We start from the raw sequence: 144,179 nt of genomic DNA, 5'->3' as shown, positions 1-144,179 counted from the left end.
CTCCTTGAAAATTTTCTTAGATGCATACAAGATAATGTTGATCCTAAGCCAATGTGGCTGTATCACAGAAACCCTGTATCTCAAGATTTCAGCTAGATACTGTGTATTATGTAGTTTTACATTCTGGCCAGTGGATTGTAAAATAGTTTCAGTTTTGTGTGAGTGTTTGAGAAGTTATTCTCTGTGTGTTCCATTTGGGCAGTTCTTTTCTTAGTCGTCTATAGCTTCTATTCCTATTTAATTTGATGATGATAATGATGATGATGATGGTGATAATGATGATGATGATGATGATAATGATGATGATGATGATGATAATGATGATGATGATGATGATGATGATGATGATGATGATGATAATGATGATGATGGTGGTGGTGATGATGATGATGATGATGGTGATGATGATGATGGTGATGATGATGATGATGATGATGGTGATGATGATGATGATGATGATGATGATGATGATGTGTCTGATGCTTGTTTGTATGCCTCTAGAGATCAGGGAATAGCTTTGAAGAGTCACTTTTTTCCTTTCACCTTTGTGTGGGCTCCGGTGATAGAACTCATATCATCAGGCTTGTGTGGCAGTGCATTTACCACTAATCCAATTAACCAACCTGTCTCCTAGAGTTTCTTAATATAGCCATGGTGACCAGTGTTTTACTGAGGACTGGAGAGTGCTTCTCTGCAGATCTCCTGAGCCCTACTCTCTACCCTGTAGACTCCAGATGTCTTGTTCTTCCTCATGAGAGTACATACAGGGCACTACTGGGAGCTGTCTCCTAATACTATCACCAGGAAATTCCATAGGACTTAAATGGCTGCCTCTTTAGAACACAGCTTCTTTGTCATGGTTATTGTATGAAAGACATTGTGTTATGTATTTTGTCTGGTACATTAATTGTTAACCTCCTATTAGCATCTTCAGTATTCCATTCTCATTGTTTTTAGTCTTTGTTAGTGCATCCAAAAAGCTTTTACCACTTCTGTAAAGCAACTCTTTCATGGTTGAGAGTGTAATTCAGTAGTAAAGCATGGATTTAGCTCATAAGAATTCCTGAATTTGATTCTGGCACTCAAAATAAAACAAAAGGAAGTCATTATTTTAATGTTTATACTTAATTTGTTTATCTTAGGGAATTAAACATCAGTAGAGTTTTGTTAGATCTAAAAACTACTCAGGAATTTCACTCCACTAGTCTCCCTGGGACAAAGACCTGCGGCAGAGAAATAGTTAAATTAGAGGTGAGATTAATCTACTAGTTTACATAAAGTAAAATTGTGAACTGAAATCTCACACTAACCTTGTTTATTACTCCTAGGTATCTTTGAAATTCAAACCACATATAACCTCTCTCTCTCTCACTTTCTCTTTCTGCTTTTCTACCTCACCAATTCATACTACACATACATAACATGATATATGACACACATATGCATATGATAATCATCATCACATGTATCTGTACATGTGGTGTTTTAGAAAAACTTTTATAGATTCTTGCTCTAAAATGCATGTATCAGAACAGTTTTAAAAGCACACTTTAAAAAGAAGAATTACGTTGAAGGTTGAGTAAGTAAGCCGGACCATGCAAGAGCTAGTGGTTATGAAGTTTTGAACATGTTTCTGGAAATCCAGGCAAAAAGAGAAAAATAGCATGTTAAGTGAGCTTGGGTTGTCTAAAATAGAAAAAGTATAGGTGCCATTCTGGTATTTTGGTTCCTATCAGTTTTTATAGTGAAGTATAGCAACCACATAGCAAGCACAAAAAGCTGTGAACAGACAAGTGTGCCTACTTCCCTCATTTACTAGGAGTTATTAACATTGTAAACATTTGTTTTTCAAAAGGAATATTTATTTAAAATTCTGAGGAAAATATGACAAATTAAAATGTGGAGAAGCCAATAAAACGCCACAGCTCTCATGTGGAGGTCAGAGGACAGTTTATGGATTCATTGGTTCCTTCCTTCAGCCTGTGGGTTTCTGGGACTGAACTCAGGTCATCAGGGGTGGCAGTGAGTATCGAGTATCATTACATGATGAATCATCTTCCCACATGGAAATTGTAGATTTGAAACTGTTGGCTCTGAAACACACACACACACACACACACACACACACACACACACACACACACGTAACGTTAAAGAGAATGATCTGGTTGTATTTTAGGAATACATGTGTACTTACATCTACACATATGTATGTAACAACAATGAATGAAGAAAGATGCCATGAATTTGGATGAGCAAAGGGGTATATGGGAGGACTTGGAAGGAGAAAAGGGAAGGGAGAAATCTCAAACAATAAAATAAATAACTTAAAAACCAACGCTGGGTTACACTGACAGAAAGAAATGCGTGAGTCACAAATCTCTTGGGATTCCAAATTCACATGAATGAATGCTGCCAGTGAGGAAATTCACCCAAAAGGGATGGCATTCTGTATGGTTCTAGCTACGTGACATCTGGGAAAGACACCGTGATAGAGATAATAGATGAAACTTCCCAGAAGTTTAGAAAGAGAAGGAGAGTGAGGAAGAGACACAGAAGGGCAATGGAACCATTTTGCATGGAATTTTAAGATGCATGCTTAGACATTTGTCAGCTTCCAGAGGAAATAGCAAAGAGCTAGACAAGATGTATACCATTGTATTAGATCAATAATGTGCCGATTTTGTCATCTGTTGTGATGAATGCATGCTATGGTGGACACATGGTGGAGGAGGTTGAGTAAAATTTGCAGAAGGCCAAATGTGAGAATTCTGACATTCCTACTAATTCTGTATTGCTCCTAGAATTCTTTAAACTATTTTACTAATATTTGGATGAAGAAGAGCATAAATGTAGGAAAATAAGAGAAAAGGAAAATGCTAATTGTTAATTTGATCAATGTACACTGCATGAATTAAAACCTCAAAGCTAAAAGTAAAATTGATACACACTGGTGAAAAGTTAAACTAAAAATTTTAAATAAAATAAATTTAAAAAAACAGACATGACACTTAAGTAAATACAAGTTTTGTGCAGCAGTTGAGTACATATCAGGATCGTCTCTCAATTGAGTACATATCAGGATTGCCTCTCAAACTGGAAGTTATCTCCTTCATACCAATCATTAGAAGACCGTCTTCATATAGTCACACAAATTGTGTTTTATGGTGTGTGTAGAGACTTCATATGGTTTGTATTTATTCACTTTCCCCTGAAACTAAATTAGTGGTCTCTAATTATTATTATATTGAGCAGTATAGTGTATTGAACATTACTAAATTCTGACTCAGCTCATCATTCCTCTTAGAATCCAAATAAAAACATCTAACTCCAAACATAACTTTTTCCAGGGACCCTGGAGAGAGTATATGGACAGACTGTCTATAGTACAGATTTGTAGACTGCATTTATGGGGAGGACAAAGGCTTTCCAACCGCATTCCCTCTAGAGGACATTAATTTATGCCAGAGAAGGAAATTAGAATTTTCATGAGAATTCAAGTAAATACTCTCTTCTATAAATTTGAAAAATTATTTCTTCTACGAGATTAACATAATTACATAATTTACCCCTTCCCTTCTCTTCTTCCAACCTATATACCCTCTCCCAGTCTCTTTCAAGCTCTTTTCTTTCATTTATTGTTGTTGCACAGAGATACGTTTTGTTATTCTTGATGATCTAGATTACACATTGCTGTCCCTCTTTGTGTTTTGCAATGTGTTATTTCTCGTAAGGAACACAGTGCAATAGCTTCCGCAGAGCAGGGAGGTACACTGCTTATTACTAAGTAGAGGCCACGTTCTCTTTTCCCATTGTAGGATTTTAAGAACAAAGAATAGTGTTCTTAGAGGAGTGGGGATTGACTCATACTTGAGAGACTCTACAGTCTCATTCGTATGAAAGGGTACAGAGGTGTGTAGCAACTTCCAGAAATTAACCTATAATTAATTATGACGTTTAAAGGAGGGGTTTAATGCTTCTTTATAGTCAGTAAGAGGGTGTTTAATGGTGTCTGCCTAACTCTATTAAATTTCAAAGCATTGCACATCCAAAATGTTTATTGCAGAAAAATAAAGTGGCTTTTATTGGATTAACAGGGTTTATTTTCTTTCAGAATGATAATTTAAGGGGAGCTATGTTTAAGTCAAATTATTCACAGGAAAATTAAATAACCCTCATTGTTTCCATACACTGCTACTCTGGCTTGAAACGTGTGTGATTTCTGACCCTTCCTGCTGAATGGTTTTTTTCAAACAGCCTTGTAGTGTTGTAACTTCGTGAATGAGAACCAGACCATTTTCTATGTGCTTCAGGTTTACATCTTATTCTCTCTGAAGACTTTAGATGATTTCTACTTTTCTTGTATTATTTTATAACATATTTGCCAAATTTCGTTTAGCCAAGTGTGTTTAATATTTCTCTTGGGGTTGTCTCCTTGCTCTTTGCAAAAAAAAAGCAAACAAGCTATCTTTTTCATTACATATATCAGTTCAAGTTCCCACTCCCCCCTCCTCCCATTCCCTCTACATACCCTCCCACTCCACCCCACCCCCATCCAATTCTCAGAGATAATAAGGCACATTGCTTTGTGGAAGGTCCAAGGCCCTACCTACTATATATAGGCTGAGCAAGGCATCTATACAAAGAGAATAGGTTCCCTAAAAACCAGCACATGCAGTAGGGATAAATCCTGGTGTCACTGCCAGTGGTTCCCTAGGCTGCCCCAACCATGCAACTGTCAACAACATTCAGAGGGGCTAGTTTGGTCCTATGCTCTCACCTTCCCCTCTGTGGCCTGGATTAAATCCATGTTTGTATCCTCTTTTAGACCATTGATTGTTTCTAAACAGAAAAATGTTTGAAATCTCCATCTGACATATTTGATCTATTGTAGAATGTTTGAGTTCATCAGCTAAAGTTTTGTGCTCTGTTTTATGGGAGTCATTTTTGCTTTGAGTTTCACTTTTATTGATTCCTGAGTGGTTATTGGCACATCTGTTGATTGGAATGCCTCTTCTGGATTTTGAAGAATTCTGTTCTTATAGATCAGATTACTCTTCAACTTCAAATTCCCAATCACTCAGTAATAAGAAATTATGGTGTTCAGAGGACTTGCTCCATCATGGTGGGGAAAAAATGGCAGGAGGAAGATGGCTGGCTGGATACACTGTCTTCACAGTCAGGAGGCAGAGTGCTATTGGTAAACTCATATACGTGTTATTTTTAGAGAATTGGTTAGTTGTCATTATTAATAATGAGTTATTTCAATCTCTGTATTACTATTTCCTAGGACTTTATTTTATATTGTTGCATCTTTTTCCTTATGCTTGCATGCATACTTCCCTCAAAGAATTCTTTCCACTGTTATGTCTGCAATTCTCCTTCACTGAAGTTTAATCATTGATATACCAAACAGCTTTTTCATGCAGTTATGTTAGAAAAAAACTGATTACTGAGAAAGATGTAACTTGGCAACAATGGGAGCGAGCAGTAAAATTGTCCAAGAGCAGTTAATGATTACAACTTTGGCATAATCTGTTCTTGGCAATGTTCCGCTTCTGATCTAATGGTATGATGGTAGACATGAGAACTAAGATCAAATGAATTCATTATTTATTTTCTTTAGAACAAGGAGCACAACTCATACTTGAAAGAGTATACTTTGTCCTGAACATCACACAATGCAAGACTTTTTTTCCAGCAAAACAAATTGATGTATCTTATCTTAATAGCTGAATCTGTCTTTGTGTATGAGAGTATGTGATTTTCAATTTAAATATTTTTCCATTGAAAAAATTATTAAAATATACTAATAATGAAGTAATTTTTAAAATTGTTTTTTGGTATTTTTCAGTCATGAAGCAATTTTATAGAGAACACCCAGACATATGGCTTGTGACATTATACAATTGTTTTAAAATTATTTTAAATGTGTTTAAGATATGACAAGTTTTCATATGTACATGCATAGAAAAATAAAAACTAGATTGAAAGATTACACATGAGGCACTCTATGTGTGTAAATACATGTATCTTTTAGCTAATTTTCAGTATCAATACAAAGTATCACCACAGTCTATGTGAATATTAAATTTTTAGGACTTAACTCATTGTCTATAAGCAAATCTGAACCTTTTATTTCTTTCCTCCAATTTTTCTCCTTCTTGTCTTTAGTAAGCAACTTTCTTCTCTCGTATTTATATTTGCTTGACTTTTATATTGTTTATATTTGCTTGACTTTTCCTAAGAGTCCATTTGGATATTTCCTTTCAACTGTGGCTTAAATTAAATTACAGACAACAGTGCCTATGCATGTTATAGTTAAGACTGTTAAGTGTTTATCTTCTTAACATAAAAACCATGAAATTGATAAATGTATACAACCCTATAACCCCACATTTTGATTGCAAATATTTGACTACCTTTTCTTTATAAGAACTATAACTTCTTGTGCCATTTGTTTTTATATATTTTCTTTACATTCTCAAAAATAATTTAGAACCATGGTAAATGTTTTTCCTCCCTACTTTCAGATCCAGCACATGAAATGAGTCATAGGATACATGATAGAGCTAAGATGCAGGTTAGAGACTTGCGTGGGGGAAGAAGTGCAGCAGAAGATAATGTGAGACATGTTCCAGGAAGGACAGGATCATGGATGAAAGGAGTCTTCAGTGTGAGGGATAATAGAGATGGACTGCAACCGCTGGAGGGGAGGTTCCAGTGAGAGACAGATGTGGATGTTCCTTAGAAATAGCCTTCCACAGAAGCATTATGATTGTTAGCAAGCATCACAAAGTGTTTGCGTGTTAGATACAGCTAAATTATATTACTGAGCAAAATTAAGTAAGTAAAAGCCATGATTTCCTAAATGAGAAATCGTAGTTTAGCTTACAGACACTGAGGAAAAAAATAGTTGTGATAAGGAGGTATTTAAGAAGAAAATAGGGGGCTGGAAGATGGCTCAGCGGTTAAGAGCATTGCCTGCTCTTCCAAAGGTCCTGAGTTCAATTCCCAGCAACCACATGGTGGCTCACACCCATCTGTAATGAGATCTGGTGCCCTCTTCTGGCCTGCAGGCATACATGCAGACAGAATACTGAGAATACTGTATACATAATAAATAAATCTTAAAAAAGAAGAAAATAGGTATTTTAAACTATATTTAAAAACTATTACATTACATCTGAAATAAAAGTCTGTAGGAATGTAGATGTTATTATGCTATAAATGGTGACTGAACATAATAATTACAGCCACTGTATGTTACCTCCTGTTACATATAAAATCTAAGTGAGTAGCATGCATTTTTATTCCTGATAGTAAGTAGTTTGTCTTTATTTTATACTATTAAAAAATAATGATAAAGAAATTAAAATGACTCAGACAAATCATATCTCAATCTTGATCAGAATGTAGTGATTTAAGCCTATAATCCTAGCACTTTGGAGATAAGGGCACAAATAGATAAATGACTTTATAACTTGATGTAAGGATTGAGATTCACCTCGAGAAACTGACATCAAAGTACAAATAATCCAATAAAAAATGGAGTACAGACCTAAATAGAGAACTCTCAGCGGCACAAATCTCAAAGGGCTGAAAGAAACTAAGGAAATGCTAAAGATTCTTAGCCATTAGAGAAATTCAAATTATATAACAATTCTGAGAGTCCATCTTATACCTGTCAGAATGGCCAAGACCAAAAATCACACTGCTGATAGTTTATGCTGGAGAGGATGTGGGTAATGGGAACACTCTTCCATTGCTGGTGGGAGTGAAAACGTGTACAGACACTTTAAAAATCAGTATGCCAATTTGTTAGAAAATTAGGAAACAATCTACATCAAGACCCAGCAACACCACTGTTGGGTATATAGCCAAAAGATGCTCAATCATACCACAAGGACATGTGATTAACAATGTTCATAGCAGCATTATTTGTGACAGCAAGAACCTAGAAACAACCTAGATGCCTCTCAACCAAAGAATGGATAAAGAAAATGTGGTTCATTTACACAATGGAGTACTACACAAGGGTAAAAAATAATGACATCTTGAAATTTGCAGGCAAATGGATGTATCTAGAAAAAAATCATATTGAATGAGGTAACCTGGACCCAGAAAGACAAATATAATATTTATTCATTCATAAGTCCCTCTTAGACATAAAGCAAAGAAAAAACCAGCTTACAAGGCCACAAGCCCAGAGAATTAGAGAACAATGAGGACCCTAAGAGAGACACACATTGGATTTACATAGGAAGGTGAAAAAGACAAAAATATCCTGAGTAAATTGGGAGTGTGGAAGGCACGGGAAAGGGTAGAAGGGGAGAAGGAAGGAAGGGAAGGATACTGGAGAAAATGTATAGCTCTTAACAATAAAAAGTGAGTCAAAGATTCACATTGTGTTGCATTGGCTGAAGTGCCCACCCTCTCATCACTGTATCCCAGTACAATTTATATAGCTATTTTTTGTGTAACAAGGTGATGATCTCTAGACATGGAAAACATATGCCTATATGCTTTTCCTTGTGTATCTAAATGATATCTTGGATCCTTTATCTAGTCACTCATAACACTTGTGTCTGGCTAGATTTTATTTGATTATATTTCATGAAAAAGTATCATCACAATGTCTCAAATGTATTTGAAATTTAATTGCGCTTGTATACTTACTAATTGAGCTGGAGAACAAACATAGGCAATGTTCATTCTGGGCTAGTGCTCTACCAGTGAGTTAAATCTTCTGACACAAGTCAGACATATGATCTTAACATTCATAACTAAAAACATATCTTGCTCATTAATGTCAAAGCCAAAGTCTAAACAATAACCACCATGCCACACATTTTGGGCACATTGTTCTTTGTCATGGTCATCTGTTGTTTGTCTACTCAACAAAATCTTCCTCAGCCCCGCTGTCTCATCTAGAACAAACTAGGCATGCATCAGCCTCAAGGACTGTGGCCTTGCTTCTTCCTTTGTTTTTCTTCAAGACATTTGCTTGGACAATTCTAGCACCTCTAGGTCTTCCCAGGAAGAGTGACTCTAACCACCAAACATAATATTGTCATTGGTTACCACTCCTCCCTAAGAATCTTTTACAGATATTATCAGATGCTACTTACTATTTTTCCTGTAGCACATATTACATCTCATCTCACTATGTATTATTTATCATATTTATTGCTTCTATTTTTACTTTATTTTTCCATTTTTAAATGCAAGTTCAATAAGTTATTGAAGAATTATTGGTTCTTATTACTTCCATTTAAATGTGTTTTCATCAGTACTCAGAACAGCATCTGCTCCAAATTGGGCACCCAGGAAAAGGCTTTTAACAGAGTGATAGTCATTGCTTTGAAGTGAATCTTGATATGTGGTTAAGTGCAATTTCCCTCAGGAAGGCATTATTTATAAATATCACATTCTCATGCATTAAAGTATTCAAATGACTGGTTTCAAAGACTTCCATGCTGATTTCTCAGATTGAGATGAACTTGAACATTATGATTGTAGGTTTTCATAGAATGGAGTAGCTACATGGAATATGACTGCCTTATCAAAAGGATTCTTGTAATTTTTAGTTTTCTTCTAATTGGAACTGATTTCTTTTAGTTAATAACTAAATTTATGTAACCCTTTGGATTTCTAGTGATTTATACTTTTCCCCCATTTTACAATGAATTTCACTCTTCATTAAGAAGGTTTTCACATGCTCTTTATTGAATGGTCAATTTGTTAAATATTCACTGTTCATCTTGAGCATTCTTATACTTCTCATTCAGAGTGCCTCATGATGTTTTCAGGAGGCCAAATACTTTGTGGATTTCAATATTACACAGCCCAACTACATTATTTCAAAGATAGTTAAAAACAAACATCATAGATGATCCATATTTTGCTTTTATGTAAAATATCTTTACTGATATTAAGAAGCATCAGTATCTTCTGATTAATATTTAAATAGCATGTTGTGAAGTAGCATTGATGTTAGCTTTATTACTGCAATGAAAATTCCAAAAGTGGTAGAGTGGAGATATTTTCACAGGACTCTATTGTGATGGAGACTGTATTTTGATGAGAGAAGAAGGATTTTGATGCAAATTACGGAGTCAAGTTCAGTATTCTCTGTTGTATCAATTGTTATATTAATCCCAGACCAAAAGGTAATCAATTCGGCAGAATTTACTTTATTGACAAATTAAAGGAAACAGACATATTGACCTACACAAGACCCACACCGAGAAAAAGTTGTTTTATTTTTTTTTTAATTTATGGGATTTGCCAGAGAAAAGCAAAAGTAGAAATCAAAAAAATTAAGCTGAGAGGATAGGCAAGCTGGCCGAAAATGCCAGCTCATGTTCAGCATTTCCCATGATGCTTTAGGTTGATCTTCCCAGAACTTTTCCTATGAGAAAAAAAAAATGATAAAAATATGCTTAATGCAGTATCTTCAGAGTTTGTCACAGTGCCCAGGGAAATTTCATGGTACCACCTCTTTGATTATTGGGTTTTGGTGGTGTCTAACTGCTATTCAGCAGAAGTGAATTGAATCCCCTCATCTAAGCGTGAAAAGAATGAATCTTAGACTAATCTCAACTCTTAGTCTTGAACTTTCAATAGTCATCACTCACTGTTGAGGAGTGAAATGTAGATGGATGGAGAAATGTGCCAATAAGCCATAAGTCATAGTTCTGTCTCGGCAGAATATTTAAGAAAATGAGCCAAACCTTGAAGCTTTTTACATTTTATAGCAGACTGCACATGCAAGTTTTTTTTTTATCAGGTGTATGTCCTTCCATTCATGCAAATCTCATCCTATACCTCAAACTTCTGTGGAGAAGAATTGCTTTGAATTGGATAGATATTTTACACATTAATGTGCTGATTAAATATTGAGATCAGAGCCGGACGGTGGTGGCACACACCTTTAATCCCAGCACTCGGGAGGCAGAGGCAGGCGGATCTCTGAGTTCGAGGCCAGCCTGGTCTACAAGAGCTAGTTCCAGGACAGGCTCTAGAAACTACAGGGAAACCCTGTCTCAAAAAAACCAAAAAAATTTATTGAGATCAATATTGACATTTTAAACTAATTTTTTTTATATTGGAATTCTATCTTTATTTTTTTATGTTTTTTTTCCTCATTTTTTTTATTAAAGATTTCCATCTCCTTCCCTCCTCCTCCCTCTTCCCTCCCCTCCCTTCCACCCATACCCCCACTCCACCCCTCTCCAAGACAAAGAGCCATAAAAAAATAAGAAAAAAAAACAGGCCTGAAAAGATGGCTCAGTGTTTACGAGAACATTGGCTGCTCTTGCAGAAGACCTGGATTTCAGTCCTAGAACCCACATGGCAGCTTACAACCAACTGTAGCACTTGTTCCAGGGAGTCTGAGACCCTCTCTGGCCTCCCTTGGCATCAGGCATGTACATGGTGCACAGACATATGTGCAGGTAAAGCACTTACATACATAAAACAAAAATGAATAAATATTTAAAAAATAAAACAATGAAAAGTATAAGACTTATTAAAGGTAAACTGTTATATGCAAAATGTATTACAAAGAAATTCCCAAATGTTCATGATAGGTACAAAGTAGTTAAAGTGTTTTGAAATAATTGGTTTATTCACTTTTGAGACATTTCTTTTCAATCCATTTTCTGGAGGTGTATTTTTTTTAGTCTTCATTGGAGATATGAACATAACATGCTAGAATAGCTCAAAAATATTAATCTACCATTGGAAGCTTCTGCTCACAAGACAGGTGTGGTGAGAACAACACTTACGCCAATGCCTTGCAGAAGGCACATTTATTTCCATATGTCTGACCATCAGAGCCACAGAGGGGGTCAGATTCCCGAGTACAGAAGACATTGGGGTTACGGAACTCACCACAATTAATCTACAATGAAAAAAACAGCACCAATAATAGTATGTCTAATAGAATGCTTAACATAATGTATACTGAAATAGATACTTAGGTAGAACATTTTGCTTCACTGAGACATTTTATTAAGCAATAGGAATGTGAGAAATGCATTATTATACCTGAGTAAGTTAATAAGGCCAAATGCTACAAGACTTTTTATTCCAACATTAAATTGAGAGTAGTTTTGGGTAATATATGCCATTTCTTTATTAACAAGTACTGTGTTAATGTAATAGCACTTATGCATACTATCAAAACATGGATGGTCCTGGTAGGGCAGTTTCTAGACAGTACTTGAAGCTTCTTAGTTTTTCCTGTGAATGCAATACCCCTTTATATACTAGAAACAAAAATCTAATGCCTTTGCACTAACTTACTCAAAGAATCTGTTTGTAAAATATGAGCTTTGCTGACTACAATAGTAATTTATTATTGGTCCCCTAAACTTTTGTGTTTAGAAGGATCTTGAGGTTTCATTCAGACTTATGAGCACATTTGTTACATTGAATTAAGAGCTGTTATCACAGAAATGCATGGTAGTATCTATGTTAATAACATCCTATCCATTACACTAATCAAAAATTATTTAAATAGTAGCAGTAAGATGCTTGTTAATACAAGAACAATATAATTGATATTTGGTGTACTTTTATTTCCAGGATATTGACAACACGAAATCCATTGAACAAAACTTCAGATATCAGAAGTAACAGCAATATTTACATATGAACAAAGCTTTAATCTTCTTCTCCCTCCACGAAAATAATATCCTTGTGTTTTTCAGTACCTCCAAGTTAATCATTTTCAAAGATATTACTTCATTTAAATCTGAAATTCCACCAAGAGATAAAAGACTAGTGTATTTTGGAATTGAAGGCCTTACCCATGCTTGAACATATTCTTTCTCATTTGAGTCCAGAATTTCCAATAATCTACTGTGGTTGAATAATTGAATAATAATATATCATTATTGAGAGAATTAGACTCAGTGTCACTTTGTGACCACAGTTATGATCAGGACACCCAGATTTCATTAATAGAGTTTATCAGTTTTATTGAACAACATAAATGTTATAGATACTGAAATTGTATTGTACTATAATTCCAGCTAACTGAGTAGATTTTAGCTGTTATTATCATGAAAAAATGGTTAACTATTTGGAGTAATAGATATAGTACCTTTACAATAGTATCATTTTATTTATTTTACCCTTTAACATCATGTTGTATACCTTGTTTTGGAAATAGAACACCATTAAAATTTGCCCAAACCAAATTTGCCCACATTTTTGCATGGGAAATTCTTCAATGAGCACCACAATTGATCCAGCCTCTTTTTCCTTGGGAAAGCAGCTACAAAGACAGGTGATTGGGGAGATCATTCTCTTTGAATATTTCTCATCCCCTTAGCATTCCTCAAGTTCACTCACTACCTTCTCCTGCCACTTGGAAAAAGATTAGGAAGAGCAAAGGGTTTTAATAAAGAAATTCACACTGATCAGCCAGCTTGTGAACAAACTGCCTCACAACAGATAGCTCAACACTGATAATTAGTGGGATGCTTCAAAAACCCTGCAGTGACTGAGACGTGTTCTAGAACTTTCTCTATTGTTGGTTGTGTTATCCTGAGTGAAACAATTCCTGTGTTTTTAATTACTTGAATGAAGAAAGCATCTCTCAGACACCTGCTATGCCTTGTTCCAAGATTCTTAGGGCCGTCTCAGAGACCAAATATGGCATAGGGATTTGCATCATTATTGTGGAACGTTTAAAATGGTCCTGGATTGGATTGCAGAAAGATTGCCTCTTTATTGGAGGCCTTTTCTTAAGGAAGCTACAAGAGTTGTTTCCAGTCACATAACCTGGTATTTTTCATCGCTGATACACTAGTGGCCTTTCTAGTTTAGATGGTCTCAGAGTAGCTATGACTTCTTTCAATGAAGTCATTTAAATGAAGCTTTTTCTTCATTCAGCTGGATGAGAAATGTGACTTTTCTTGCCTCAGTGTTTCTTCTGTATTTAGGGAGGCCTCTGCTTCACTGAAAAGTTTAATCAAGATTGTTGGCATCAGAAGAAAAACCTGGATATCGAAGAGTCACCAAATGTTGCGGCAGTGTGATGGGTAGAATGAGACCGTAGCTCCTACCCCAAAGGAGAAACATTAAGATTTACTATTGCCATGCCTTTCATCTGCCTGAGTTCCTTCTGTTTAATTTGGTTGTAGGTGCCTGAATGACATTCAAATGATGTGCTTCTTAGTGGAGGCTAAAGCAGATCCAGACTGGGAGAGATGAACAAGTTACCTTTTCTCCACGTAGGTTCCATTCGTGGAGGATTAGGGGTGTTAGGAGAACTGAGATGCCCCCTGGATCTAATAAAAATGCATCCAAAGAGTTGTGCTCTGAGGCAGTTGGTCCCCAAATGGAATTAGACTGAGTTGGACTTGAATTTTGCTTCTCATACTTATCAGCTTCTTTACATTGGGTTTAATTGTCTAACATATACAAGAGGCTGGTAACACCTATTTGTGGGACTGATGTATTAATTACCCCCCTAAAAACACTTTGTAAAATATCAAGTTCTATGTGGAAGAGTATTATCATAAACAACATCCTGGTAAACTGTATCATATCCTAGAATTTTGATGTGGTTGCTTCCCTATTTTAATGTGATTATTCTAATATTTGAATTGCTTTCAGATTTAACAAGAAATACCACTCAATTTTCTTTGATATTCAAGACTTATATCAGTCGTTTATCCCAGTATTTTCTCCCTCCCCCTCACCTGATCCCTCCTGTTCCCAAGACTGGAAATTGAGGGGTGGGGATTTGGGGGGAGAGGAAGAAAGTGAGTGCAATGGAAACTACAAGAGAAACCCTATCCAAGAGTCCTGGTAATGCGTCCGGTACATGGGATCCTGAACTGGCCAACTTCTGTAACCAGGCAAGGGCTCAAGTAATGGGATTAGGGCACCAACCCAACCTCAAGACCTGCCTCCTTCAATTTATCCTGCCTATAGTGTTCTGGGACTGGAGCCTAGCAGAGCCATCATCAAAGACACCAGAGAGACTTCATCCACAGCCAAATGTTAAGCAGAGCTCAGGAAGTTCTGCGGGGGTAGGGCGGAGGAACCAGAGAGGTTAGAGACACCATGAGAACACAGAACCAACTGACAGGAACTCATGAGGGCTTGCAGAGATCAGGGAGCCTGTGGGGTCTGACCTAGATCCTCTGCATATATGTTATTTTTGTATAGGTTGGTGTTCTTGTGGAATTCCTAACAGTGGGAACGGGGGCTGTCTCTTACTTTTTTACCTTTTTGTGATATCAGTTTCCTCCTACTGGATTGTCTTGTCCAACTTTGATACGATGGTATGTGCCTGGTCTTAACTATAGCTTGTTATGCCATGTATGGTAGATCTCCCTGGGAGGCTTGATCTTTTCTGAGGGTAGGAGGAGGTGGTAGATCTTTGGGAGACGGTTGGGGGGAGAGATACTGAGAGGATGGGAGGGAGATGAAACTGCAGTCTGGTTGCAATATATGTGAGAAGAACATACATGTAAAATTTATAGTCCGTTCTTGGGTATCAAACTGAGTATCGGCCTGCCCCCTTGTGGTTGCTCAAAGAACTGTTATCTGCTAAAAAAAATAAATTTGGAAAGATATGACATTTCAGTACTCAGATTAGCAGTATTTACTGAGTGAATAGAATTGTTTAATTTTGTTGAAATTTGAGCACCTATACTTATAAAGTCAACTAAAGATTCGAGATGGTTACTGTTTTAATCATCTTAAGTTTACAGAACAAGCCAATGAAAATGTACGTTCTCACACACAAGCACAAGGGCTTAAGGGGAAAAGGGATGTCTTTTAAATCACTCCCAGTCAATCCAACTGCATCCTTCATCAACTCCAGTCTTTCTAACCCACCTCTGTCTAGACCAGTGATTTTTAATCTGTGGGTCATGACCCCTTTACAGGGGTCACCTAAGATGACAAGAAAACACTCATATTTATATTATGATTCGTAAAAGCAGCAAAATTACAGTTATGAAGTAGCAATGAAAATAATTTTATGGTTGGGGATCACCACAACATGAGAAACTGTGTTAAAGGGTTGCAGTACTAAGAAGGTTGAGAACCACTGGTCTAGATTAGCCTTCCCCTTCTATGTGCCTCTCTTCTCTTAGAAGTGATCAGCAAAAATGATGCTCACAAGAATACTTGCTACTAATGAACCTTCGCAACTCTTGATCATCAAAATATTTTTAAACTCCTAGATTTATAATATGTCAGTTCCCTTGTTCTTCAACTATTTCTTTTTGTTTTTTCCTCTTTAATATTCCCTCTAAGAATACACATTTTCTCAAATAATACTTATCCAGCCCAGGATTTAATTTTGAATTTTCATTAATAATTCAATCTCTAATTTTTATATGTCAGAGAATTAAGACACCTTAATTCGTAGTTAAGAATTACTTATTTCCGAAGCATGTCTTCTTTTCCTGTCAACTAGACTTTTATTCTACGTGATTCATTTTGATGAAAGTGCTTTTCTTCAAATTCCTCAGCCTGCTCTCTTACTGAAGTTGCCATTCCCCCCCTCTCTCTTTCTCTCTTTCTTTCTTAACTTCTCTTCTACGCTAGTTCCATTTAGTACCTGCAACAGTCCTTAGCATTTCTTGTCTGACCAATACCATAATAAATTCAGTTCTATACAAGCGATTTCCTACTGGTATCTAATCCTTTCTACATTTGAACAAATGTTATTTTAAACTATGATTTTCATCATATTCCTTGCATAAGGCAGGATGACAATAATCAGCACATCAGCTTTGCTAGAGAATAGTTTGGTTGAAGCCTTTGACAGAGAATACATGGATCTGTGATGCTGATTACAGCTAAGTCAATAGGGACACAGCAGTCCTGGGGCTTGATCCAACCCACTTCCTGCTGCTGAGACTTAACCCACATTCTCTTCACCAAGCTTCATAGTTCCACCTGTGGTTACATTGGGGATACTCTCCAACCGCTTCAAACTGCATTTAAATATTACCAGTACATGATTGGAGCTAGAAAATATATTGAGTGAGGTAACCCAGACCCAGAAAGACAATTTTCATATGTACTCACTCATAAGTGGTTTTAAAACATAAAGCAAAGAAAAGCAGCCTACAAATCACAATCCCAGGGAACCCAGACAACAATGAGGACCCTAAGAGAGACATACATTAATCTAATCTACATGGGAAGTAAAAAGAGACAAGATCTCCTGAGTAAATTGGGAGCCTGGGGACCATGGGAGAGGGCTGAAGGGGAGGGGAGAGGAAAGGAGGGGAGCAGAGAAAAATGTATAGCTCAATAAAATCGATAAAAAAGAAATAAAAAATATTACCAGTACATTAATTTTAAGCAAAACTAAGGTAGTTGGGAAGATTCAAGAACCTCAAACTCAGTAGTAGAATGTTGTTTTACAAATATTCTAAAATTAATCAGTCTTTTAAAATATAATAGTTAGTTGTGCCTAAAAGCACTACAGAAGAAACTGTTGTTAGGGCCACACATTTAAATGGCTCTTTAAGGGTAAGACATCCAAACTTTGAGCCTGGAAAGTGAAAATAATAGAAAAGCAGAAAACATCTATTCTCTCTGGTGCCTAGGCTTGTCTGGTATGGCATTCATTACATTAACTAGTTAGTCTTAAAGTTAGATGATTCTCCTGCCTCAGCCTTCCCAGAGCTGAGGCCACATGTATGGGTATAACAAAACACACCCAGTTACCATGAAGGATGGTTGGGAAAGAACATGAAATTTATAAAGACCTATAATTAGGAGTACACTATAATTTCCCAGATATGTGTCATGGACAAAATTCCTGGCCTGGGAAGAATGGCTTAGGTGCTGGAGGAAACCTGCCTTCCTTTTGTCTTGGCTTGAGCCAGCATGTTCCTAATATCACTAATTCCTTCGACCCTACTCTCCCCTTGGCCATGAAGAAAGAAGAGTCAAGCTGCTTGGGTGTGGTCTGGGAGGGCAGAATCTTCCTTTTATTTTATATTTCCAAGGTGACAGCCTTGGCAGTGCAGGCTTGGTTCACAATGATTCAAATATTTAGTTCAACCAGCAAGAGGCTTTAGATAGCAATGGACCTCAACCTTCATCTTCAAAGGTAAAAATGGAGGTATTGATAAGGAAAAGATATCAACCAAAAACACGACAAGTAACTGTGAATTAGATGTCATTCACCTTGTCTCACTCCAAACCAGTACTTCACACTCTATCTTGGTTGCCGTTCCTTTCTTTTTTTTTTAATTGCTAGGTTTGTTCTGTGTAGGTATCATCTGTACAGTTGTTTAGAATGCAGATTCAAACCCCTGAACCATTCAACTGTTACTGAAGGTCTTCCATGAGGATTCGTGTATTCAGAAAGCACGTTAGGGGACCCTGAGGCAAGCAGACTGTAAGATAATGGCTAATGGAAAAGAACAGGATAAATAAATGGGAGATATAACATGAACAATATAAAGTACAATTAACTCTCAGAAAAGAAAATTCCAAGAAAGGAAGTGACCTGATGGTTAATGAGAAAACTGGGATTAAGTTTCAAATCCTTTAGTTTTATGTACAATGCTTCTATTTATTTTATTCATCTTATTTTACAGTCTAATGGAATATGAAACATATTAGCTGAGTCTTTGGACCTTCTGAATTGCTTCTACATTTAGCATAAACTGTACCATAACATTTATTTGAGCACATACATTTTAGGATATAGAGTTGCATATAAGAACCTGGAAACAACCTAAATGCCCCTCAACCAAAGAATGAATAGGGAAAATGTGGTACATTTATACAATGGAGTACTGTACAGCAGAAAAAAAATGACATTTTGAATTTTGCAGGAAAATGGATGGAGCTAGAAAACATTATTTTGAGCATGGTAACCCAGACACAGAAAGACAATTAACACATGTCCTAATTCATAGGTGGTTTTTAAAAAAAGAAGCAAAGAAAATCAGCCTACAAATCACAATCCAAGAGAACATAGACAACAATGTGGACACTAAAAGAGACGCACACAGATCTAATCTACATGGGAAGTAGAAAGTAGGAAAAGACAAGATCTCCTGAGTAAATTGGGAGCATGGGGATCTTGGGGGAGGGCTGAAGGGAGGAGGGGAGAGGCAGGGAGGGGAATAGAGCTCAATAAAAATCAATAAAAAAGAACACTAAGACACATGGGTTTGCTATATAAATTACAAGACGCCATCAATTTTAAGATGAATCTTAATTTATGAGACAATAAAATAAACTCTAATGAGTATAATATACACAACAGAGTTGAAAAGTAGTTTTTAAAACTTTTTTTGAATGCCCAATCAGTTGGGAACACTGTCTGGAAAATTTGATGCCAAGAGTTCTTAGATATGCTAAGATTTAAAAAGCTAGTACCCAAATCAAATTGAAATGCCCAACAGAAAGAACAGAACCAGCTGGGCAAACAGCACTTGTTTGTAGAAGTTTTTAACTATTAGATCAATAAATACAGAAAAAAAAGGCTGTTGAATAAGCCTGAGAGGGGAACAAAAACACCTTAATGAAGAAAATCTATGCTCATCTTGAGTTTTAATCCCAACTTGTATTTAAAATTGAACACTGCAGGCTATATATTCTCCATACACAAAATTATGTTCATTTTTACTTCTGTAAACACAAAAAAGCAAAAGACAAAGCCCTCTCTTCTAACTCTATTAGAGGTAGTTAATTACAGATCAGTAACTAATTCACATAAACTTTTATAGTTTTCCAAATGATTTGCCTTGTTTTTACAGTTTAATGATGACTGTAATTCTATGAGGTGAGTTAGTGCCTAGTTTAACAGCTGTGACATTTTCAACCTTGAGAACTGAGAAACTTTTCAGCTCAGTAGCCTGGCTATGTTAAGAATAGGACATAAACTTTCTTTCACACCCACACTCTGTTTGTGTATAGTCAGAGAACTCTGACAATATACATATAAATATAGGCTTAAGAACCTTTAAATTTAAAATTGTATACCATGAGAAACTGTAGTTTAAAATCTCATTGTTTCGTCTGATTTCTCAATTTGGCCCTTCTGGTCTCCCGACTTGCCCTTTTTTCATAATGTAGACAAACCTCTTTTTAGCAATGGAATAGCAGCCACATTCTACCTAGGGCAGAAAAATACAGACAGATGGGGTCTCACCTTCCCTCCTTGACCAAAGGCACCTGAAAAACAGCATAAATTCCAAACATTGTAATTTCTGAATGTGTAAAAGTAAGATCTACAAACTTAGCAGAAATATGCACACCTCTTTCTGATTGTTGGCCAAATCATGAAGTCTCAAAATGTCTTGTTTTTGTGTATGTTCCTTTCTTGGGGATCAGTAGATGAAGAGACACATTTGTTGGGGATTAGGATTAAGAGACTGCTGAAGGTTTAAAATCTAGAGATTAATGTCAATGCTTTGGGCTTGTTTTTCGTTCACGGCGGGAATGACTTTATCATCTTTGGTCCCCCTTCATAGAAGAAGAGTTGAAAAGAGTCGCCTAACCAGAATTCCAAGGTGAAGCCCTTGCCTTTACTGTCAAAAGCATGTGTCATGGTCAGTGGTGATGTTAGCTGTTTACTGAACTCAGGATTACCCTTCTGTTCTTTCTACTGAAACTCAATTTTAAAGATATGGCTCAAATATGCATTGTTAAACACTGATCCCTCCTCTTTCCATGCCTCATTTTCTACGTCTTCTCTATTTCTTTAAACTTCTGAAGGTGGGTCCCTGTGCAGCCTCACTTTTCACTCTCTTCTTCCTTCTTAATTTTAACATCCATGGTTTTAAGTGTGTGGTGCATTTGGTGCAACTGCAAATGTACCAACGCCTTCCATCTGTGTAAGGCCAAGACTTCTTCAGGGAGGAAGTACAGACGGATGCTGCTGCCATCATGGACCAGTACCCAGGGATGACAGGCAGGGGTACTTCCAAATGCAATGCATCAATGGATGCAGGAAAGTCCTCAGCATTTAAACTTTATATGGGCCTCATTGTCTCTTCCAGAAGCTTTACCAGCAGCACTGATTCATAACTGGCAGAGTAAGTGATCATTATGAGTACAGAACCTTCTGCTATACTTTTGGAAAGCTATGTTGTGAACCCAGATAGTCCCTAGAACTCTGTATTTTGTAAAATCTGTTAGTGATTTTTATGGTCTTGGAAAATTAATTATTGCCATTTTCAATGTTTCACTCTGAAAACCCTGTGCCTGGTAAAAGGAGGAATTACCTACTGTTCCATATTTAGAAAATGGCAAGGCAGGAGATAGATTCATATTGACCATGCTTAAGAAAAATTACTCTTTTGTATTTTAATTATGGGATTAATTTAAGATATTTGTTGAACATTTATTGTATACCAACTACTATGTCAAACTCGTTATTAATTTTCTCATTTATTTCCCTATATAAGAGCAGTTATTCTACATTTTCATTTAATACATAAAGAAAAAAAACCCTCAGAAATGGTAGAACTGAATGATGGAAATGCTAGGACTTAAATTAACTTTCTCAGTTTCAGCTTTAGTTATTTTGAGAATGATATCCTTGTGAGTGACATTTGATGTGTCTAGGAAGCATCCGTGCTCTGAAGAACTCAGTACTTTTGTAAACTAGATATTGATAAAGTCAATTCATCTGTACAGAGGATGACAACTGACTTCAAGGGCTAAGTTTTAGCATAGGTCTAACTTTCTGTTACTTCACAAAATATTTTTGAGTAGTTTAGTTTTAAGTCAAACATATTCAGCAACATTACAGGCCTTTTTCAACTATTTTTAAATACGTATTTTATAAGAACTTGTTTCTGTAAATATGACTAACTAGAGTGAGTTTTCTCTACCAACTTAATTTCACCAAAAATTAAAAAATCTTTAACTTGAAACTTTGAAGGCAATGCAGTTTATCACCTACTGTCCCACAAAATGATACATCATCCATGAAAACCCTTCTTCCTTAAACCGAGCTTAGTCTCGTCTCTTAGCATTTACACAGGAAAGACTATCTAAGAGGATACATAGGGTACCAGTGGGAACGATGTGTCAATTTACCCCAGTGGACACTCTGTCCCTTGACAAACATGCTCATCAAGGGGTTCCTTTGGCTTAGAAGTGCTGACTTTTCATCTCCAGATGAATGTTACTTTACAGTGTGACTTTGAACCTCCTCAGCTGACAAAATGCATATCCATTGCTCATTTAAGTGGTTCAAGATATTGCCTGCTTGAGGATTAGTTTTCTCTTCTTGTTGCATATGCTTCTTCTTTCTAAAGCTCCATAGCTTTCTTTTCAAAGCTTTCCACACTGAGTTTCTACCCCCACACCCAGGTTAATTTCAATTACTTTAGTCTCTTTGAAATAATAAAAAAGGACAGGAACGTTTTTCTGAAAAGGCAAGATTAGTTGTAAGGCCAATTATTCATCTTCTAGATTTGTACTTAAAAATAAGCATCAACTGTGGTGTTCTTAAGACCTCAATCAAAATCATGTTTCTACTGACTTGTAATAATTTCCTTTTCTGCCACAGTTTCTTATATGAAGAACAGGGTTATGAACTTCTTACAAGAGAGTCAGAGATGAGCTATAGCCGCCCTTAGTTCAAGGCTAGAGCAAAGCGTGAGCTCTGTGAATGAGACTCCCCACCATCTCACCAGCTTCATCGCCATCTTCACAGCCACTGTCACCGTCATCAGCACAGTCTTTCTTAACTGCTCTTTTACGTAAAAGTCATGCGACTCTAGAAATGCGAGGAAGATCTACATTTTTCCTTTCTGGTTCTATGTAACAACAGTGGGATGTTAACTTTAAGGAGAAACTCACCTGAGGAAAAGCAGAGAAGGGTCAGAGACAGAAGCAGAAAGACACCTGCTATTTTCATGGTGTCAGTCCACTCACTCAGATCAAGGCTGCTTTGCTCAGCTCAGCTTAGGTTCTCTGTCAAGACACTTCCAAAGAAACCTAGAATAAACACCCAGGCTTATATATAGAGAGAGAGACAGCATGAATGGAGTTGGGATCTCCACCTTCTTTATAAAATTCTCCTTCTAAAACCATGTGCAGTCCTATCCACCTTAGGCATTTATGATGATCGTCACCACCTTAAAGAAATACCTCATGGGCCCCATCAATCTTAAGAAGGAAAACAATTATGTGAGTCGCACCTTAGATCGTATAATGGAGGATGCTACTTTCTTCCAGTAACCTACATTTTCCTAGCAACCAATACATCCCCCCTGCTTGTTCCCTCTAAGGCTCCACTATATTAAAGGATGACTCAGAGGTGGTGTTCTACTGCTCCTTATGTCTCTTTCAGACAGGTCCTACATGTCTGTGGTCCAGATGAGTAACCACAGGGGAATGGAATTTCTGGGTGGAGCTTGGATTTTCCACATCTTCAAGATGTACTTGAAGGAGAGAGGCGTTCTTCATTGTCACCAGAGCTTCTTCAGAATGAACATTTCAGGGCAGGAATAAGCTTGTCGGTTTAAAAGTCACTGCTGCATCCAATGGCAGTGATTTCCCATTTTTAAATTTAAATCAAGCCAATGTCTTACCCTCATTTTATTAAAACCATTGAAAAGTTACTATATTGAGAATTTGGAATAAATAATATTGAATATTTTCTTGATTCTTCAAGCTAAAAATAGAAGTTATGGTAGATAGCCTTAAGTTTAAAATCTTTGGTAAGATGTCTTTATATAAATTAAATGAACCTAGTAAGTGTAAGACCTATCAAAGGGAAAGATGTCAGAACACTTTATAGAGAACAGAACTATGAACAAAGAGAAAGTTATAGTCATAGTAGGAAATTCTGCCTAGAAACATATTTTGCCATTTAAAATGCACTGAGGTAAATTATAACAAATTAAATAGGAAAATTATGTAAAATGTTCCCAATTGAAACATGGGGTATTGGTGTAATCTCTTCATAAGAAAGCTATATGTTATATGTCAAATAATTCTTCATTTAAAATGTATATATCACATGTTCCACTTGTCTCAAGACATTATATTTTCTTTTGAAAATTACTTGAAAATTTTAATGATATACTTCAAGAGCAAGGATGGATTTTGTGTCTTTCAAAATGATTGGCATGGAAGTAATGTGCCTGCAATTTGGCTGCTCCTGTGTATAATTAAAGGGAATCTTAAAAGTTTAAAAAAATGATTGAAAAACTCTTGGACCTTACAATCAGAGTGTCATCAATTTGATCAATAGGAAGCATAATTGTGACAAAAGTAATTATTTTCATAACTTTTCTGATAATTATATGAAAATAACAATGAGAATAAAATAATAAATTTTGGCACATAAATGTTGCCTTATATAAACTTTGACCTAAGGTAATGTATTAGTGCTTCATCTAAAAAATTAAATAAAGCAGCCTTGAATTGTTTTTTTTTTTTATTTTTGCGACAAGTTCTCACTATGTAGCCCTGGCTGGTCTGGAACTCACTATGTAGATCAGGCTACTCTCAAACTCACAGAAATCCAGTTTCCCCTCTGCCTACTGAGTGTTAGGATTGAAGACATTTGCCATCATGCCTGGATAGATGATGGTAATTTTATTTTCTCAACTTTGCACTCAACACAACTACACAGTATTTTATACTTAATAACTCCATGATATAAAGGGCAAACATAGGGTTTTCTTCTAGATTGACTTGTGCTATACATTCTTCTTATGCCACATACTGTATGATTTGAGGAAGATTCATTAAATTTGCAATCTTCATATTTCTTGGAAGAAAGACCTAGGCGTGTACCAGAGACAACTGTCAGATTCATGATGCACCTGCCTCACTCTCCTGAGCTCTTGCACCCTAAATATGCATTATCACGCCTCACCATATTCTTCAGTAACAGTGGCTTTCTGAGTCACACTCAGCTATCTTACGCTTTATTTATTTGCACAGAAATGTCAGTAGTCGTCTTTGCTGTTATCTTTTTCTATTTTTCATTTGACCTCTTAATTTGTTTAGACTTCATTAAGCTAAGTGATCTTCCCTGGAGTTCTATGAATTGCCTATAAACATAACATTTTGGTAATCATCAATGTCACTTCCATTAACTTATCTTCAAAATTACAATGATACCTATTTATAACATTATTCACTTTTATACCATAGCAATATGGTTCTCACCTTTGAAAACAGTTTAAAGCATGTTTGGCATGAACATGTTTTTAATGAATAGCACATGGATTACCTAAGTCAGTGTGATCATTCCCCCCCCCCATATATTATCATATGTCTTGCCCCTGCGCACTGTATCCCTCTCTTGAAATAAATGGCTTGTGGCTTCCCTTTTATTTGTATTACAGTCCTCTTCACCAACCTTAGCCATAGTGCTGTCTTTGCTTGGAATATCATTCTTATTTTCTTCAAGATAGATTAATGACTTTATATTGTAGAGTAAAATGTCTTGCCACCGCTAACATGGCCAGATACTATTACAAGAGCTTATACGGTCTGTGGGTAGGAACAGAGCAACAAAGAAATTTCCAGTGGATGTAACAGAATTCAATTCTCTCTTATCTCTATATATACAAACACTTTTACATATATGTCTCATGTATATATATATATATATATACATGCACACTCATATATACATGTATATATGCCATATATATATGATATTTTATATATATATAAGTATATATATATTATATATATATATATAAAACCACACCCTAATAGGAAACTAGCTCTTTCCCAGCAGTTATCAATCACCAATAGCTTCTCAACTAAAGGTGGGACTTACCCGCCTCACCCTCATAATGAGATTTTGTCTACTTTGAGTTCTCACAGGTCTACGTCAGCTGCCATAAACATTCATATGTGCAACCTTCGTGCTGTGTCTGGAAAATGTTATTTGGTAGTGGTCATCCACTGCCTCTGGTTCTTATAGTCTCCCTGCCAACTCTTCCACAGTGTTTCAAAAGCCTTGAGAGGGGGTAGTGTAACATAGATGTCCCATTCAGGACTGAGAACTCCTCAGTCTATCTTTCTTTGTACTTTGATCAGTTGTGAAACTCTGCGTTAATCTACATTCACTTCAAAGAGAAGCTTCTATGATGAGGCTTGAGAGATGCACTCATTTAGGAGTATAGTGATAAGTTATTAAGATGAAAAGTTGCCGGAGACGGCAAAGCCTAGCCCCCCTCCAAGTGTGGTTCCTGAAATGTAGGAAGCAATTCCCTCAGCATGTTACTTGAGGGCCAAGGAGGAAACACCTATGTACCCCGAGGACCGCTTCTATGGTGTCTGCATACACATTTGGCAATGTTACAGATGATTCTGGTTATAGCGATTCTATTAATGTACTTGTTCTTCATGTTCTTTTTCTCCTTTCACACCGGTGGCATCTGAAAATATGGATGCGCTGTATGATAAAATGAGTCTTCCTGATCTGATAGAGCGGGCAGCCATTGAAGCTGTAAAACAGGTTATGGAAAAATCCTGACTAATGAAAGAATTGGGGAAATCTGGGAAAACTGCAGAAATTGTTTTTTATCTGATTATAAAACTTGGCAAAAGAATTATACTAAAACAGAAAAAAACTTGGTTATGATGAATAAAGTTTCTCAAGAACCTAAGACTGTAGGTCTGACTGTCTATGACCTTATTAATCAAAATTGAAATTATGAGGAACAACAATGAGAAAGGTATAGCAATGGAGTAAAACCTGCTGAACTATGCTTCTGTAAACAGCAAGTAGTTGGCTTTTGAGGTGAGAGCCTCAGAAGTTGTTTTATGATTAACTCAGCTAAGAATTAAGAATATGGTAGTTGGCATGGGGCTTGGGAACTGGGAAAATGTCATAATGAATGATGATGCTCTGATTTCAAAGAATCTTTATACTTCTTATGAACTGCTTGGCCATGTAATGATTAACCTTTGGCAAGAAAAAAGAATCGTTTTCCTTGTGTAAAATTTACAATAAAAGACTGAGGTTTAAAGCTCAGGGCAGAAGAAAAAATAGGAAGCAGAAGAAAAAGATAAAGGAGGAGGAGGAGGAGTAGGAGAAGGAGGAGAAGAAGGAGAAGGAGAAGAGGAAGAAGATTCGAGACCCACTTCTCTGCTGAGGCTGGTCCCCAGCAAAAAGTGACACAAACGACTCTGAAGAACAGAGAATACTCATTCATTGCTGGCAGGCTCATAAACTCATGCAGCTTCTGGGAAAATCAGTGTGGTGGTCCTTTAAAGAGTTAGAAATAGATCAAGCAGTTGATCAAGCTATGCCATTTCTCAGGATATACCCAAAAGACTCTATGTCCCATTATAGAGACACTTCCTTTTTCATGTTCATTGTTACTCTATTTAAAATAGCTAGTAAATGAAACAGCCTAGATGCCCAGGAATGGATGAATGGATAATAAAAATCTGGTACATTTACATAATGGAATATTTTTAATCTATGAAGAAAAACACTATGTATTATGAACTTTATATGTAAAGAAATGGAGATGGAAATAGTCATTGTAAGTGAGGTAACCCCAGCTCAGAAATACAAATACATATTTTCTCTTATTTGTGGATGTAAGCCTTGACTATTTAGATATGTGTGCTTCATTTGGAGTACCCACAGAGGTTAGGAAACTAGTAAGAGACTATAGGGTAGGACTCAAGGGAACAAAGGTAGAACACAGTCATATAAAGTGGTAAGTGATATAAAACGGAACAGGAAAAGTGGGAGGGTGGTTTGAAAGCAGAGTACAAAAAAGAAAACACAGAGGGGTAAACAACACTAAGAACCTTCTAAAAAAGTCATATAAAACTTCTGTGCAGAAATTTCCCAAACTATAAACCTAGACATGGAGAAAAGGAATCAAAATGGAATTATTCTATAATAGGGAATGTTACAACTAGACACTGCAGGACCATAGATAAAATGTCCAATGGCAGTAAAAGGTAACCTCTATTGAGTTGTTGGCCAGTGGGGTCTCTAAGATTCCCCAAATCATGTTTACTATTCCCATTGCTCTTGGTTACTCTCCAGAATTGATGGTAAGTCCCCATTGCTGAAGATACCACATACCTGAGTCATAGAACATGGAGAAATCAAACTGTTACTGTCTGAAAGCTTCATTGCTCATGGCTAGCTTTCATGGTCCTGGGATGCGCTAGTCATGCTATCAGAGGAGAAAAGTGCTCATCATTCTTATTTAGCTGTAAACATTGTAAGCTAAATGACAGGCCCGGCAAGATATTGATACAACAGTGGCATGAACATCCGGGGAATTAACCACATTTTGGTTGGATTTGAGGACCTCTCAACAAATTGGAACCAATAGCTAGTACACTTATAGGTGCCAACAACCTGTTCTTGGATAGGTCATAGGCCTAGTATTAAACCAACTGCCTATGATATTCTTTAATCAATACATGATTAAATTCTACATACTAAACTAAGTCGACATTGCAATACTTTCTTTAGAACAATTATTTTCAAAGGCAAATATTCTATATTGGTATCATGAGACCTAACACTGGCTTAATAGATCTTAATTTGTCTACAAAATGGGCCAGTTGTGGAGGAAGAGGAACGTGCCCTTAGTTCAGCACTTGGGAGTCGGAAGCAAACAGATCTCTGGAAGTGGGAGGCCAGATTTGTCTCATAGCGTGTACCAAGACAGCTAATGCTACAGAGTAAGACCTTGTTTTAAAACAGCAGACCATGACTTTAAAAAAACATAATATTTTTAAAAAACTCAACAAATAAGATATAAGCATTCCTGAAAGTATTGGAGACCTTAACTGCTTTAGCAAAAGTCAGCTGGCGGTCAGGCGAGTCTGCCTCTTCTAAATCTGCTTTGGTTCCATTTGCTTGCCTTATTTGTTACAGATTGCATAAAGATATTGAATTTGACATTTCCCCCCTAATTTTCTCTGATTATCATGCTTGAGTATGTAGGCAACCAAAGTCAAAATTGAAGGTCAGCTTTTTGCAATGTCCGTACTTTCAGATGACAGTTCTCCCTGTGTCTAGTTCATGCAGCCTATCACTTCCATTTTCTTAAGCCCTTGTCTATCTTGAAAGGTTGAGTATGTGCTCTATTACCATAAAAAACCTCACAGCATCTATCTATCATCTCTCTCAGTGTGTCTATCTATCATCTATCTATCTATCTATCTATCTATCTATCTATCTATCTATCTATCATCTAATCTATCATCTAATCATTTACTTAAATATTTATTTTTGACACATCAGCTACTGAAACCAAGAACTTCTGCATGCTATCCAGATACCCTACTTCTGCGCTACTAATTTATTTTTAGAAGTTTATATATATATATTTCAATATCAATGGATACTTAAATTTCTGATTTTTAAATCCAAGTATTTCTGGATTAATTAATTTGGCATTAATTAAGAATGTATTCAAGGTTAGGCTTAGAAACATAATAAACTTAACAAAGGGATTTTACAATCTTTAGATTTATAAAAAACAGTAAGTAAAAGTAATTTCTTTTTTTATGTGGTAACTAGATCAGTAGATCTGTATAATATAATAGTTACATAATGGGCTTGGCCTTCTGCAAGACATTAGATAAGGACTCCCATGATATAACTGTTAATGAATAAAGATAGATGAGGTGATAAATTATAGGAACAATAAATGATAGGAACTCTGGGTCAATTAATCCAGTCATTAATGGAGTAAAGAATGAAACCCCAAAGAACAAACTTCTGAGGCAACCAAATCCTTTGTAAGAGACCTGAATGAAGACAGAAAGCAGGTTTTTCTTTTATTTTTCTTTTTTATTGATTTTTATTGAGCTCTACAGTTTTTCTCGCTTCCCTCCCGAAGCAGGCTTTTCAATGTGGGGAATTCTCTCCCCTTTTCTCCCTTATGGCTCATTTTCTGACTTACATTGATAGATTTTTAAGTTTGCTTTTTTCATTTTTGGGAGGTCTCAGTACAAAGAAGTCTTTTTGAACTCGACATAGAGTCTTATTTTTGAGCTTTGAATAAAATTAATTAAAGAAATTATTCAAAAGAGTGAAGGCAATGGCACCCTAAGCTATAAAATCATCTAGGCGGGTTTCTGGGGGCACACTCAAAGATTTAAAAAGAGAATCTCACCACAAGATATTTATAGAACCACCACTTATGGTAGATTGAGTTACAATAACTAAGCATAGAAGAAAGTCAAGTGTCCTTCAATAGATGAGTAGGTAAGAAAGATGTATTATATATATTCCCACCCTCCCCCATACGCACACATGCCCACAAGAGACACAAAAAAGGCATGGAATGGTTTCATTTTTAAGAAATACTTACAATACTCAAGAAGCATGTGCTCAGATATTAGATATTAGACCTTGAATAAAGAGCAGTGTGGCTTGATGGAATGTAATTGCAGTTTTCAGGGAAAACTGTGTGAAAGCGTCCCCAGGGACCCATCATAGCAATGGCTGCTCACATGACCCTACAATACCTACAAGGACAATGAACTGTGCCATACACGTAAAATGGCTCAGATGGTGTTGATTACATGTTACAAATATTTTTTTGCCGTAAGTTTTGATAAGTCCATGTGGGAGGGTAGAGGAGGTCAGGAGGATGTGGTTGGTTCTGCTCTCATGGCTTCCCCCTTTCTAGAACTTTTGTCACTGGGATCTATGGAGGTGAATTCTGAATTGTTTTGATGCTATTTACTGGATGCATCATGTTTGATAGCTTCATTTACAAGATAATCTTATAATGACTTGACAGTAAATTATAAATTATATTATTTTTCTTTTAAACTCTAACAATTTACCAAGATGACATATGACCATCAATGTTGTCTTTTAATATGTATCAATTTGTTAATCTTTTGATGAAGTTATCTAAAACACTCCTAATCTTATACACTGCTCTTTGAAGACTAAGTGGCTTTTATAGATTGGTCTGCGTTCTGCTCTTCAAAATCCTCACACCAATTTGCACATATCTTGAATGTTTTACTTATAATATTGACTTATCCTGTACCTAAGGATCTCAAGATTAGCAAATCAGGTATAGACAACGCACACCAACAGAAAGTGATACATTTCAGAAAATATATTTTTCATGATGCTACGCAAACATAAAGAACTAATTATTTTTTGCTAAAATGGTGTCCAGAGAGAAGGTCCAGTTAATAAATAAGCAAAAGACACAGTCACACAACTGTCATTCTTGAAAGACCTAAGGGTTCTGTGGCAAAATGAGACTGGGGTAGGTGGAGATGCTGGCCCACCCGGAAGAGGAGGACTAACAAGCAAGGGCTAGAACCATGGGGAGGCATGCAGCTGTGCAAAGACAAGGGGTTACACTAACATCAAATGGTTCATTTGACTGGAATGTAGAGTACTCAGCAACAATAATAAACAAGCTGACACTAGCCAGGACCAAATAGAGTCGGCATGCGAGGCCATTCACAGAGTGGACACTGGCCCACAGTAAAACGAGGGACCCCTTGTCAGCTGATCGCATTGAGAACTCTTGCTGGCACTCTGACCTGCCACCCTGAATCATAACACTGAGTCAGCCTTTGGAAAGTGTGATGAGGACAAACGAGAGCAAACTGCACCGAAGTAACAAGGTGGAAAAAAAAGGAAACAGCCCATTTAAATGGCTGGCTTTGCCCAGTCCCTTTGAAGCTTAATTATAGCTATCAAAGGAAGCCTCTTAAACGCTGGCTAAGACACAGCCTTGTGAGGAGGGGAAAGTTTGCCAAAGGTTTTTAAAGTCTCGGGGAAGCGGTACAGCCCATGTCATGTGATTTAGTTCAAACAACTTGTAACAAGGTTTTGCCTAAAAAAGAAAAAAAGAAAAAAAAAGATACTGCAAGAATTTCATATATAGGATTTTAAAAATCCCATTATGTTTTGCATACAAATATTCTCCCAAGCCTATCCATGCTGGTCAGGGAAGAGTTAGTGGATGCGCCTCTTTCTGGCTTGACAGAGGACAGGCAGTGACGCTAATGAGCTTCAGCTTGAAAGTCAAGGCTTTCCTCTGACCCGCACACTTCCACCTGACCCAGCTTAGCTCCTGTTTCCTTCCAACTTGGACCTGACCCAGCCTCAGCTCTGTTTCCTTCCAAACATTGACGCTCAAAGAAGGAGACTCCTGAGTAAACTTGATTTGTCTCTTCATAAACTTTTGCCCGTTTATATTTTTCCTTGTTCAACTGAAGTACATTTTACAAGGTCTAACTGCCAGATTCTGATTTAATTTCCCATGTACCCCAAAGTAAAGCATATTGTAAAATGAATCCCACAATTAATCAAGGCCGGAGGACCAAGAACCTTTTTGACCGAAACATGTTTTATTTCACAACAAATGGGAGCTCTTAGACAAACAGCTACAGTCAAGCAATGGCTGCTGAGCAGGGAGAATCAGGTTCCCGCCAGCATCCCAGGAATGAGCTTCCTAATTCCAAGGGGTGAGCCCTAAACACACGCACCTATGAACAATACTAAATAGACTCAACAGGTTTTATGAATGCTTGTAAAAGCCAGTAGGATCTGATGTATATACAAATAAAAAGATAAAATATAAGTGTATGTGGGTAATAAATAAAGATCACAAATTTGAGAGGGGTGGGAGGCATAGGAGAATTGGAACTGGTAGAGAAGGGTTAAAACAATGTAAATACCATATTCATGTATGAAATTCTTAAAATACCAAGAATATTAAGTAAAAAAAAAGAAAAATAATTTAGAGTTGGCTTCCAAGGCAGTATTAGTAAATAGAACTAAATTGTGGGCAGAACTAGGAAGGTTTTGAGAAAAAACTTTTAGTAGAAAGCCTGTAATTTTTGATAAGATTGTTGGTGAGAAATTAAATAAGAAGAATGACAATATTGCCCGAAGCTGGAGGAAAGGGGCTGCTTTTTCAGCTTAGTGGGTGAAATGTTTACCAGCACTGAGGTTCTGCAGTGACTTGGAAAATCAGGACATTCATATCCAGTGAATGGTAGATCTTGATGGTGGACATTCGTTCAAGTGTTGAAAGTATCAGCCAGCTTCATATACTGTATAGCTTCTCAATCAGATTCTTAAAAAAATGTGGAGGACCAGTGTTTTCTGGGGTTGAAAGCATAATGCTTCATAACTTTGCTAAGACCTCAACCACCAACTAGGTTGCTGTCAGAATATATATTAAGGGAAGGAAAAATCCAAGCTTAGAACTACCAAGACCTTTAAAACTTCAGGCAAGTGATGCCAAACCTTCCTAATGCTGGGACATTTTAAGACAGTTCCTCATGTTGCTGACCCCCCCCCCCCATCAACCACAAAATTATTTTTGTTGCTACTTCATAACCATAATTTTGTGACTGTTATGAGTCATAATGTAAATATCTGTGTTATCCTACGGTTTTAGGCTCTTCCCTTTGGAGATGGAACTACCCATGTTGAGAACTGCTGCTTCAGAGTGACTTAGTTTGCTCTCTCAAGGACCTTCAGGACTCGACAAAGAAATCATCTAAACATTCTGATTATGCCATATATGCCTTTTCTCTCTGAAGTACTGGACATTTTCTACCATGGCAGCTGCTTAAACTAGAGAAGAAATTCATGTTAGGTACTCAACCGAGTCCGAAAGGAAAACTGAAACAGAGTCCACACGATGCTGGCAGCATGGATTTGGTCTTGAGAAGGCAAAGTGGAGAAACCAAGGTCTTCAGGCTAGAGCTGGTAGTTAGTCTGTAAAGGATAATCTCAGTAGCTTCGTGGTGACAGAATTGATCCGATGACAAAGCTATGCATAATTCAAATGTACAATCTGAAAAGTTTGAAACTTTTTACACCCTTTAAAGCAACAGCAGCAAAATTAATATATTTGTCATTTTTCATGTTCTGTAACCCTCAAGCCACCATTAATTCACTTTCTGTGACTCCAAGTTTGAGCTTTTAAGAACTTTTGTAAGTAGAGTGACATAGGATGGACTCTTTGTTGTCTGGCTTCTTTCCCTTAGCAAAACAGTTTTGAGACTCATCTCTGTAGGTTTCAGGGCCTTGCTATATGTGTAAACTTTTTGTCTGGAGCATCTATTCAAAACTGTTGTGTATTTTTGGTCAGTTGATAGTTCTTTTCTTCTTAACTTTAGATGGCATTATGTCCAAGATAAACACAAGTTCTGCTTTGTATTTCTATTAAAATTTTATAGTTTTAGAATTTAGTTGTGAATTTAAATTCATTATTTAAACTAGTATGCATATAATTTGTTCCAACATGTATTGAAGATTACCTTTACTTAACTGATTTACTTTTACATATTTTGTTTTTAAAAAGCAAAGCTTTTATTGCATGGATCTATTGTTAGACTCTCTGCCTTTTTGTTCTACATAATTATCTTGATTATAGATCCACACCTTATCAGTTACTATGGATTTGTAATTAGTTCTAAAAATTGTCAAATACTTTAAACCTTCTTTTTAATCAATGCTGTTTAGACTACTCTAGAACCCTTATAATTCTATGTGCATGTTTCAACAGATTGTTGACTTCTAAAAGCAATAGTACTGGGATATCACCTCAGACTGCATTGACTGCAAAAATAAAAATGGAAAAATGATATTTTGAACAATGAATACTCTTACCCCACAAATAAAGGAATATGTTCTCATTTAGTTATACCATTAGCTTCACTATAACTTATTTTAAATATATAGGACATGCACAGTTTTCAACAGGTATGTGTATAGGCCTAAAAATGTGAGCCTATTTCCACGTTGATCAAAGGTCAGAGAGTTAGAACTCACCTCTAGTTCCTTCAAGGTTATTGTGCTTCTGCCTCAAACAAAGGTCCCACCTAGATGTAGATCAAAGAGTTCTGCTCTCTCAAGATTATTGTCTACAGGTGTGACTAATAGCCAAACCTTGTTCTCCAGAAATAGAGAAGTAGTTTGTTCCTAACGTAAACAAGAGTGTAAGGCTCCAGTTATTTTATGGATATAAAATTTTAAAAAAACCCAGGAGAGTGGTTTGCCCACAGAATGTTTTGTCTAGGATATAAGCGTCACTTCTTTTTGTTCTAGCAACAAACTGTTTAACTATGAATGTAGCCTGAGACTTTTTTAAAAATTTAATTTAATTATATTTTTATTAAACATTTATTTACAGCACTTCACCAAGTTAGGTGAAAAAGACATAACAAGAATGTAGTCTATACAACTATAGTTTTTTTGAACTTCTTTTTTAAATTTGTTTTTCCATTCAAAAATTTATACTTCCTCTCCTCCTCTCATTTACCTCCAGTTCCCCCTCTCACCCTTCTCCCTCCTCCTCCCTCCTTAAGAGAGGGCAGGATAAATCCGACCACACTGAACCTGATAGAAGAGAAAGTGGGAAGTAGATTGCAACACATGAGCACAGGAGACTACCTTCTACGTATAACCCCAGTAGCACAGACAACAAGAGCAACAGTGAATAAATGGGACCTCCTGAAACTGAGAAACTTCTGTAAAGCAAAGGACACTGTCATTAAGACAAAAAGGCATCCTACTGAATGGGAGAAGATCTTCACCAACCCCGCATCAGACAAAGGTCTGATCTCCAAAATATATAAAGAACTCAAGAAACTGGGCATGAAAATTCAAATTAACCCAATTAAAAAATGGGTACTAAACTGAAAAGAGAATTCTCAACAGAAGAAGTTCAAATGGCCAAAAGACACCTAAGGTCATGATCAACCTCCTTAGTGATCAGGGAAATGCAAATCAAAAAACCTTTGAGATACCATATTACACCTGTCAGAATGGCTAAAATCAAAAACACCAATGATAGCCTATGCTGGAGAGGATGTGGAGTAACGGAAACACTCATCCATTGCTGGTGGGAATGCAAACTTGTGCAACCACTTTGGAAATCAGTATGGTGGTTTCTCAGGAAATTGGGAATCAATCTACCTCAGGATCCCGCAATACCACTCTTGGGAATATACCCAAGAGATGCCCAACCATACTACAAAAGCATTTGTTCAACTATCTTCATAGCAGCATTATTTGTAATTGCCAGAACCTGGAAACAACCTAGATGTCCCTCAATGGAAGAATGGATAAAGAAAGTGTGGAATATATACACATTAAAGTACTACTCAGCGGTAAAAAATAATGACATTTTGAATTTTGCATGCAAATGGACGGAAATAGAAAACACAATCCTGAGTGAGATAACCCAGACCCAAAAAGATGAATATAGCATGTACTCACTCATTAGTGGACCTTAGCCATAAACAAAGGACATTGAGCCTATAGTTTGTAATCCTAGAGAAGCTAAATAGCAAGGTGAACCCAAAGAAAAACATACAGATCCTCCTGGAAATTGGAAGCAAACAAGATTGCCAGACAAAAGTTGGGAGCATGGGGGTAGGGGTAAGGGCAGTGGGGTTGAGGGAAGGAGAGAGAAGGGAGAAAGGAAAGACTAGAGAGATTTTGCTGGAGTGGGAGGGTGGAGATGGAGGACGGGTGGATATAGGAGCAGGGAAGAAGATATCTACATTAAGGGAGCCATTTTAGGGTTGGCAAGAGACTTGGCTCTAGAGGGGATCCCAGGTGTCCATGGGGATGTCCCCAGCTACGTTCTTGGGCAGCAGAGCAGAGGGTGCCTGAACTGGCTTTGCCCCACTATTACACTGATGATTATCTTGAATATCACCATAGAATCTTCATCTGGCGACAGATGGAGATAGAGACAGAGACCCTCATGAGAGCAACAGCCTATGACTTTCAATTGGTATGTTCATCTCTTTGTATCATGTTAATGCAGTCTTTTGTCTTACTACTACCTTTTTTGATTAGGGGTATTTTAAGCAGTTGGAAATTAAACACAGGTGGATTTTTAATACTCACTGGAATTCCCTCCCGATACTCTCCTATATGGTTCTCCATTTTATTATTTTTATTCACGCCTTCATATTCTTTACTCTATGTCTAAATCCAAACGCCTTTACCCTGGCGAGAGGTATTTTTGTTGTGGCTGGTCTCTGACAGATAGGTCTACAACATTTTATGTTTTCGATATTTTTAAGACAATATCTGAGAAACATCATCCACAATTGATGGGATAAGATTCAGAGACCCACAACTAAACACTAGGCAGAGTTAAGAAGGATGAAGAATTGTAGGAGTCAGAGGAATCCAGGAGACCAAAAGAACATGGCCCACAGAATCAACTAAGCAGGGCTCATAAAGGCAGGCATACAGAGACTGAAACAACAAACACAGACCCTGTATGGATCTGAGCTAAGACCTCTGTATATACTTTATGATTGTGTAGCTTGGTGTTCTTTGGGACAAGAACAGTGGGAATGGGGGCATGTTTCTTACTCTTTTGTGCTGTGGAATATTCTTTCTGTACACTGTGAAATATGTGTTGCTCACATTGTTAATAAAAAGCTGATTGGTAAATAGCTAGGCAAGATTGTGGGGCAGAGAAGATGCTGAGAAAAAGAAGGGTGAGTCAGAGGAGTAGTGAACACACGAAGAGAGGAGCAACATGGATGAGCCACAATATTTAGAAAAGGTAGCATGCCATATGGCAAAGTAAAGAAAAAATGGGTTAATTGAAAATGTAAGATTTAGATAACAACAGCCTGAGCTATTGGTTGAGAGCACCTATAGTTAATATTAAGCCTTTGTGTGGTTACTTGGGAACAGCTTGCAGGACAGAAAGGTCCCCCTACACTTTTGGTTGTGCTTGGGTCCTGTTTCCACCAAGTGGGTTGCCTAGTCTAGCCTTGATATAAGGGTTTGTGCCTAGTCTTCTTGTAACATGTTATGGTATGTTTGGTTAATATATCTGGGAGGCCTGTTCTATGTTTCTGAAGGGAAACAGAGGAGAAGTGAATTGTGGGGACAGGGGAGGTAGGGGAAACTGCAGTCATGATGTAATGTATGAAAGGAATAAAATTGTTAATGTTTTACATAAACTGCTGATCATTTACTTTTACTGAATAGAAATTTAACTTTATATAAGACAATGAATGGTACACATAAAAGGAGGGAATATGTGATAAAAAATAAAACGGGGCCGGGCCGGGTGGGTCAGGAGGAGGAGCCGGGCAGGCGGGCGGCAGCATGGCGGAGCTGAACCAGGCAGAGATGAGGCCCCAGGTTCGGGTCACCATCAAGACCCCCAAGGACAAGGAGGAGATTGTGATCTGCGATAGAGCTTCGGTCAAGGAGTTCAAGGAGGAAATCTCCCGGAGGTTTAAGGCTCAGCAGGATCAGCTGGTCCTGATCTCGCAGGCAAGATCCTCAAGGATGGAGATACACTGAACCTGCATGGGATCAAGGATGGGCTCACAGTCCATTTAGCCATCAAGACCCCTCCGATGGCTCAAGATCCAGCAGCCACGCCTGCTTCTCCCCCATCACCTTCTGACTCTGCCTCTGCCTCTGCACCCTCCACCACACCTGCCTCCCCTGCTGCCCCCGTCCAGCCCTGTGGCTCCGGCAGTGCCACTTCAGATTCTGGCAATGGAGGAGGACCCTCTGAAGCGCTACTGCATCGATTCTCTCTGGCTTTGGGGGCATCCTTGGCCTAAGCAGTCTGGGCCTGGGTTCTGCCAACTTCATGGAGCTACGGCAACAGATGCAGAGACAGCTCATGTCCAACCCTGAGATGCTGTCACAGATCATGGAGAACCCCTTGGTCCAGGATATGATGTCAAACCCTTACCTGGTGCGCCACATGATCATGGCTAACCCCCAGATGCAAGAGCTGATGGAGAGGAACCCTGAGATCAGCCACATGCTCAACAACCCTGAGCTCATGAGGCAGGCAATGGAGCTTGCTCGGAACCCAGCCATGATGCAAGAAATGATGAGGAACCAGGACCGGGCCCTCAGCAACTTGGAAAGCGTCCCTAGAGGGTATAATGCCCTCCGCCGCATGTACACAGACATCCAGGAGCCCATGCTCACAGCTGCTCGGGAACAGTTTGGCAACAATACCTTCTCTTCCCTGGCCGGGAACTCCCACAGCACTTCTTCCCAGCCTCTTCGGACTGAGAATCGAGAGCCCCTCCCTAACCCCTGAAGCTCCTCGTCCCCCACCTTCCTGGCCCCCCGGGTCCGGTGGGGAGGGCACCAGAAGATCGGGGACCAGCCAAGTGCACCCGATAGTCTCGAACCTCTTTGGGATCAATGCGGCTAGCCTGGGGTCAGGGATGTTCTACAGCCCAGAAATGCAGGCGTTCCTCCAGCAGATTTCTGAAAACTCCCAGGTGATGCAGATTGTGATCTCAGCCCCTTACATGCGCAGCATGATACAGACACTCATCCAGATCCCTGACTTTGCTGCTCAGATGACGATGAATGTCCCGCTGTTTGGGGGGAATCCACAGCTTCAGAAGCAGCTCCGCCTGCAGCCCCCTGTGTTTCTGCAGCAGATGCAGAACCCAGAGTCTCTCTCCATCCTCACCAATCCCTGGGCCATGCAGACCCTGCAAACTGAAGCCCCTGGGCTGGTACCAAGCCTTGGCTCCTTTGAGACATCCCGGACCCCTGTACCCCTGGCAGGCAGCTCCGGGTCTGACTATTTGCTGATGATAAGATAGTTTGCATAAGTGACCCAAAAGTTTTACCAGGGAACTGCTACAGCTGATAAACACCTTTAGTGATGTGGCAGGATACAAGATCAATTAAAAAAAATCAGTAGCCCTCCTATATCCAGATGATAAATAGGCTGAGAAAGAAATCAGAGAAACATCACCCTTCACTATAGTCACACACAACATAAAATATCTTAGGGGTAACTCTAACTAAACAAGTGAAAGAACTATATGACAAGAACATCAAATCTTTGAAGAAAGAAATTGAAGAAGATATCAGAAAATGGAAATATTTCTAATGCTCTTGGATAGGTGGGATCAACATAGTAAAAGTGGCAATCTTAACAAAAACAATCTACAGATTCAATGTAATCACCATCAGAATCCCAGCACAATTCTTCACAGACCTTTAAAGAAAAATGTAGACAGAAGTTTCTGTATTGCCTGGTCACATAACCATTCAAACCCAAAGAAACACACAGAGGCTCATATTAATTTTAAACTCTTTGGCCTATTAGCTCAGGCATAATATTAACTAGCTCTTACTACTACTAAATTAGTCCATAATTCTTGTTTATGTTTAGCCATGTGATTTGCTACTTTTTCTCGGTAAGGCATTCATTCTCATCTTCCTCTGCTTCTGAATAATGAAAATCTCTCTGCCTTTCCTCTTCCCAGCGTTCTCCTGGTCTGGTTGCCCTGCCTATACTTCCTGTCTGGAAGCATTTTATTAAACCAATAGAAATGACAAATCTTTGCAATGTACATGAACATTATCCCACAGCAGAAAAATACTCAACTTCATATGAAAAAACAAACAAACAAACAAACAAAATACAAAAAAAAAAAAACAAACCCAGGATAGCCAAAACAATCCTGTACAATAAAGGAACTTCCAGAGGAATCACCATCCCTGACTTCCAGCTCTACTATAGAGAAATAGTAATAAAAACAGCTTGTTATTGGCATAACAACAGACAGATGGACCAATGGAATCAAATAGAAGACCCTGATCCTAATACACACACCTATAAACACTTGATTTTTGACAAAGAAGTTAAAATTTTACAATGGAAAAAAGGAAGCATCTTCAACAAATGGTGCTGGCCTACCTGGGTGTTGACATGTAGAAGAATGCAAATAGATCCATATCTATCATCATACACAAAACTCAAGTCCAAATGGATCAAACACTTCAACATAAACCCAGCACCATTGAGCCTCATAGAAGAGAAAGTGGGAAGTTGCCTTGAACTCATTAGCACAGGAGACCTTTTCCTAAATATATCACCAGAAGCATAGATACTGAGATCGACAAAAAATGGCACCTCCTAAAACTGAGAAACTTCTTTAAGGCAAAGGACACAGTCAAAAAGACAAAACAGCAAGGTACAGAATGGGGAAAAATCTTCAGTAACATTCAGTGGGCTTGCAGTCAGAAGGCCACTTATTTGTTACTGGCCATGCAGCCCCAAAATAATTATACAGAAACTATATTATTTAAAACACTACTTGGCCAAGAGCTTAAACATATTGCTAACTAGCTCTTATATCTTAAATTAACCCATTTCTATTAATCTGTGTATCACCATGTGGTTGTATTTTACTGGGCAAAGTTCTAGTATCTTTCTCCTCTGGCAGCTACCTTTTCCCACTGATGCTGCCTTTTTTCTCCCAGCATTTAGTTAAGTTTTCCTGTCTAGCTCTACCCTGCCCTATCACAGGCCAAAGCAGCTTCTTTATTCATCCACCAATTAAAGCAACATATATACAGAAGAACTTCCCACATCAAATGTTGGGCACCAGATGATGATGAATGCTATAAAATAATCCCATACCAGCTCAGAATTGAGTATAATAAAGAGTTATTTATTTAGTGGTAGACTCACAGACCACAGTCCTCTGGTCTAACAAGGAACAGGTACTGAATCCAAAAGCCAGGAGAGAGCACAAATGCATACTTTATATAGGCATTTATAGTATAAAAGGCCATGTGCAGCCGGGCGGTGGTGGTGCACGCCTTTAATCCCAGCACTCGTGAGGCAGAGGCAGGCGGATCTCTGTGAGTTTGAGACCAGCCTGGTCTACAAGAGCTAGCTCCAGGACAGGCTCTAAAGCTGCAGAGAAACCCTGTCTCGAAAAACCAAAAGAAAACAAAACAAACAAAAAAAAAACCCAAAAAAACAAAAAAAGGCCATGTGCAAGTGGGCTGGCATCTTAAAGGCTACTGGCTGAAGAAGTTCCCACAGCACCTCCCCCCTTTTGTTTAAATAAAGGAGTTCTAAGCCTGATACAAAATGTAATAATAACAAGTATCAGGTGGGCTCCAGTGAAGGCATCTGTCTCCTAGGACAGCTACATAGCTTCTCACTGATTCCACCTCTATTCTCCTAGCATTCAGTTTAGTTTTCCTGCCTAGCTTTACTCTGTCCTATCACAGGCCAAAGCAGCTTCTTTATTTATTAAGCAATAAAAGCAACGCATATACAGAAAGACTTCCCACATCATCTCCCCTTTTCTGCTCAAATAAAAAGGAAGGTTTTAACTTTAACATAGTAGAACTTCATATAACAAAACCAAGCAAGAATTACAGTTAATTTCATCTTTTATCACAACTAAGGAAAACTACAATTATAATTATTTATTCTTCAACTCCATCAAGGGCCAAGAAGGACATAATAATACTACCTAAGTAAACAGGAAGTGCATTGTAAGCAACTTCAAAAACTGTAGAAATGGCAGAGACATCTGACTGCCTGGACATCAAGGGCGGATCTCCAAAATATACACAGTACTCCAGAAACTAGATATCAAAATATTAAATAATCCAAAAATGTGGTACAAATCTAAACAGAGAATTCTCAACAGAGGAATCTCAAATGGCCAAAAGACACATAAGGAAATGCTCAACATCCTTTGCCATTAGGAAAAAACAAACTAAAACAATTGTGAGATACCATCATATACCAGTTAAAATGGCTAAGATCAAAAACACAAAAAAAATATGCTGGAGAAGATGTAGAGTAAGAGGAACACTCCTCTATTGCTATTGGAAGTGCAAATTTGCACAGTCACTTTGGAAATCCGTATTGCAGTTTCTCAGCAAATTGGGAATTAATCTACCTCAAGACCCAGCAATATTACTCTTGGCCATATACCCAAAGGATAAACATACTTCAACTACAGGGGCATTTACTCAACTATGTACATAGCAGCAATATTTGTAATAGCAAGAACCTGAAAACAATCTAGATGCCCCTCAACTGAAGTATGGATTAAGAAAATGTGGTACATTTACACAATGGGGTACTACTCAGAGTTTTTTTTTTTTTCAAAAAATCAAACAAACAAAACAAAAACAACAAGAAATTTATAAGCAAATGGATGGAACTAGAAAAAGTCATCATTTATTTAATATATAATTGGCAGAATATGGACCATTGTCCTACAGCACTATCCTTTTTTAAATAATATTTTTTCTCTTTTTTCTTTTTTCTCATTTCTTGTCTTCCTGCTCTGACTAGAGGTTTCAGTCCAATAATAAACGGAAAGGTGTGGAAAGGGTTGAATTTGCTGCTTCTGCCACTCTTATTAGTGCTTTATATCTTTGTATTGTTTCTGATTGATGAGATTAAGGTGTGTCAGTTTTACTAATTGTAGTGATTTGCTTTTACTTAATGTTTAGAATCACATTTTTCCTTTGTGCTTTCTTGGTTTTTATTTTATTTATTTTCCCTTTTGATATTTATTTTCTTTCCTATGATTATTTTGGCTTCATTTCTCTTTCTTTACTAATTTTTTAAAATAGAATTGATAGTCATTGGCTTGACATTTTTTTCTTTATTTTACTCTATAATCTATTTGGGATTTTTTTTCAGCATGAGTGTTTTATATTTCAGACTGATATCTAATTTTCTGAGGCTGGCCTTGAACTCCTGATTCTCCTGTCTCTACCTTCAAGTACTGGGATAGGTGTGTTCCATAACACCTAGTTGCATTTTATTTTATTGATTTTTAGATAGTTTTATGCTGTATGTAGCTCAGGCTGACTTATAATTCAGTATTTAGCCTAAATTGACCTTAAATCAGGCCATCCTCCTGCCTTTGATGCCCGAGTATTTGGTTTGCAGGTATAATCTGCCAAGCCCAGCCAATGTTTCTTCTTCCTACTATAAAAAGAAAAAAATCTTTGTTAGAAAAGAAGAAAGATTTTACATAGAAATAGTACATAACTAGATAGGAGGCGACTATAGAACTTTTAGGATTGGTTTTCAAGTCTCATTTAAATAGGAAATGTGTTTGAGAATATGGGTTCTAAATGTTTTCTGACTTGACCCCAGCTCTGCAATTAATGCTGAAGATCACAGGATTACCCTGTCCTTTGGTGTGTATTATTTTATATTTTATTTTTAATATAATATTTTTTAATTTTAATATAGCTTTTGAGTAGTTCTCATGCTTTTGTAGTAACAGAGATTATGCTGCTGTTTATTAAATGTTTTTTTGAAGTACTTGTCCTTTTCTTTGGAAAATTTTAAATCTTTTTTCTTATTTATTTTTTTATTTGGGGATTTTTTAAACAACAGATTTAGTGCTCAGTTATCACAGAATAAAGCTTTGGATTTAACATCTCAAAGAGGAGTTTTGTCTCAGTTTTCAATCATGCTTTGAGCTCTCATGGAAAGGGGAGGAAGTGGTGAGCTCACTTGGCTTCTTGCCGCTTTGTGAGCTGTCCCTCACCTCTTTCCTTGAGTATGTTCTTTGAAAACTGCACTTGTGATACTAATCCTTAATGTTAAAATTATGTGCAATGTTGATAAAGCAGCATGTCATTTTACAGGTGAACGAATGCTCAGCAGGATGAATTGAATTCTCAACAAATGTGCATCTGTGAATAAGGCGCTGGAACAGGATCACAGTTCTTTGTGTAATACAATCATTGGCTCTCAAGCTTATAAACTACTTAATAAATGCATATAAAACACCTACAGGAATCAGCCCAATGGACACCAAGTTCACAAGTGATCAGCAAGCAAAGAATTTACAGTCCTATGTGGAAGACAAAGAATCAGTTACCTAATCAAATAGTTTCAGGTGTGCTAGTGAGGTGGAGCAGAAAGTCTTCTCCGTCCCAGGCAGTGATTTCTTCTCTTAGTCACGAGTCCTTTTGCAACGACGAGGTCTATGGGGATGTGACTGACAAAGAGACAAAGGTTTTGCTTCAGGTTCAGATGTTATTCTGCAATATGGGATTTTCCTCTCTTAAAACTTAGTCATGGTGATAACATGCCCTGATTTCCATTGGAACATTGATGTTGAGTAAGTGTGTACTCATAGAAGCTGCTCTTACAATACAGAGTGCATGCTGTTGACAGACTTGTTTGTCCATGTCCCATTCCTTCTGCTGGATAATGTTCAGCAAGCTGAGGAAATTGAGCAAGGTACTCCCCATGGCAGTGCAAAGATTCCATTAGGACTATTTTTCAAACAAATGTTGCATCATAAAGAGAAGTTGACAGTTCTCTCTTAATCATATGCACATATATACACTTTACCTGTGATATTTGCAGTGGCTACTACTCCATATACTTTATTTATTATTAATGTTGTTACTATTGTGATGATGATTGATGGTGATGATGATGACGATGATGATGGTGATGATGATAGTGATCCGATTTGGGGTATATGACACAGTCTACAAAACGTTTGGTGTACAAGCATGAGAACCTGAGTTCAGCTATCCAGTACTCAAATAAAAAGCCAGAGTGTGGCAGAAAGGACCAGCAAACCCAGCACTGGTAGAAAAAGATTGGGAAGTCCTGGGGATTGGCTGGCTATTCAATCCAGCCAATTTGTTTTTTCCAGGTTCAAGAGAGATCTGACATCAACCACTGTCCTCCACACATGCATGCAGGTTCATGAACCATCGTCCATGCACATGTGTGCATATAGCACACACACAAACACACACACACACACACACACACACACACACACATTCACACATGCACACAAACAGAAAGAGCCAGAAATAAAGTCATCATAATTAATGTTATATTAAATTGATATCTCTAAATGTAACAACCATTTTTAAGGCATAATTTTCTTAGAAACAGCTCTAGATAAGGAACAATAATTACGTGACTACGTTTGAAAAATTCTGATGACCATAATGAGATGTTCATCTAAGAGATTACAAAATAAAGAAATTAAGAATATAACTTTTTTGAAAGGATGCTAGCATGGAGTTTAAAATAAGGCTCTGTTTGACTTTTTTTTTTTTTTTTTGCTGGAGTAAACCAAGCTTTGACAGCTCAGAGAAAAGGCTGTAATTTCCACTGTGTCCTTTTGGTTCTGGTCTCTCTGTCTGTTCCTTTGACCTCATAAATTTTATGCCAGGAGAATACTGTTTGATAATATAGCTTTGTAATATAACTTACAATCAAAGAATTACTCTTCTCTTCTTTCTTAGAATTTCTCAGACTCATCAGAGTCTTTTGTGCTTCCAAATTTTAGTTTCATTTTTCTATAGTTCTGTGAAGGATGTTATAGGGATTTTTTAAAAAAATTGTAATTCATCTTTACATTGGATTATATGATTGGACATTTTAACATAATTTTGTGTCCCATAAATATGGTGAATCTTTCTATTTATTTTACTCTTTTAATTTTTCCTAGTTATTTTTTTATTGTTCAACAGCTTTATACATTTATCTAGCAAATTTTATTTGCTTTGCCTATTTCTTTCTCATCTTCTTCCCTCTGTAACTGAAGCCCTTTGTCCCAACAATGTGTCTTCCTGATTTCTTGTTTTCTTCTTGTGTGACCCACTGAGCTTCACCAGAGCTTTTTATCCAAATGTAGGTGGCATGTTATTCACCAAAGCAAAGTCAAATGAGGGGTCCTGCACCAATGGAGAAAATGACATGGTCCCCCAAAGCTCACTCAAATGACAATTGTCAATGCAGAGATTACTATCCCACCTAGGTTAAGTTTATTTTAAATATTTTGTCTGTCTGTCTGTCTGTCTGTCTGTCTGTCTATCCAGATTTGACTTTTAAAGGGCATTATTTTTGCACCTAAATTTTCTATGTTGATTTTACAATCTGAAACTTTACTGACTTCATTATTTATTTACTTACTTACTTCTTTATTTGCTTTCATTGTGTGCATGAGTGTTTGAGATTCTGATAGTCAAGGAACCAGGAGAGGGTGGTAACCTCTCTGAACAGGGATTACAGATAACCGTGACCACTCGCATGGGTGCTGGGAACCAAAGCCAGTTCCTTGCAGAGCAGCAAGGGCTTCAAGCCACTGAGCCCTCTCTCCACCTGTCCTCTGCGTTCATTCAAAATGAACTCTTTGTGGGCTTTTCCTGTTGGGGAACCTTAATTTCTAATTTAACTCTTTGGTTGACTGTTTAAACTTGTTTAGTCCTTCATAATTCAATATTGGCAGATTGGATTTGTCTATGAGTTTCATTGTATTGTATATTATTGTTAAATGGATAGATTTTAGGTATTCTTGCCACACAAAAATAGCAAGTCACTCTGAGTTTGCTTGACTTGCTTTGGATTTGAGTCATGCTGCGTGGCTCCTGGTCTGCTTCTGGGCATGCTCTCAAAGAATATGAAATCGCCAACTCTTCAAGTTACACACTCCCATGTTTACTGTAACTTAAAAAAAAATCCAAGTTATGAAAGCACTCTAAGTGTCCATCAAACAACACAAGTAACCTATGATAGAAATAAAATGATAACGAGAGATCTTACCAATCGCTACATCATGAATAGGTTTGGAAGAGTTGTGTGCCAGTGATAAAAGCCATACACAGAAGGACAACATTCCATAGTCTGACATATGAATGATACAAAGAGAAAATGTCAAGTATTTAGAGCCAGAGAAACAATGTCCTAGTTACCATCAGCAGGGTGGGTGGAGGAAGAAAGCAGATACAAGTCCGAATAGCAGTCATAGAAACAAGATATCATCATTTAATATGCCAATTGACCCCAAACTCAATACATTAACTGAAAGAATTCAGACGTAGAAAAAATACTACATGATCTCATTCCCGTGTAGAGCTGACACGCACAAAAAGCTGATTTCATGGAAACTGAGGATTATCAGAGGGTGGAAAGGCTGCTTAGCAGATGCAATGCTAGATGGGAGGAAAATATTCTCCCGCCTTATATAAAAATAGATTAAAGAGTAACTGATGGAACATGAACCTGTGAACATAGATAGTCACAGAAAAAAGCTCTATGTTATTGACATGATATTTTTGAATAGGAGCCAAAAAACACAGGTGACAAAGCCAGATTAGAAAGAAGATCTCAAGGGTTCCAGACATCATACAATGACAATTACAGTATTTTACTAAGAATGGATTAATACAAATGCATATGTACACCAGATTAGAAAGAAGATCTCAAGGGTTCCAGACATAATACAATGACAATTACAGTATTTTACTAAGAATGGATTAATACAAATGCATATGTACACCAGATTAGAAAGAAGATCTCAAGGGTTCCAGACATAATACAATGACAATTACAGTATTTTACTAAGAATGGATTAATACAAATGCATATGTACACCGAATGTGTAATTTCTATGCATTAATAAATATGCTGTGTGTTTACGAAGATAGGAATAGTCCTGTTGCTGTAACGTTAGTCCCAAGGGACGAACAGGAGATAGAACTCAGAGCTTGCTCACCAATGGATAAGAAAGCACTAAGCAATGGAGATTGTTTTTTCCTAAAAAGGAAATTCTGTCTTTGGCAACATCATGAAAAAAAGCTAGAAAAATGAATGAGATTGCCTAGGTAAAGACAAACTAAAGCTGCCAGATCTCACATGTGGCATCCAAGCAGGTCGACCTCACAGAAGGAGACAGGAATATGTAGGTGGGAGTTTGGAGGGAGCATAAGTTAGTCAGGAGACAGGAATTTTAGTTTTAATGGAAAATAGTAAGTTTCTGAAATCAGTTGCACAGCAGCATAATTTAGTTATCTTCCTTCGAAACATACGAGAGGAAATTCCAAATATTTCACCACAAAATATAGTTCTCAGAACATCATACTGTTCCATAGAATTGTATCTATTTATAAGCTATCAAAATGTTATATAAATAAATTTTAAGTTAAAAGATTAACCACTGTGGGGGGGTTGTTGTTGCCTGTATGTTATTTTAGTAACAATGGGTGTTCTTTTCTATTTAAATAAGCGCAGACCCCTGTCATTCTTGAATTATATTTGGAAAATGTATGAGAAACAGTTTACTCACGTCTATATCTTGGAATTAACTTGCTAAACTTGTTAACAAGAGCCTAAAACTAAAAGGAACTTCACAGCATTAAAGGAACAATTTTAAAATTACTTAGAAACATGCCATTTGCTAGAACATTCTTTGGTTAGAATAATCTGCTACAAACTTTCCCCAAATATCTGGTCCCCATGTGAGGCCTTAGTAAGAGGCAAACCTGATGTATATGAGGCACAGTCACTTTTCTGGGGAGAAAAGTATTATTGTCTTGTTAAGTTATGAGAAGACTGTAGCTCTCAGACACTGCATTGAATCAAGCTAATGGCCTCCAGGGTGTTGGTCTAAGGTGCAGTACTTCACTGCCACCTGGTGGCCAGGCTGAGGTGGTTACAAGTCCTTCAAGGCCTTTATCCCTTCGAAGATGCTCTTCACAGTTACTGTAGTAGAGCAAACAAAGCATCTTACAGGTTAGACTGAGATGTTAATTTGTGTTGTAATTCACAATGGGTGGTGATTTTAGCAGGCTGTGTTTAACTGTTTATGCAATGTTAAAAGAATGATGGTTTGAAGGAGAAGATGGAGGCTGAGACAAATAACAATAGTTTGGATCAAATAAATACTTGAAGGAATAACATAATCCATACCTATGATGACATAAGAATATAGACTAGGTTAGGATGACTGTCAGTCCAAGGTCATGAGTGGGTAAGATAAGAGCAGGCAAGTCTGGAAGTGATTAGAAATGACAGGATAAAGTTACATTTTGAGATGAAAACATTTTGTCTTAGCCATAAGGCTGAGAACTGATATGTTTAAAGGTTTCAAACAAAGTACCAAAGAGGAAAAGTAATCATCTAGCATCAGATGAGAGACAAGAGAGAAGGCGAGAGACAAAGGAGCTGGAGGAGGGGGAAAAGGGAAGGAAGAAGAGGACAAAGGGAGGAAGAGAGGGAGGAGTGAGTGCAGGAGGGCAGAAGAGGCAAGGGCCATGACTAGTGACTGCTGGAGCCAGGATTCTCAAGGCAGAGATGACTGTCTGCTCTGCAGTGGTGAGAGAAGGGGGTGACAGCGACTCACAGGGGAAGAAAACCTCGCATTTCAATGTATGCTGTTGTCTTTGACCAGTTATGCGTAGCATATTTTACAGACATGAGTGTCTGTTTGCTAAAGTCAACTGTATTTTTACAAAACAGTCTTGTCTTTTGGAATTCTTTAGGAAAAGAATAACATTATGTTCTAGTGCAAACTTTAGAAAATTCTGTAGGAATAATAAAGACATTTTAGTTTCCTTTTTGAAAATGTGTTTCTGGATGTAGTATGTAAAAAAAAATTAACAAGACATTAGACTAAATGACACAAGACATTGAAGGATATTGTTTTTGAGTACCAAGTTATCTGTACGACTGACCTAGGCATTCACATTTGGGGATATTCTAGGAAAAGGAGAGCGTAACCTATTTGGAATTATCCTGAACAGAGGACACAGAACTAAGAGGAAAGAAAGACAAAAATGGCTACTGCGCAGAACCATGCTGTGCAAAGGGCTCAACAGATTGTAGGTTGCTCTCCGTGGAGGAGAGAAGCATGCAAATAAAAAGATAACAGAGTCCAGGTCTTACACAGGATGCCAATAGTGCCTGCTTAAGATAAAAGATTCACTGTGTGACCTTAATGTGGGACTCATACTTTTCAAACAGAGATTCATGAAGGTGATAAGAGAATCAGCAGCATTGGAAGCAACCCTCTCCCTCGAGCTCTTTATGTTCCTGTACCAAGAACTTAATGTCATGGGAGATGGCATTCTATGAAGGCAGAATACCTCCTTTCCCCCAGGGCTCTTTGCTTTCAAATTCTGAAGATGAAAGCTCCAAGGTGATCTCATTTTCACTGCAGTCCTTCATGTTCCACCTAGTCGTCAAGCTGGCACAGCTTGCAGAGCACTGACAAGTCAAAAGGTCACTTTTCTCCCAGAACAGATGTGACCAAGGAGGACAGCACATGAGCGCCTGTGAGCCTGCTGACCATCTTAGAAAATACATGTACATGCACACAAATGAGTTATTATGACCTGGGGAGACATATTTTATATATGTCCCAAACAACGTATCTTCAGAAATTAAGAAAAAAGATCAGTATGTTATTCATAGTTATGAACAATTCACGTTTCTTCTGTGGCGAAAAGTAGGATCATTGAAGACACGGCGCCATGTTAGACATGTATAGATGCCTCTGTATCAATGCTCAGACCTTGATACAATGGGCCACAATGACACACTCTTGTTATTCCAACTGCTTGGGAGTCTAAGGCAGGAGAATTTCAGGTTTGAGACCAGTCTGGGCATAAGGCCAACTGGGGCAACACAGCAAGACTACATATCAAAAAGACATAAATAATGAAAGTTCAAATATTTAAAGAGTGATTTACAAAAGCCGGGAAGCAGAGATTGATTAGGAAGGCCACAGTGTTCTATAAACTGATTAATTTTTAAAATGATAATGGAATATAGATAAATTTGAAATGGGGAAGCCCTAGAGGTATTATATAAATCAGGCCATTGTTGAAAATGCTAAAGAAATGATAAAAATACTGTCTGACTTTGACCTATAGTGCAAATGGTCAATCTCTTCTACTAGTACTATAGAAGACACAGATCCAAGACACAAGCCAAGATGTTAAGGAACGTTTGTTTATTTATTTGTAGTGATCGCGATTGATCCCAGGGTCCTCCAACCTGTGAGACTGTGATTTACCAGTGAGCTCTATCTCCAGGCCAGAATAGTTTATTTATTAAGGAAAACATAGAAAGACTCCGGAGCCATCAACTTCCAACAGGACTTTGTCATCAAGAATCTATGCAAGGAAAAGCAAAAGAAGGGGTAAAGAACAAGAAGGAAGTGGTTGTGCTGGTCAGAAATGGAAGATATCTAAATTCACTCACCTAACAACTTCCATCGTGATAAAATTTAATTCTTCCACGAGATTTCCTAAAGGGAGGCATAATAATCATTTCATTAAGACATTTTACTTCAGGGAATTAAGAGACAGACTACAAAGGGAACTGCTTAGATCAAAGGCCAGGGCATTTGCCACTGAAGATACCGACAACCTTTGGGAACTAATCTGTCTGATTGGGCCTGAGTTTGTGATGTACAAGGTGTAAGTGCCATGCTTATTCATGCGCCAGTCTCTCCCTGTGACTGGATCAGTAACTATGGGGATGACTGGAACTTTCGCTCCCTGCATGTTATTACTAAAGGGTTGCTAGAGGAAGGGCTCCAATCTGACACCACAAGGAATGGTTTTCTTCTTTTAGACTATCCTGCCTCATATAGATCAAAGCTGAAATCACCATGGCATTGCAATCTGGGTGCCGAATGACCAATTTCCTGTCACGTAAATCCAAGGATCTGAGTCATCGATCCCAGGCAATTGACCAACCTCTGCTGTTCCACTAGTATAGTTGAAAGCTGTAGACATAGAAGCAGGAGAAAATATCTAACAAAAGATGAAGGTAAAATTTGTTCTACATATCGAAGTGGTGAGATTTGGAGGTGTTTTAGAATTTCTGCAGGGAATCCATCTAACATGGGAATATCAGGACTCAGAGAAAGAACTCAGCGGGCACTGTTCTGTCTAATGGGTCCATACTGGCATATGCCAGTAGTCCTTTTGATACTATGGCTCTTCTAAGAAGGGACTGTTTGCTGTCTCCACAAATGGGAGAGGAAGACCACTTTCATGGCTGCTGGATGCAGGGTGCATAGAAATCACAACCAACAAGCTTAGTCTTAGTTCTCTTTCCCACCCCCACCCCCACCCCCACAGAGCACTTACAAGCTCTCAAGACATAAGATGCAGGGGTTATCATAAGTTACAAAATTGGTGCCACAGATGGGTTGCTTTAAGCCTGGACATGGATCCACTGTTTTATTGAGCCAGCTCAAATTTACTTTCTTATAAGGACACTTGATCTGAAATTGAGCAGAAAAGGATATAATTAGAACCATACTAAAAACCCAGGTCACTTGGGGACTGCACTAATGACATCTAAGCAAGTCACAACCACATTCCAGTGTCACCAGGCTCTCCTAGTCTGTCTGCATAAAGCAATGACACTAGAATCTATGTACATCCCCTCTGATAAAGTGTCACGTTCTGTGATCTGATAAGTATCATGTCTTGTGGTCAGGAGCTCCACTGGTAAGCTATAGTGAGGGAAAAAGAAAACATCTAAATTCATGAAGGAAAGAAAGCTTAAATCACAAGTCCATCTAAAATGAAAGAATGCCCTGCAGGAAATCTACAAAAGCACAAAAGAAATAACCTTTAATTTATCCTTTCTTTCACTAATCAAACATTTGGTGGACCCACAATACACACAAGTTTGGGCAGGATAGACAAAAAGGAAAAAAAAAACCTTCTGTTTGACTCAAACACAAGCTGCAGACATAATTTGAGCCTCTGCTCAGAGATTCCTGTACATTTTTCTGCTTCCAGAATCCAAGAGATTGCTGCTTTCCAAATTTTCAACAGAGAATGTGTTCTGTCCACTCTCTCTACAGAAGCACAACTCTTCCAGAGCAGGAACTTTGTGGACACTCGTGTCCATAGGTCTTAGAACTCCTCGTGGCTGGCAATTGAAAAGTGTTAGCATTCAGAAAGAGCTTCCAGACACCTTGGGATATTCTCGTCTCTGTCTCTGTCTCTGTCTCTCTGTCTGTCTCTGTCTGTCTCTCTGTCTCTATCTGTGTCTCTGTCTCTGTCTCTCTCTCTCTCTCTGAGTGTGTGTGTGTGTGTGTGTGTCTACATTTGGCTTGGTTCCCAGTTTAGATCACTCTATTGTAGACTCTAACAAATTGTGGACCTGTAACCTTCATGTGAATAGACCTCAAAGAATTTCATAGGTTATTGTCTTGGTAAACCTTTGGAATAATGTTTTTTTTTTAAAAAAAATAATAAGATTAACTGGAACAGGGGCAGTCTATGAACCTATGTATCCATTAGCACCAGTAGTTTGAGTTAGTGAATTTTGAAGAGAAAAACCAAAAACATTAGGAAGTTAGTAGGGGAAGTTAGAAAGGGAGCAGAAGTAGACAAAATGAAGGCACATAATATACCTGTATGAAATCCTCAAGGAATAGATATATAAAATTAAAAAAACTAAAACATTTGATTCAGAGCCTGGAGAGATGGTTCAGTGTTTAAAAGCACTTGCTCACTTGCTGCTTGCAGAGGAACAAGGTACAGTTTCCAGCACCTTCTGAAAGCTTACAATAATTGGTAACTCCAGTTCCAGAGGGTTCAGTGCACATTTCTGGCCCCTGTGCACACCTGGCAATGTGCAACATACTTACATAGAAACAGGGGAAATACCCATACACAATTTATTTTAAAAATCTTTGAAAAATTGTATTCAAGTCTGAGTCCTGGAGAACCTAGTAGGCAATTACCTTAATAACTCCATGTGGTGGCCACCAAACTCGAGCTCCTGGAACTAGACAATACATAAATATGATACAGCCTTTAATTCCCGATAAATCACAGTCTAATCTACTGACTGGAGAAAAAAAAGCTCCAATTCCTTACTATGCAATTTTGAAGTAATTGAAAATAATATTTCTTTTATTTATTTTTCATCCCTTTTAAGATATGGACTGGCACTCGGCTCCTGTAAATCACCAGCAGAGGGGAACAGTACGTCACTGCTTAGGGAGGTTGCCATCCCAGAATATCAAGTGCTTTCCTTGATTAATACTTGCCAAGCTGGAGAGGATTGGTATAGTAGGCAGTTGAGAAAGGGGAAAGGTCAGGACTTTGTATTTTTTTTTTTTTTTTTTTTGGTTTGGACCCTGCATTTTGCAGGAAGGGAAACAACATCTTCTTTTTTTTTTTTTGTCATTTGGCAAAGTTATTCTTTATTGAGCAATGGATCCTGTGTGTACACCAGTCAGAATTTCGAGGAGAAAAACCCAGAATGCCATTCTCCTTTGATTCCCAGCACGATCTCTGCTCTAGAGAGACCACAGAGATTCTGAGTCCCTGGGGATCACTGGGAGGCATTTCAAGCATCTTGGAGGTGTGCTCTGCATGAAGATATACAGCTGGTCACTTCCCCTAACTGCCTTCCCGAATAGCAGCGTCTCCTTGGCCCTATGTACTAGGTCCCCTGACACGCATATCACATACAGGAAAACCAAAACTTTAACTCTCTGGCCCAGAATCTGACCCACTGTTTCTCTCAGCATGTATGTGCAGACAAGCATGTATGCAGGTGTTTGGACCTATATTCATATGCATTTTCATGACAATCATTTCAATTCAAAGCATTTACTTGAAGATTACAATGTTAGCACCCACAAAACTTTGTATTTCTGATGGAAAAAGTGAAATTACTTACCAGATAGAAGCACCAATTGTAGCATGATGAAGAGCAAAAGTGACCACAGTACCTGGAAATATTTGACCATTTTTCCTTCTGGTAGGGCCTTGGAATGCTGACTCAGGACACCACCTTGTGCAACAATCACCCAAGAGACATCACCAGAATGCTAAAGCAGCTGCTGAAGACCAACCCACTGCTCACTCCACTTTAACAGCCTGTTCCACACCACTTCAAGAATAAATATATGGGAAAAATTGAACTTTGACTAATAATCTAAAAGATCAAAAGAGTACAGCTATTGAGCACAGTGACAGACCTGTGAGTGCTCAGGAAACTTAAGAGGGGCAGAAGTTACTATTCTGTGTGTACAATTATACTGGTTTAGTGTGGGGACATTTGTACATCTCTTAAAAAAGATAGTCCTTTCCCCCAATTCCATTCACGTTTATTTTTTGAAAAGATGCAAAACCAAAATGGGGCCACTAGAGATTTCTAGACATTCCTGGAGAAATAGGGGGAAGGAAGTCTATATTTTCTTGTGAAGTAGGGGTGGGGTCTTTGAATCAAATAAAATTAGTGACACAATATCCAGATTTGACTGTGTCGAGAATCTTCTGACTGGATATTAAACTCATCGGGAGTATTCTGGGATACTGAGAAGGAAGCAAGCAAGCAAGCAAGCAAAACAAAACATCATGTGGCCATATCAGGGCAACCCCAGTTCTAATTTCCGAGACATACCTAACACTGTCTCTAGAGAATACTGTCTCTCCATGACAGTTGGATATTTTTAGCAGTAGATCCAGGATTCCTGTCTTGCCTGTGCTTGAGACAACTTGGCCACCAAGGTCTTGCTAAGCCCATAACTGTCTTACCCTATCATCTTCCCTAATTCTTCAGGGATGGGGCAACAACTGTAAAAGCCATCAGTCCAAATTACATCAGCTTCCCTCCTCTCCTTTCACGCCCCATGCTACAGTTGACCCACCTTACAAGGAGGAGACTAAGTTAACGAGCTCCCTTTTGGCTGGTACCTCTTCTTTAAAGCTCAAGTGTTGGGGCCTCCTGAGAGGGCAGTAGCTGCGTAGGAAAAAGCACTGAGGCATTGTGTGCTGGTCTGATCAGGCCTTGGTAGATCCAACGTGATTCTACTTAGGTCGAGGTCAGATCTCAGCAGGGGATGTTGAAAAGGACTTTACAGGAGAGAAGTGATTCCAGGAAGGGGCAGCCAGGGTAGCGTGTGAATAAGCATGCTATACTTGGAAAGAGCATAGCCAAACTCAGTACACATTCCCCAACAGTTAAGACTCCTCAGGCACAATGAACAGAAACAAATCAAAACAACAACAGCAAAGAAACACCTAAGGTAGAGAAGGCTGTAGCACTCATTCGTGTTGCAGAGATCCACAGATGCCATCCGCAGTGGGTATACAGCCTTGTCCTGTAGGCAACCTGAGCCTTTGCATTATTAATGGGGATGGTGTTAGCATGGTGGGGCTCCTTTGGCTGCCCCAGTTTTCTGCTTCTTCCTGCTTTTCTATGGAGAAGCTTCTGTTTTCTTCTAGGAAGGCAGCACATATTCATTTAGTGAATTCAGAAGATAAACTTAAAAAAGAGGCGGGCGTTGGTGGCACACACCTTTAATCCCAGCACTCAGGAGGCAGAGGCAGGTGGATCTCTGTGAGTTTAAGGCCAGCCTGGCCTATGAGAGCTAGCTACAGGACAGGCTCCAAAGCTACGGAGAATCAGTGCCTCAAGAAAACCAAGAAATAATAAAAAACAAAATGATGTGGAGTCTCACAAGAAAGGAGTGCTAAAAATGTTGACTTATCTATTCCACTTTAAAACTAAACTGATATACAAATAATAACACATAATACACCATTTATGCCAATATTCAATCATGTTTCTCAGTATACATTTTTTTCGCTTTTTTTCAAATAAAATCTAAACTACTTCATTTTCTTAGTTTCAAATAGTCATTTAAAATTTGCAGTTATATGCTTTAGGCCAAAGCCCATCACAAATGTGAATGGCAATTGCATTAATATTTTTCACTTGTTGCTAATATGGTGATTCTGAGTTTTAATTGCTATTAAAATTCTGTAATAACAAATTTGTATCTGCCTTTGCTCATATATCTTTTACTCCATTTTAATATTTTAATGTGCTTGTCTATAAACATATTTTAGATTCTGAAAAGAATCTGGGTCATCTAAAATATGAAAGATTTCCATATGCAAATTAATTCATGACCCACTGCTGGATAAGGCCTAGAGAGTGATAGACCACCCTAAAGGTGGTGGCTCCATCAATCCCCTATTGCAGAGCTCAGGGAAAACTGGAGGAGGCAGAAAGCTTTTAAGAGTCCGAAGGGGTGGAGGACACCGAGGAAATAAAGACTCCTAAATGACAGCAGGGTAGTGCAAATATAAACTCACAGAGAGTATGGCAGTATGCACAGGACCCACACAAGTCTTGGCCAGATGGGGTCCCAGTATTGAGAGGGAAAGTGGACATAAGCCCTCGTCCTTAACCTAGAAGCTGTCTCCAATTGCTAACCACTTACAAATGAAAAATTGGTTTCCTTCAATAGTCTTGCTTCATGTACAAACCACTCTTTTTATTGTTTTTAATTGAGTTATACCTTGCTCTCCTCTCCTCTCTCTTCCTCCCCTCTTCCCTTCTACTCACTCCCATGACCACCCTCCCCAATTTACCCAGGAGACCTTGTCTTTTATTCTTTCCTATGTAGATCCATGTATGTCTCTATTGTTGTCTAGGTTCTCTGGGGTTGTGGGCTGTAGGCTGTTTTTTCTTTGCTTTATGTCCAAAAGCCACTTATGAGTGAGTATATATTATATTTATCTTTCTCTGTCTGGGTTACTGCACTCAATATTTTTTTGTAGATCCATTTGCCTGCAAATTTAAAGATGTCACTATTTTTTACCATTGTGTAAATGTACCACATTTTCTTTGTTCATTCTTTGGGATCTAGGTTGTTTCCAGGTTCTGACTATTACAAATAATGCTGCTATGAATATTGTTGAACACATGTCCTGTTGGTATGACTGAGCATCATTTGGCTGCATACCAAAAAGTGGTATTGCTGTGTTTTGAGGTAGGTTGTTTTTTAATTTTCTGAAAAATTGCCATACTGATTTCCAAAGTGGCTGTACAAGTTTGCACTCCTTCCAGCAAAGAAGGGGCATTTCCCTTACTCCATATCCTCTCCACCATAAGCTGTCATCTGTGTTTTTGATCTTGGCTATTCTGACAAGTATATGATAGAATCTCAGAGTGGTTTTGATTTGCATTTCTCTAATGGCTAAGGATGTTGAGAATTTTCTTAAGTGTCTTTCAGCCATTTGAGATTTGTCTGTTGAGACTTCTCTGTTTAAGTCTGTACCCCATTTTTATTGGATTTTTTGATATCAAGTTTCTTGACTTCTTTATATATTTTATTTTATTTTATTTTACTTGAATATACTTTTATTTAGATCAACACTTACAGCATGATAGACTTTCACAAATTACTACCACGAAGCACATAATATTTAAAATATGTTGCTGTTCACGACTTGAGTATAGCATTATTACTGTTTGGTACTAGGCTCAAAGATGACATTTTGATTCCTCAGCTTTAGAGATCATTTCTCTGTCTGTTGTGGGGTTGATGAAGATCTTTTCCCATTCTGTAGGCTGCTGTTTTGTCTTACTGGACCATGTTTTTTGCCTTACAGAAGCTTCTCAGTTTTGGGAGGTCCCATTTATTAAGTGTTTATCTCAGTGTCTGTGCTACTGGGGTTATATTTAGGAAGTGGTTACCTATGCCAAGTGTACTTTCTACTTTCTCTTCTATGAAACACACAGGAGGACCAGTGGAATCAAATTGAAGACCTGGATATCAATCCATAAACCTACAGATACCTGATTTTTGACAAAGAAGCTAAAAATCTAAAATAGGAAAAAGAAAGCATATTCAACAAATGGTGCTGACGTAACTGGATATCAACATGTAGAAGAATGCAAATAGAGCCATACCTATCACCATGCATAAAACGCAAGTCCAAATGAATCAAATACCTCAACATAAAGCCAAACCACACTGAATCTCATAGAAGAGAAAGTACAAACCACTCTTAAGACCAGGTTCAATGCCCATCGGTAGATGATGTACACAAAATGAGCTCAATGGCACTTTTGGAAGTACTTTGTCATATAATGTTTCGTCAGGGATTTTTGTTGTTTTGTTGTTTTTAACCTTACAGGTTCTTTGTCTATATATTATGGTTCCTGGTTTTGTGTTTTTATGGGATTTCTACATGTGCAAATAAATGCGTTTATCTGCTTGTAAAAATTAATAGTAATAATAGAGAATCTGAAATTACCTTCCACTTGAGAATAAATAATTAAATGTTTCTACTTTGATTTATTGCAAAAGTTATTAACAGCGCCTCACTGATCTGGTGAGTCCCATAGGCCTTGTGGAGTCTGGGATTCAGAGGCAGGAACACTGAAAACACAAGGTGAAAACAAATGGTCTATCCCTTTCTCTAGTGTCACCAATGTCTCAGTCAGGAAAAGCCTCTAAGTAAGTAATTATTCAAGCTCAAAGAAGTAACTTCCAATATATGCGTTTTCTGAGTCTTACAACAGTAGATTGTTAATGATGGCCACTGTGTATTTCTTTCATCAGCATTGGAAAATGAAATACTAAAACCCACAGATCCAGTGCACCGACTATGTAAAAGTGAATCCCAACTTTGTGGAAAAGGGTGATTGTATATTGCAGCCACACAGCTGCATGCAAGAGACGAGAACACTAAGACTAGTCTGTGAACATTATTTTATCCAGAAGCTTTCAGAGGAAAAAAATGTTATGTGGAAGAAAAAAAAGCCCAAAATATTTTTAGCATTTTCAAACTCACCTAAATATCCCACTAGAACTAAGATTAAGAGAAGAGAATGGATATTGATTAATGATCAAACCTGTCTCAGGGCACCCTAATCTATGCCTCTTGTCATCTCTTGTACTAATTTTAAAGTGACAACACGAAATTTTCTCATTGGCTTACATGAAGCCAACGCCACTTTGAATCAACACACTCAAAAACAAATGCTTCCATTGCACAGCATAGGTTTGAAGGGTGTGGAAATCTCTAGAATTCTGAGACCGACCTATGACTCCATTGTCCTTATGCAGAAACTCCTCGACTGGACAGTCACAGAACCGTGGCGGAACAGCCATTCTACCACCACACTGATCTTTTTTTTTCCTTTAGAATTCAGCAGATGTTTCCATTATTCAGAGAAGTCACAAAAATTGTCATTTCCACCATAGACTGAAGGATGGAATGTTGCCTTTCAATTAGGCTATCGGGAAGTCTCCAGCTTGCCTTAGCCACTCTTTCCGGTCTCTGCTCTTGACCAGTGGTTTGTGTGACAGAATCTATGGTCTGACCTATTCTTTGGACTGGCCAGGATGCTCTTAATAAAATTCATAGCCTGTCTGCATAGTTGTATATATTAGTATATTCTTTATTAAAATAACAATGAAATGATATTTATGTCAATGTTAATAAGTATACATAAAATATGATAAATCCTATTTTACTTCATAGAAATTAAATTAAAAACAGAAGGCTGGGAATGAATGTATTAATAACCCCGTAATCTTTGTTATCCTATGGAGCCATTCAGCACTGGAATTCCCTTTATCCTGAATTGTTTTTCAGTCAATAGAACCCATCTGTATGCTTATTAAAAACCCTTTCTTCCGAGTCCCTTATCCTGAGCATTGTTTCTCAGCCAATAGAGCCCATTCCTGTGGAAGAGGTTACATTTACTTTGTAAAAGACATATACTTTTCAAGGGAGTTTAGATGTGGTCATGCCTTAGCCTTTTTGTGATTGTTGTCACGAGGAAACTTTTTTCAAAGTCGTACTGTGTTTAAATATGTAAAATAAATAGATAAACAAACAAACAAACAAACAAGCCTACTGCTTGGGGTCAGACTCCAGAAGTTTGAACCAGCCAGGCAAAGTAAGTCTTACTAAATCAGGTTTCCTCTTGCCACCTATGGTTTGTTTTTCTTCAGGCAGTAAAGCTTGCAGGACCCTCACAATTAGAAGTCATGTTATCAATACATTTTTTTTTCATTTTTTAGGTCAGTATTATTTGATTTTATCCTAGGTCTCTGATCAATCAAGCAATATTGGGTAAGGGTTCCATCTTGTAGAATGAGCCTTAAGTCAAGTTAGTTCTTGTTTGGCTACTTCCACAAGCTTTCTGACACCATTGCCTTAGCCTATCTTGCAGGCAGAACTCCACTGTAGATCAAAGTGTTTGAAGGTGGTTTAATGTTTATATTTTTCTTTTGATAGCATGCAGAGTACCTTCCTGTACCAGAGATGTTGGGACATAGGGATAAAGGCTCTATGTAGGCACTGGCTGAACATATTTGTTGGGTCCATGGGGGTCATGCAAAGATGGGGACAGAGCACCAAAGTCTAATAAACCAGCAGCAAACTTTATTCCAGGAAAAAAATAAAAACTTAAAAAAAATAAATCGCAATGGGGCACAAAAAGCTTATCAACTAGCTGAGGCCACAGCCAGAGAACTTGTAAGGCTGTGCACAGGACAGTTTTCAAACTCCTCCTTTTATAGCGAGCACTAGGCAATAACAAAAGAATGTTTACAATCTCAAGGTAAAACTCAAATACAAATTGCCCTTCTTTGCAATTTCCATCAACAGAGTTTCTCAGTTAAATTAGTGTTTGTATTTAGTCCATTGTTTTCCCCTGGCATTCCTTGATAGTGTTTACCAAGGCTTTCCCCCTCCCCTGACACTGCCAACACTTAGAAACTATAAGGGCAACATCAGGGTGCCTTAGCCTGTGGATTCTGAGAGAACTCAGTAGAGTTTATGCTATACTTCACCAGCATAGGATACACATTCGAGCTTTACAGTTACTTTTTTTTAGTTTCAAGCAAACACTAAGTATTCATAAATGTTATATTTTATTGTTTCCTATTAGAAGGTGCAAAGGATCACTGGTCTGCTTGGTATTAAGTGAAATGGAAGGTAGCAGAGAGAACACAAGCTACAAGCAAAGAATAAGGGAGGTGCACTTGCCCACTGCTGCATCGATCTATATACCAGGGACACTGAAGCCTCACAGCCCAAATTTGGCTCACTTTCTACTGCTGTAAATACAGGTTGTTGGTCTATCTATCTATCTATCTATCTATCTATCTATCTATCTATCTATCTATCTATCTATCTATCTACCTACCTACCTACCTATCTATCTATCTATCTATCTATCTATCTATCTATCTATCTATCTATCTATCTATCTATCTCTATCATCTATCTACCGATCTATCATCTTTTACTTATTTATGTAAGGGAACAGTGGTTTAGATTTCTGTCTTTGTTAACTTCCTTTTGGCATTCTGGATAATTTTTCCTAGATAATGAGATACCTTGGCAGTTAAAATTTAGGTTTATTGTTCTCCCTCTCTGTCCATTGAGATCCCTCATGTTCCCATTCCCCATCCCCTTCCTTCCACCCTCCTTTCAGTTTACCTAGGAAATCTTTACTTTCCCTTCCTGGGCCCCTCCATGACATCCCTTGTAAGGTCTTTATTTTTATCTAGCTTCTCTGGGGTTGTGGATTGTAGCCTGGTTATCATTGCTTTACCTGTAATATCCACTCATGAGTGAGTATATACTGTGTTTGTCTTTCTGCGTCTAGGTTACCTCACTCAGGATGTTTTTCTTTTCTAGTTCTATCCTTTTGCCTGCAAAGTGGCTATACAACTTTGAATTCCCACCAGTAATAGAGTAGTGTTCCTCTTATTCCATATCCTCTCAAGTATGAGCTGTTACCAGTGTTTTTGATCTTAGCCATTCTGATAGATGTAAGATGGTATCTCCGAGTCATTTTGATTTGCATTTCCCTGATGGCTAAAGATGTTGAGAAATTTCTTGAATGTCTTTTGGCCATTTTGAGTTTCTCCTGCTGAAAATTCTCTGTTTAGATCTGTATTCCATTTCTAATTGGATTGCTTGTTATTTTGGTGTATAGTTTCTTGAGTTCCTTATTTATTTTGGAGATCAGCCCTTTGATCAGATGTAGATTCTATAGGTTGCTGTTTTGTCTTATTGAATGTGTCCTTTGCCTTACAGAAGCTTCTAAGTTTCAGGAGGTACCATTTATTAATTTTTGCTGTCATGGGGTTAAGGAGAAACCTGGTACTCAGGAAATTCCCAGAAATCCACAAGGTGGACCATAACTAAGACTCCTAGCAATAGTGGAGAGGAGAGAGTGCCTGATTGGGTCTTCACCTATAACCAGATTAGTGACTAGCCTCATTGGCATGATAAGACCTACATTCAGTAACTGATGGAAGCAGATGCAGTGACTTATAGCCAAGCACTGAACTGAGCTCCTGGAGTTCAGTTGAAGAGAGGGAGGAGGGATCATATGAGCAGGGGCAGTCAAGATCATGATGGGGAAACCACAAATAGCTGACCCTAGCTAGTGGGAGCTCACAGACACTGCATTGACAGCTGGAGAACTTACATGGTTTTAGGCCCTCTAAATGAGGGTGATAGTTATATGGCTTGATTTGTTACTCAGGGTCTGGCAATGGATCAGGACTTACCCCAAGTGCATGAACTGGCTTTTTGGAGTCCATTCCCTATGGTGGGATACCTTGCTCAGCCTTGATACAGTGGGGGAGGGACTTGGTGCTGCCTCAACTTGATATGCCAGACTTTGTTGACTCCCTAAAGGGGGCCTTATGCATTCTGAAGAATGAATGGGGGATGGGAAGAGGAGGGAGGGGGAGATGAGGTTGGTATGTAAATGAAAACAATTTAAATAAAAAAGATTTAGGTTTAAATTCTAAACTAATTTGTGCCTCATATACTGCATACAGGCAGGCCAGATGTAGTTTCATGCAGTATTCTTTTTTTTAAAATTGATTTTTATTGAGCTCTACATTTTTCTCTGTTCTCCTCACTCCCTCTTCCCTCCCCTTCAACCCTCCCCCAAGGTCCCCATGCTCCCAATTTACTCAGGAGATCTTGTCTTTTTCTACTTCCCATGTAGATTAGATCTATGTATGTATGTGATGTAATATTCTTAATGAATTGTAGTGAAACCAAGTTTTGTGATGACTATTAAGTGTTGGATAAATCAAGGAGTCTTCATGAATATTGTAGTAAAAAAGCAAAAAATGGAGTATAAAGGATTTCTTGTGTAGACATCAACAAATTATTAAAAACGACATGACAAGCATGTTTTATCCAAAGCTCATGAAAATAGATTTTCCAGATTTCCCGCATATGATTAAGAAGAAGACACGCCAGAGAAACTCTGAATTTATCCTAGTCTCACCAGAATCCCCAGGTAAATAGTCCCAACAAAGCTTGGCCAATGTCTGTTATTTTCTTTCTTGATGACACAGGAAACTGCAGCATGGGGACTGACTAGTTTTCATTCAATTACGAAGGACAACAATCATAAAATCCCATTATATTTGGCTTAGTGGAGATTTATTTATAAAAACAAAAGAGCAGAGAGAAAATACAAAATTAGCTTTTTAGGTCTAAGCAGGTCAGTCACACTCTGAACATTTTTTTTTCCTGTTGCTGAGAGTTGCTGGAGACACAAAAGCTTCTCTGTGTACTTTCTGGAGTTCTTCCTGCCTAAGCCTAGAATCTTGGAGTGAATCTGGCACCTACTGCTACTACGGAACAGCAGCAACTATATTCTGAGAATAGCAGAATCTCAGTAGAGAGCCTGGAGCCACAAGCTGTCTCAAGCCATCACTATCTAATATGTTAGTTCTTCCTCAGTTGGCCCATGTCTGTTGCTACAAGGTATTGCTGCATTGTTCACTGTAGCCACCTCCAGCTACATATGGCCACCGAACATTGAAACATGACTGGCCCAAACTAGATGTATGAATAGTGGAAAATGCACATCAATATCAACGATTTATTAAATAAAATATGTATATTAGTTTAATTAATATATTGAGATAGATAAAATAATTAGAATTAACTTTACTTGGTTATTTTGTTAACCACTAAAAAATTTAAATTATATAAATGGCTCATACAATATTTTTGCTGGAGATTGCCATTCTAGAGATTTACATATATTGTGGTTTCAATTTCTTAGTCTTTCTCAGACTGTAGGTAGTAAGCCATGGTATAACCTCAAAATTAAAAAAAAATATATCAAGAGGTAAACAATTAGATATGAGAAAGTATTGGATTGTTTCAATTATAGGACTTATAAAAATTGAGTTATGGTATTTATAGAAATACAGATACTAGGTAAAGGGTCTGATATGGTGACAGATAGCTTCATACAAGTATTGGCTGCCTGAGAGCCCATATTGTACCCACTCTCATTCTAGAGACTTATTTCCAATGATGGCAGCAACTTGTCTGCCAGTGTAAGACAAAGGGCACCATATATCCAGCTTCTATTTTTAAAAATTTCCTATGACCTAGCAGTGAGAAACAAATCCCCAAAAGGATGTTCTGCTGAGTTTCTACTTTTATTAAGCGGGCAGTTGGGCAGACAACATTGTGATCAGATTTCCAGAGCAAAGACTGGGTGGAGAGTTCTCCACGTCCTCAGATCACTGAATCTAGAAGGAAAGAGGTGGAAAGACTAAGAACCAGCGAGTCCAATACCAACAGCTCTGTGTTTTCTATAGTAAAAAGACGAATGAAGAATTCTTTATATACACAGATGGTGAAGGTAGGCAGTTCAGAATCGAGGCATAGCTTTTTCCTTGCGACTTTCACCAACCATTGTTCATTTTTCCTGGAAAAGGAGATGGATAGGTTAGATGCTAAAACTCACTGAAACTACAGGAAGGTTGTCTGTACCAAGACCTCACAATATTAAATCATGCTCACATTCTATATGCTGTGATGGTTATTACCTGAGCATCTCCTATGCACCAAAAGTTGAGGTGAACACACAAACAAACATGAGTTAACTCTGCTATGGAGTGCATGTTTCCTCATGGTAGTGAGTGCTGTCATTCACAGCATCTCATAGATAAAGAGACTGCACATGAGAATTTAATGGCTTTCTAAATTCTTGTTAGATCTTGCCTCTGGCACAATCCTTCATTACTTAAGGAAATCTATTTTTGTATAATCTACAGGTAAGTTCCACGATGTAGTTTTTGTCAAGTTACCTACACAAGATGATAGTTACCAAGAAGTATGGTCCAAGGCTATTCTATTAAATTGAAATTCCAGAAAATTACTGAGGTCGCTTTGTCCGAAGATGTATACTTAAGTGGGATTATAAAGAGGGAAAAGAGCATATTCATCCAATAAAGTGAGATGTAAGCCACTAAGGATTTGGATGCAGAAATAGCAAACAACGGTGGACTAGAATTGGCTAAACCTTCTTTTGTGTGTGTATAAGGGCCTAAGAGTAAGGAAATGAGTTGCAAATTTTCATGGGAAGGAGATGGAAGTTTCCAGGTCTCAACTAATCACACTGTGTCTTCCCACTGTTCACCTGAAACCAGAAACCTCCCAAACTGTTTTCCCTCACAAGGAAACACAGTTGATTCATTATTTATAAATCAAGTGGAATATTTACCAATTCTGTGCCCAAGTTTTGTGTGTTATCATAATGGAATATAAAAACAAGTATTTCTAGTAAATATCAGTACTGGAATATTATTCATTAGATATAATAACTCTCTTGAAATAAAATTAGTTAAACTAATTTATTTATTTAAATTAAATAACAACTATGTCCATATTTCTTTTTCTTCTAAGTTCATGCTTTAGAAATTTTCTTAAATTCCATCTTTGTGTTGATAATAATGATGATGATTATAGATGCAATTAATTCTTAGATGCTATGACAAGTATTCTAAAGTCAGTGTATATTGAATGTTTTCAATAATTCATTGAGATATTAAGAGTATTTATGTGATTCATTAGAAATATCCTATATGAAAAACATCAAAAAACTAACCAATTTTTAGCTTATTACACCACATTTTTTTTTCATTTAAATGCTTCTCTCTTATCTAGTTCATTGTCATCTAACCTGTGAAAGGGATTTCAGATAGAGTCACCAGGGAGACTTTCAAAGTAAGTAATACATGTTCAAGTATTCTGTTAGGTATTTAAATAAGAGCATTGAGGAAAATTAAATTCTTTGCAATACACAAAGACATAAACATTACATAGAACTGGTTTCAATCAAGCTGTTACGATCTGCCTCTCTTGGCCTCCATCTCGTCTTATAATTGGCATAAGCTTATTACCACATGCTTCAATAATACTTAATCATCCTGGTAATAATGTGGACAATTCTCGAGTCATATGACGTACTAGTGTGACTTTCCCAGTCAGACAAATTCTTATTTCCCAGTGCACAAACCAAATTAGAACCCACAGTAGCTACCACCATAACCCAAAGGCCAATGCACTCACAGATGCAGGTGTTTCAGCAGGTATTGTTTCCGGGTTGCTGCTCTCTTCACACTTCCCTTGACTACGTATGCGTGTATTAGTCTGACGGATCCTAAAAAAGAAGAGATGCTTCAATGACGTGAAAAATATTCAGATCAAATGATAAACAGATGTAGGTGATGTATGAATGCCAAACATACTTAATTGGCATAAAAGTCTAATTCACTGAACCATTTTCTGCTTAACATCATCTAGTTTTGGTTAATCTCTTCTGTTCCGAACTCATCTTCTAGTTCTGAGCCTATTTCACCACATTTCAACCAAGATAGAATTGTGATTTTTAATCCAAAGCTTTTGCTTTTTTATACATTTCCATTTCAGTCGGTGTGTGTGCTCATGTGTGTCTGTGCATGTGTATGTGTGTTTCTTTGTATGTACATGTGTGTATGACTGTGTGCCCATGGGTGTATTTGTGTGTATGTGTGTGTGTGTGTTATGAGCACTGGAACGTATGTACCATGGCACAGATGGAGAGGTCAAGGATAACTTTTAAGAACCAATTCACTGCAATTACTGTGGTGGGTTCTGGGATTGAGTTCAAGTAGACAAGTATGAACAGTCAGCGTCCTCACCTGCTGAATCATCTCACTGTCCCACGTGACTTTGTTTTGAAGGCTAAAAAATTAGATCCCAGAAAAAAGTTTGACTATATCAAGTATCTATAATATAACTTTGGGGATAGACAATAGAACAAAAATACAATAATATGGGGTTATTTCTTGAACCTGAAATGATACTTGAGAGAATTTCAAGACTTTTAACTTAAGAAATTTTGTGAAGGAAGATTCTGCTTCTCATCTTTGTTGCTGGGGCGAAATCCAGCATCTACCACAGAAGCATAATCGGCTTAATTGAAGCTGATGCCCTATAGCTTGATCCAACCCTTCACTAAATATTGGTCCCTCTTCCATGAGAAATCCTGAATCTTCTCTATGAGGTCTAGCCCCACCTTCCTTAGCCATGAAAGAACTAAACAGCTCTGGCACTTCGCCTATACTTTCATATCCACGTTCTTCTCAGTTATCAGTGAACTTAACGAATAGTCTCCACCTTCTTCCAAGGCAGACATTGAGAGTTCACGTGATGAGATAATTGGCGAACATGTACAGCCAGTGTCAAAGCTAAGGACAGGCATCATATATGGCATTCATCTAGCATATTTATTGCATGGTATTAGCTCCTTCAAGAAGGCTTAGAGACGCTGGGAAACCAATGACTGTCTTACAGTCCTGCGATTTCTCAGACATTGTAAGTGGTACAGACACCATATATACGGTGGTTCTCAACTGCTTTCTCTTCCTGTATGCCAGATGGATGATGGTCACACTTTCATGAATCTATACGAATCTACACAGTCTTATATAGAGGTGTTTCTCAATCATTGTGATCTCACCACCGCTCCTTCCTCTTCTCCTATCACTCTATTACTTTTATGAAGTAATAGAGACGGGCAAGTATATATATATATATATATATATATATATATATATATATATATTGGTTTTTCGAGACAGGGTTTCTCTGCAGCTTTTTTAGAGCCTGTCCTGGAACTAGCTCTTGTAGACCAGGCTGGCCTTGAACTCACAGAGATCCGCCTGCCTCTGCCTCCCGAGTGCTGGGATTAAAGGCGTGCGCCACCATCGCCCGGCGACGGGCAAGTATATTAAAAGGATACTGTTATATACTATTCATTTTAAAAATAAACACATTTTGAATGTTGGGATGGTGGCAACAGATAACTTGATAGATATCTAGTTAATATCAGAGCACTGGAAACCTTCACACTGGAAGAGGAGATAGTATAATTTGGGTACTTACAGGTTTTCATGACAGAGCATGCAGGGGTTGGCGTAGGTTTGGCCATCATCCCCACAGATAGGCTGAATATTCTTTGGGCATAGATAACCCATCCTGGGCAATATTCGGTAGTGTTTACATATGTCAGAGTCCTGCACAGGTAAAGTAGAGAGCAAAGTTGCTTAAGACTTTCAAGGGATTACATAGGATTGGAGAAATATTGGTTTTCCTAATGGCATCTCAGTCAATGATTAAGAACAGGACTGTGGTGCATCATTCAAATGCATACATTATTTCACATCATACTGGGTGGGCTTTGGCTTCTTTTAACTAGCGAATATTAGTGTGCCAAAAAGAAAAAAAATAACAGTGACAACCCCCCCCCCCACAAAGAATGAAGCAGTAAGTGGAATTCTTTAATGATCTGAGGCATAGTAAGCTAGGACATGCTTCTAGGAAAGAGTCTAGAATAATATTAATGCTAGAAACAATATTCATTCTTAATGAATTCCCTTTGCAATGACCCTTGGTGTGGACCTGCCTCTTTAAGATTTTGGCAACTCTAAGAGATCAGATTCCGTTCTGAAAAAGAAATTAGTCCATACCTCCCTTACTAACTTTGGTCTCTACCTCCCCAGGAGCTACTCTGGTCTCTGTCTTCCGTGGTGGCAAAAGAAATATGCAAAACCCGTGCTTCCTTATCTCTGCCACACTTCCTCCTGTGTCTATAGTGAAGACAATAAAATTTCACAAACAAATTGTACTCACTGGGCCAAAAGCTATTATGATGCTTCCCCTGAGCTGGCTTTGAGCTGCAGACTCCCCAACTGCTGGAGGACAGAAGCGGCTGGCATAATATTTCAAGGAGAAACTCCTTACCTCAGAGGAGCTGGAAAATCCTGGATCACCTTCTTCTTTAGTAACTCTAATGTGTGATGGATTTCCTTGGAGTCCAGGCCTTTCCAAAGCTTCCTTTTCACTAGAAGAAGAAAGGAAAAAAAAAACATTTAAAAAAATCTTTGCATAACCTCTGTAACGTCTCATAGAAAAAGTCTGTCCCAGGAAAACATGAGGGAACCCTAGAGTACTCCATCAGGATATGACCAGAATGAGATGCTTTAAAAGCGCACAAAGGTGACCAATACTGAGCAGAACTGACAGTCCATCCCCACCGTAAGAACATTCTCTGTGAAAAACTAAGGAGTATTCATGGGTGCTTTTAACCATTATGGTGTCCACTCATCTTGAAATATGTTTGTTCATCAGTCAAATCATTTAGCCCTTGAGACCCTTATTCAATGCATTCTAGGGCATAAAATTTCATATTTTTAATGACTTTTCTTTTGCTTCTCATGTGGTTTTAGACCAAGGATTTGGAATGAGTGCCCTGGTGAGGAGACACACCTTTGTTTCCTGTCTCCAAACCCAAGCACTCTTTCTGCTGTATTGGTTGTCTTAACTTGCAGCCCTTGGCCATATTACTGATTCTCTTGGACTCAGGAGCACATAGATGTGTTTCAGCAGCAATTTGTAAAATGGTGCGCCTCCTGCTGGCTGAGAACAATGCGTTTACTCACAGGATAGCTCTGCACATGTGGCACTTGTGTTGATAGAGCACTCCATCAGTACCAAGCACTGGGTCATCCTTTTGTGAACAGAGAAGCTTGTCATTCCTCATGAGCTTTCGAAACTCGCTGCACTCATCCTAGGGAATGAGATAGGGAGGTGAGCATGGGCTTTCTCTTTGTCTCTGGGTGGTTTTCTCAAATTCGACTTTAGGAGATATTTTTGGTTCTGGGCTGGTACTCACTTCGCTGATCCCAGCCACGGAGGGCAAAGAACTCCTGGCCTGCCTAGGTTTTGCATTGCCTGCTGTGTTGTGAACTTCTCCACACTGGTCCTGAGAGGTAGGAAAACATAAGAAAATACTTTATAGTCATGTCTCACCTACTGCTGATTCACCTGCCTATCATCTGTCCTCTCCCTTTCCCACCATCTTAAGCCAAGGAGAATATCAAAGCACTCTAGGCTAAAGAGAATGCAATGACCACTGTGCAATGACCAAGGGATGATATCTGCCTTCTTTTCAGTCTTGTGAAGAGAGGAAGTACTGCAATACACGCATACTACTTATTCATGGATGTGGAGAACACCATCTGGAGAGAACAGAAGTCTGTAAAGACAAGCTTTACAGAAGGCTTAGAATGTCTGTTAGCTACAGGACTCATTAAGGTCAACATCAAGAAGCTACCCAAAGCCTCCTTTCATGTTTAAAGTGTCAAAGATGAGCATGCAGTTGAGGTGGAAGAAGGCTGTGTCCTCTAGTTTTCCAAAGCATATTTCTGTTAAAGCAGAAAGACAAAAATTGACATATACTATAGTAGAATTCTCTAAGAATATTTTTTTTTTACTGAAATCATCCACATTTAATTTTCCATATGCTTTTATACCCCAATACAAAAGGGGGAAAAAGGTAACAAAAGACTTCATTAACATACAAAGGACAACTGAACAGTTAATTGCTTTAACACTTTGAGGCATCAAGTCATTAGCATTCTGTTGTTTAGGCAGTGAAGCTACCCTAGAACAAGTATCCTGAAGGCAGCCACTCCCCAGGTCAAACCTCATATTACAGAAGGAGCATAAGTATGCTTCCATATCCTGACCATCTGTCAGGATGGAGTGGATCTACTTGTATGAACCATCTTAATATCAAAAGAACCAAGTAATCACATCCTGAGTCAGGATGTGTAGCTACACTTGTTAACAATTGAGCAACTTTAAACTCTCTGATCATCAAACAAGGTGGAAACAGGCTCACATTTTTGGGCCTCCACACTGGTAAGCACATGTTTCTTGGGTCACCATTAAACCCAATAGAGCTCGAGTGAGTTCCTGACCCCGCGGCAGCAGCCCGGGAGACAGAGCACAGCCTCTCCTCAACACTCTCTAAGAATTTTTAAAGGATTAACTCCGTGTGTGTGTGTGTGTGTGTGTGTGTGTGTGTGTGTGTGCTTAGTATGGGGTGTGTAGAGGGTGTGGGGAGTGGGGGATGTGTGAATGTAGTGTGGGGTGTGTATTTGTGTGGTTTGTCTGTTGTGTGTATGTGTTGTGTGTGTGTTGTATGTGTATGGGGTGTGTTATGTGTGTTGTGTGTGTATGGGGTGTATATGGGGTGTGTGTGTTGTGTTTGTTGTGTGTGTGTATGGGGTGTGTGTGGTGTGTGTGTGGTGTCTGTGGTGTGTGAGTGTGGTGTGTGTTGATATATCTTGCATTATGACTGAAAGTGAGAGTGTTGTCAAAATCAAAATTTAAAGTAAAACGTTAGTATCTTTCTTACTAAAGACTACATAGAAAGGTGAGTTAGCTAAGGTCAGTATCTTATCTGTTAAAACACAACCTTTCCCTCATTTGCAGGCTGAGGACCTGAGTTTTCTTCATTCCTCATTTTTCTTTCAGTAGCTTCTCGTTCGCTGCAGGAAAAAAAGAAACCAATACATATTTCGAGGATTATGCTGAATTATCTTTAACCAAGTATGTTTCCAATGCTAAACATTAACAAACATAACACTATAGTCTCATGCCTTAAAAACACCTAGATACACGTTTCTATCTGTTGTCTCTGATGGATGGACTGTTCACACTCTACCGTGGCAGCACACTCAATGGATGGACTGTTCACACTCTGCCATGGCAGCACACTCAATGGATGGACTGTTCACACTCTGCCATGGCAGCACACTCAGTGGATAGACTGTTCACACTCTGCCGTGGCAGCACACTCTGTGATCACCGATTCTGTTGCTTTCCTATCGTCACAATTCAAAGGATCCTAAAGGGCTGTTGCTTCTTAAGGGAATGGGTTTATTTCAGACTGTAGCTTCATTTCTCCTTTTTTTTGATACTTAGACAGTTGCTTCTACTTAAGCTCTGGTTTGTTTAATTTTCATGTAGTTACAATGCTTTAAAGTTTACCCACGTTTTAGAAAACAAACTAATCTTGAATCTCAACAAAAAGTGTGTTGTCATTGTGACTCTTTCACACACAAGATGGCCTGAAGTCCCATGACATACACGGTCACATCAGTGACTGAGCTTTTTTGTTTAAAAGATACCAATTGCCCAGAGGTGGTGTCCAGTCCCAGCACTTGGGAGGCAGAGACAGGCAGAACTCTGTGAGTTCGTGGCCAGCCTGGTTTACAAAGTGAGTTCCAGGACAGCCAGAACTGTTACACAGAGAAACCCTGTTTCAAAAAACCAAAATAAATAAATAAAATGAAGAGATAAATAAAAATGATAAATAAACAAAAGTCATTGACTTGTAAATGTATCACGATTGTTTCCTACCTTAGACGACCAAGGTATGACTACACTTCTCATTGGTTACAAGAATAGCTTCTTGTTGAGTGCTTTGAAAACTAACACTAGTCTTTATAAATGAGGATGTATTTGTCTATAATGTATAAAACCAAGTGTCATAGGTTTTTAAATGACAGAAATTCTTTCCCATCAAACAAGCATGATTTATCAAACTCATCAACAAATCTGTTCATGTACAACATACTCTGACATATACACTTGTTAACATGTGATTTATAAAAACAATCAACAGGCATGCTCACGTACAACATGCTCTGACACATGGCACACTTGTTGACATGCGTCTTGCCATCTGGGCCTCGGATAGGATCATTTTCTCTGGTGCAGATCAGCTTCCCATCTCTCTGCATGCTCCGGAATTCATGGCATTGATCCTGACAAGAGGACAGAGAAAATATTACAACCTTAGACAGGATTTAGAGTCTGAAAGCACCATGAAAGTTAGGCACGGACTCATAAAGTATGGAAGAAAATAGAGAAAACGAGATTTCAGAGAATGGACTATGATTTAAGGTACTTCGTTCGACTTGTCTTCTCCAGGGGAATTTCATCGCTGCCTAAGACAGCTCATCTCATTTGTACAAAGTCTTCCGTGATGTTATGTCCCAAATCTGCCTGTCTGCAGCTGTGCTCACTATTCCACATGTAAAAATAGGCCTCAAAATACAGAATGGACTGAAAATATTCATCTGGCAAGACATTCAAACACATAAACCCACAGTTCTGTTCTGTAATGATAGTTTTGCATTTATCGGCTGTGTATGTGTACATGTGTGTGGGCACGCTTACCACGGCACATGTGAGATTCAGGGGGAGCTGCAGGAGTTTGGTTTTCTCATTCCACTACATGAATTCCTCTGATCAAACCCAGAGTTCCAAGCTTGGGGGCAATTGTCATGTTACCTTCTGAGCCAGCTTGCCACATAACCACATGTTTAAAATATTTTCTATTATGTGAATTACATCAGCTTATATGATGTGCACCTAATTTTTCATTTTAGAAAAGACTCAGAAATACTAAACAATCAAGGTAAACACTGGGTTTGTGACCAGCTATCTACTGAGCGAGCTCCCTTATTTTTACTTCTTTGTTTTTCCATGGAAGCGAACAAAGCCACCATTTGTAAGAAAATAGAACTGGGATTTTTTATTTAAAAAAAAAATCAACCATAAAACAATGCCAAAGGAATTGGTCCCATGAAACTTTACCTTAAACTCCCTCTAACTACAAAGAGACCTTTGGAGACACTCACTAAAATACTGATAGTGACTTAGATTGTAGTTGCTTTTTTTCTCCTATAGACAATCCCATGCTTACTTTATGCACTGAATTCTTTTTTTGTTTTTTTTTTTTGGTTTTTTGAGACAGGGTTTCTCTGCAGCTTTTTTAGGGCCTGTCCTGGAGCTAGCTCTTGTAGACCAGGCTGGCCTCGAACTCACAGAGATCCGCCTGCCTTTGCCTCCTGAGTGCTGGGATTAAAGGCGTGCGCCACCACCGCCCGGCTATGCACTGAATTCTTAAAGTTATCTCTGGAACTGAGTGTCTGATCACTGTATTATTTGTCTCAAAAACATCATTTTCAGTTAGAATCAACTACAGTTATTGTTTCCAGCTGCTAACAATAGCATATGTGTGCACACATACACACATGCACACTCAAGCTCACAGATGCACACACATGCATGCATGCACGCACACACACTATCTACACACACCCACACACACGAATGATGATACTCATTATCATGGTACATTTTACTGCCAGCTTTCAGGATCTGACCTTCTGATCTACTTATTGTTTGTGTGTGGTCCCTGTCTCTTAGCTGTAACATCAGAGAAATTCACAAAATAGATTTTGCAAACTGTTTAAACATAAGAGCAAATCTTATTTTGGTTTACATTATAAAGAAATATATAGCTCTCTTTTGACAGATTTCAAAGCAATATTCTGCATATAGACTGCAGTTTTTTCTTTCTAATTGGATTTCATAGGTGAGAAGAGAGCTGCATGGCTCTTCTGTTTCTTCATTGCGTAAAGGAGAGCACTATGGATAATGCCCCGAATTGAACACTAGGTGGCAGTCAAGTACCATCTGGTCATGTTACCATACATACTCCAAATTTATTTCTTTTCTTGATTGAACTTTTTGGTCCTTTCCTTTTCTTGCCCCACTCCCAAGCCCAAGCCCTTCCTGTGTCCCAAATACTTTTTAAAGCTTCAAATGAAATCTTCTTAGTATAGTCACAACACTGATATTTGTTGCTGGTCCTGAGAATGTGTAGCACCTGCGTTAGAGTTGTTTTTAAGTCATAAGTGTTATGCTTGTTTTGGTAGAGCTAACCATTTTTCTGTTTATTGTCATATCCTCAATAATTGGGAGAGAATGGGCACTTCAAAACAGTTACATAGCCGGGCGGTGGTGGCGCACGCCTTTAATCCCAGCACTCAGGAGGCAGAGGCAGGCGGATCTCTGTGAGTTCGAGACCAGCCTGGTCTACAAGAGCTAGTTCCAGGACACGCTCCAAAGCCACAGAGAAACCCTGTCTCGAAAAACCAAAAAAAAAAAAAAAAAAAAAAAAAAAAAAACAGTTACATGAATTCCCTGTACAATGAATATTTGGGTGGGCCTGTGGCATGAGAGTCTAAGAGACCAGAGCCCTGCCTGAAAGAGTCAGGGAGTACCTTCCCTGCTAGCTCCGGTCTCTAACTTCCCTTATCTTTGCCCCTTATCTTCTGTGGAGGAAAAAAATGAATGTGCAAAAATATACCTCTTAATGTTTTTAGAAAGAGTATAATGTTCTTTCACCTCACAGTCCCATTATGATTCATCTTCCCTGATAATATTCACCTACGTCACTGTGGCCCAACCATGCTCCCATGGGTGCAAGGTCTTCTCTCCTGATTAAGCTCAATTTCTAAAAAGGTAATTTCATACTGGCTCCAAAGCCATCACCTCCATCTCCTTAACATGAATCCCCCAAATTCAGGTATTAACGTGTCTGACATATTACCTCCTTATCATTCTTGTTTGTCTCCGTGTTTCTCTTGGCTTCATCCTCTTTCTTTTTCTTTTCAGCAGCCTCTCTTTCCCTGAGAGAAAAATTGGGAAGAAACATTTCTACCAAAGTGAATACGTGTCTCATTAGTTACAGGACTCACTTATAAAGCGTTCACTGTTCAGCGTGGTTACTATACTGTCTGGACGCACAGCCAAAACAGTGGTTGGGAAGACACTTACAATCTCTCCTTGCACATGACACACTTGTTGCCGTGAGTCTTGCCATCTGGACCCCGGGTAGGGTCACTTTCCCGAGTACAGAGGAGTTTCCCGTTTTTCATTTGGCTTCTAAACTGGTCGCATACATCCTGAAAATAAACGAGGAAAGATAATCAAGAATGCTTTTTTCATAAAGTATTTTATTGGGTTTGAAAAGCCAAAGGTTTCCATTCACACATCTGGCAGCCACTTAACCTTGCTGAGGTAGGCAGGATTATGACCTAAGGACATCCATGTCATTGTGTGGAGTGTGTAGATGTGTTGTTTTATCAGTTAATGTAATCATCTAAATGGAAAATTAAGAGCACCAATAAGTTGTATTTGAAGTGCGAAGGTTATTCGGGACTGGGGGGGGAGGACTCATTGCCACCATGAGGGTTTTTGCTCAAGCAGAAGAGTCACAGAAGGATAGAGAATCAGCCGTGAGTAAGCATGCTGACTAGAAGGCAGCCACAAATTAACGAACGCAGGCGACTCCTGGAAGTCAAGAGACAGCAAAGGAATTTCATATCCTGGGACTTCCACAAAGGAGCGCAGCTCTGCCGACCCCTTGGTTTTAGTGGGGTCATTCAGAACCTCTGACCTGCATGAATGTAAGGTAATGTAAGGTAATGTAAGTACCTGCAGTACTGTGAGCCAGGGTCTAGAGTGACATTTTATAGCGATATAAAATCCAATGTTAGCTCTGACATCCTGAAAGGAAGATCTCCACTAACTACATCAGCACCAACTTCTTTCCACACTTTGGATGGTTTGCACCAATCTGTTGGCACTGACTTACCTTTCCCGTGGCTGAGCCAGTCCCGTTTGATCTTTCGGCAGAATTTTTATTTCTTTCCTCTATGTCTTTCTGCCTATGAGGGAAAGGGTCGAATAGTCATCTTGTTGGCACAAATGCATGTGCAGGATGAATGGGTCTGATGGCTTGTGTCCTAAACCTTCTTTTTCACAGTGAGTTTCTCTACTCTCTGAGAGCACAGCCTGTTCCATTACTATGATTCCAGGGTAGGAGGTCCTTCACCACAAAATACATTATCAAATCATTTGATTACAGCCTTCACAATTTCTATCCAAATTCATCTCCAGTCTTGGTCCACTTTCCTAGAGCCGTGGTTCATGATTTTGAGGTTAAGACAAAAAAATCATTGTAATGTTATTTCTTAAAGCATGGCCCCAAATAGTTAAATAAATAGTAAATTCCAACAAATGTAAGTCATTGCACTTTAATCAATTTAATTATTGAAAATAGAGGGTTCCTATAATGCCATAGCATGCTGAAAAATCTAATTTTGGTCATACCTTCGGTCAGACACCTCCACTAATTGTCTGGAAATATAGTTCAGTTGGTAAATTGCTTGCCTCACAGATATGAGGATCCAAGTTCGAATCCCCAGAGCCCACATGAAAAGCAGTGGTTGGTTTCAGGCAGATGCTTATAATCCCAGTGGTAAAGAGACAGGAGAATCAACGAAGGCCACTGGCCAGTAAAATCCAGGTCTCCCACCCACAATATACAATGCATGTCACACATGCTGACAATACAGAGTAAGCTCTAGGTGGCTGTACAGGAAAACTGGACTGTAACTAGAGCCCTTAAGTCCATTCTCCATGAGACTTTTAAGAAAACCAATTTCATTTTTCTCATCAGTAGGATGTCAGCATTGGTATAAGGGTTCATCACATAACCCTCAGAGAAGTGAAGAATGAATAAATTATACTTTGTGGCGCGAGAAATAGATGTAACACATTTACTAATCATGCAATAATTACATGTCACAACTAAAAGCATCCCTAAATGTTCAGGGTCACCTAGGACTAACTCAGTTTGTAGATTGGACTAGCAATAACGGTGTTACCGATCCTAACAAGATTAATCAAAGTGGTCGAACTATGTCATGAAATACGCTAATACTGTTCACGGGGGGAGGGGGAATAAACAGAAGTAAGTACTTCTGTTTCTGTAGTTAAGTATGTTTCATACACTTGGCAAGAGCCTGGCTCTCTTCAACGCTGTGTGTTTCATACACTTGGCAGGAGCCTGGCTCTCTTAAACGCTGTGTGTTTCATACACTTGGCAGGAGCCTGGCTCCCTTAAACGTTGTGTGTTTCATACACTCAGCAAGAGCCTGGCTCTCATAAACTGTGTTCAGCTATTTCAAATGACTATCTTTAAATTTCACTAGGCCAAGGCAATGAACAATATTACAATGACACTGGTAGGTCACAGAATTACAGTGGCAAACAGGACAATTGGCCACTTGATCATTTGTCCCCCATTTGGGCTTATGTTCCTTAGGAAATAAAAGTGAGGGAAGCATTGGGATTGATGAAAAGAACTTTCACCGAAGGGGCCATAGGAAAGGAGAAATGTCAGTCATTTGGGAGAAAGGCTTGGCTGTCTTTCGGACACACTTGCTACGAGAAGCACTTACAGCAGCTCTTTACACATGACGCATTTGTTGTTGTATGGTTTCCCATCAGCACCGCGTACAGGGTCACTCTCACGAGTACAGCTGAGCTCTCCATTTTTCATGCTTTCCCAGTACTGAGCACATTCCTCCTGAAAAGGGAGAAGAAAGCAGGCCACGTGGGTATAGTCTTTTTATTCCCGCCAAGCTCATGAAGCAAGCACTATCAGGAGCATTTTTTCCTTTTACCCTTGCAGATAGCCCATGACCTAGGGATGCTGTCCACAGAGAAAAGGGGCACTAGAGTCATCCGTGTTCTAATTATGAAGGGTCAGTTTCATAGCACTTAATGTGTTTAAATGCTTACACAGGGGAATTAAAATGTGGCTAACCTCTGAGAGCACAAATCTATGGTTAGAAAACTGTATCTACATTTCTGTTTGTTCAGATGTGTAACGTTTCAATGAAATAATCTTTCATTTATTTCTTTATTTAAGAGTCATTTGTGACTCCTTCTCTAGATAAAGGCAACATATGCATTAGACACACTCCACAATCTGGAGAAGACTGACAAACAGCCTGAACACATTTACTTTCTGAGAGTGGGAGCTCATTGTCCTAAAGTAGACACACTAGAAAAAAATAGAAAAGACAGATTTTTATCACAGGTAGTGCATTTGGGAGCAAAGCGATGGCCTTGATCCCCCTACGGCCATAAGAAGATGAATAGTCAGCAGAAGTCTATAAGATGATGTTGCATCTCATTAAATGATGCCGTGCTCTCTCTGCAAAGTATCTCAAATATGCTCAAAAGTACCTAAATAGTTTTCTCCTATCTAAGTTATTTTCCTCTATCTTTTTAAGAGAACTTTGAGATAAAGGAGATGAGGTCATAAGTTTATAAGGTAAGAGGCCGATTGGACAGACTCCTACGTCTGTTCTGTTTCATCAGACTGTCCTGCTTTGGAGAGCAGAAAAGATAATTCAAAGGCTTAGCCTAATCCTCAGAAATAAAGAAGAGTGAAAGAAGGTAAAGATGCTGATGAGAATCAATACTGACACGAAGATTAATGAACTAGAAAAGGCTCGGGAGCCTGGAAAGTTTCACTGTCCCATTTAATCCTGGATCTAAAGAAGTCAAGAGTCACACAGCAGCAGGATTTGTTAACATCTTACCCGAGAAGCTAAGGTGGAAGACTGTTCTTCCAAGGACCTGTTTGTCTGGGCACTCTCTGTCTTTCCCTTTACCTCAGACCCCATCACAATCTTACCAGCAATGAGTTCCGCCTACACAGGCTGTGAAAGCAAGGGCTACCTCTCACCTTAGCCTTCAGTCTCCCACCACCAGAGCCATGGCCTGAAGTGATTCTCTGATTTTCCTCTTCCTTCTTCCTTCTTTCTTCTTTTTCTCTGTCGCTGAAATTCAGAAAGTGGAAGGAACAATAACTTACTGAATAAAGACCACTTTTCTATGAGCCTATCAATTGAATCTAGATGGACTTTATCAGGGTTCATTTAATATCTGTGTTATAGGCCCTCTTCTTGGAAAATATAGCAAATGGATTATGGGAAGTCCTTTGCTTGGCAAAATTTTCCTCCTACTAAGAAAAAAAACAACATCTACTTAGCTACCAGCTAGTTAGTGTTTACTAAATGGTTTGCTCATTACCATTAACTTTATTTCTTAAAGTTTTTTTTTCATCTACAAGAGGACCCCAAAATCATAATTTTCTTTAGTAAGCATGAGCTTCTTCCTCTTTTGTTCACTTTTCAAACACAAAACATTGACATTGACATTACCTCCACCTGTATCTCTTCTTCTGGCTTGCATAGCTGTCTCCCGTTCATATTTTCCTATCACCCATCCTCACCGTGACAACTTGTATCTTCCTCCCTCTAGCTGGCCCTCACTGGGTAATGGCAACCCATCAGTCCCCTAGCACCAGCCAGTCACATTCGGAATGTTAGACTTCTCTTCTACTGATGGCTGCTGTGTGCAGTTTCCCTAAATGAACCATTTTGCCGCCATTTCCTCCCCTAACGGAAGCATTTCTGCAGCCCTCACTACATGTAGAATTGATGTCCACGTCCCTGGTTTGACACAGAAAGTCGGTAAAGCTTCTGGGTTCTAAATGTTGGTTTCTTACATGCCATAGTTTTCCTAATTCGGACCATATGTATCTCTGCTATTCTCTCACATGGCCCCATCATTTACAAGCCTCATCCAAATTATAACGTTCAGGTCCATTTTCACCCAAAACTTTCTATTAGCTCTCCCTTCACTGAAGTCTGAAAGCCAGCTTTGTGTTTACTACCTTAGATCCAGACAACAGCTGGTGGACCACTTCCAGTCCATAGGGATCAAGGACATGAATGGGAGTGTTGTAAAAAAAAAAAAATGGCAACAGTAAAGATTTCTGAATGTGTGATGATTGAAAATTAATTTCCAACAAAGCATGCAATGGATCCCTCCCATTGCCTGTGTTGCATCATGGACTTTGCCTCAGCATTTGTTTGGAACACACATTATGCACGCTCTGCTCCGTGTGAGATGTCAGCTACTCAATGCCATAAAGAATTGCTTAAGATCTCATCTCAGGCTCACAACTATTACAAGTTGTGGATTGCAATGCTTTTGTTTTCCTATAAACTAAAAGTTTTATGTTCGTACAGGAACATAATGACTTAATTGTGGGAACTAAAGACTTTTGATCATCGTTCTTCAGCACAGATGAAGTAAGCTACTTTATCTTTTGATTGTATTATATTCGAGTATTTGATTTTCAAATTGCTCTGTGAGTTTCTGACTTGTATTTCATAAAATATTTTTAAAATAAGTTTTGTCTTCAGATTAGTATAGAATTTTCAACAATTCCTAAGATGACTTCAAGTATACTTCTGCCATTTAAGACTGCATACTTATGCAAAATTGCATTCGCAGCATTGATGAGTATATGATCAAAATATTAATCAACGTTGAAAGATTTGGAAAATGTTTTGTGTCCTGCACTATCAAATATTCAGCCAAGATTTAATTCTTAATTTACAACTGAACAGTAGTGCCCATTTATTTGATTTTCTCTAATTAAATATATGGTAAATAGTTGTTTTATTTAAAGTTTTTCAGGATAGTTACAAATAAGTATTTGAATTGTGTATTTATTTTACATGCCGAGGTGTACAATAAAAATTTCTCAGGGAAAAGGTGTTGTGAGTGACAAAGGTTTAAAAAAACCCCAAATTGTATGATTGCTGGCACGAATCAATCTCATTCATCTTTGATTAATCATTATACACACTGACCACTGTCTGTGCCCAGTGAATATCTCTTGAATGATTTGGATGTTTTAGATGTACTTCTACACTCTGTGTGAGGCATTACTTACGTTTATTTCCTGAAATATGATTTTCCCCAAAGTACTGTACAGAGTGACTAATAAAATCTGTGTATATTCTTCTTAACTGGAATTCTAAGATAAAGAGTATTTGACAATGGATAAATATTTTTTATTAGCAGATATGGGATTATCTGCTGAGAAAACTAGTAAGAAGTAAAACAGTCTAGTAGTATACTGCTTCTAGAATTATAACTAGTGGGGATGAAAATGAGAGATTCACCTGAAGATACTTTCCAGACAATCATTCCTTTCATATGTAATGAATATCATGTATAATATTATATTGTATATGTCTGCCTGGATCATTGCCTTTCCCACTTTCCTCACTCACAGTAGGAACTGTCTCCCAGGCACAATAGTGAACATGTCAAAGTCTGCAGGCATGTGGCTTCTCCTAGGAATTGTCTCTCAGACACAGTACTGAACATGTCAAAGTCTGCAGGCATGTGGCTTCTCTTAGGAATTGTCTCTCAGACACAATAGTGTGCATGGCTAAGTCTGCAGGCGTGTGGCTTCTCCTACTCTCCGGACTCACAGTAGGTGCTGCATTACGTGTCTTTTACTCACAAGACAGCCTTGCACATGGCACACTTGTTCCCATGGGTCTTGCCATCCGGGCCACGCACAGGGTCATTTTCTCGCGTGCAGTAAAGTTCTCCATCCTTTAAAAGACTCATAAATTCATTGCAGTCCTAAGAGAAGAAGAGAATTGCAAAAGTTCAAATATTTTCTTGGATAGAGAGAGAGGTGGAGGGAAGTGGGGAGGGAGAGAGAAAACCAAAGGATTTTCCCTACCTCTGGTGACTTTAACTTTTAATTCCTACCAAGTACATTGGACCAATAAATGGCTTTGTGGTTTGTCCACTTTGAAGTTGAGCCCTGAATCCACACACCTGTAAGATTCTCTTAATAAACTGTATTTCCTTTACATTTTAAAAACCATTTATTTCTCTGATATGTATATATGATGTGTGTGTGTGTGTGTGTGTGTGTGTGTGTGTGTGTGTGTACATGCACCATGACTCAGGAGTGGAGGTCAAAGCACAGCTTGAGGGACTCAGGTCTGGCCCTTCCATCACATGGGTCCTATGGACTGAACTCATATAGCCATGCTTGGTCGCAAGCGCATTTACTCCCTGAGCTTTCTCATTCCTCTTACACTCTATTTTCTGAGGCCTGGGCATAATCGTTGCCCAGTTTATTGCTTATCTCAATTCTGTTATAAGGTGATAAAAACAGCACATATAACACCATCATATTCTGAAGAAAACCTTCAAGTTCGCCACAATCCACACTCTCTTGATCCCTTTTACATAATCCAGAACAAAGATGGCTTCCCCTTTCGATTTAAAGACCTTAAGCTCTCCATTACCTTTCCACATGCCTCATCCCCAAATGAAATTTCTACCAGATAAACTCAACAAGTTAGCTACAGTGCTGCTTTGAGGAGTACTAGAAAAGAACTTTAGAAAACTTTGTAATAGTCCTATACTAAAGATTTATTTTCCTAAATTAATAAAATATGATAAATATGCTTCTTGAGATCAGTATATTAAGATACAATATTATATGTCCTTCAGAAAATTCAGGAATTTTTTCTTTTTCCAAATTAGTTTTTTTCCCCAATATTTGGAAAAAGCTTTTCTTTTCCTCAACAACTGATTGAGTCAATTTATTACAATTTATTAAAACAGTTGGCTTAGGTATCTGCAGTAGTGGCTTCAGCCTCCATTCCTAGCTTAGAACTGATGGAAATAATCTGTTTAGCCATCTCAGAAAGGCTGTGTGAGACAAGGGGTTGCTTGTAGATGCTCATCAGGATTAACCCATGTCTTAGACCCTCCATACAAACTGCTCCCTTGTGATTCTCAGTGTCTTGGTGGGCCTGCCAGCCAGGCTTTTCTCTTTTAGATTCTTTTTCTTTGAGCCTCTGACAAAGTTGGCACATATCTTCTCCAGAAACTTCACACTGAGGCTGGAGAGGGTAAATGGAATTAAGTGAATTTCCACCTCTGTTCTACAAAGTCTTTCTAGTATCCTTAAAAGCCACAGTTGGAGTGATGTTTCTTGACTGACATGCTCCCAGCTGACCAAATGGGGCAAGTCATGATGGGGTAGACTGGACCAGATCTCCAAAGCACCAGAAACGGCGTCTTAGAAAGGCCTCCCAGGATTTTCTCTCAAGTGCCATAGGTGACCAGACACTGCAGGGTTGTTGTTGATGGCAGGATTTCAACAAGAGCTGTTGTACTGGTTTCTCATCTTTCCTGAGTAGGATAGAATCCCATTGTGGCCTGGCTAGCACTACTCTGTTCATGGCTATGTCATGTTGTTAGAATTCGAATTTCCTACCAAGAAAGCTTAAATAACTGTTCTTACCACTTTTGGTTGAATTCCCTCACCTATAAGATGGAAATAAGAATATTCTTCATGACTTACTAATGGGAAATATGCAGTCAATATTTGTTTAAATGCTTAGTGACTAAAGTCTAAGAAGTACCCCAAAGATGCTAGATCTAAAATATGAAGAATTGAGAAAATACACAAATCACTTAATACCATAAAGTTAATTACTGGTGGCAATTAGGATTGATTTTGTGTTTCTCCTAATAGCCCTGTCAGAAGTTAAAAGTCAATAATGATAGAGAACACATCTCTACCCATCTATCTTCTTCTTTCACATTTGCTGCCAGATTCCTTGATTGCTCATAATTAGAAACACGATCAGCAATAAATATTGCCTGCCAAAGTTAAGGTGAAGGTGGAAACTGCATTATACTGAATGCAGATGGCTGCGGGGGAAGGATTTTATCCTGAAGACGTTGGAAACTTAAAACACTCATGCTGTTTTTAATTTCAGGTTCACAATTCCCTGCAATTCAAGTGTGTAAGTAGTCATCTTCCAAGTGCAAAACTCAGGAGTTCTTCAGAGATGTGATTCTAGTGCACATGGCCTCTGATGGGTACAGAGAAGTTACCACAGTCTGTAGTAAGTTACCTTGAGTCAGTCGTGCTGAACCATCAAAAATATTTCTTAGGGATGCTGCCTTTAAAAAATTTTCTCCCCCATAGGTGACAAGAAAAAAGTAAAGCAAAGGGTCTTAGGAAGATTTCTGAGTTTGGAGGCAGTCAGGACCCCTGTGTTTAAATTCTTTCTTTCCATTTTATCCCCTATAAGAACTTAGAAATATGGGTTCTAATGCCAATAAAACACTAATTTTGTAATCATGTTCTTCCTTCTCTCTAGACTTAAATTTCCATCAGACAATCTGAGGACGAAGTAAATTTGAAACTATGTACTGTGATCAAAGTTTGGCCATCTGTCCCCTGTACCATGATATTTGTGAATAAAGACGTAAGGGAATCTAGGCACGCTAAAGATGTGCAAGTCAATGGCTGTTTTTCTAGCCACACCTGAAGAATTAGTAGTAGTGGCGGAGGCTGCATGGCCACACAACTGAAATAATATACTCTCTGGTTATTAAGACCAGGATCTGATGCCTAGATAGCAAAACTAAGGAGGTATGATTAAAGTTTTATGGAAACTGCTTGGTAATTGAATTTAAATATACAGTTAGAAAACAATTGTCAAACTCCAGACTATATTGACCCCCAAGTTTCTTCACAGTCAGGATCATCAATAATTCTGTGTGATGTTTACAGCAAAATAACAAAACTTGACCTTTCCATCATAGTTTGAGCATCACAGGATAGTTACCTTTTTAACATCTCTTTTAGCCTTTACTCTGAACACAGCTTCATTTTCTTTTCCTTCTTGCTGGCTGCAAGAGAGGGATTGGCAAGAGTTATTACCAGCACCAATGCATAGCATCTTAAAGAAAAAAATTCAGGTAGAATATCCTATTTATTCTACATCTCTGCTAAATTTGGTAAGTGAGAAATAAATAGATAAATTCACTCCTCTATATCTCTCTTCTTCCTTTTAACATTGCTTTAAAAATAAAATATAAATACTGTCGCACAATAACAAATACATCTCCCACTACATTTTTGATGGATAAAGAGTTGTCTTTTATACCAGAAAGCAACTAGAAGGATGATTAAGCACTAACAAAATTTCCACTTGAGATCACCTAATGATTCCACCTTTGTATTTAATAATCATGGTGACGACCTCTCATTATAGAGAAATCAAGGTGCAGCCCTTTTATGTCATCAGCTGTGAGGAAATCTGTTATTAACACATGAACCTACCAAAATGTTAATTTAAGCATCCTTCAGAACACTGAAGCAGTAGAAAGAAAGTGCTGTCAGTGTGTGTCTTGATAATACATCCCCCAAACTCAGCACAAAGAAAGACAGGCTTTATTATCAACGTCCTGGACCAAACTGGCAGTCCCACCCGTACATTTGACACTCAGCAGTACTGGCTGCAGCTGTACTCACAAAAAAGCTTCACACATGGAGCAGGTGTTTTCATGGATCTCCCCATCCAGGCCTTCAATGGGGTCATTCTTTCTGGTGCAGGGGAGTCGGCCATTTCTTACCTGGGAACGGTATTTACTGCATAGCTCCTGTCAAAGGAAGGAGTGTGTGAGATGCAGATCGCTAAACACTGTAAAACTTCCCCCACTTTGCACCCACATTGAAAACTGTGATGTCTTGCAAGAATATATCACAGATGCACAGATAAAGTGATGTCAGATATCAGTTCTAACTGATACCTTGTTCATAGACTTAAGTAACACATTATTTGGAATATACGATTGCTGCTATTAAAATTATTAAAAAATATTAAACATTATTTTAAGGTAGTGACTATGAGAGACAAAAGGCATAATAATTTAGTGTCTTGGTTTGGTAATAAAGTCTGTGGTATGCAGAATAATAGCTACTTTTAACCATTAGCTCTCACATAAAATGCTAAGCATAGCTGTGTGTGCTGTAACTCCAGTATTACGGAGTGGGCAGAGACAGGTAGACTGTCTAGCTAGCCTAGCTATAAAACTTCCAAGACAGACAGTGCAAGACCCCATCAAAGGGCAGTGAGCACAGAAGGCATAACTGTTCCTTTCTGCCCTCCCACTTCCTACACAGGAGATACACAACCACACATTCATATGCACGCCCTCCCCTCCACGCACACAAGGAGAGCAAGGTACCACCACCACCACCACATATAGAAAGGAGAGCTTTCAAATAAGGAGAAGGCAAAAGCTTGAAGTCCAACATATAGAACATCAGAGAATAAGAATAAATAAGTGTAGTAAAGAAGACAGACAATTTCTTAGACATGAGGATTCGGATTTATGTTCCCAGTTGTCAGAGTCATTAAGGATGCCGAGACTGGTGATTTGGCCAAAGACAATGATGACTGGACATGTGTGTGCCATGATGTCTGGAGCAGATACCTGTATTGCTTCTCTCTTCAACTTTCCAGCCTCAACCTTATCCTTCTCTCCTTTGTCATCTTTTTTCTTCTCTTCCTCTTCTACTAGGCTGCAATAGAAAACACAAGCTAAATTCATTTCTCCAATTACTCCGACACATTTCCAGAAGGAATAGAATGTCTGCATCCAAATCTCAGAAGTCTCCTGGACACTTGACCAGGGAAATGGCTCAGCAAATACAAGTGCTTGTTCATAAAGCCTGATGACCTGAGTTCAGTATCTGGAACCCATTATGGGAAGAGGGAAATAAGGCCAGAAAGTTGTCCTTTGAGCTCTATATGTGCACTGTGGTAGTACATGCTTGCACACACACACATACACACATACACACACACACACACACTGAGCTCTATATGTGCACTGTGGCAGTGCATGCCTACACACACACACACACACACACACACACATACACACACACACAGGCACAATGTACAAATGATGATCATTAAAAAATAAATATATAAACATTTCAGGACAAAACTTTCTCTCCTAAGAGGTGTGATTATTTTGGACAACATGCAAAGATATCTGTCTATATTAAACTTCTTAAAAAGCAGTAACAATGACAAGGAAGCACATATTTATAAGTGTGTAAGGACCTCTGCTGATTTTATTTTCTGAATGTCACTTATTTCAATCTATAAGAAGCCACAATTATCTTGATTCTTTTCTATCATGAAACTTTTACCTCCAAAGTTGCTATGATGTAATTAATGATAGCAAGAAATGATGCCAAGTTAGATGGTGGAGACACCATAATTTAAATAATCCCTCATGATAAGATAATAATTTAAATATTTTAGCATAGCTAATTACATGACAATCCAAATTTTAGTTGCAATCATAATAGAAGCCCAGTAAGATTCACCAGTAAGCTTTATGAGGTCCACGACCAGCCTAATATTCTAGGTTTTGCTTTTGTTTTTGCTCATATTTTGAGACACTGTCTTGCCATACAGCCTAGGCTGGTCTCAAACCCACAGTCTTCTTGTTCTAGCCTCCAAGCCAGAGATTCAAATTTGGATCAACAAGCTCACCCTGTTCTTGCATTTTTTACTGACATATGACATGCCGGGATTGCAATTATTAACATTTACCACATCTGATCATCAGCATCAATGAGAACAAATGAGACAAACCTGTTTCTTTTTGAGTTGTAGGCCATTACTTATCCTATTAAGCTACTTACACTATTTCTTTACTTGAAGAATTATAAGCATACACTTAAGGATGGACCAACCAATCTGTAAAGGCTAAGATAATCAATAACTTTGTGTTTTACATAAATATAGTCTGAAGATAAATAAGCATAACTTGAAGATAATTTTTCAACACTTATCTTGAGGTCGCTCTCAGGAGTAGCTTGGTATTATGAAAAACCTCAAAAGGTAGCTACTGAAATCTTAGTGGGCTGGACTCATGATTTCAGTATAAAATTGCAACAGGACACATTCTACATTATCCCACATAAGAGAACTCTGGCAACAGGCTTGCCCACATCATCTGGCAAAGATAGAGCTTAGAAGGCTTCGACTAGCTTTACAGATAGAAGTTTTTGTACGTTTTAGTTTGTGAGCTTGTCTCTGAGGGGCTTCACCCTTCACTAAGGCACTTAACAAACCATACCTTTCACTGGCAGGGGTAACGATCTCCCTATAAGCGTAAGCACAATGTTCTCTATTCCACTTCCTGGTCAGGTATTTTAGCAGTCCTTTTGCACTAGCTCCACAGTTTTCCATCCAACTTTGTTTTTAACCCATATCTGAATATATTCACAGAATCACAGACTATCAGAAGTATGAGAGAGGCCAAAGAAAACACCTGATCCAATCTGAAGCGTGCTTTCTTTCTTTCTTTTTTTCTTTCTTTCTTTCTTTCTTTCTTTCTTTCTTTCTTTCTTTCTTTCTTTCTTTCTTTCTTTCTTTCTTTCTTTTTGTAAATGAAGACTGTCAAGTATAAACATTTCGTGATGAGTCTAGCCACTTGCCATAATAAGAAGACAGAAGGAACAGAAGTGAATAGAAAATGATGTCACTTTATTGTTCATGATTACTTAATATCACATCCATCTGTTTATAAGGTTTTTCTCACGTACACCCTGGAATCTAAAACCCAGGGAAGGATAACGGTGCACAATTCGTTGGAGACACGAGGGTGCATACTCACAACACGCTTGCACACATGGCACACTTGTTTGCATGTGTTTTTCCATCTGGGCCAACAACAGGGTCATTTTCCCTAGTGCACATGAGCATCCCATCCTTTGCTTGGTCCCGGAACTCACTGCAGATTTCCTGGAAGTTGAAAGAGATACGTCTTAAGGCAGTTACTACTTCTCCGGCATATTATCTTACTATGAATAATGAATAATGTTCAGTGATTCAGAAAAATTCAAGGAGAAATACTAATGTTGCACTAAATCATTAAGAACAAAGCGCTCACCAAGAGCTTATATGCACAAGGGTTACTCAGCTGTAAGAAAACAGAACCCATGAACATAAATGATGAATTATGAAAAAATGGCTGAATTAGGTAACTTAGGGCCTGAAAGACAAATGCTTTATGTTCTCTCTCATATGAGGATCCTAGCTTCAAATGTATTGTTTCATATGTATATTTAATTTGGATCAATGAAGAAATCAGGTGAAGAGAAAGAGGCCTTAGGAAGGAATACACAGTGAGGGAGGGACAGTGTAGACTGTAGGCAAAGCAAACATAGAGTGGTTGAATACTGAGGGGGGAAAGGTTTTATCAGGAAAGGGCACAAGTGTATGTGGGAAACCAGGGAGTAGGGGGAATTGTGTGAAAAGTCATATGCAAGCCTCACTCCCAAATTGAACCATACAATTGGAGGGATAGTAGAACACACAAAATATTAGAGAAGAGGATGGATTACTTGGTGTTAAAGAATTAAGCAGCATGGGGCTAGGGATAAGGCTGGGATGAGGATGGTATAATGGGTATGTTAAGCACAACTATATATGCATGAAAAAAACCTATATGAATGTTGGACTGTGGTGGCGCACACCTTTAATCCCAGCCCTCAGGAGGCAGAGGTGGGCGGATCTCTGTGAAGTCAGCCTGGTCTACAAGAGTTAGTTCCAGGAAAGGCACAAAGAAACCCTGTCTCAAACCAAACAAACAAACAAAAATCCCCAACCCTTTATGGAAACCCACTAGTGAGTAAGGTAATTTCAAAATACAACATTTTACAAAAAAATAATTGGAACAGAATTGCCCTGCATGGGTAGACAATTTTGTTCCTATTATTAATTAAATATTGCAGCACAAAGCATGGGATTCCCCTTTATGAGCTATTGGTCAGCAAGACCACAGAAGTCTCCAAAACAATACCAACTATTGCCAATGTTCTTAGTTAACTATCATAACTTTATGGCAAGACTTCTGTTGAAGACACCACACTCTGACTAGGATTAGAAAATTAGTCTCAAGCTGACTTACAAACTACCTTGCTGCTGCCTAGCTTTCAATACCAAAGGATGCCATCTAGATGACTAGAGAAAACATATCAAGGGTCTTATCTAGTGCTCAACTCACATTCTAGGATACCCACCTACCAGGCAAGAAACACCTATGGGTGCAATAGTGTCACAACTGGTATAGAGTAACTAACTGCTTTCTGATAGGACATGAAGCTTGCTCAAAGGAGGGAATTTTCCTCCTGGTGCTACAATCCTGGTCAAAAGCCCATGGCTAAGAGAGTGGCAGGACCCAGGGTAGAACCTGCCTTTGTTATTTCAATAAGGGGTCATGTTGTCAAACAGGCTTCTAAACAGTTGTTTATACCTCTACACTCAAGCTGACTTCAACCTTGGTAAGAGAAGCTTCTTTTTGGCGTAGGTGTACATAGTTGGTCAAAGTGTCTGCAATAAGAGATTGAATGTTCAGACCTACATGGAACATCTTCATCAGTTAACTTCCTCCCTGCCAGTGCTTGGGGCACACCCCAAGGAGGAGATGTAAGATGTAAGAGCTGAAGGATGGGAAGGACTGTTGTGAACTGCTGTCTGTTGGATATGCCATGGCCTTCATCTCTATGAATTCATAGCAGCTGTGGCTGCCTGTGCAAAATCTATCTAGCCAAAATTCCAGCATAGTTTGCCAAGGTTTTCTCTAGCTCCACCCTCATTAAGGAGCTATTGGTGGTGGTTAGTTACTGAGGGAGACACAATTATTCTTCTTTGATGATCTGGTCACTGATAGGTCTCATACTCTTGCCAATGGTCCCATAGCCATGCATATATGGGCAGTTCTAATTGGATTTAGTAGATTACCAGAAAAAGAAAAGACATGATGCTCAATAAAGATGTGTAAGGCAGCATACAAGGGGAGGTAGAATGGGAAATAGAAGATGGATAAGATCCTATTTCATTGCATCCTACATGAAATACTATATGAATAAAGGAAATTACAATTTTTTTAAAGAAGAAAAATTCCACATGGTCCTGGCATTTGCAGCAAGAATATAAACATGCACTATCACTCAGGATGTTTATAACTTGGCTTCAGAACATTTTGGTAGACACCCATAGATACATCTGCATCATCTGTATTTGTGTTGTACTGCATGATGCAGCCTGTAAAACCTGCGAAAGGTGTTGGGGAAGAGACTCAATGAGCCTCAGGAACCTTTCCTGGAGGAACTGAGGTTACTGCTGAGCTCTCCTTTGTGTTCAGAATTCTGAGAAAGAACATGGAAAAAAACATGTGCAGCTAAGAAATAATTAGTGTTTGCATAAGAAGGGAGAGCAAGTCTGAAGTTTGGAGATTCGACCTATCTTCAGGATGGGATCCTCAAAGGGAAGGAGATGTGGAGGCGAGCCAGAGCAACCCCATCAGAGAAGGGAGAAGGAATGCATTGGGTATTTACAGGGCTCTATAACTAGTCAAATATAACACATACATCCAATTTTTGCATCTAAATTACTAATAAAAAGATAGTTCCAGCTAACAAAGCAATTATTACTTTAAACATATCAGTTTAAAGGTAAACTTTTAAAATATGTAAGCTTTCCCCAAATAATTATGTTTGTACATTTAAAGATATTAAAAATAGACACTGGGAAAATCTTGTAAATGTTTATTAAATGGGAGTAATTTGTCATCTACACAGACATACTTCTCTTCGGGATCTATAAAATAGTTAAACTGTAAAATCAAGGATGTAGACTAAGAGTGACTGGAAAGTCAAAATGAATAATCCAGGGAATCGGGGTTAAGAAAGCTAGTTCTTTCCCCATGACAAATGTGATGACATGCCTGCTTGGCATTGGAAGTTTGGAATGATTGGAATCTTGTACTGTCCACTGGATGCACTCTAAAGGTATGGATGATGCAAATTAATCTTAGTAAATAGCACATATTAAGTATTAACAATCTGTGTCTAATGAACTAAACCTAATGAAGGCCATGAAAAAAAATCCCGTACAAAGAGTCAACCCTCCCATCTTTCACTATAAGTGAGCCTCAAAATTTGAACAATAATAAAATGAATTTGGTGTTTTGCAAGCATCTGATCATGATCTTTTTTTGGTTAAGCTCTCTCTCTCTCTCTCTCTCTCTCTCTCTCTCTCTCTCTCTCTCTCTCTGTCTATCTGTCTCTCTCTCTCCCACTAGCCACTGGTCTTACCTGTTTCAAACTAAAAATATCCCGGGCTTGTCTTTAACTTCTGGGCACAAATCAGCCTCCTGAGAGCTGGACTATAAGTATGAAGGTTACATGTTTCATTTGTTTATTAGGCATGAAGTTTAGACAGCAAACACTATGCTAGTGGGGCAACTTAAACATCATGCCACCGTGGAACCAAAACTGTAGGGCACAGCAACAGTAGATCTGAGAAAATTACCTTTGCAGCTTCTCTTTTAACTTTTGCTCTTGCTCTGTCTTCTAGAATACTATGAGAAAAAGAGGGAAAAAAGACTATGAAGAAACAAGTCTTATCATTAGAGCAAAAATCCATCGTACTCATGGGCTCATCACTGATCGATGTCTTGACACTTTTCAGGCTACCCTGAATGAAGCTTTGCACATTAAGCCTGTCCTAAATATACTAATGAATTGGATTGTTAATTAGTTAATGTATTAGCATGGCTCCATTCTCTCAAGAACACGGTATGAAAGAGGAGCCTTTCCTGCCCAACTGCGCCTGTTCAGCCTCTCCTCATCCACACTATACACCGTCTACCACCCCAGCCACTGGCAATCACTGCTCTGTTGAAGTTCCCCTTAGAAGTGATCTCATGCATTACTTCTTTTTGTGTGTTTCCTGACTGGTCTACAACTGTTTCTATCATAATAGTCATATTCTGAAAGTTCTCCGTTTGTTTTTTGTTGTTATTTGCTGATGTTTAAATGCGACCCTCAAAGCTAAGAGATACATAGACAAAGAAAATGCATTTTTTATCTCCACTTGAAGACCCTTAAGCCAAATCTTCCTGTGATAGTTCCCATGACCCTGCACAAGTCTAGGGGCCCCTACTGTACTCACAAGAAAGCCTCACACATGGAGCATGTGTTGCCATGGACTTTTCCATCAGGGCCCCTGATTGGGTCATTCTCTCTGGTGCAATATAGCTGTCCATTCTTTCTGACCTTGCGATACCCTTCACACAGCTTCTGCAAGGTCAAGGGAGAAGGTGGAGTTAATCAACACATGTTTTGTCAGAATACAAAAGTTACTGACATGTGAATGTTTATTTCTTAATAGAGCGGGGCTCTTTAATTTTAGGATAAGTAGTGGGTTAGCCTAGAGTAGATTTAAACTTTGAAAGAAGCATAACCATTGGTGTGTGTGTGTGTATGTGTGTGTGTGTGTGTGTGTTTGCCTCTTTTCCCCCCTTGAGACAGGGTTTTTCTGTATAATAGCCCTGGCTATCCTGGAACTCACTATGTAGACCAGGATGGACTCAAACTCACAGAGATCAACCTGCCTCTGCCTCCCGAGTGCTTGTGCCACCACTGCCCAGCTAAGTCACGCTTTTTTGAAATCATGCTTTTAACTCATAATTCAGCTGTGAAATTACAAGACTCCATCACAAGAAGGGTACGTGGAGCCATCCTCTGGAAAGTAGTTTGCAAAGACTAACACCTTTGTGTTAAAACTAGGAGTAAAGGTCAAGTTCTCCCATTCTAGTAGGTTCTCTTAACAGGAAGAATGTATCAGTTTCACATAGCATCCATTAAGGTCGTGCCCCACTCACGGCATATGTTTCTGAGTCTTTAGACCCTCTTCTGTTTCTGGTTCCAGCTTCAGCATTCTTCTGCTCTTCAGCTTCTGCTTTGCTGAATAAAAATAAAGAAATAAAAGGGATCCATTGATTTCTGCTCATTGCTCCTATTTTCTTCCTTCTCAGCCTGGGGACGAAGGATCGGCCCCTTTATCACCATGTGATAACAAGAGGTAACAAAACTTGCAATGTGCTATCATCCCGTAAGGTCTTCAGAGTTTCCCCCATCAAAAGAGAGGTGGCAGTAATGGGTCTGTAAACACGCTTTCTATTAACTGTCTTTCTGTTTGTGGTGTGAAAAAGGCGATCAGTTTTCATCGAAGAAACATCAACACTGGAATCAGGATGACCTTATACAAGAGGCTGAGAAAGACCTTCAGAAAACACACTGACACATCTTCTCTATTATCAGGAAAGATGAGAGGCAGAGTGGTCTCAGCGATGCTCTCAGATCAGAGTGCACCAGTGCCTTCTCCCACATTTCTGGTCTATCTACTATATCATGCACATCTTGCTTTCATTTGCACTTAAATGTATTGCTCATACCTGACTGTGCTAAAAAAAACTAAAATTGTTGTATAACAAAATTATGTTGTATCTACAGTTAATTGATAACATTTAAACCACATATGGCTATCAATGAAAACAAAATATTTTTGTATTATAAATATGATCAAATACTTCATGTGAGTTTAGTGAAATAATGTGAAGAGTATTCTAAACCGTGAAAGAGAGGTAGTAACTCTAACTTGCTGAGAAATTTCACAGCATGGAAAGTACTATTTCAGGTGATTTTATAGGTGTTTGTGGTTGCATGTGGTGTGTTTGCTTGTGGACCTTAACTCAGTTCAGTCCTGGTGTTAGAATTTAACCATCATAGAAATGCTTAGATGGTTTTCACAGGATAAACCAATATTTATTCAGGTTCATGTTTTAGCCAATTCCCAGGTTAAGAAACAGAAAATTGACATCTTAAAGCAAGTAACGATAAGCACTTACCCCTAGCACTATATTACTAACATTTTCCATGTAGCTTACTCAACTGCCTTGTTATTTTGAGTCAGTTTCCCGTCAACGAAACAAGCTGGTCCTGTTAGGTCATGTGTAAGGATCTTTTTCTTTGTTGCCTCAAAACTCCATACTCACAAGAAAGCCTGGCACATGGAACACAAGTTGCCATGTGTTTTTCCATCCAGACCTTGAATAGGGTCATTTTCTCTGGTACAGAAAAGTGTCCCGTTCTTTGCACGATCCCGGAATTCACTACAGCGTTTCTGGACAAGGGAGATGAGATATTTTATGTGCAGGATTATGTGCTACATCTGTATTTCTCAGCATTGCTTATAAGTTCAATTGGGCAAGAGGAATAAATGAGGAAAACCAATACTTTAAAGATTTAGGACTTTAAAATGTTATAACTCCTTCATTGTAATGTTCATATGTAGCAACTGTGTTCATAGTCATACCTATTAATAAACATATTATAAATCATTATAAATGGAAAACGCTTTAATTTCCTTTTCTAGACAAGTGGGAAAAATAAGTAATTGCCATACACAAAATTAAGAGATGTAGCTGGGTCTGAATTAAGTATATTCTAGTACAAATGAAAGAATGATTCATCAAAGTTCCAAGCAGTCTTGATTTAGTTTTATCTGACGATATAGTCAGGAAAGTCATAAGATAAATTTCTTTTCCAAAAGCCATTATCATTGTAACAGTCATAAGGCAGTGACTGGCATATCTTATTGAGACAATATAATATTTTCAATAAATGTAGCAGTTCAAGAATTAGTTGGGTAACAATAGGAAGGTTTTGAAAGAGGTTAAAAAGGTGCCTTGAAAACCAGTTATAATATGCAAACACTGAGAGAAATTTAGGTTTTATTCTTGTGAAATGTGACCATGATAAATATTTATAATAAAGCATAACAGTATTACATCTTTGCTTTAGAAGCAATGACAATAACAATGTCTGTGTTAAAGAAATTAATTACATTATTAAAAGGGAGGGAGGGAGGAAAAGGAGGAGAGAGGGAGGTAGGAAGAGATCACAAATGAAAAATAGAATACTATTTCAACACATTTAAGTGGGAGTATTAGAAGGATTTGGCAATATAGAATTAAGAGCAAAGTGGAAGGTGAAAACGAGCACTAAGCAGAGATAGAAGGCAGCGGATTGCTTTGTAGAACTGTAATCAACAAACCATAGAAGACCAAAGAAATACAAGAATTGGATTAAGTAGGGTTTCTACAGTATTAGCAGGTTTTCTATTATTATAATAATGCACCATGATGAAAACAACTAGGAATAATAGAATTTATTTCAACTTAGAACTCTCAGGTCATGCCCCTGCAGAGGGAAGACAGAGCAGAAATTCAAGGGAGGAGGCAGGAACGGAAGCAAAGCCTTGGAGCAACACTGCTTACTAGATAGTTCCTTATAGCTTCTTCAGGCTACTTTTTCATGGAACCCAGGACCACCAGAGTAAGAGTAGCACCATCTACAGGGAGCTGCGCCTTTTCACATTAATCCAGAATAGGTCACGTGGGGGGGGGTGCCCACAGTCATTTTGGTGGGAGCATTTATTCGATCGATGTTCCCTTTTCCCAAATGCATCCAAGTTGTGTCAAATTGCTATAAAATTGTCTAGAATGTGGAATTATTTTATTAATATGACTGGTGTTTTCCTCCAAATGGATGTAGATATTTCAGCATTGTAATTTTGTTTTAAGTGTAGAACAATAACTGCAATAAAAATTTCAGGATTGGGGATAATATTAACCAATATTGACAATGTATTCTGAAGTGGTAGGCTTGCACACACTTAACACAAGGGCAGTCACAGCTAGTTTGGCTCACTAATCCTTACCTCGATCTCCACTTTAGCTTTAGCCCTTTCTTCAGCATCTCTCTGATTTTTCTCTGCTTTACTTTTTTCTTCCGAAAACTGTCTCATGCTGGAGAAACAAAATGAAGAGATAATGTTTCAAATCTTTATGTTGCCCAGTCGTCACGAGACACAGGTTGAGCACAGGAGCTTTCCCGATGTTTGTAAGACACCTCATAGTTCCAAAAAGCCCTTTCATTTTGCATGCATACACATACATATGTGATGTGGGAGGGTCTTCTGTTTGAGTTGATTTCATTGGTTAATAAAACATTATGCCCGCAGCTCCTCACTACACATATGCACATGCAAGTACATACTTATGTGCATAAATATTTTCTATCATTCTTACTTTTAAATCTCTCCATTTTAAATTGCATGTTTTGAAGGAGGTAATAAGCTTTATATCTGTTGGTGTTTTTATTGCTGAATTTTATTGTACTGAATAGATTTCATTCTGTTTTGAAACATGCAAATGTGTGTACACAGACCCATGCATTCCCTCGCTGGAAGCTTTAACCTTATGGACAGCAGGGTTGTCATTCGTGTACACTTTATCCAGTCATCATTCTGTTAGCACCTAATTTGGGGGACAACAATTCACCCATTCTTAAAAAACAAATGAAACCTATTCATTGTTCTCTTAGAATTTACAGCCTTGGAGAGAGCAGTAAAAGTCAACCAATAATCTTAGAAGTAATTACATAATTGCCAATTGTGATGATGGTTATGAAAGACCATAACTAAGTATTATGAAGATTGATTTTCAACTAGGAAGTAGGAGGAATTATCTAAGGTAGACAGTTTTAAAACATACAATCTACAGGGAAAGGGGACACTATCTTCTCTGAATACAAAGACGCCTGCATTAAGACAATACTCAGCTCAATGTGTTTGCTCACACTGGTAAGTCCAACATTTTGGTGGCTAAGGCCAGAGGTTTGTCAAATGTTTGAGAGTAGTCTGAGCTAGCTAGTGAATTCCAGCCTAACCTGGACTATAGACTTTTATCAAAAAAGCCAACAAATATAAAAACATAAGTTTATAACTCAAAGGATATGAGGTGTAGCAAGGCCTGTATGAGCTGTGTTGTGGGTTCAGCCTTTGTCTGTGACTTATGGTCTCAGATGGTGCAAAGAAATTTTGAAAATGTCCCGTAAACCCTGACATGATGCGTTAATTACTGAATATTAAGTCTTTCCCCATTCTGTGTGACTGGTTCACTAAAAGATCACAAAGGCACTGGACTCACGAGAGTCGTGGAAAGTGCTGTAAGCCTGCTTTCTATGAGGAAAGTGGAATTAGTTTGTACTCAGACACAGACACATACCATTTGCCAGATGGACTTATGGTTTTAAGAGGATATCAATCTGTTCAAACACATCACAGTGGCAAGAAGCCTCACTCCCAATTGCTGTCACTCATCCATCAGTCTGCTTCTCCACCTTCCTGGCTAACTGAAGAGTAGCTGACATACTCACAATACATCAGCACACAAGGCACACTTGTTCCCATGCATCTTGCCATCGGGGCCACGGATTGGGTCACTTTCGCGGGTACAAAAGAGTCTTCCACTTCTCACTTGGTTTTCAAACTCCTTACAAAGTTCCTTTGGGATGGGGAAAAAAATCCAAGCAAATATATTTGTCATTTTCCGGTCTTTAATATTGGCATTTTGAATAATAGATTTATAATCACAGAATGACAATTCTGGGAACGTTGATAAACATGAGAACTATCTAAAAGTGATTTCTTTTGCCAAGTTAACCGACACTCGCAGCATCTGTGTGGGTTATTTGTTAAAGTAAAAGAGCGGTGGGAACACTAAGGCTTAGCAAGCCTTTTCTAAAACTAAAAGCAGTTCTTGTTGTTTTCAAATATTCAGGGAAATAAAAAGGTCTTTCATGATATTCCCACATAAGCCCAACTGAATGAGAACATTGAACTTGTGAAAATTTGCTTTAATGTAACTTGAAAGTCAAGAGCAATGTAACATTTACAAAGAGACAGGAGCAAGGTGATATCTGGCTGTTATGTGAATGCTGCTTCTATTGACTCTATCCATTTCTGACTCTGTAGGTGATAAAATCTCAGAGAGAGGGAATGTAACCCCCTTTACCTTGATCAATACAAACTGTCCTTACCTAGAAGTTCTAAAACAGACATGATTCAAAAATGCAAAAAAGATTCATTTCCAGTCATCTTGATAATTTGATTCTTCAACTTCCCACCTCAGCCAAGACAGCATAAGCAGCAGGCAGAGAAAAAGAGTAAGGGGACATTGATGACTGCACTGTGCATCTAACTCAGTGGGTGACACTAACAAAGCTACAGCACCTTTGGAATCTCAATGTTACCACCTACATAGCGAGATTTTTCTAGCTAAGTATTTTAATTTGTACTTTTAGTTCAAATTTCTTTCTGAAGATGCTTTTTATAAAGAATCCTTTCTGCAGTAGAATAAGATACTTGTTTTGAGAGAAGTGATGTGTATGTTCTCCACTTTCTGGGTAACAAATTTGGGATAAGTAGGAAAGCAGCCACCTGATAATCATAACACAGCCATAAAAATAAATGCTCCATGATTTCCATAACAGCAACAATAATAATTTCAGCTTATAACTTATGATTCATTCAAGAAGATTCTGAAGAAGCACTTTGTGAGCAACCCACTGACAGGTTAATTACAGGGCAGACATTGAGCCATCATTGAAAAGCAGTCCTGCTCAGTCCAGTGGTGCTTAGTGACCCTGGCCAACAAAAGGAAGAAGCTAGGATGCTTGGAGCTTTCTGGAAAACAACCCTTTTTTACATACAATAGATGGGAAACATGACAGTTTAGCCCAGAGTTCCAGGCTGAAATACACAAAGCTCACACAAAGCATGATATTCCATCTTTGACTAATGGTCCATGGAGAATTCTGGGTACTGGAGGTGAAAACACAACACAACCAGAAGGTAAGATTGAGGTCTTTAGCCAATGTTCTTATTTTTCTGACAAGAAAATTGAGGCCCAGAGAGGAGGTGCTTTGCTCTCAATACCTACAGCATGGCAGAATGGAGACCAAAATCCGGGTATCTCCTCTTTCTATCAAAAGTCTAGTGAGTTAGTTAAGTTAATGCTACCTTTCCTATTGAAATAGAGGCTTAATAACCCTGGTGATTAAAGATGCCAAGGCTGAATTTATAACATCAAACAAATATGACGAAACTGAATTTTAAGAGTATTTTTAAGCTACCATCTCAATATTTGAGGTCTTTATTTAAGCAGAAGCAAGACCTTATCAAGAAGGGTCTTATTGAAAAATGACCACATAGAAAGTGAATAAGAAGTCCATTTCCTTTAATAGAATTTTAGAGTAAAGCACTATTAGATACACTACTTAAGAGACTGAACTATTTAGAAATTTTCCTACCCAGTAATGCTATCTATAAATTTTTATACACGTTTTAAAAAATGTATTCAAAGCAAAATTGTTGTGCGAACACACACGCACACACACACACACACACACACAGAGAGAGAGAGAGAGAGAGAGAGAGAGAGAGAGCTGATAGAAATGACCAACACAAAGTATACTGGTACATATGTATAAAGCAGCCACCATGTAACCATTTTTATGCTAACCTGAAAAAAATTTATAAAAGGAAAAGAGAACAATGGAATTTTGTGTGTAAAATTTGTTTTTTTCTTCCTTTTGTGAGGGGAAGAAAATAAAGGGTAGGAATGATGTGTGTTGAACTTTAGATGAGAAAAGCTGGTTTCAAATGACCCAAATGATAAGTATACTAGAAATAGGATAATTGAGGAATTCTAATTAATATGAAATGCATGCAGTAACATGAGACAATGACATTATTCTGTTCCTTCAAAGGTGCAAGTGAGTATAGGCCCACAGGCTTCACTGTAGCAGCGAACCATTTACCTTCTCAGCATCTCGCCGAATTCTGCTCTCTCTCTCACGTGTGGCATTTTCTCGAGCTTCTTTTATACTGTCAAGGGAACAGAATCCTCTTACGGTCCAAGCCAATTTTCAGTGTCCACCCTGTTCTGAGCACTAAACACTTCCACATCCTTTACCATAACTTGTTGAGATCAAACCCCTCACGGGAGGCAAGCACTTCCCTGTGTTGGATGCTGGCTAGGGAGACATTGCCACAGATAAGGAAGGGTGTGAAGCTGACTCACAGCCGGTCAATTAGGAGCTTTGTTCTGCAGAGCCAGCTGGGTGTGCCACTGTGAGTGACAAACAGAAGATTGCCAGGAAAATTCCCTCCAACAGGCAGAACCAAGAGCCTTGAAACAATGCTTTGACAAGGGTGAAACCAAACTGAGCCTTTCAGGTATTGCCATACCACACCCTTCTGGGCCACATGTTAAAGCAGATGTTGGTTTGCTTTCGCATCAGAGCAGGGTTATTTCTAAAAGTTAAATTTGAACTGAGCTTTTGAATCTCATCTGGAACCCATCTGTAGTCTGTCTGCTGTCCCAGGCTCACCCTGAGGAAATCCATCTAGAAAGTCAGGTTCTCCTTGTCTGTTAGGACTTAAAACAATGAATAAATGAAGCTAAAAAGCTACAGAATTTGGGGCAGTTTGAACAGATGCTATATTATCCTATTAATCTTCATTATTATTGTTACCACTTTATAATACTTTTTAAAATTAGGTATCATTGCTCAGTGAGGGTCCCTACATGAGCCCAAAGGAACCCTGCATGCCAAATGACCAATTTTGATTATCCAATACTTAAGGGCTTTCTAAGTCAGTCTTTTTTTTTAAATCAATGTATAAGGCATTAGATATTATTACAGCATTTAAAACAAAGTTTGTTTCAGTCAATTCTCCCTCCTCTTTATTTACTACAGCCTTGGCCTTCAAGTCTTAAAAGTATTATATTATGAAACACTGTGTTTTTTAAAGGCATTATACATTTTAAGATGAAGTTTCAAATTTTTCTTTTAGAAATACTGTAGTAAAATGAAGAAAAAGGCAAGAAGTCCATCTTGTAGCTAGACCTATTTCACATTATAAAGACAAATGTTCACAGGAACCATGAAGAAGACTTTATCACTCTGGGGCTCTCAGGGCAGGAAATAAAAGCATCCATAAGTCCATCTGGGGATGCTACTTACAAGAGCTCAGCACACATGGCACATCTATTGCCATGGGTTCTCCCATCAGGACCACGGACTGGATCATTTTCCCTTGTACATCCGAGTCTTCCATCTTGCACATAGGCCCGAAAGTCACTGCACACATCCTAAAGAAGAGGGAAAGGAGATGACACACAGAGGCTTGCAATACCATGTTCAGCAAAGGCTGATCCCACAGAAATAGCTTTGTGAATCTGTGTCACTTGCATTTAAGTACAGAACTGTTCATTTTCTTATTTGCTTGTTCGAAAAGAGTGCTAGAATTCAAGTGGATCACTGTCCTTGCTCTCAACCTGTTTGCAAAGTCCTAGGTGCTAAAGGCAAAGAGGATCTTAAAACAGCCAGTACTGAAAGCTTTGGAGGAGGCTGGCAGCTTCAGGGACCAAACCGTGAAAATAAGAATTGGCATTCAACTAGGAAATTAAATGTGATTTGTATGGTGCTTTCCATCTTCCTCTAATTTCAAAAGCTCACAGACCTTAGCTAGAAAACAGATGCTTAGTTAAATCTCATTTCTGTATGTTTTCAGTTCAAGGGTTCCTTACGGTGAGTACCCATGCTAAGGTCTCAACTCTGGGGCAGTGATGGAGACATATCGTGTCCATTCATTTGCTTCTCGGGCAATTTCTTTTCCTTCCTTCCTCCCTCCCTCCCTCCCTCCCTCCCTCCCTCCCTCCCTTTCTTCCTTCCTTCCTTTCTTTCCTTCTTTTTTCTCTCTTTCCCTCTTTCTTTTCTTTAATAGCAAAAATAGAGTTGAACTTCTTAATATCAAAGTAAAGTGATCTGGTTTCAAGAACTCATTTGTTTCTTCCCTGTTAACAGGAAGGACGCAGAGTTTCAGGAAAGTAAGAAGCACCCCTTCCTAACATCCCAACCTGAGGAGAAGCACAGAGGCTTTTGCCTTTGCTTGCTGGTTCTCAACTAGCCAGTCGAGATCCCCACAGGGGGCTCACATATCAGGTATCCTGCCTATCAGACATGTACATTACGATTCATAGTGGTAAGAAAATTACAGTTATGAAGTAGCAGTGAAATAACCGCACGGTTGGGGTGACCACCACACGAGGAACCATATTAAGCATAGGATGTCTGAGAACCACAGCTTCACACAGGAGCCCGTGTTCCTGCCTGGCGCTTGTCCTTACCTTCTCTAGACTGCTGCTGCCACATTCGCCTTCACTTCTTATGTCGACTTGTTTCCTGTTTTTCCTGGAATCAAAAGGTTTGTTGACACAGACATTAAGATGATAGAATTGCCCATCCTGCCTACTCCTCGCCGTATTCTAATGCCCTCGGTACCTGAAAACAGTGTTATGGTTTAATATTTACTTGGCTTGCATAGTGAAAGCCCCTGTTTATAACTTTTAAAAAGTCACAAGGAAATAGAATCATCTTGGAGGGTTACGTTTCAGGTTCATGGTTGGTACCTCTCTAAGGACTTTTCTGTTTGTGGTAGCTGTTTTTAATTTTTATAAAAAAAGACCAATTTTAATTTTTCAATTTTTAATTATAGGACTGTTTTATGCTACTTTATTATACCTTACTTTTTCATGGAAAGCACATAAAGTCTTATAATTAACTTTTCTGAGTCTAGTAGAACTTTAAAGAATATGGAAAACAGAAGCATAAATGTAAAATAATTTCTACTTTCTATAGAAGAAGCTTATAATTCAGCACGTGGCTAACAATAAAAAATACAAAGCTCAGACAAAATTAGAAATGGAAAGTTAATAGGAAAAACAGATTTTCAAGGTAAATAGGCAGACAGAAAGTATTAAAAGTAACCTGGGATAGTGTGTGATGTCTTCTGAAAGTCAGAGCAAGAAACAACACGGAGTCATATGGCATGCTGGGAGAAAGTATCACATGGATCAGAGATTTAAATTAGGAACTCTAACTTATGATATAGTAAGAATTAAATGTTCAGTGTGGTTAAAGTAGCATTATAAGATGCATGCCTTAGAGAAAGTAGAATGTTCTTTATTTGCCCATTTAGCTTTTCTATTTTAAAATTGTATTGTTTTATTTATGTGTTGATCTATTAATTTATTTTTTTAGTGTGAGCGGTAGGGGTGGGTGTTCTTCTTAGATCATGTAAATGGAGGCTAGGGAATAACAGACTAGACATGGTTTTCTCCTTCTATCATGTGTGTCTTCGGAATATAACTCAGATTGTAATGCTTGCTGGCCACCTCACTGGTCCTGGGTTTTGTATTTTTATATATTCACCAAGAGTGAATATATATTCCAGACTGCAAAAAGGGCAGTCTGGAAATGCAATCATGAATAGATCAGAAGGGCTAACTGTAGTTTTGTTATGGTGATTTTTGTGTTCAGATTTTCCTAATTAGAGTGCCTATATTAAAAGCTTAAATATCTCTGGGGCATCAGCAGTTGGTGAAATTATACGCACTCTGTAAATGGCGATATTTTGGTATAGACTGGTTAAATTACCTGCTTATAAGCCTTATAAGAAGGAACAAAGTATTAAGAATCTCAAAGAGTAATTATTGCTCAATTAGCCTATTGAATATTGATCATTGGTTATTGTGTTTCCAGAAACAAAAGATTAGTTCATTCAAGTTCAAGGTCATGAATGGAGGCTGCAAAGCAGGTGTGCATCTTGCTTGTAAAAGAAAATTAATAACAATAATAAGCATAGAGGGTGGAGGAGAGACACAAGAAGTGAAGAAGGCCAGTGAGATGTGATATCTATTTGGCAAAGAAATTCAATATTCAAAAATTCCAGTGACATTCTATATAATATCTTAATTTCCTGATCATTTAAATGTTATTTGATGATGATGACACATTACACATAAAAAAATATAACCAGAGATTAGCAGACTGACAGAAGATGGAAGAGAGATATACATGCTCGGGTGTATGTAGCATCTATTTATACATATGCATTTGATCTGCACGTCCTGTTTATTTCACAGAGACTGTGGGAATTGCCAAAATGCTTGCATTCAGAAGTGCTTTGTAAGATATGAAATGTTTTACTATGTACATCTTCCTGAAAGAGTAGAAAAGGAAGCAATGCACACATTTTAGTGGAGATTAATTTGCAGCAGATGAATTACAATTGCTGCCGGGGGGAGGGGACATGTCCTGGTCCTGTAACTGCACAGTCACCATGTCTGCTCCATAGAATACTCACTCATTCTCGGCACACAGCTCACACCTGCTGCGATATGTTTTCCCATCTGTGCCACAAACTGCAGAAGCATCAGAGGTACAGATAAAACTCCCATCTTTTCCTCCTTGCTTGAATTCCTTACAATTCAGCTGCATGAGACATAATCGAAGAACGTCAAAAAGTCAAAATATCCCTAAGAATTCACAAATAAGTTAGTATCTTAAACCCAGAATATCACGCACTGCATAAAAAAAAAATAAATGTAGAGGTTGGCGAGCAAAAAAAAAAAAAAAACCTTGACAATGAAACGTAGTCTGAAGGCAGACGTGGGGTTAGATTTGAAAAGAAAAGATGTTTGTATGGTTTCAGCCACCTGCTGTCTGCATGAGATAGGCCAAGCCCTCATTAATGAAATTGAGCACACTGTGTCTCAGCCAAATTCAGCCTCCACAGAGTGATAATGAGCCCCAGCGGATGATGGGCATAGAAACTATATTAACTATGGAAACGTTCCATTATTATACATTAGGATAGTGATTAAGTCAGATTCCCAGCTTCCCCATTCTACTGCTCCCGCTGTGTGATTTGAGCAGGTAGTTTAACCAGTCCATACTGAAGTATCCCCATTTACAGAGTGTGTATAATTTCACCAACTGCTGATGCCCCAGAGATATTTAAGCTTTTAATGTAGGCACTCTAATTAGAAAAATCTGAACACAAAATCGTTTGTGAACTTGTTGTTATTTAAGACGCCGTGTCTACTCACAACCAGGGAATGCGAACTAACCAAACTTCAAGGGCGATGATAGAAATCTCTGGGTCACTGCTGTAATAGCGTGACGTATGCTTGAGGAAAAACCTGTACTGTGAGGAAACAAGTGTACCTGGCAGTAACTGAAGACAAGTATTCCAACCTTAGGTCTGCAACCCACTCAGTTCACCTCTTTGAACCCCACTTTCTTCATGTGAAAAATGGGAACTCACGCCCAGCCCACATTCCACATTCAAGGCCAGGATCAAAGAAACAATTAGGAAACGTGATTTGGAAATAATTATTGTGACATAAGCTAACAAAAATTACGTCGTGTGATTTCAGCGTAACTTCCACCTAAAACCAACTCCATTTAACTGCCAATATCACACTGAAAATCCATATTTGGTGGTTTTTAAGATATTTCAATAGTGCGTATGGAACATATGCTATGTTCCAGTGATGACTCAATAAAGTGAAAATGTGAAAAAGTAGAATGTATGCAATTACAGTGAGTTTAAGAGCAAGAGGATCAGATTGGAGAATTCTAGAGGGGAAAAGATCAAAGCGGCAAGGAAAATGACAGCAGGGTCCCTCCTACTAACTGTCCCATGTGTTTCAGGACAAGTTACAGGAAGGAAATTAAGTCACATACATGTTATTTCACTCATTTATTTTCTCATTTATCCTAGAAAATTCGTGACAAATTTGTAAGACTTTGGGAAGTCTACTATTTTGTAGGATTGCATTGTAAACAGAGCTGGAATACTGTTCTGAGGTGTTTGCGTGCTAACAGGAAGATCACAGCCATATAAACAACACTTTCATATCATGGTAAGTGCCACAAAAATAAGCCCAAGACTGTAACACAGCTATAATAAGCTTCACTGAAATGCTGAAGTGCCAGAAACTTCTTTCTGAAACTATTATTTTTGTGATGAAGTGGTATTAGTGAGAAGGAGCCGCCCCTCAGAGAGTTGAGGAAGAGCAGAAAAGGGCAAAGACTTGTTGGAGCGGGATCACGCTGTTTGAGCAGCAGAAGAAAGTGTGGTTGTCGCAGAAGAAAGGGCAGAGGAGCCGCTGACTTTCTGTAAGATGTCATTTTTATGAGGTGTAGAAACATCCATAGGAAACTGTGGATCAAAGTGACTGACATAGAACAATGGTGGCCATTGCCCTTCACCAGAAAAACCAAGGGCAGCATACTAGGTCACAGGTGTTGGCTGGGGGACAACAGGGTGAATCAAAAGGCCAGCTGGGAGGTGACAGAACAGGTGCAGGCATTTATTACTCCACCTCCTTGTCCTCCAGACTCCAAGGATAGTGAATCACAACTTATAGAAAACACCTCTTCCTAATGCTTACAATTATCAAGCACTGGCAGATGGATCCTGACCAGGAAGAGAGGCAGCAACTGGGCCAGGTTCCAGAACTTTCAGCTCTTGCTCTTATTTCTTGTCCTAACAATCCATCCACCAGAAACTTGATCTTGGACATTAACTCATTTTAGGAGGAAGAAAGCTAGGGCTGTTATGACATTTAATGTTTAAAATATGTGCCTATCTCAGAAATAAAGCAACATCAAATAAATACTATCTACTGAAAACCATGAATCAGCTGAAGAGGAAATTGTCAGGATGAATAGAAGAATAATTTACCAAAGGTGCAAGCATTCTTCAGAAAATAAAAGATACTTTTATTATGAAACGAGACAATATAATTCATACAGAAACAACAATATATAGCAGAATGCCCACACTTAGAAAAGGTTTAAATAGCAATAAATAAAACAATACAAAGAATAAAAGTGAGATATGTGAGATAATGAATTTTAAGTGAGACGTTGAGGTCCAGGGAATCTTCTAAAAGGCAATAGCAATGAAAAATTTAAAACACAGAAGCCTAGTGAAAACAAAAATAATAATTTCACAAAATTGGAGAAAGCAGAAGTACAAATGTCTGAACAAGTAAGGAAAATTCACAGATTCTATGAAAAATGAAAGATAAAAACAGTTATAACAACAGAATACTAAAATCTAGTTAACCTCAAGCTTCTTGAGGAATAGCAGATTTTCAGGATGTAAGCTGAGAAATAAGTTCATATTATGAAAGAAGTCAGATATGAACAATAGAGGTAGATATGAGCTAAACTTGTAAATATTTGAATGTATGGATTTTAAGATTGGGGCAATCATAACTGCAGCAAAAGTGTGTATGTTACATTTAAATGGCCACCAATGGGAAATTGAAAACAATAAACTAATTTGAAAATGATTTAAAAAACTGAAGATAACAATTAAGAAAAACAAAAGCAACAAGTTGGATTATAGCAGAAGTAACAGAAAAGGTAAATTAATTAAACCCACAAAGAAAGGACATAGTGTTTGAGTCATTTAAAAGTAATATCAAAACATATATTTTGAGGATTGCAGGGAAAATTTAAAAACTAAAAGGTTTACTGTGGTTAAACTCACTGGGTCACAAAAGAACAAAAATATAGGAATGTGAGGAAGGGGATGTAAACATGGTGAGAGAGAAAGATTAGAGGTGAGAGAAGCCAGAACACATTATATAAATACAAAGAGTAAGTCCAATAAAAAGCAAAATTATAAAAGATTGGAGTCTTTTTCTGTTAGGCTATTTAACTAGAGGATCAATTATAAAAATAAAACACATGAATAAATTTCATGTTCTTTCCCCAAAATTGGATTAATTACAAAGAGATCTAAAGATGTAAAAATAAGTAAGGCATACAAATATTTAAAATTAAAGTAAGAAAAATATGCAAAAGTAAGGGAATAGGAAGGGAGTAGATGCAACAATCTTAATCACAGTCTGGATGCATTATTAGTGATTAATCAGATCATTATGTAAAACAGAATTAGGGGACGAGGAATGTGTAACAATAATAAACACACACTCCCCCAACATAAGCCCTCCCTCTCCCAATAATTCAAACTATGTAATAACATTAGATAAACCAATAGTTAGAATAATAGGCTTTAGAAAAGACTAAGAGAACTATTCATTAAGAAAGAATAAGGTTATTAATCGTGTAGATTTTTGAAGAAAACTAACAAATGAAAACAAATAATATTATTTTATGAAACATATGAAGTAAATTATCAAAGTATACATTCGATAACCAAAAGCCAAATTTTCCTGAATAACCATTATCATATGGTCTATATTTCCTAACTAAATTTCATTAATGTTTAGACCTAATATAACAACACTCTATGAAAATAAAATAATGAAGTACTACATTACTTTGAATTAGACAGTATTATGAATTATTTAGTTAATGATAACAATTGAAATGTCTAAGGTAAGAATCCTTAGACTGTCAATTACTAATATTTTATATATGCTAATCTATCAACAACTGCTAGCAAAGTTGGGAATATATTCATAATCCTGCTGGAATGTAAATTAATATAATCATTGTGGAAATCACTATGCAGGTTTCTCAGAAGATTGAGAATAGAAATATATAGAACCAGCTATTACTACTCCTGCCCACATACCCAACAGACTCTAGATCAACATACCATGGAAATACTTGCACAGCCATGTTTGCTGTTGTACTAGTCACAGTAGTTAAGAAATGGAAGCACCCTAGATGTTCGTCAACAGATGAATGGGTAAAGAAAGTGTGATACATACGCACCAATGGAAATTTATTAAGCAGTAAGAATGAAATAATTGCATTTTAAGAAAAGAAGAGCGCAGGTGGGCACCATTATGTTAAATGAGTGTGTATATGTATGTGTGTCTATATGTGCATGTGTTTGTGTGTGTGCATGTATATGCCTGTGTGTTTCTTTGTGTGTCTGTATGTGCCTGTCTATCTGTATATATGCATGTGTATGTGTGTCTATGTGTGTTTCTGTGTGTCTCTTTTTCTGTACATATCTGTATATATCTGTGTGTCTCTTTGTGCGGATGTGTCTCTGTGTATATTTGTGTGTGTCTGTGTGTGTCTATATGAGTCTCTGTGTATGTATATGCCTCTGTATGGTGTATCTGTGTGTGCATGACTGTACTTGTCTCTGTGTGTGTTTGCATTAGTTCGTATATCTCTTTGTGTTTATCTGTGTGTGATGAAGTAGAAAGCAGATGTGGAAGACGAGAACTTGAAGGATGAAAGAGGGAAGTATAAAAAAAGTATATCAATGAAATCCATGTGACTCTAAAGGCATAATATGGTGCACACGTGACATAAATGTATATTAATGTCACATTGACACCAAGGCAGAAAACAAAGATTTAGAGGGAAGGACTATTAAAGAAAGGGTAAAAAAGAACAAAGTAAAATAACATATGTTTGGAAATACATCATTTGGTATGCTAATTTGCATGTCTTTTAAAAAATAACAATTGATATAATAGTCATCAAAAAACAAAATGTTAAAGTAAACAGAAACAAACAGAGGTAAGATCTGAAGGCCATGGAAGATGCAAACAATAGATAATATTACTGGCATGAATGCTTTAAAGGATGATAAAAATATAGAACTATAATTAAAAATAGTTGTACAAAATTTGTGCTAATACATATGAAAATTAAAATGGATGTATGACTGAACAAATATGCTAGATGAAATAAACATGTTGAATACATAAATAAAGATTATTTTAATTGACATATTAATCTGTGATAGTTCCTCCCTAAAATGACAATCTAAAGAGTTTTACAGTCAAATTTTCTTAAGTTTTAGAAAACTTTGTGAGACATAATAATTTACAAGTTACTCCAAAAATAAAAATGTTGTAACATTACGGAGGTATTATTTATGTATCATAAAAGTCACTCAAGTAATAACACAGTGATTTTCAAATAAATCTACAGAATTGTAAAGCTGTCACCAGACACCAGTTTGGGAATATTACCATCTACTTAGAAATTCCCCAGGGCCATTACAATCTTATTGCTTAGATCTTGCTTTAGGCATTGGCAGAATATCTTTCTGACAAAATGTGCTATTTCTGAATGTTTCATACAGATGGAATTGTAAATATGATTGTTTAATTCTAATTTCTTTAAGTTTGCAAATTATTTCTGATATTCATCCATTTGTAACACTGACAGTCACACATTCCTCCCTATTATTCAATGTTACTTCAGTTCATACATATTGTTTGTTTATCAGCTCACCTCTGGACATTTATGCCTTGGATTGTTTAAAGTTTTGAACTATTAAAAGCAAGACTTCCAAGCATACAACACGTCTGACGTTGGGGAGATTTTTTTTCACTCACTACGTTCCTAGGATTGCATTTATGGGGTTCTATAGTGGATCTATGATTAAAGTGAAATTGGGAATAAAAGAGAGAGAGAGTGAAATCTGTGCTATTTCTCAGTTATGTACATTCCATGCCTCAACCCATGAGTTGACATGCTGAACCCATCATTTTATCATAAAGGAATGATTTCCAAGTTTCTCTCTATTGATATTGAGTAACCTTGCGTTGTTTGACACTATAGGTTTATAATTCAATTTGAATTTGTTTATTAAATGCTCTAACCCTTTTATATACTTCTAGGATCAACTGTACAATTTCCTTGTTAAAATATTAATGTGTCAGACTTTGTTGACTTCCCATGGGAGCCCTTGCCTATTGGGAGGGGTGGATGGGGGATGGGCTGGGGGAAGGGTGGGGAAGAAGGGGTGGGAGGCAGAAACTGTAAATGGAAAGTAAAATAAAATAAAAAATAAATTAAAAAAGAAAGAAAGTAATCATGTCAACTATTTTGACATGATTTATGCTGAATTAATAGATTTTTTAAAAAGTTGCTATCTTGAAAATATTGACTTTTCCAAATAATGAGAAGGGGTTATCTCAGCTTCAAACTTCATGGCAATGTATCACTTAATTATGTTACCATGTGCTGGGGATTACTTTGCTTAGGTAATCTTATCTTTGTAGAAAACATCAGAGATATAACTACAGAAAATTACATAGTATGATCTACTTTATTAAACTATATAACACACAGGCATGTACAGGCACATGGACACACACACACACACACACCTACTGATAACCAGAACAACAGAAGATTAAATCAAACCAATAAGATGATGTAATGAAGAGACACAGGAATTAAATGTATGACTCTGGCTTGTGTCACATGCCTCTGCTTTACATATTCAACAGTGCATAGGTTTGTTTAGCCCGGTAGCACTACAATCATGTGACTATAACATTGAGCTGTGATGCTAGGATTCCTATGAGGTTTCTAGACAATGGGTGTTTCAGTTCTGTTATAATTTTGTAGGTCCTCGGAGGTCCTGAACATGACTGTGCTTAAATCCTTCATTTCTCTTTGCGATGTTTTGCAGTATAAACCACACACTTCCTATTATGCATTTTATGGTCTACAGATTTAAATTAATACTATTAATCTTGACTTATTCATTGCTAGTGCATAGAAGTACAGTTGGTTTTTACAACTGGGCTTGTACATTGAAACAATTCTATACACATTTACTAGCACTAATGGTTTTGCTTTTGTGTGTACTTAGTAATTTACTTGTGTATGTATCATATCATAATTCTGTAAATATAGATATGTTGCTGCCTTTACAAGAACTGTGTATTTATTTAAATAAAACTGTCTAACAATGACTAGAAGTTCCAGCTCAATGATGACTAAAAACATTAAGGATAAACTATTATTTTCTCTCATTAATTTTAAGGACAGGATACTTATCCTCTATCTTTAAACATGTTGCTAACTGTTTTCCATAGTTTTTCTCCATTAGGGAAGCTTTCTACATAAACAGTTACTAGCTCAGCTACTGGATTTTATTAACTCCCTTTCAACATCTTTTGCATGGTTTTGCCTTCTCTTCTATCAATATATTGTGCTAGACTAATAGATTATTGTTGTTGTTGTTGTTGTTGTTGTTAGTGAACTTTGAGTTTTTATCTTGTTTCCACTTGCAGATCGCTTTATCTTCCCAAGGCTGTGGATTACACTTTTGTTAGGGTTTCCACATCCCCGCTTAACACTTGTCAGTAGCTTCCAGTTTTTATAATCTCCTGCTGTGGGTATTGTCTCAAAGCAATGCTGACCTGGGTAGAATGAGGTGGTAATGAGTCCTCTCTTTTATGAGAGTCTATAGAGGATTAGGATTATTTTTCTGTTAGAACCTGAGTCTTCTGTGCCTGTACTTGTCTTTGATTAGCTTTCATTTTTTAAAGGTAGCTTATACTATTGCATGTGTATGGGTGTTTTTCTTGTATGCATATGTATGCAGCATGATAGATAAGAGGCCAAAAGAGGGCATCGGATCTCCTAGAAATGAAGTTACAGATGTTACAGATGTTACAGATGTTAGGGGTTCTGGGAGTAGAACATTCTGGGAATAGAGCCATGTCTCCAGTCAGACTCAAGTTCTCTAGCTGAATTAGATCTGATTTGATTATTTATTTGTTTATTTGTTTATTCTATGTATCTGTGATGTAATATGATATGGTGTGATGTGGTTTGTGTGTGTGTGTGTGTGAGTGTGTACGTGTGTGTGTGTATATGTGTGCACATGTGAAGGTCAGGGAACTTTAACGGCCTTAGATCTTTTTTTATTATATATTCATCTATTTATTTGTATCAATATATTACAATATTATATGACATAATATATAATTTAATAAATTTGCTCTCATATTTTTAGGTGAGTCCCAGAATAGAAACATTTCTATTTTAAAAAGTAATTTATTTGTAGTGAAGCTCTATTTCTTTCTTCTCATTCTTTCCTTTAAAGTTATAACATGACTGTTTCAATATTTTGTGTGCATTTTCTATAACTACTCCAAGTACTTTTTCTGTCAAGTTAAACAACTGTATGCACTCAGAAACATTTTTTGATATTTCTCTTATATATGATATTCTCTTATATTTGATATTTCTCTTATATATGAAACTTACATTCTTCATTTTCACAATTCACACCTTTAAAACAGTGCACAATATACAAAACACTACACAGGTGAATGATTCTCAATTCTCCCCTAAAGTTTACTTTTGCTCTACTTTCCCCTACTTTGCATTACCTCTTTGACATCTTCCCTCACATGATTTGCAGTAGCAATGTCTGCTAAGCAAACATAGGCAGCTGTTATCTGCAAACCTGGCTTCTTTTTTCAATCTCCTGTGACTTGGGAGCTTAATGGTCAGCCATTGAGTTGCCATAAACTTTGGTCAAATACCTCTACCTAAAAAGATTACAGATGGAGTTTTGGGCATGGGGTGACCATTACATTTCGTCTTCACTTGGGTGCCTTGTTTCCTGAGATCTTGTATAGCTTTAGGTTTGACTGGGAGTGAAATGTCTGGGCTTCTCTAGACTTTGAAGCCTGAGACACCTCCCCCAAGCAGGACTGTAACCCCAGGTACATCCTCCTTGCTCCTGGTGGAGACCATCACATCCACAAAAACATGTATGAGCGGTGCAGTTCTACGTTATCCCCAGTTAGTTTTGTCCCTTTTAGCAGTGCACTGCAGCTGCCGATGCCCAGGGCTAGCCTGGCAAAGAGCCTCAATAGCAACTGGTGAGGACAAGAGATGGCTTATTGCTAAGCCAAAGAATCACCCTTCCCATTCTTCCTATCCAAAGTGCAGCAGTTTCCAGCACAACTGCATAACCTGTAGATAATTTTTAGAGCACTAAAGAGATGTTTGATTAATTCTTTCTAACTTATATTTAATTTGAGGGAAGAGATTTCCTGATTTCTGTATATCCTGAAGTCTCAGCAAGTAGGTAATTTTAAAGGGTTGATTATAAACTTGATAAGAATAATTAAAAACAAAAATGTATAGCTCCTTTGCCTTATACACAAAATTGCAAAATCTATGAAGAATTACTATCCAGAGTACATTAAAATTTATTCTGAATAACTATGGTATAGCTTAAAACAATGGTCTCATGCCAAGAAATGTCTAAGATTATTATATTAAAGGCTAAAATTATTTTAACAATTACAGAAAGTCACTTGATAATGACCAGCACACATTCAGCAGACTGGGAATCAATAGAGCTTCCTGAAAGTTGATAAAACTCATACTAACTTCCCAGAAGATAAATAATTAGCAGATAAAACCGTGGAAGTGTTCCCTTTAATATGAGAAAAGAGGAAGTGCTCTTTAGGTGTTTAACCCCGAAACCTTGCCAGTGATGTAAGGAATGAAAGAGAAATAGAGAATTAACTAATATTGAAAGAAAATAATTAAACTATAATTAATACAGAGTATGTTATCAATTGCTAAGCAAAATATATCACAAGGATCACGCTAAGAGAATTAACATAGCTGACAGAATTCCATCATTTTATATTTTAAGATTCCCACTTAAATTTTAGTAAACCTCATTCTACAGATGTAAACATTCAAGTAGTAGTAGCCTTTAACTAGATTTAAGATAAAGTGTGTGTGTGTGTGTGTGTGTGTGTGTGTGTGTGTAAGCATTTGTTAATTTTTTTATCATTTACTTGTGTTTCATATTTTTAAACACCATTGGTTAACCGAAGTTCTAATTAAGGAGACTTAAAGAGGAGAAGAAAGGAAGTTGTAGAGCTGTTTCAGAAGAGAAACTCAGATTTCAAAGGAATGGCCAGTCCTCCCAGCTTTTGTAGCTTAAAAGGTAGTCCCTTTAATTACAGAAAAGGGATTTGCAGGTATTGGCCGGCTGAGTAGCTGGCCTGGGATTCTTTAAAGAGTGAGACTGACTGAGCCCCGAAGAAGAATTTAGTCAACTATGTTTATCGCGGAGCAGAAGTTCTCAGACATTCCTCGGCTGCAGCGTTGCCAAGGAAGATGGTAGCTGGGTTAGTCCACAGATGATACAAGTAATTAGGGTGTGTCTACCTTGACTGATCATTTTAATTATATGTCAGGGCCAAAGGAGGAGGAAGAGAAGTAAGAAATTAAAGAAAAAGCAACATAGGGGACCAGGAGGTAATCCCCTGGTCAGGCTAGCTGGTAACAGTCTGTATTTGGTCAACCAAAATTGTGAGATTTTGTAAGGCAGGCATTTCCATTAATATGGAAATGCTTATTTTATCTATTAATGTTTTAAGAGTTATTTTTGGATTTTTCTATGATAAAATACATATCCAGTGAAATGGTTGTGTGATGCTCCTTATATATTCAGTGTGGTTTTTTTCCTTTCATTTTATGACTTGTTTTTCTTTTAACCATTGGACACTAAATTCATGCAAAATAATAGCTTGAATTCCAACCTGCAAAATAGACACGCATGAGTCCAGTTGAATTAAATTAGGAGAACACTCCAAGCGTTGTACCAGAGAAAAAGAAAGGAATAAAACAGGGGGGAAAAGGCAAAGAAACTGACTGAAATGCCTGCCAATGCATGTTAAAGACAGTGGCTGGCTTTTAAAATTTAGTTGATAAAATAATGACAGCCAGAGATACACAGATCGCCCATATTACACAGAAAATACAAGTTCTGAGGGGTGTTATAATCTCTGTAGTTCAAGAAAGGTTCATACAGAAACTAGACAGACAGGAGGTAAGAGAAACTGTCTCAGAAAGCTCTCCCCATCTGGCTAGCTCCTCAGCATCTGTCAGTGTTTCCTGAGTTGGGTCATGGGTTGGGCTTATGGACAAGCTGTACCAGATACTCAGCCCACCCTTAGACTAAGTCACATTCCCTCCCTTCTAAGTGGTTGGCTTCACAATAGGTAATTAGGAAGCAAGCAGATAACTCCAAATAGAGTCCAGGAACTTTTTGAAAGTAAATGTGGCTCACCTTTCCTGGGGCAGCCGCCCTGGTGGCTCTTGATAAATCTCCCACGCTCTTATTGGACTTGGCTTCTTCTTCTTCTTCTTCTCTGAGAAAGAGAGAGGAGTAGCATAATTTGATGTTAAAATTACTTGTTGCTTGGCAATCTTTAGGAATAAAGACAGACATGATCAAGTTGCTTTTGATTGCTTACTGTACTCCGTCTGACCTGCCAGAGTGAAAATAGTTCCCATAATGAGTGAGCAAGACCCTCCATGCTCAAAAAAAAAAAAGTCTCAAATATGTAAAAGGATAGACAAGAAACTTGGCACTTAACTAACATACCTGACCTTGAATACTTCCTTCAGTAAGATGACTATATTGCTACTGTAAACACTGGTCTGTGTCATTATTTGCAACATTTGAAAGACTATTTACATTGAACTTGACAGCCCATTATCAATGGCAAGATAATCCTAGCAAATCATAGTCTTCTTCTTCCCAGGTGAGCCAACTATTTTATTACACAGATAAAGAATAGCAATTTAACAAGTGACTCTAATGTTAAACTATTTTATTCTTGTTTAAAATTATCAGTAATTACTTTATTGAAAGATTTGACTTCACATATATGACGAAAGGGAATCTTTGCTGTGAACAAGATGCTTGCTGGTTCACGTGCAGCTTTCAAAAGAATGAGAAAGTGTTATTACACATGCATGGAATCCCCCACGCTAAATCCTGTCCTGCCATGCGTCTTCATCCCTTCAGTACAAGTAACACATACATCTAGTGCTTTGTAATGTCAGTATTATTGAATGCGTCACATTAAATCCTTGACATATGCCATCATGACTTTTGAAAAACCAATTATAGGATAATTGTCTTAAAAGGATAAGCTTAGCATTGCCTTGATATGAACATTGAAGTCTTGAAAGTATTCAGAAATGAAGATGGGATCCCTGCTAAAAAACATATCAGTGGCCTGCAGGTGTATATCAGTGGTACAGTCCTTGACTAGCATTCAGGGAGCCTTAGGTTCAATCTTTGACACTACCAAAAATATTCAAAAAGAATCTTAAAAAGAATTGTGATACTCTGGTTCCAGGATTTAGAACTGGTAACACAAACCTTCTACTGCCTTCTGTCTGTCATTGAAGAGAAAGAAATCAAGCTCAGGAACGTCGAACAGATGCTGAGACGCTGAGTAACAATCCTGGTAAATTTCCAGTATTCTTTCTGAGCCCAGCAGTGAAAGCTGCGTTGAGATTTTAGTCCACCACACCCTCGTACAATCCTAGCCTGTTCTCCCTGGCACTTCAATGGGGCTAAATGCGTTCTACACAAATCTCTCTGCTGGCTAGCAGCCACCAGACCAGTCTGCTTTCTCCTCAGAGAATCTGCTCCACCTCTCAGCCAAGGCAGAGTCAAGTCTTAACAGGCCCAGGAATCTGTCTTAAGTTCTTTGCATCTGAGAAACAGGAAGTTCAGTGTGGAACTACATCCTGAGAATACTACAGGGTGCTGGTCTATTTGCATGGGGCTCCCTGAAAGGCCTTTGAAATCCCATTGAGTGATTATTAAAGTCTTTCTGTGTGTGTGGGTGACAATTATCCAGTTTTATCTGATGGGAGGTGCCAGAATGGTCTGTTCACCCTGTGTTCTTACTCGCCTAGGTTTAAAAGATTAAGGTGAACGAAAAATTACAAACAGACCACCTTCATGCCCTTTTTATTTCAGAGTCTAGCTGGTCATTTGAACATGTGCAAGGCAAAGGATTTTACTCACAGTATCCGTTTGCAAAAGATGCATAATTCGTTGTCCGAGCCATAGGGATTTGGAACAGGTTCGTTGCTTTCGGAACACAACTGCTTATTAATTTTCATCAATGCTTGAAGTTTTCTACATACATCCTAGAAAAAATACAGTTATACCATTTAAGAACGTATTTAACAACCTTATTTAATAGCATCATGCCCATGCAAGGAAGTCATTCAGTCAGTTTAAACAACACAAAACAATGATTCTGACTTGCCCATTAGAAACAGAAAACTCACCTAATACGTGTTTATCTGATACAACTGATTATACAGAAAAACGTATGGCAAGGTGTTATAAATATTCATTTAGTAAAATATCTTCCTTTCTTACTATTGTTATGGTGACACTGGATGTTATAATAATAATAAGCTAAGTGGATGCATTAAATACGAGTGAGTACTGAAACAGTAGTAATAGCCACTAGACTGGGAGAGGATTGCTGGAACACTGAGACCAAGTGTATGAGCACTGGACACTACCAAGGGGTCCTGCCACATACTCTGAAATGTCTACTGCATTTCTCTTAGCAATATTTGCGGTTATCAAATGTTTGCAAAATGTTTCTTCATATTTGGAAAACAAGTTTCTATAATGATTCATTCCCAGGACAAATTCCAGCTTCTTTGGCCTAAAGGCTGACTTACTTTAGTGCTACTGGGGCTGAAAATTCAAGACTCTTCTCCCAAAGAGTTAGGACAGGCTATGGTACTTGGAATTCCATTTTAACCTCCAGTACACTGTCTAGTACTACTGTTATCTGTATAACATCCTCAAAGACATGTTGTGATCTTCTTGATTTGGATTTCATTTTGGTAAATGCCAATGGTCCCTCTTTATCAAGTTTAAAAGGCTGTGTGGAGACCATTTTGAATTTTAGAATCCACAGGAAAGGATAGTGGAACAGTCTCTGAAGCAAGGAAAATTTGTTTTCATTCCTGCGCTCAGCGTGTTTGACTTTGTCCTTCCTAGGGCTGAAGTATATGTGAAAATCAACAGCGCATTTGTGCTGGGGGAGTGAGCACTCATTCAAAATGCTATCTTCACCACCAATGAGCAAAGTTTACTAGGCCCTTAGATCAAACTTGCCAAATTTGCCATTAATACTTTCTTTAGATTTCTCCCTAAACAAATCCTGTTCTAGATACTTCCATCAGAAGGAAAATAATAAAGTTTTTTTTTGGGGGGGGTTCCAACTATCAAACATACCTCTTCCAAAAAAATTGATTATAGGAGTCTATGGACTTTACAAAAGCTTTATAATAATTGAATCCATCAACAATAATTTGTTATGAGATTACTGTTAATTCAACATGATAATACATTAGTAAAGGAGCAGAAACATGCTGATCTGAGAAGCTCACAGAGAAGAATGGGTAATGTTTTATCTAATCCAACTTCTTAAATATGTCTGGAAGTTTCAGCTACCTACAGAACAATTAGTAAGCAGACCAACCCATCACTGGGAAATCTTGCTAAGGGTGACCTGTTAAAACATCTTTGACTGTTATCACTGTTTAGTGATCTCTCAGAGAGACGTAGTAGCAATTTATGGTAACAGACTAGGAGCTGGCCATCTTGAGGTCTGATGTGTGGTTTGTTGATGTTTTACGCCAATTTAGAAACTTCCAAGATTGCCAAATGTGAATGGTTCTATAGAGCTTTCAAAACCTTATAGCAGAAAGGCTATAAAGCCTGGTATCTTCACAATAAAATCATAAATCTTGTAAGGTAGATATTAGACAACATGTATAGAAAAAAGAAATGATAATACTAGAATGAAACTCTAAATAACTTTAATAGTTATGAAAAACTCCATAAATTATTAAAAAAAAACCCATCAATTCAGAGCAGTTTTGACTGGGTTCCATAATGTCACAGTTAAACTTCATAATGTCACAATTAGATGTAATTCCTTAAGGGATCCAGCTTTAAAAGCAGCAAGTTAAGAAACTTGCTCACAGTGGTCAGTGTGCTCAGAGATGGTTCACTGGTATTTTGCTGAGGTTTAAATACCCAAGTTTAGTTCCCTAGGATGCAGTGAAAGACCATAAAAATGGAGAGCTCTAAATGTGTTTCTCCTTGGGGAAAACTGAGTGTCTTTAAAATGATGAAAAATAGAAGGTTGGTACTGGAGCAGATCTAGACTGAGATGTCATCACTCAGAGCCACGGAGATGACTCTGCCAAGCAACTCCAAGCCCTCGGCTTGTTTTCGTTTCACTAAAGGTATTCTCCTTTTCCACATCTCAGAAAGAAACTGGATCCACCTCACGTCACATGCTCTTGTTGTTGTCTCCTGTCCATCCACCTACCTGGCAATCAAATCCTCCAGGAGCTGGCCTTGCTCCCATTTTTGTATTGCAATGCTAACAGATTTGTTTTGGCTTTATAATGACCCTTCTCCAATGACGGGTTTGAGCCTATATATAAGATGCTTTCTGGTGGCGACAGTGCCAGTCCATGGTATTCTGGCTCATGTTTGAAATATTCAACAAGATTCTATGATGCTAGGAAGACCTCAAGTTAATGAATTTTCAGGAGAACAGCAAAGATCCCAGCATCATGAAGAGTTTTCTGTTGGGGGACAATATCCAAAGAGTATTCTCAGAAACTTTCCTAGAGTGAAGTCTGTTTTCTTGTGTGTATCTTGCCTTTTATTTTGATATAATAAGGTAGCTAAACCTGTGGTTTTCAAGAAGATTTTCAGCACAGTAGAATTCGATGATATCAAAGAAATTCAGTGCAAATTTTTCAACCATTGCCTGTGATCTGAGGATTTAATGTGTGTCCTGCTCTCTAAAACCCAGACTCTGCCATAGTCTCGTGAGCTATCATTGACTAGCCAAACTTGGTTGAAATAATAGAGGCTATATATGTGAAATCCTCTAGAATATTTACGGAACAATGTTTCTTTTCTAAAAAAACAGTTACAGTGAGATACAAACAATTTAATAATGTTTTAAAAGAAGTTTGGTAGAAAGAAAACCTACTTAATTCCTTTGTTTAATTTTCATGGCCTTTGAGAGATGTAACAAATTTAGCTTCACATACAATATTGTTTTAAATGATACAGCAATGGCATACAAAGCAGCTTGTAGACAAAGATAAAATATGTACAGGACAAAAACATGGCCTTTTCAATTACCTTTCAAATAGATATAAAATGTATTTCTATACAAGGTGGTTCTTTTGTTTCTCAATAACAGGCCTGTCATAATCAGCTGAATACCTTCCTGGATCCAGGGTTCTTCCCTCACAGGTGCTTCTACCAGGGCTGCTGTAAGCTGTCAAGATCTCTCCTGGACTTTGATCCTATCCTTATTCCCATGCTTTCTCACCATAGAACACTCTGTATCTTTTTTTTTTTTCATTTAGAAATAGAGACCTCCTTTAGTTCCTCGAATATTCTGTATCTTACTCTTTTCCTCCCTAGCACTATTATTGAGAGAGCCATTATTTTTGCAATTTACCTGTCATAAAAACTAAAGTTTCAGAAGGCATGAGTTTTATGTCTATTGTTTACTTCAGAGTATACTGTTTTTTTCAAAAGAGATAAGAAATATTAAATAGATATGTATTTAATTATATATATATGTGTGTGTGTGTGATGACTATGCACTGTCTACAGACACATATTTCTTTGAATAATAATTACCATAAAATACATATATAGTATCCTGGATTTTTCACCTGCTGAGTAAAATAACAGCAATTTCTTGGTTGATTATTTTATGTTTGTCTATGGAGTTTTAAAGTACTATTTTAGCATGGTAGATTGCCTCTTGCAAATGTCTTATATAAATAATATATTGAAAGAGGAGAGACAGAGAGACTAAGAAAGAGACAGAGAGATAAATATTCATGTTTGATCCCTAAAGGCCTGTTTTTGCATTTTTAACAAAAGTTATTATTGCCTGTCAGTATACTGTCTGTATTATTAACATGAAAATGTTGGCCGAAAAATCAATTTTTTTGGTAACTTTGAAGGAATTAAATGAGAAGAAGCTAGACTGACCTGAACAGAATCCCCACTGACGGCATCTGAGACAAAAATGCAGAAAACAAGGTTAAGAGATATAAACTTTTTAATAAATTAGACATATGATTCGCTCAGTGCAAGGCTCTTACTATTTTACTGATAATGTATTCTACAGTCAAGATTATCTTGACTGCATTAAGATTTATGGTGACAGATCTCATGATGGCACTGTCACAAGGGCCCAATGCTCACATTGTACTAAACCTACCAGATTATCTACTTCGCCCCATAACTCACTGAAGAGTAAGGCACAGCCTTCCTCCTTGACAGATGATAGCACAGTGCACATGGCAAATACACCACACCAATTTAAATATAACTTAAAACACCCAAGTAGTATAAAGTTTAAATTATATATGTGTATATATATATATACAATACCAATTTAAATATAACATAAAACACCCAAGTAGTATAAAGTTTAAATATATATATATATATATATATATATATAAAATTTCATTTTCTGAACTCTGGCTACTCTATTTCCCAATTACAGAAGCAAAATCAGAGCTCTGTCAGAAACTAAGGTTAATTAAAGTCATAGACCTATTTCACACTCATTAACTTAATTTCTTATACCTTAGATTTATTTTATGAAATGACATCATTTGTGTATAATGATCTCAATAGCTTTATATCTGAGGTTCAGTGTCATAAAAAGAACTGGTCAGAGAAAGGTAAATCTATGTGGCCCATGTCACCCTGACAAGTAAACACAAAATTAGAAAATTTATTTTCTAGCTCTCGAAGAAGTCCTTAATTCTTCAGGAACAATATTTTCAATTCATTTAGAATGTTAAGATAGGATAAATGTAAAAGGAAATATTGTTTCAAAACAAGAACAGTCAATATAATTTCTTTTTAATATTTGCTTACCCACATCGCTTTAAAATACATTTAGTAATTGCATACCAGTTTTAAATGTCTAATGCCTGTAGGTAGAACAAACTGGATGCTTGGTGAAGACAAGATACAAAATAATCTGTTGGCTTTTCAGAGCTAGTATAAAATTATCAGAAGGGCCTCTCACAGAAAAAAGTTCAATTGTTCTCAAACCATTTTCATTATTAAGGATAGTTTGAGGTTTTAACATTCTGTATATAATTACATATGAGTTATATACATGCACATATACACATATGCATACATTAGTTTATATATATATTATATACATACATAAGTATTACGCATGCACACACACACACACACACATATGTTCTAAGTGGGGGATGGGGAAGAAAAGCCCCTTCCCCAGGCTCTGAGATCTATGGCAAGAAACTTTCAATGTGTGTAAATTGCTCACCTTGTGTGAGATAAAGAGCCAGGGTCAGAAGCATTAGCACTGGGTCTGTCTTCATGCTGAAGGTGATGTAAGTCAGTTACAGGTCTGCTATGTGCATTGCTCAGCTGGTGCTCTAAGACTGATCGTGTGAGCCGCAGCTCACTTTTATACATAGGGTGACACACACACAGAACCAGTTGTTCAGGCTCATGCTAGACTCCTTAGATGGCACCAGTTTAGTTTCCATCCTATAAGATCCTGCCAAGGTATCAGATTTAAGCAGACAATGCCTATTTCTAGCACAGTAATATGTTTTCATGATTGTCATCCCAGAAGGCTAGAGAAAGGACCCTACTGGGCGCCGATCATTTCTAATCCTATATGAGCTCCCCTGTGATGTCAGACATGCTACTGTCTCGTCAAATGTGTCTCTCTCTAACTAACCTCCCTTCGTGAGTGAGAGGGGAAGGGAAAAGTAGACAGATTCCTTGTCCTATCCATCAGGAAAAATGTAAAGATTTCCACATCTGAGGAAAGTTTTGCACAGATTCCATCTGTAGATATTCCCAATTGGGACTTAATGACTATATAGCAACTACAAACTTGGCATTCTTTTCCCTTCACACACCGGTAAATGCAGAAACTGTGAACGCAGGTCTTATATATAACGACCTTTAAAAACCTCCCTTGGGCTCCAGATGGAGTTCAGTGGTGAAGCACTTGCCTAGCATAGGAGAGCTCCTGAATTCCATCCCTACCTAGAGCCACAAAAATAATTCTCAATCAAAAGATTATTTTATCCTCACCAAATACCACACTCCTCCCAAAGAGTAAGGGTTCAAACCTAAACTTTCCATAGCCCATGCATATCTAAATTATGCTGTTTCTGCTAAATTAAATTTATTCTTTTGTTACTTGGCCTTCCTGCAAAGAAAAAAGTTATTACATATTATAAATATAAGAATGTGACCTTTTTTAGCATATTGTTTGTTTTTCTCATTCTACAAAGTGTACATTCTAAAAGACAGCTCATCTTTCACTGTTGGCTTAGATCTCCCACGTAAAGAACATTGGGAGTTTTTGTTGGGCTCCTAACGATGGAAGTGAAGGTGTCTCTCACTATTCTACCAGCTTGTGGGACCCTTTCCCTCCTCCTGGGCTGCCTCGTCCAGCCTTAATACTACATCTTGTTGTTCTGTGTTCAGTTGATATCACTGGGAGGCTTGCTCTTTTCTGAGGGGAAATGGAGGAGGGATAGATCTGGGGATGTTGGGAGGAGGGAGGGGAGGTTGTGGTTGTATATATAGTGTAAGAGAAGATTCAATTTAAGAAAATAACTGAAGCCACAACCAAATAATTTGATTTCAGTAATTCTCAGGGTTTCCACATACATAGGAAGGAAAAAGTCATGAAATCAAAGAACTTTGTATAATCTCGGCACTTTCAAAGTCACACTTTTTCCCCCTTTCTCTCATAAAATAATTTGTAACTCATAAAACAAACATTGACTACTAATTTTTATCCCATTTTTGTTGCTCAATAAGATAGTGACTGTGGAGAGCAAGGTCTGTATATTACTGTCCTAACTTTAAAAACCAGAGTCTGTCATAACTCAGTGTAAGGAAAACGGGCCAGGGAGTCAGGCGGTCTGTTGCTGCTATTCCTGTCTGTGTGACTACAGCATAATGGAAATGAACCAGCTTTGGATCCAAAACTTGACTCACCAGTTCCTATGTTGCCTTGGGCAAGTCACTTCCTTCCTCTGAGCTGTAGTTCCCTAACATGTAAAACAGAGTAAGCAATGCAAGGGCTGTACAATTGAAAGGCTCGGATGGTACCCAGGTGCTGTGATTGTGTGTATGCAACTTTATTACTCTAACAATACCAAGACTATGTGATACCAAGACTATGTGGTGAGCTTCATTGCTAAAGACAGCTGCTCTCCCGTCATGAAATGTCAACCTGCTTGAATCTGGATCTCAACAACAGTTGCAAGTTTACTGAGCATCTACATTCCAAAGTTAAAACGAAACGTCTTTTCATTTCATAATTGTGCTTATAGGAACATCCTTGTTCATATATATATATATATATATATATATATATATATATATATATATATATAAAAGCCTTTTAAATATTCATGTACAAAGGCTAATATAGTTTATTTTGCCTTTTCCCAGCCAGGTCACTGAAACTCTCTGAGTTGAGTAGTAGTCAAGTTAATTCTTTCCAATAGAATCAATGACTGTGTAAAATGCTCTGACGATACCTACTGTGGACCAGATGAATCCTATTCTCACGGGTGGATATAGCACCAAGGAGGAACAAAAGAACCAACAGGTGACTGCCTCTTTGAAGAATCTCTGCTATGAGGAAACCTGAAGGAGGTGGATTCCTCCCTCTTGGCAAAGCGCTCCTCACTGACAGCCAGAGCTTCCATTCCCAGGAGGAGAAGAACACCCAGTTCCCCCAATAATGAAAGATCCCATTGGCTGCCCATGGCATCGGGCTTTCTCTCCAGTTCACTTCAGGAACGTTGCAAATCTGGGGATAATTAATCCATCACTCTTTGTTTCTTAAAACCACAGTTGTTAAATTCAAATGAATGGGATTGTAGTTAGGCTTATATTGCTGCTAGACCATCAGAGACTCTCTCTGATCCACATTCTGCTTTTCTGAACATTTATCAGAGATACAGAACTCTATTTACTCTTTCTAGAAAGGAAAAGGATTAGATGGTAAAAGCTGTAAACTTTCCAATTCTGTTCATTTGTCATCCAGATTCAAATCTGAACTCAAGTGAGAGGTATTGACAAAGAGGGGAAAAAGAATAGAATAGGCAGAATTTTCATAAACCAGCAATGTCCCTGAAAACAAAGAATATTTCCAAACATCAAAGTTAGTCTTCTATTTTTCTATGCTTTAAGTTTCTTGATGCTTCTAGTGATTGTTGTTTTTTTCAATCCATGGTCTTTTATAATTCCTCAGCTTTCACCACTGCCTTTTGTTTAATATTATGTTGATTTGATTTTCTTTGTTGATTCTCTGTGATTTTCTTTCTCTTTCTCTCAACACACACACACACACACACACACACACACACACACACACACACATGTCAATAGTCAAATAGAGGATTACGATGAAAAGTGCTGTCCTGGTTTGCTTTCAGCTGCTATGAGAAAACACTAAGATCGCAAACCCAACCTGGACAGGGGAAGATTCACTCAGCTAACATGCCCTATCACTGATCATTGTGAAGGAAAATCGGGGTTGGAATGTAGAAGGAGGACCTGAAGCAGGGGCCATGGAAGAGTACTACTTGCTGATTTGCTGTGTGAGGCTTCCTTAGCCTCCTTTTATATACCTCCCTGGAGTCCTGCCCAGGGCTGGCACTGTCCACAGTGGGCTGGGCTCCCCACATCAATCATAAATCGAGAAAATGCTCCTCCAGACTTTCCCACAGGGAATCTCCTGGACGCGGTCCATCGTTTAACACACCCCTTTTTCAAGTTGGCAAGTTGACAAATATCAAACCAAACCAAAACAAACCAAAAACCACACAAGTGTAAAGGTCTTCCTCTAAATAAAGAGTTTTCACTCTTTATTTTTATTTATTTATTTATTTATTTATTTATTTATTTATTTATTTATTTATTTTTTGGTTTTTTGAGACAGGGTTTCTCTGCAGCTTTAGAGCCTGTCCTGGAGCTAGCTCTTGTAGACCAGGCTGGTCTCGAACTCACAGAGATCCGCCTGCCTCTGCCTCCCGAGTGCTGGGATTAAAGGCGTGCGCCACCACCGCCCGGCCGAGTTTTCACTCTTTAAAAGTGTGTGCTGTCAAACAGACTATAACTTTGCAGCCTTTCGGCTTTCACTTTCAGTAGATTGCTTAGTACACTACTGGGAATCCTCACCGGTTCATTGTTAAATATGCATGTTAGTGTGATGGAAGAACTCTGAGCACATTTAAGAAGGGCTAGGCTAATGATGCCCAGTGGATTAGAAGTACTAAATGTATTTTGAGGGGTAAAATATGTAGCTTGACTTTCCTTGAATTGTCAGCTCCAAAATAATGGCATGGAGACTTATTATTTATTATGAAAATCTGACCTTAGCTTAGGCTTCTTCCCGACTAGTTCTTAAAACTTAAATCAACCCATTTATATCCATCTATGTTCTGCCACATGGCCCATTACCTCTGTTCAGTACCCTGTGTTCCACTTCCTCTTTGTCTGGCTGGCAAATTTCTGTCTCCCTGATTCCTTCTCCCTGTTCCTTCTCTCCCCCAGAAATCCCACCTATTCTTTTCTGCCTTTCTATTGGCTATTCAGCTCTTTGTTAAACCAATCAGAAGGTGTCTTGGAAGAGACACATAGTCACAGTGCACAAAAAGATTATCCCACAACAAAAATATGCATAACAAAATTTACTAATCAGCGTAAGTGCTGAGTTAGGGGACAATAAGTACCTGCACACAACTATACATTTTTTACCACTTGCTATCCTCCATATTTTTAATATTATGTTTTTATTAATTCTTTGGGGATTTTTTACAGTGTATTTTGATCATATTCATCCTATTATAAACTCCTCCCATATCATACTCTTCATCCACCTACCTTTATCCCTCCAACTCTCTATTTCTTTTTTAAGCTCATGGGTCCTGTTTGTGCCCCAATTACTTCCAGGCACTGGGCCTGTCCTTAAGTGTGGGCCTTATTCTGGTTGTTACACCACTAATGAAAACTGACTTTTTTTACCCAAAGCTATCATGTGAACAGTTCTTGAGATAAGGGTAGGGATTATTTCCCTCTCCCTTCCTCCATGCTGGGATTTTGTCTGGCGTGAACTTTTGCAGGTCTTGTGCAATCATAATATGAACTGACAATCTTTGTGAGTTCATATGCACGATTATTCTGTTGTGTCTGGAAAGCATTGTTTCCTTGAAGTCATCCAGATCCTCCAATTTTTACAATCTTAACACCTTCTCTTCTACATAGATCCCTGAGATTAAGGGTTTGGTGGGATATGGACATCTCATTATGTCTGAGCATTCAAATTCTCTTATTCTCTACAAATTGTTCAGGTGTGAGTCTCTTCATTATTTGCGATACACTGGAGGGAAAGAGCTTCTCTGAAGAGAGATGATAGGTGACATAATCTATGGTATAGTGATACAATGGCAGCAGTTGTTTGAATGCTATGACCATATACTAGAAGAATGGTAGATTCCTTTCTCCATGACCTAGGTCATCATATGTTCTTGACTTTGTTGACAGTGTTTATTTGAGTTCCATTTTTGAAGTACAGTATTCTCAACTTTTTATGGAATCTTAGGACCCCAAAATTTATTAGTAGAGAAGTATCTATATCTCCTAATATATTTTAGAAGATGAAACAAAATACTTATTTTCCTACTTTTAATTCCTTCCTCCCAGAATTCCATTATACCTCTATTTGTTTTTGTCTTGTTATTATTTGGGGGAAAGATGCCAACTGGAAGACAGCCTTTACTGAATTTCTTATCTCAGAATACTTAATTAACAATCCAATTCACTCCCTCTCTGAGAATTCCTTTCTGTTTACCTGGAAAGACTAAGAATGGAGGAGATAAGAATCTATTTGCATCTAAGAATAGAATGAGAAGGGCATTGTTTGTTCAGTGAGTATAGAGAGTGCTATTTATAGATATAATTATTGCTTTTATTAGATTAAGGTTAAGAAAACAAAAAGACTCAATATTTAATTTTTTTAAAGAAAACAAACTATCTTTTTTCATTGTACATACAAATCCCACTTCCCACTCTTGCCCCTCCTTTACCACCAGCCAAGCCCACCCCCATCCACTCCTAACAGAGGGCAAGGCACATTGCTTTGGGGAAGGTCCAAAGCCTTTCCTACTGTATCTAGGCTGAGCAAGGTATCCATCCAAAGAGAAAGGGTTAAAAAAAACAGTATAAGCAATAGGGATAAATCCTCGTGCCACTGCCAGTGGCCCTGCAGTCTGCCCCAGCTATCCAATTGTCTCCCACATTCAGAGGGACTAGTTTGAACCTATGCTGTTTCCTTCCTTGTCTGGCTGGAGTTGGTGAGCTCCCATTAGCTTAGGTAAACTGTTTCAGTGGGTGAACCCCTCATGGTCTTAACCTCTTTGCTGATAGTCTCACTCCTCCCACTCTTCAACTGGACTTTGAGAGGTCAGTTCAGTGATCCGAGGCAGGTCTCTGCCTCTGTTTCCAGGAGTTGCTGCATAAATGTTTTATGGTGATATTTAAGACACTCATCAGTCTTACTACAAGGCAATGCCAGTTTGGGCCCCCTCTCCTCTATTGCTTAGGGTCTTAGCTGGGGTCATTCTTGTGGATTCCTAGGAATTTCTCTAGAGCCAGGTTTCATGTTAGACTTATAATGGCTCCACCAATCAAAATATCTCTTTCCTTGCTCTCATTTTGGTCTTTCCTCCATCTCAACTATCCCGTTCCCTCACATCCTCCTCCCCCCCACCCTCCCTTTGTAGGGGAGGTCTGTCTGTCTATGTGTTGCTTTTATTGGTTGATGAATTAAAGAACTGCCTTGGCCTGTTGATAGGGTAGAACTTAGGTAGGCAGGGAAAATTGGACTGAATTGGGGGGAGAAGGGAGGTAGAGTGAAAGAGAAGACACCATGGAACGGCCAGAGACAGACACCAGTTGGAACTTTAGCTGGTAAACCACTGTCATGTGGTGATACACAGATTAATAGAAATGGGTTAATTTAAGATGTAAGAGTTAGCCAATAAGAAACTAGAGCTAATGGGCCAAGCAGTGATTTAATTAATACACTTTCTGTGTGATTATTTCAGTTCTGGGAGGCCAGGAACACTAAGTGTCCTGCTACAACACCCTTGTCTTCCCTTTCTGGTCTCCCTACTACCTCCATCCCCGTGTTCCCAATTTTGTCAGGTGATCTTGTCTATTTCCCCTTTCCAGGTGGATCTAGGTATGTTTTTCTTAATGTTCACCTTATTACTTAGCTTCTTTAGGATCATGAACTATAGGCTCAGTATCCTTTGCTTTACAACTAGTATCCACTTATAAGTGAATATATACCATGTCCATCTTTCTGGATCTGGGTTACCTCACTCAAGATGGTTTATTCTAGTTCAATCAATTTAGAGGCAAATTTCAAGATGTCATTGTTTTTTATCGCTGAGTAGTATTCTAATGTGTAAATGTGCCACATTTTTTTAAATCAATTCTTGGGTTGAGGACCATCTAGGTTGTTTCTAGGTTCTGGCTATTGCAAATAGTGCTGCTATGAACATACTCAAACAAATGTCCTTGTAGTATGATTGAGCATCTTTTGAGTAGGTGCCCAAGAGTGATATTTCTGTGTCCTGAGGTAGATTGATTCCCAATTTTCGGAGAAACCACCATACTAGTTTCCAAAATTGTTTTACAAGTTTGCATTCACACCAGCAGTGGATGAGTGTTCCCCTTACTCCACATCCTCTCTAGCAGAAGCTATCATTGGTGTTTTTGATCATAGTCATTCTGACTGGCATAAAATTGCATTACAGAGCTGTTTTGATTTGTATTTCCTTGATGCAATGGCTAAGGATGTTGAACATTTTCTCAAGTGTCTTTGGGCCATTTGAGATTCTTCTCTTGAGAAGTCTTTGTTTAATTCTGTACCCCATTTTTAATTTATTATTTGAAATTTTGATGTCTAATTTCTTGAGTTCTTTATATATATTGGAGATTAGACCTCTGTCTGATGTAGGGTTAGTGAAGATTTTTTTTCCCATTCAGTAGGCTGCCTTTTTGTCTTATTGACTGTGTCCTTTGCTTTACAGAAGCTTCTCAGTTTCAGGAGGTCCGATTTATTTATTGTTGCTTTTAGTGTTTTTGCTACAGGGGTTATATTTATGAAGCGGTCTTTTTTGCCAATGCATGGAAGACTACTTCCCACTTTCTCTTCTGTCAGGTTCAGTGTGGTCAGATTTGTATTCAGGTTTTTAATCTGTTTGAACTTGAGTTTTGTGCATGGGGATAAATATGGATCTATTTTCATTCTTCTACATGTTGACATCCAGTTATGCCAGCACCATTTGTTGAAGATGCTCTCTTTTTCCATTGGATATTTTCAGCTTCTTTGTCAAAAATCAGGTGTTTATAGATATGTGGCTTAATATCTGGTTCTTTGATTTGATTCCATTGATCAACCTCTCTGTTTTTATTCTAATACCAATCTGTTTTTATGACTGTAGCTCTATAATAGAGTTTGAAGACAGGGATGGTGATGCCTCCAGAAGTTTTTTTTATTATACAGGATTGTTTTGGCTATCCTGTTTTTTTATTTTCTCCATGTGAAGTTGAGTATTGCTTTTTCAAGGTCTGTGAAGAATTGTGTGTTGTTATGTACCCCTTTTCATTTCTGATTTTGTTACTTTGGATACTCTCTCTCTACATTCTGATTAGTTTGGATAAGGGTTTTTCTATTTTGTTGATTTTCTCAAAGAACTAGCTCTTTGTTTCATTGATTCTTTGTATTGTTTTCTTTGCTTTTATTTTATTGATTTCAGCCCTCAATTTGATTTCCTGTCTTCTACTCCTCCTTTGTGAGTCTGTTTCTTTTTGTTCTAGAGCTTTCAGGTGTGCTATTAAGCTTTCTCCATTTTATGTAGGTACTTAGCTATTAACTTTCCTCTTAGCACTGCTTTCATAGTTTCCCATAGGTTTGGACTCATTGTGCCTTCATTTTTATTCAATTCTGGGAAATCTTTAATTTCTTGCTTTATTTCTTCCTTCACCCAGGGGTGGTTTAATAGAGCACTGTTTAATTTCCATGTGTTTGTGGGCATTCTGAAATTAGTGTTGCTGTTGAATTCTAATTTTAAACCATGGTGATTCAATAAGATACAGGGCATTCTCCAATTTTTTTGTATTTGTTGATATTTGCTTTGTTACTGAATATGCATTCAATTTTAGAGAAGGTTCTACGAGGTGCTGAAAAGAAGGTATATTCTTTTGTGTTTTGATGGAATGTTTTGTAGATGTTTGTTAATTTTATTTGAGTCATGATATATGTTAGTTCTCTTATTTTGCTGTCATGTTTATGTCTGATTGACCTGTCCATTGGCAAGAGTGGATTTGGGTTTTGAAGTCTCCTACTATTAGTGTGTGGGTTTTTTTTGGGGGGGGGGTTTCGAGACAGGGTTTCTCTGCAGCTTTAGAGCCTGTCCTGGAGGTAGCTCTTGTAGACCAGGCTGGTCTCGAACTCACAGAGATCCTCCTGCCTCTGCCTCCCGAGTGCTGGGATTAAAGGCGTGCGCCACCACCGCCCGGCAGTGTGTGGGTTTTGATGTCTAATTTAATCTTTAGTAATGTTTCTTTTACAAATGTGGGTGCTCTTATATTTGGGCATAGATGTTTAGGATTGAGACTTCATCTTATGAGTATAAAATGTCCTTCTCGATCTTTTTTGATTGAATTTAGTTTGAAATCTATTTTGTTAGATAATAGGATATCTACACCTGCTTGTTTCTTAGGTTCATTTGATTGGAAAATCTTTTCCCAACCCTTTACTCTGAGGTAATGTCTGTCTTTGAGGTTGAGGGTGTTTCTTGTATATAGCAAAAGGCTGGATCCTGCTTTTGTATCCATTCTCTTAGCCCATGTCTTTTTATAGGTAAATGGAGTCCATTGATATTGAGCTATTAATGACCAGTGAATGTTAATTCTTCTTATTTTTCTGTGGTAGTGCTTAGTGTTTTCCTTTTTTGGCTTTGTTGGTGTGAGGTTATCTGTTGCCAGTGTTTTTGTGTGTGCAGTTAGTTTCCTTGGAGAGGGGTTTTCCTTCTAGTACTTTCTGTAGGGCTGTATTCGTGGATAGGTATTGTCTAAATCCAGTTTTTTTTCATAGACTATCTTGTTTTTCCATCAATGGTGATTGAAAGCTTTGCTGGGTATAATTGTCTGGGCTTACAACTATAGTCTCTTAGTGTCTGCAGCACATCTGCCCAAGACTTTCTGGTTTTCATAGTTTCCATTGAGAAGTCGGGTGTAATTCTGATAGGTCTGCCTTTGTATGTTACTTTGCAGCTCTTAATATTCTTTCTTCTTCTGTATGTTTTGCATTTTACATTATGTGGTGAGGGGATTTTATTTTTGATCCAGTCTATTTGGTATTCTGTAAGCCTTATGTTCCTTCATAACTATATCCTTTTTAGTTTGGGAAAGTTTTCTTCTATGATTTTGTTGAATATATCTTCTGTGCCTTTGAGCTGGAGTTCTTCTCCTTCTTCTATCCCTATTATTCTTAGATTTGGTCTTTCCACAGTGTCCCAGATTTTCCTGGATGTTGTATGTTAAGAATTTGTTAGATTTAATGTTTTCTTTGACCAATGAATCTATTTAGGCTACAGTATCTTCAAACCCTGAGATTCTCTCTTCCATCTCTTGTATTCTGTTGGTTATCTGCCTCTCTAGTTCCCATTCATTTTCCCAGGTTTTCCATATGCAGAATTTCCTCAGCTTGTGTTTTCTTTATTGCCTCTATTTCAGATTTCAAGCCTTTAACTGTTTGCTTTACATGTTTGGTTAGGTTTTTTTGGTATTTTTTTGAGAGATTTATTAATGTCTTCCAATTTTTTGTTTGTCATTTGCTCCATTTCTTTATGGGCATTTGTCATTTCCTCTTTAAAGGTCTTCATCATCTTCATAAAGTTACATTTAAAATTAATTTTTAATGCATTAAGTATTACATACAAAGTTGCAGTGTTTTGCTTTTAAATACAGCATCCAACTTCTCCCTATAGTTACTATTGCTTGAATGCCCTCAGTTTTACCTTGCTAAAATTTTGTTACATCTCAATTGCTACTAGGATTTATTCTAACAATTTGAAAACAAAGGTTTATGGGGCTGTCCTCCTTAAGACCAACAACACCTATAAAACATAATATATTAATTCTGAAACACTACATATGTAGTAAATAGTAGTAAAAGAACACTGTAAATTTATGTGTGTAATTTTTGTATGTGCTGTCAGCAAATATAAAAATGTTGTCTGACCTTTGTAGGCTCTAGGGATACATAAAGTAAAATAAAACAATATTAGGCAAATATGATTTATTATTATGCATTTTCAAGAAAATATAAAATTTGTTAACATGTATTGTGCACTTAACAAAAAGACAATATATAATGTAATACAAATGTAATGGGTCAATACAATTTTGTGTGGTTTGATGAAGCCCTACAACTTTCCTTTGGTCATTCAACTTATAAGTAGTTATCTTTGTGCGTGGCATTATGCAAGCTAGACAAAAAACTGGAGAATCCATTCTGCAAAGCATAGACATACTTACTCTTCCTATATTGCCCTGAGCATCCACTATAATTGCTTCTGTTCAAATAGTTGTAGCATGTTTAGAAACAATTAACTATAAGTATTTGAAAATCCATGTATCATTGTTAATTTATTCAAGTAAAATCAAACTGTAAACAATCCTCAAGTTGTTACAGGCTAAGCCAGTTTGTACCGCATCGACTTACCAAATAGAGATGGAAATAGGATTTAAACACAAAACAAAACATAAATGTTACATAGTATAGTAAACATTCCCACGTCTGCACTAATGCAGACAGTCAGGGTTTTGAACTGAACTGTATTCCACCCTCTGGTTTACTATCATGTTCAAGCTTCATGCAGGGGAGTCTTAACAACTAGGTTAAAGAGAGGCTGTTGGAGTGGGCCTTTAGCAAAACTTACTGGTGTCCTTACACGAAGAGGAAAGGTGAGCCCATGACAGGTAGCAGGCATGCACAGAGGAAAGAATACACACAAAGACAGTGTGGAGGGAACTCATCACAAAGACAGTGTGAGGCTAGGAGCACACCTGTATACAGCTTGATCTTGGCATGCTAACCTAACTGATGTTTCTGTTAAGTTTCCCAGTTTGATAGTATGGTGGTGGTAGTTATTGTGATGGAGTTGATAGTCGTGGTGATGGTGGTAAAGGTGGTGGTGGTGGTGGTGGTGGTGCCCCAGTGGTAAAGGTGGTGGTGGTGGTGGTGGTGGTGGTGGTGCCCCGGTGGTAAAGGTGGTGCTGCTGGTGGTGGTGGTGCCCCGGTGGTAAAGGTGGTGGTGGTGGTGGTGGAGGTGCTGGTGGTGATGGTGGTAATGATGATGATGGTAATGGTGGTGGTGGTGGTGGTGTGTATATGTGTGTGTGTGTGTAAATTCTTTGACAAGCTATATGTTCACTATATATATTAACAGAGCTTCACATGCAGTATATGCACAAATAGAAACACTTTCACAGTGGGAAACTGAGATTTACATCAGCACTTGTCTTTGTACTAAAGTTATGAAGCTGTAGAACAGCCCTCGGCATTTGTTGAAGTAGAAGATACTGTATCTTGGCTAAGAACTTCGCTTTCTGTTTTTGTTTTATTTTGTTTTTCGAGACAGGGTTTCTCTGTAGCTTTGGTGCCTCTCCTGGAACTAGCTCTTGTAGAACAGGCTGGTCTCGAACTCACAGATATCCACCTGCCTCTGCCTCCCGACTGCTGGGTTAAAGGCATGGGCCACCACTGCCTGGCTTTGCTTTCTGTTTCGCCTCTTCGTCCTGATGCTATGGATCAAGTCTGGATGCTGCCTCTGACCACAGTCCAATTCTCAGCCAGGAGACTTCCTATTATTTTATTTGTTTTTGCGGTGCAGAGAATTAAACCTGAGCCTCAGAAATGCAAGAAAAGCCCACTATCACTCAAGACCCAGAGGGTACACTAAAGGAACAGTGTGAGGGAGGTTGGTAACTGTTACTAAGCTGAACTTGTTTGCTAATTGGCAATTAGGGAGGGTAAATGCCTACCTTCCCACAGACATCCAAGACAATAAACTCATCCCTCATTTCTATGCATTAATTATAAAAAGAATGTACTTCATTGTGAGATTTCTGTGTGGTTTTAATAACTTTGTTATAAATAGTATTTTTATGAAGTGCAATTAATTTAACCTTAATTTAATCTTTTAAAATTATTTATTTTACTCTTTGAGATTATGGTTTATTTATATCATTTTCACCTTCCCTTTTTTGACCCCAAACCCACTCATATATCCCTCCTTGCTTTCTTTCAAATTCATGGTCTCCTCTTTCTTTAATTATGTAAGTACAGCTTGCTTGGTCTTTGTAATTTTACTGGTATGAATGATTGGACTGACAATGGAGTATTGGGTATCTTCTCTGTGGAAGACTATTTCTCCCATTCTCAGCTTACTTTAGTGACTTTAATGACAGTTAAACATATACATTATGTGCTTTGTAAAAAATATATATCCATCTCCTCATTATCCTACATCACCCTTCCTTACTTTTTGTAAAAAAAGAATTAATGAGAAAAAAAATAAAATTTAAAACAATACTGGTAATTAAACTCATCTTTAAAATAACAAACTTCTACAAGTAATATTTTATTTGATCTTGATTGCTTTCAGAATGGTCAGGTATGTTGGTGTCCAATTATGGTCCCAGAGCTCAGAAGGCCGAGGAAGGAAGATCATAGGCATAAGAACATATGGGGTTCCATACAGCATGAGTCTGTGAGATGTGGTCTCAAAAATTAATAAAATAATAAAATAAAACCTAGATTAAAAGAGATGTTGTTCTGTGGCCAGTGTGGTTCATGTAGTAACATATGAGTCTCGTTTAAATTATAAAGCGTAACACTTAAAAATTAAAAATGAGGGAGTGCAGTTGGGGAAAGTGGTGGGTTCAGGTTGTGCTCTAAAATCTTCATTAGTCCTGGGTACCAGGCATGATTTCCTTCTTGTTGAATGGTTTTGAAGGCCAATTAAAGAGCTACAGGACTACACTTATCTGTGGGTATAAAAGAACCATTACTGGGGTAGAGGACTGGGACACAAAAAAGAGGAGAACAACACTCCTTCCCTAGTCAGAGATCCCATCTTTCCCATTTCCCCCTTCAAATAACTTGTACAATGCTCTTCCCCTTTATCTTTGCAACATTTGTATACAGTTACAGAAAATAACACTCAGTCAAAACACAGAGCTGTGGATCTCAGTCCTTACTTACACATCTACAATCCATCACTGTACCTAGAGCTCAGGGACCTTTGCAGAATAGAGACAGAAAAATTGTAAGAACTAGAGGAACAGGGAGATTGTGTCTCTAGGAGTGTCAGAAGCTGCAGTCATAATGTCTCATCAGTATAACTGTCTATACATGAGCTGAACAAGGGTAACACCAATAGACATACCACAGTGCTTTCCGGAAAGCTCAGGTTTCAACCCTAAGCAAAGAACTGAAGAAAACTAAGAAAAGCCGAGGTAAGGAGAAATAGTCTTCCCCACAGAAGAGCATATCAACTAGCTATCAAATACCAAATAGTCAGCCAATTTAATAACTAAATAATATGATGTGAATTGATTAATACAAGTAAATATCACAAGATGGTATGAAGTCATATTTATATACTTAGACTGCATAATGTATTTATATACTTAGAAATACACACATACACACACATTTTAAAATCTGTATGCAACAACAATCGATGAAAATGATATAGGGAGCAAAAAGGGATACATGAAGGAGTAAAGGGAAAGGAGCACTGATAAAATGATATTATAAACTCAGAATACAAAATAAATATTTTTCTAAAAGAGAGGCTAGAAATATGGTTCAGAAAAGAAGAATACTTGCTTACTCAGAGGAACTGGGTTCATGTTCTAGCATTCACATTGATACTCATGTATATCACACCCCTCCTCCCAAGGCCTGGTAATCTATTTCAAAGGTGAGGCAGGGAAAACATTCAAGTCAGAGACAGTGCGCGAATACAAGCAAACATTGTCTTTAGACACAACTGGACAGATGCACATATGAATATTGTGAAAGCATGCATAAGACAGCAAGTTCAAGACAGACAAAATACCAACATAGAGAGGCGAGGTTGTCATGAAGTTACAACTTTAGCAAAATATTTCTAGGCAATTGATAGCTATTGGGAGAGGGTAATTCAGTTTTCTCTAAGAGTGTAGGTAAACGTGCTCAAGTGGAAGAACACACATCCACAGCACACACACTGGGAGCACAAACTGGACTTCTTGTTGGCTGTTTAAAAGGATAAAAAGACTATATAAATTTGGATGGGTATGGAAGTGAGGGTGGATCTGGGAGGAACCCAAGTACTAAACACACACGCATACACACATTAAAGATGTAAACCCTTGCTTTCTACCACTTCACTTTTTACTCACAGACTAGGCCAGAGGACTTACGCTCTGCTTTTATATGTTTATAGCGGTATCTAATTTATCTTTTGTTAGAATTTAGGATTGAATTTCAAAGCCTTGAAGATGTAAGACAAGTATTCTATCCCTTGAATGTTAGGAGGCATATGATTCTCCTCATGAAATACCACAAATATTTACTAAATGCCTGTGCTGGTCTGGCCTTAAGAGAGAGCCCAATCTTGGACTTAAAAACAAGACATAACACTATCTGACTTCTAAGAGATCATAGATAATTTAGTGGAAGACACAGGAAGATAAGCCCCTGTCCCACTAAATCTACGAGGGAACTTTTAGGAAGAAGTCAATTGAGAAGCTATTATATATTACAGAGATTTTACTTGTGAAAATAAAGGGATTCCAGATTAAATTATACACATTACATTCTTTTCAATATACATCTTTTATGTGCATGAGTATTCTGCCTGAATGTATATATGTGCACCAAATATGGGCTTGGTGCCCTCAGTGGTCAGATGAGAGCGTCACATCTCCAGGAAATGAGCTCTAGATGGTGGTGCTGGCAATCTACCATGTGGGTATTGGGGATCAAACTCAGGTTCTCTGCAAGAGTAGCAAGTGCCTTTACCTCCTGAGCCATCATCTCTTCAGCTGCCTCTGCTCAATTATTTTAAAGAACAAACTCCTATTATTTGGCGAAGACTAGCTGAAGGGAAGCATCTACATTCTAAGAATAAACAAAGAAGAACCCATTATACTTTAAGGGAAAAAAGGGGAGTCTATAGTAGCTAAAGCAAAGTGAGCCAGCAAGAGAGGGTGGTAAGAGTTATCACTGACAAGCATGAAGGAGACTATGTAACCTATGAGAAAAGAAATCTGTGCAGTCAACCATTCAAACTCAAAGTAACATGAAGCCACAATTGCACAATTCTTTTGATTATTCGGTGGGACATGAATAATTCTACTGGCAATTCCTTTCAACCCTTCTGTAAGACTATAATCTACCAATAGAATTTTTTCCTTGTTGAACCAATAGGTGATCTTCAATGGAACCATAGAAAGAATTAAGAGACTTAATTTATGTAAGCCATCACTTGTAGATGGGGTGGGGCAGTATACAGGAGATGGAAAAGTGAGTTTGAATACTGGAAAGTGAAGCATAGTTTTCCAAAAAATTTCAGTTAACTGGAATGAGCCCTTTCTTAAATAATTGTAGGAGCTAAAGTTTTGTTCTTGCAATTTAGTCCTCTCACATTCTCTGCCATTTCTTCATGCATCCTTAGCTTTGAAACGTTTGATAAAGAGGAATGATTATTTTCTTCTACTCCTGGGTAGACACCAGGCCACCCCACCACAGCGTAATCATTCATTCTCAGACTTTCTAGTTTTGAGTTGCTGGAATAATCACACCCTACTCCAAATAAGAATTTTCTTTCCATGATCAAGGTTGACAGAGCAATAATCTGTGGGAATATACACAAATGTTTAGAAAGCAGTTTGAATGGCAATAGTGAAAGCTTCTTTATTATTGGCTTTGATTCCTCAGCCACAGAGTGTTGTCCTGTAATGGTACCAACATGAGTCCCATCTTAGAATTACAACCCCCATATAGTAAAGAGATAGGAGGAACAACAGCAAAATAAAAACCAAAGGGGCTAAAAGGTAGAATGCAGTTATCAAAAGTGTTCACACCAGTCTCTTGAAATGAAAATAACTGATTTCCAACCGACAGGATTAACAAAATGGTGTCATAATATTGCACCAGCTTTCTGGCTTGAGAGTATTTCCTAGCTGTAGCATGTGGAAGAAAAACCCAAGACCAGCTACACAGACCAGACTGAGGAGAAGGCTAGCTAGCAGGAAAATAAGGCAGCGAGAAATGAGAGTTCCCAGGATGTGGAACTAGACAAAAAAGACTAAATGCATTGAGAACTCCAGAAATCTGAATGTAGCCCACGGATTTTGTAGCGTGCTTATTGACTTTGGGGAGCTTGGCTGGAGAGATAGGTTAGCTCTTAAGAGCTCTGGTTCCTCTTTCCCGCACCTACCTGGGTGTTCACAACCATCTGTAATGTAGTTCTAAAGGGATCCAATGCCCTCTTTTGGCCCCTGTGGGCACCAGTAACAAAAGTGTGCATAGACACAGAGGCAGGCAAAACACCCACACATATAAAATAATAAAATAAGATTAAATTAAGAAAGAATATACAGGAGAATAAGTTGACTTTAAGGAAAAGCATTTCCTTTTTGAAACGGCAGAAAAAGCCACATCCAGTGATATCACAGTGTCAAAAACAGTGCCTTCCTCATCACACAGGCCGAGTTTTTGGACAATTCACAAGGCCTTCAACAAAATATTCAAAGGGGTTTTTCCTCAGTAGAGGATGATAAGTTACCAGAGATCAAATATTTGTTCCTCTGATTCTACTCAGCAGAACTTAGTAACAAAAGATAAACTCATTACATGGTCCTGGGGGAAAAAACTTACACCACACACACATACATACAAATGCATGCATGCACACACAATTCACCAACCAAGAATGTATTAATGATGCCTGACATAAATTTAAGATTCCAAAGGCCTGCTGATGAACAAGAATCTATGACCTATGACAAATAAAGATCAATCAGAATTGACTGAAACTTGCTTTGCAGCTGTTACGGGTGTTAGAATCCAAAAAAAGGAAATTAAATGAGTTACTAGAAACATGTTTGACTTGAACAAAACATTTAACATGTACACATAAAAGATTTTATATAAAAAATAACAGAAATACTTTGACTTTAAAGTGAGAATGGACTAAATGTAGTTAATAATCTGACCATGTTTATATATATATACATAAAACATACATACATAATACATACATACATGCATAAAACACACATTCATGTAGTAAACTTGAAAGTTCACAATAGGAACTAGTCAAAATAAAACTGAAAACAAAGTAACAATAGGACATGAATATCTGAAGGAGAACTAGAACAGACTAACTGATTCAACTCTGGTTTACCAGTGTAGGACTTGGAAAGAAGAGGGGGGAGTACAAAGCAGCAACAATAGAAAATATTTCCATACTGGGCATTCCAAGAATCTCAATGAATGATTAACATAAAAATTAAGAGTCTATGGAAAGACTTGTTATCACAAAAATCAGAAATTTCCAAATTATTATTGGGAATTAGGTCATTAAAAAGGAAGTACAGAAGCTTCCTTAAAGAAACAAAAGAAAAAAATAACTGTCAACTCAGAGAAAATTTTTATGATCAAAAAGATTTCCTGTTAAAGTGAAGGTCCAATAAAACCACCAGAGAAAGTTAACACGGGGATGTTAAAAGAATATATTAGTTGTTGAAATCCACACGAAAAGAAATGTTGAGCCATCAGGGTTCCCCACTCT

General features: G+C 37.9%; 3 protein-coding genes and 1 pseudogene across 3 annotated transcripts; 1 reads left to right on the top strand and 3 right to left on the bottom strand.

The window, feature by feature from the left end:
• Positions 1–10,368: 10,368 nt before the first annotated feature.
• Spink6 (serine peptidase inhibitor Kazal type 6) lies at positions 10,369–20,790 on the bottom strand. Its single transcript, XM_038331475.1, has 4 exons — positions 20,753–20,790; positions 20,165–20,222; positions 11,793–11,908; positions 10,369–10,414 (listed from the first exon to the last, which is right to left on the bottom strand). Exons 1-4 carry the CDS (start codon positions 20,788–20,790, stop codon positions 10,369–10,371), a joined length of 258 nt encoding a protein of 85 aa, XP_038187403.1.
• A 17,284-nt stretch (positions 20,791–38,074) lies between these two features.
• LOC119815345 lies at positions 38,075–39,558 on the top strand (annotated as a pseudogene).
• A 12,209-nt stretch (positions 39,559–51,767) lies between these two features.
• On the bottom strand, positions 51,768–55,296 carry Spink14 (serine peptidase inhibitor Kazal type 14 (putative)). Its single transcript, XM_038329304.1, has 4 exons — positions 55,227–55,296; positions 54,280–54,323; positions 52,664–52,800; positions 51,768–51,813 (listed from the first exon to the last, which is right to left on the bottom strand). Exons 1-4 carry the CDS (start codon positions 55,294–55,296, stop codon positions 51,768–51,770), a joined length of 297 nt encoding a protein of 98 aa, XP_038185232.1.
• A 12,388-nt stretch (positions 55,297–67,684) lies between these two features.
• Spink5 (serine peptidase inhibitor Kazal type 5) lies at positions 67,685–122,536 on the bottom strand. Its single transcript, XM_042055168.1, has 28 exons — positions 122,498–122,536; positions 106,888–107,015; positions 104,870–104,933; positions 103,704–103,831; positions 102,495–102,561; positions 100,050–100,177; positions 98,551–98,638; positions 96,824–96,951; positions 95,651–95,732; positions 94,939–95,066; positions 94,297–94,345; positions 90,596–90,723; positions 88,391–88,478; positions 87,426–87,553; positions 86,737–86,800; positions 83,586–83,710; positions 80,943–81,036; positions 79,645–79,772; positions 77,994–78,066; positions 77,174–77,301; positions 76,947–77,025; positions 74,180–74,307; positions 72,954–73,026; positions 71,364–71,453; positions 71,131–71,258; positions 70,433–70,532; positions 69,575–69,705; positions 67,685–67,808 (listed from the first exon to the last, which is right to left on the bottom strand). The coding sequence occupies exons 1-28, from the start codon at positions 122,534–122,536 to the stop codon at positions 67,685–67,687; spliced, it is 2,838 nt and encodes a 945-aa protein (XP_041911102.1).
• Between the last annotated feature and the right edge of the window lie 21,643 nt (positions 122,537–144,179).

This window comes from Arvicola amphibius, chromosome 5 (assembly GCF_903992535.2).
Source record: "Arvicola amphibius chromosome 5, mArvAmp1.2, whole genome shotgun sequence".
In the NCBI taxonomy this organism is placed as follows: Eukaryota; Metazoa; Chordata; class Mammalia; order Rodentia; family Cricetidae; genus Arvicola; species Arvicola amphibius.
This window is presented reverse-complemented; position numbering and strand designations above follow the sequence as displayed.

Coding starts and splice junctions, on each gene's coding strand:
- Spink5 (XM_042055168.1), bottom strand. CDS start 122,536: ATGGGAGCAAGGCCAGCTCCTGGAGGATTTGATTGCCAG. Junction 107,016..122,497: donor CTGGAGGATTTGATTGCCAG/GTAGGTGGATGG, acceptor TGTCTCATGCAG/CTGAATTGTAAGGAATTCAA. Junction 102,562..103,703: donor GCCATGTGTGCTGAGCTCTT/GTAAGTAGCATC, acceptor TTCCCTTGACAG/TATAAAAGAAGCTCGAGAAA.
- Spink14 (XM_038329304.1), bottom strand. CDS start 55,296: ATGGTCAAATATTTCCAGGTACTGTGGTCACTTTTGCTCTTCATCATG. Junction 52,801..54,279: donor CACCACATGGAGTTATTAAG/GTAATTGCCTAC, acceptor GCTCAATTTCAG/ATCAAGTGTCCTTATAAGAA. Junction 51,814..52,663: donor ATCTTATGTCTTGAGAGCTT/GTAAGTGCTCTG, acceptor GCCTCCCTTTAG/GAAATCTCGTGGAAGAATTA.
- Spink6 (XM_038331475.1), bottom strand. CDS start 20,790: ATGGATGTTAAAATTAAGAAGGAAGAAGAGAGTGAAAA. Junction 20,223..20,752: donor AAGGAAGAAGAGAGTGAAAA/GTGAGGCTGCAC, acceptor TTACACATTCAG/AAATTACAATGTTTGGAATT. Junction 11,909..20,164: donor CCTTTGGTCAAGGAGGGAAG/GTGAGACCCCAT, acceptor TTTTCATTGTAG/ATTAATTGTGGTGAGTTCCG.